Raw genomic sequence first — 105,787 nt, 5'->3', positions numbered from 1 at the left:
CATTCCCTTTTCAAACAGTGACTTCGGGTCTTCCTAGATGTTTGGATCAATCAGGTGGACGGGCATGTAAATGACACAATGCCCCCCTGGGGAAAAGAAAACAGTTCCTCCTCAGCTTATTCAACCAGTTGCTACATGATTCCTCACTGCCATTAAGGCACCCAGGAAATCTTGACCCTTGGACTATTTGTTTGTTGTGTATGCCCCACCTCACTCCTGCCCCCCCCCCCCCAAGATAGTGGAGATCACTAGCAGCAACCCAGGCAGTCTCCTGAGGGGATCTACATCTTTGCTTTCCTTCTGCTACAGGCTTTATTCCTCTGTCCTGCAAGGTGAAAAGGAATCCTGACATTTAATCACCAAGCCTGGGATCCGGAGACATCTGACCTGCCTATACTGACAAAACCACTCTACTAGCTCTTTTCCCCAAGCTTGCAAGGAAGATGGTTAGAATGCTGACTTCCCCTAGTTCCTAACCACCCCCCTCCCCGTTATTCACACAAACCCTCACCGCAGAGGTTAGCAGAAGTATTTCCTACCTTCCAAAGAGAGCCGGCAAGAGGAGAAAAAAATAAATCAGTCCCAGTTCCTTGCTGCTGGCCCGGGGAGCGATTCCCTGCAGTTGTGTCAACACAGCCTTAGTGCCAGGCTGGATGGCTCTTGAGCATGGCAAAGTTTCAGAATGCAAACTGGCGCTGCGCTGTTAGTTTCAGGAGGCAGGCAGAGAGTGCAGCCAGAAGGGGGAAGGCACTGATGGTCTGAAAGAGTGTGTGTCTGTGCGTGCGTTCATTTTCTGTCACATTCATGGTGTGAGCTGCAGGGGGAGCAAATCAGCAGGAAAAAACACACACATACATAAAATGTGAAAGGAAGACAATGCTGCAAAATGGGAATGGTTTTTCTGACCAGGGCACGAAGGACTCAGAGGGCTCCCCTTACTTAAGTCTCACAGCACTCATGTGGGTGGGGGGAATTAAAGACCCCTGCACATGCTACTCACCTCAGTGGTCAGTTTGGAGCGCCAGAGGATTCCCACAGCCTCTTCCAAAACATGTCAGAAATCTGCAGCATATAACTGAACACTGACTGGAAGAATGAGACATTTCTCAGGTAGTGACAGCAGGCGTGGTTTGGTAAAGAAGCTGTCATAACCTGAGGATAGTATGCAACTTTTTTTGTCCAAATACTGGAGTGGGGAAGTAAGCCTACTGATGAGAGAAAAAGAGGATATGAATAGTTTAAATACATAGTTTAAATTCTGAAAGTGCGACGTCCACTTGTGAAGCTGTTGTGCTGGCAAACCACATGGGAAGGGGAGACAAAGATTTGTACTTGGGCAGACACTGTACCTGGACCCTTCATTAGTGGCTCTGCAGCAGAGGTGGGATTCAGGGGGTTCCGAAGGTTCTGTAGAACTTCTTGTTAAAATTTAAAATTTCACTTTTTTAATACTTAAAATATTTTTATTAAGTATTAATATTTTTAATACTTAAAATAAAAAAGCGATATTAAAAATATTTTTAAATACTTTTTAACAGTCATTATTTGAATCCCACCACCATCGGAAACTGTTGTTAAAATGTTTGAATCCCACCACTGCTCTGCAGGTCTGGGAGAGGACAAGAGGCATAAGCCACGCCTTTTCCTGAACCACTGTTCCCAGCAACCCTGACAGTGCCTTGGTTCTTGGGCAGAGATTGGGTTCCAGGTGCCAAACGAAATGTCTATTGTGCTGCTATGGGCAAGCATCATGCCATGCCACCCTTGGCCCTAGCACAAAACAAAGAGAGGTGGCTGCCCTCGGGAAGCAAATTTTGGGTGCTTTTATGTGTAGTTGTAAGGAGATAGATCTCAGATGCAACATATCAACAAAGTTCTCTTGTGCTGCCAGCTCATGTCTGAATCTGTCTCTTGGTGGATTAATACGCATACCTAGTGAGGTGCCACTTGGCATTTCTAGCACGGGCACTGAACCCCCAAGACTGTGGGTGGGTGTCAAATCTTAGGCCAGATTACCATTCCAGCTTTCCTCTCCTGCAATATGGGGACAATAATCCAGGACGACTACAAGTTGGTGTGAAGATAACTGAAATGACCTCCCAATTGTTAAGTATTACTGAATGTTTTCAGTGCTTTCAGTGAACCTAGCAGAGATCTTCCAGCCCACCCTCACGCTCCAAGTTCATCCCTAGATCCATTGCCAATGGGCAATGGAGAAGTTCCAGCAAAATTCAAACGGAAAACTGCAAAAGGTTTTTTGCAGTTTCCAGTGTCACGTCCAGAGTGTGGGAGTGGGCTGAGTTCCAGGGAACTGAGCACTGAGCCAAACCACTGAAATCATTAACTGGAACGTGCACACATGCATACGAGCAGGCATCCTGGCTTTATTCATTCTGTCTAGTTATGAAACACACAATTGCAGAAAAAGTTACAAGCATGTATGGATGTATGCACATATAATGATCAGGCACACAGAGCTAGGCAGGCAAACATATGCCCACAAATACAATATACACACAGGGACATACTTGCAAAGAATGTATGCACATGTAGTTGAAGAAAGGAAGGTACACTGATAATGTATGAGATACATACAGAATCCATGTGCAGGCATCTGAGAGTAGGTTCAGTATACTTTTTCACATCCTTCTTATTGAGCAGAGGTGTCTGGTTTTATGCCTCTGACCATGACCCTTACCACCAAGCTTTCACAATCAGTTCTAATAACCACGAGGGGTGAATAGCTGAGCCAAGTCAGGCCTGTTGAATGGAAGATTTCAGACAGATAATTAGAGATTTGCCTCTAGGGATGCCAACCTCCAGGTTGGACCTGGGGATCTCCCAGAATTGCAGTTTATTTCAAGACTACAGAGACCTGTTCGCCTAGAGAAAATGGATGTCTTTGGAAAGTGGACCCTAAGGCGTTTGACTGCACTGAGGTCCATTTTGTCCCCAAGATCCATCCTCAAGTCCCCAGAAGTTCCTCAACTTAGATCTGGCAGCCAGCATGGTGCCAGCATGGTACAGTAGTTAAGAGCAGGTGAATTCTAATCTGGAGAAAGAGGTTTGATTCCATACTCCTCCACCTAAGTGGCAGAGGTTTATCTGGTGAACCAGATGTGTTTCCGCACTCCTACATTCCTGCTGGGTGACCTTGGGCTAGTCACAGTTCCCGCTGAATTCTCTCAGCCCCACCTACCTCACAAGGTGTCTGTTGTAGGGAGAAGAAGGGAAAGGAGCTTGTAAGCCACCTTGAGTCTCCTTACAGACAAGAAAGGTAGGATATAAATCAAAATTCTTCTTCATCATCATTCCCAGACGGTGGCCAGTGGGCACCCAGCAAGTCTTTTAGCCTCCAATACACACAGTAGTGTCCACCCCTCCTTCCCTTCTCTGGCTGATGTCGCAGCTCTGTCATCCCAGGTGAGAGGTTTCCTAAACTGCTTGCAAGGAACAAATGGACAAAGGAATAGAAAGTTGCTCAGGCTGATTGGCTGGGCTGTTATAAAGAGCCAGTATTCTCTACTCTTTCCCTGTGTTCTCATTCCAGCTGACCCTGGCCTCAGGACTGGGGAGAACTGCAAGCAAAACACCCGTGGGGCATCAGGCTAGGGGCCTGCACTCTCTTGCTAATGAAACATGCTCACTAGCCTTTGACAGATGCCCCATGCATGCTCATGGAAGAAAAAGAGAAGTATCTTGGCCAGAAGATGCAGAAAGGGAAATCCCAGGACCTGTTTCTATTGCACTGTCACTTAACTGAACACAGCATTTCTTTCACTTCCAAGCGTTCCCTAAACCTACCCCCTAAATCACCAGTTGTCTCAGCACATACAGGGGAGGGTGAAAGTTAACTTTGATAAAAAATAATGCATCTCCTTTAAATCATGCCTTCTTGCACATGCATTCCCCCTCACCTCACCAAGTTCACACATGCAGAATAAAAAGGTAGTAAAATGGAAAAGATCATTTCGGGACTATGGGAGATAGATTCTAGCCTGGAATGTTTTCCTATTAAAAAGCACTCCATTCTAATAGAAAATCAGCACAGAAATGGGTGCAATGCTATGTTTCAACTTAAAGTTTTCAGTATAAAGGTAAATTAAAAAATGTCCATTAATAATACAATGGTGAAATTCTAAAATGTGATTTTTCATCCTTCTCCTCCAACTTCTAAAATTGGTGTAGCTCATTCCACTATGCATAATGAAGGGGCGGTGAACATTCCACTCCATACAATAGAGAGGAAATCACTTTTTTTAAAAAAAAATTCTCCCTTCAGTGAAAAAACTCCATGCAAGCAGAAAACTGGCACAAGAAGGTCTTGAGGCATCACCTTTGTTTTGCTAGGTTTAAACCTGCAGAGAGTGATTCACTTAAAAATGGCATTCCTTAAGCCACAGTATGGTGGTTTGCGGCATCCCTTAACCCACAGTATGGTTAATTTGTTAAGTATCCCTCAACTTAAGTTTGGCGAGTTAGTAACTGTAGGAAACAATGAACTAAGGGAACCTGACTGTGTTTTGGAGGGGTGTGTGAATAGAGGGTGGCTTTGACTGGAGATTGCACAACATTTACAGGAAAGACGATACAGTGAGGAGGAAGTACCCAGATGGTGTAGAACAATAGCATTTCTTGTCTGTTGTGGTACCATGCAGTGCTCATATACACCAAAGGATGGTCATTAGCAGTCTGATAATTTCTGATATCATATCTCTGCCATAAACTCACAAGATGTCATCAAGCAGGCCAATGTTCTTTCACTGTTAACCCTTCCCATCTACAATAACACTGGCGTATATTACAGGGTGGTTGTAATGAATATTGATACTTTTATTCAAAAGGTGGGGCTGAGAGAGTTCAGAGGAGAACCCACAATTCAGGGACCTAGATTCAGCCTGAGTACCTCATAACATATGAAGAGGCAGAAACCTAACAAATGCTAACCATCTTCAATTTGAAAACACAAGTGACAGGTAAGTTTGTTTGTGTGGAGAAGACTTGTATCACCAGCTTCTGAAGGGCATGGGCCTATAATCACTCCCCACCCCTTTTTATCAGAAAACCATCTTGAAGCTTCAGTGCCGATTCAAAAACTGATTGTTGATACTGGCACAGGCCCTGGTGAGGCCTTGATGGGCTCAGAGTTGGCCCCCACAGGGCAGATTATGTAACAACAAACGTTTGGAAAGCAGCACACAGACACCAGCATGATATCTCAGGCAAACGTTTGATCCAGCATCAAGAGATGAATAACTTCATTCATTCAGTAAACAAAGTCTGCACAGCAAATAGAGGCAACGTTTTACTGGGGCGGGAAGGCAAGAGAAGAAAACGGACTCAGGACACTGATCAGCCAAAATGCAAAGAGGAAACTGGCGGCTTAAACCACACAGCAGGGATTGTGGATTTTCACCATCCAAACGAGCCAGTGTTAACAACTGTTGGCATTCACAGTAACAAGCAGACAGTTTGCTAGACACCTGTTTTGCTTCTCAAAAGCACTCCTTCCCAGGATTATTCCAACATATTTTCGTGACTAATGGGGAGGGGGGGGGCACTGTTCCCTGAAGAATCAACACAGGACACAATCCAGCAGGTAATTTTGTGCAATGGGGCTTGCTTAATTGATCAATTTCTGTCACCAGCTAAATTTGTATCCTACTCAGCAGTCCTTTGTAGCACCCAAACTCCACCTCACGATCTTGCTTCCTTGTAAGATCACCTCTCCTTCTTGAGCCTACTACATAGTAAAATCCTTACGTGCACTTCAATGAACATGCCTGTCAGTGTGGGCCTTGCTGATACGGATTTGCTACCATGCACCGTCTTCCCAAAATACAAGGTGAAAGAGGCTTATACTTATTGCCATCAGGGCCCCTCTCTCCAAATCTCCAGCCCTCTTATCATAAAGATGTGCAAAGTACAGCAACTCGAATGGTTCCCATTGTGTGACAAATACTTTTCCCTGCCCCCCACTGGAGTCCTAAGAATCCAACACATCCACCAGCTCACCTTCCTCCTGTTAACGAAACACATGTGATCTTTGATCCATGTCTGGCAGCTGCTGAATTCCCACCATGGTGCTATTAGGTTGCACTAAAATATTTAACACCTGGTCTGATCAGGTAGCACACTCTTCTGCCTGCTTTGAAATGTGCCTAAAGAGACCAGAGAATCCTTTCCGTTCAGGGAAGGGCAATTCATGTGGTCCTGTTTGCTCTCCTCTGCCCCATCTGCGGGGCAGCTGTGACCTTATCCTGTCTGAAGAAAAATAGTGAAGAGAAATGTCTGGTGACCAAACAGTGAATGAATATCACGACACAGAGACCTCTTAGGTTCTCTGTAGGAGGGATGTTGACAAAATCTAAGGAATACATTGCATTGAGAGAAGAATACATAACTTCCTACGTTTAATTTTGAGTATGTCTTATATAATATTTTAGTTCTGACCGTTTTTCTCTTCCGAAGTTCTTGGAGCTGTAGCTGGGAGGAGAGATGGGATTTGATATTTCTGGCTGCTTCCAGATGGGATCACAGAACGTGTACCTGTCACAGCATAAGCAATCTGGTTGAGAGCAGGTGGGAACAGCATCAATCCACCCCTGTTCTCATGCTGCTCATTGCCACGACCACCCCCTCCCCACTCTGTCACTGTGCCTCTCTCCTCTCCTTTTTTCATCTGCAAAAGCACAAACGTTGTAGCAATTTTGTTGGGATCCTCTAGGGTTGCCAACTCCAGGTTGGAAAATGCCTGGAGATTTGGGGGGTGGAGACTGAGGCAGGTTGGATTTGGGGAGGGGCTTCATTGGGGTATAACAGTGGTGGCGAACCTATGGCATGGGTGCCAGAGGTGGCACTCAGAGCCCTTTCTGTGGGCACACGTGCACAGAGTTCATCGGGGGTGTGTGTGTGGAAAATCACACCCCCCCACACACACACACTAATCTAGGCTAGTCTGGGCACGATCCTTTACCTGGGAGAAAGCTCGGTTGCTGGCAATGGGGCTTGCTTCTGAGTAAACCCTCCTAGGGTTGTGATTCACCCATTCGAAGCATTGCACGGTTGCTTCACCAAGCTTACTCCCGAGTAATGTGCGCCTCAGATCCAACCATTTTTTCTAAACCAAAATCTCAGTATTCAGGTTAAATTGCCGTGTTGGCACTTTGCGATAAATAAGTGGGTTTTGGGTTGCAATTTGGGCACTCGGTCTCGAAAAGGTTCGCCATCACTGGGGTATAATGTCATAGGATCCACCTTCCAAAGAGGCCATTTTCTTTCAAGTGACTGATACCTTTCAATTGGAGATCAGCTGTAATCCTAGCAGATCTTCAGTCACCACCTGGAGATTGACAAGCCTATCCCCTTTCCATAGTTTACAAACATATTTTTTACCTTCCCTGGAAGGATGGAATGCAGTGAGCTGCCTCACACCATTTTGAAAGTAAAGCTTAACTCCGGTCAGATGGATGCCCCCTCTGCAATTCCTCCTTTAACCTGGAAAAAAACGCTTTTATTTTTCTCTGGATTTTTATTTACTTGTTTTCTTATTTATTATTTACCTTAGCTTTTCTCTCAAAGGAGGCCACAAATGCTTACGCTATTCTCCTCTCCTCCATTTTATCCTCAGAATATCCCTGTGAGGCAGGTTAGACTGAATGGTGAGAGCCAGCGTGGTGTAGTGGTTAAGAGCAGGTGGATTCTCATCTGGAGAACCAGGTTTGATTCCCCACTCCTCTACCTGAGTGGCAGAGGCTTATCTGGTGTACTAGATGTGTTTCCGCACTTCTACATTCCTGCTGGGCGACCTTGGGCTAGTCACTGTTCTTTGGAACTCTCTCAGCCCCACCTACCTTACAAGGTGTCTGTTGTGGGGAGAGGAAGGGAAAGGAGCTTGTCAGCCACCTTGAGTCTCCCGGCCTTTCATTCCATATAGACACTCTTCTGCCTTGTCCGGTTAGGCATGAAGTTCACCTCTTCCAAAACCTGATAAGAACTTGGGCAAACTATTTCCTGGTGCTCAAGGCCCGCTGAAGAGATATTTGCAATCATTCAGACACACTACCCTTCCTTTTTGCCATGATGGGTAGATGGAGCAGCAGTAATCAGAAGTCAAACCCACAACAACTTCCTGTGGTGGTTTCCAATACAGGCAAGCAACATGTGGTACACACTTAGGGAACTTTCGCACATGCAGAATAATGCACTTTCAATCCGCTTTCAATGCACTTGCAGTTGGATTTTATTGTGTGAAATAGCAAAATCCACTTGCAAACAATTGGAAAGTGGTTTGAAAGTGCGGAAGTGCCCCAAGTTCAGACAGCCAATCTACTAAAAGGCAAGAGTACTGAATTTCTGCCACACAATAGCACCCAGAACTCCAGCATACGGCAAGCCAAGCAATTCACAAAATAGAACATACCGGTAGATACATTGCAAAGCTGCAATTGAATGCTTCAGTTAATCTCACATTGGGGGAGGAGGGGTTTGCAGTGACAGCCAGGAACATGACTATGCTTACAGGCTCCACATGTTTGCTCTAAATTAAATTCTGTGGCATTTTGTTGCAGGGGGATGCTAAGTCCAAGTGTGCACTTAATCACCTTTGTGCAGACTACAGGAAGCTCGGGCATATGACTGCCAAAAGAAACTGGGGACCAGATCCCTTTTAGCCAAAAATGTGTCCGTACTGACCATGGTGGTGGAGTGGAGGGGCGGGGGGGGGGGGGGAAGGATGGAAATAACAGGAGCTGAAGGAGAAGCAAAACCCACGGAGGTAAGCTGAGAAGGCAGGTCTCTGCTGCCTGGCAGTGATTTAGGTCAACAAAAGAAACAGGGAGCCCGAGAGTGTTTGTTTAACCTTTTCTTTGAAAAGTCCACAGAAGACATGGAAACTGGATGGAACAGGCTGAGTGAAGAACAAAGCTATTCTCTGTACCTGTGGCGGTGGCATCATGGCAGGTTGTTCTGCAGAAGAGACCCACAGGCCCTTGTCTACTTCATCCTCCCTGGTGCTTCTGTCTGCTAAAAATATAGTACCAAGGGCTGAGAGCCACTGAGCATATGTAAAGTTCCACCCAAATAGAAAGTAGCTTTTAAAGAAAAAAAAGGTGAGGGGAAACAGATCATGTACAGGGCTGTCCTGTTTTTGTGACATTTTCTGGCTTGTCTGCAAAGCATCCAAGGGTTGTGTGGAAGCCAGTATGCCACCTGCATGCTACCCTCATCCTGCCTGGCTAGGAGACTAACTTTCCCACAGACAGTGCAGTGCCCAAAACTGTTGGCTTTGGGATGACAGGAGGCATTATGATGCACTGCCAGTAGCTGTGCCCATATTCTACATTCCAAATGCAGCAGCAGCTTAGTGCGCAGAGAGCGAGTTATGACACATTATTTATTTATTTCATGTGTACGGGGCTTTCCGCACTACAGAAGGGAGCTAAGGTCAACTTGGTTCCCTTCAGTGGGGGGCGATTCCAGGCTGTCCGCAGGGCAACTTACTTGGCCCCCTGAAACCGAGCTAAGTGGGCGGGATCATCTTGGTGCCTGTTTCGCTCCTCAATCGTGATTGGAGCTTGTGTTACCATGGGAAACGGGAGCATTCTTTTTTTTTTACAGTTTTTACAGTTTACAGTTTACAGTTACATGCCCGCCATGACTCTCCAGTTCTGCACAAGCCACAAAAGCGGCTCCTGATTGGTTGAACGGATGAGGTGTCGTTTTCGATGCGTCCGCACTTCGAAGCTTCGAAGCGGTATCGACCTTGTTTCAGCAGAAAGGTGCAGTTCATAACTGCGACAGGGATGTCGCAGTTCTGAGAGGGGGGAACTGAAACAAAACAATGTTGAGCTCAGTTGCAGTGCGGATACACTGAGGTGAACCTAGATAGAAACCAGTACAACTCTGTCAGTGCGGAAAGCCCCTACATCACCTTTTTCCTCAGAGAAGGCCCAGAGCAATTCTCATTGTTCTTCTCAACTCCATTTTATCCTAACAAAAGAGGTTGGCCCCTTCCGCACACGCAAAATAATGCGTTTTCAAACCACTTTCACAACTGTTTGCAAGTGGATTTTGCCATTCCACACAGCTTCAAAGAGCACTGAAAGCAGTTTGAAAGTGCATTATTCTGCATGTGCGGAATGAGCCCTAGAGAGTGGGTAACAGGCCTAAGCAGTCATTCAAATACAGATCTCCCAGGTACTATATTCTGTCTCACCAAAAGAAAAAACAAAAACAAAATTGTAACTTCATTCACCACATGCCGGACTGTCTTTACTTTAAAATGTGGAGCATATCCTACACTGACTCCCCCTCCGGCTGGTTAACACAGACACAACTCACTAGGAAGTTTTCCCACCCCTGGAAATAAATGGGGAAAAAATGGTAGTTTGGCAGTGTTCCCCCCTCGCCCGCCCCATGTTATATCCTCATTTAATTCAGCCAGCAAATGGAGTTCCGCCTCCCGTTGTTTTCTTCTTCTTCCCTAGAACTTGTAACTCACCTGGACTTTGCCCTTTGTGCCTGGAATGTGTGCTGCCAACCACACTGGCCCTAGCTCAAGACAGATTCAAGAACTACTGAAGAGGGGGGAAAGACTATTATGCTCCTGAATAACTACCACCACTTTAATCAAGAACAGTTGGGTGAGTATAATAGTAAACAAAAACACCTTAAGGCTGCAATTCTGTGCAAACTAACTCAGCAAGTCCAGCAGAATTCCAGATTGTTAAAATGCCGGTGGGGGGGGGAGGGGCTATCCAGAGGTAGGGGAAGACCAGCTTGGTAGAGGTTTTTAATTAATAGCAACGGTCATACCTATGGGATGCACGGAGCCCAAAGTTCTCCTTGTATGGCCACTTGCAGAGGACTGTTTGCAGTTATCTCGCACACGTCGAGAAAACCATGGTTTAATTAAATTTCATTGTCAAATACTCGCTCTGAGTGCTGAAAGGCATGGGCCTAAGCTGTGATCTTTGTAACTATTTGATTTACCTGTATTCAGCTTTAGTTCTAATCTAAAGCAAACCAGCCTCTTCCACCACCACCCCGTCGCAACGCACCTAGAAAGCCAATATAATCTAGAAAGCCAGCAGCACCATCTGCTGACAAAATGGTAGTAATGCTGCTGTTATAAGATTTCTAAAGCATGAAAGATTTCTAAACACGAAGGAAGAGTTTGAAAATGTATATCCTGAAAATGTTATTGGTCTCTAAGAGGCTACACTCAGATCTAGCTGTTCTGCTGCAGACCAACATAGCTACCCTCTGAAACTATTTGAAACAGGGTTTCCCTCCTGGTGCCCACCAGGATTTCCCTTGGTGCCTGTGGAGCTCTCCAGAAAGTAGGTGGGACCATTGTAAGGCACAGTTTGTTACTGGCCACCCTCAGGAAAGGATATCTTACTAGAGGATCTGAAGGAACACTAAACTGACTAGATTTTTCTTAGTCAGTATACAGCTCCATCCCCCCTTCAGGTTTTCCTTCTTTCCTGAAGGTGCAAAGCAGGAGACATTCTGTTTAGCTCTGACTTCTGCAAAAGCCATTTTTGGGGCGGCACACCCTCCTAAAATTCCTAGTATGTCCACAGGTTCAAAAAGGTTGGAGGCCCCTGCTCGAAAACATAATGCACGAATAAGGTGACCGTGTGCTAGCAAGCAGGTTCATAGCAGCCTACCAGCCACAAAGCTGGAACTGACTGCAGTTCCCTGCCCAATATACCTTCTGTGGTAAACTTGGGTTACTGTCCAGTACTGTGTGAAGGGCAGTGCCAGATTTAGATGAAGAGAGGCCCTAGGCTATTCCACTTGTGAGGCCCCTCCCTATCCCCCCCACCCTCAATGCTAGTGTCAAGTTATTGGCTTAAGAGAGTATTATTCTGAAATGGAACGCAAGGGAAATTACTGAAGGGTTGTTTGGAGACTACAGTATGTCATGACAGCATGTATAAAGAAGACCTATGACTGTCAAAAAATTATACACCTTGGCCACAGGTCCCCTAGATTTTGAGGCCCTAGGCTTCGGCCTGCCAAGCCTAAAGGCAAATCTGGCACTGGTGAAAAGGGCTTCAAAGATTTGAAGAAAAGCGTTGCCCTATAGACTTGGAGAGATCTCAACCACCGAAAATGCCTGAGGAAGGCTACTTATCCTTGATTAAAAAAATAATAATCAAAAGTAGTATTCACAATTATTTGGTTCTTAAGGGAATTATGAACTACCTGCACAGCAGCCAGATCAGACCAATGAGAAAGTACCAGAGGTAATATTCATGTTTGTAGGCCCAGCACACTTTCTCTTTAGCTGTGGTAAGGGCTAAGGAGATAATTCAGCTCAGGTAATTTGGCTTGGAAAACGAGTTTGTGAGTGCCCCCTTCTGCCAGTTACCTTTGCATTGTAATCCCCCTTGGCCTGTAGGGACTCAGCTACCCTTCTGGAACAAAAAAGACATGACTCTGGCTTCTGGGTGCTGGGAGCAGCCTCGTCTCTGGACAGAGTTCCTGTAGAAAACATTATTTTACAAAAGGGGCTCTCCACATCAGATACTTATACTCACTGCTTCACATGTGCCTTGTTTGTGTGTTTGACTAGGTTTAGTTAGTTGTGCTTAGGACCATGGTTGAAGAGTGTAAGGAATCCTGAAGATTCTGTAAACAAGGTGAATATTGTGTCTGTTAACCCAATTTTATTACACTCTCTCCCCAGGTCCTGTACTTGCAAATAAACCAGGTCATAACTTTTTAAGAAGTCTAACCTGGGTTAATGTGAATGTATAACATAATTATTTCTGGTTAACAGAATGTAATGGAATAGTTACAGATCTCACAGGCTGTTAGCACCCATTTGTTAGGATTTAAGGGAGCTTTAATTATCCACCTCTTCGTTGTTGGTGTGCTTTGTATTCAAGCAAGAACAGAGTAACACCTGGAGATAGACTGTTCTCCACAATGCTAATGAGCAACTGAGATGCATTAAGATATAACAAAGGAACAGGACCCCTCATCTGTAGGTGGGGACAAATCATTTCCTTTTAGAGCAGCCAATTTAGAACATTTTCAAAAATCCTCAAGTCTTGAGCTCTTTGTGAATGTTGTTCCATTGTTTGTGTGGGAGACTGTGAACGTTTTCCCACAGAACATCATCTTCAAAGTCTTTTGGTGCAATGCTTATGCCACTGTTATCTATCACCCTTCAGCATTAGTTCCGAATAGACCTGACCTGGGTAGCCCCAGGCTAGCCTGACCTTGTCAGACCTCAGAACCTAAGCAGGGTCAGCCCAGCCTATCATTTGGATGGGAGACCTCCAAGGAACACCCTGGCTGATGTGCAGAGACAGACAACGGTAAACCATCTCTGAATGTGTATTGCCTTGAAAACCCTATGGTGTCACCATAAAAAAAATCATCCAGGAAAGAATTTAATGAACAGCATATCACTTCTAGAGTGAAATGAAAATCAGTATCCAAGTAATGGGTCTAGAACTGACCAATGATCTGGCTGTTTATTCCTGCACATGGGCTGGTTACTAGAATTATAAGGTCACCCCCTCCCCTCCCTAATTCATCTGTTGTATTTTTATCCCATCCTTCCTCTAAAGAGCTCGGGGCAACATATGCAGTTCTTCCTCTTCTTCCATTTCTCTCAACTCAACAGTTAGGTTATTATTTAAATTTATTTATTAGAATTTTACTCCACCCTCTCCTGACAAAAGTTGAGTTTACTGATGCTAAGTGAGATGGATTGGCCTAAGATCATCCAGTGAAATTCATGGCTGATGCAAATCTGACCACAGTTCTCCTCAGACCTTTTCTGGTGCTATGCCACAACAGCTTTTCCTGGCCAGTTTTTCAAATCTTGAACTATTCACTTTAATGAAATATTCAGTTAACTGATTCAAACTGGTTAGAAAGCACCACAGGACTGCCAGAAATTATTGGGTTCAGCTTCCAAGATTTTTTTATTCCAGAGGCTGGAAGTCCTTCATGGTTCCTGAAAGTTATTTTTTCCACTCACAATATGGGTGCCAATCCAAGTTACTTTGTCACCCAAGGCCAAAAAATACCATCCCCTCCTGAGTAACCAACATGTGGTGCAACCCTCTTGGCAGTTCTCCTGTGTAAGGAGGGAGAGGAACTGCACAAGAGCTTGTAACTTCCAGCAACATCGTGAGGTCATATCCTTTTGTCTGATACCACCACAGCAACTTATAGACCCAGATCATCACTTTGAAAAACAGGTTCATACCATTCCAGTCAATTTCAGACATTTTCACACTTGATAGTCAACGTGATACCTCTCCTTTGAGCAGCAGTGGCGTAGTGGTTAAAAGCAGGTGTACTCTAATCTGGAGGAACCAGGTTTGATTCCCCACTCTGCCGCTTGAGCTGTGGATGCTTATTGGGGGAATTCAGATTAGCTTGTGCACTCCAGCACATGCCAGCTGGGTGACTTTGGGCTAGTCCAGGGGTAGGGAACCTGCGGCTCTCCAGATGTTCAGGAACTACAATTCCCATCAGCCTCTGTCAGCATGGCCAATTGGCCATGCTGGTAGGGGCTGATGGGAATTGTAGTTCCTGAACATCTGGAGAGCCGCAGGTTCCCTACCCCCCTGGGCTAGTCACAGCTCTGTGGAGCTCAGCCTCACTTAGCTCACAGGGTGTTTGTTGTGAGGGGGGCAGGGAAAGGAGTTTGTAAGCTCCTTTGAGTCTCCTACAGGAGAGAAAGGGGGGAATATAAATCCAACTCTTCTTCTTCTCCCTTTGATCCCGGGTGAGACTGAAGGCTAGGTATCCATTTTGAAACCTGCCACTCAAAGAGAATGGCTTGTTGACACTCAATTCTCATGACTGAATTCCCAATTACTGTTTCCATCGTAACTACTCTCCAATATAACAGGTAGTAGTACCTCAGCAGCTGAGAAATACATATTCCAGTTAATTCACAGAATCATAGAGTTGGAAGGGGCCATGCAGGCCATCTAGTCCAACCCTCTGCTCAATGCAAGATCATAGAATTATAATTCAGGCATTGTCTATAGAACCTTTATCCCCATCTTCTTAAAAGTGACTAAATTTCATGCAAAGACAACCCATTCATTGGTTTGCTTATTATCAGTGTTCACAATAGGCAAGAGCACCAGTGGTGCCTTTTCAAAGCCTGGTCCTCTGACTCCCTTGATCAATCAGAAGCCAGTCCTATTAAATTCAAAGGGACTCAATCCAAAGAGGGCAAAACACAGTAACCTTCAGAATACATGGTAACAGCAAGACCCAAGTGTGACGTGAATGCAGTCTAGAATCCTCTACAACGTACAGGAGCTTGTCAGTACAGTAATGGACGAGGAAAGGGTAGCTGATCTAAGGGTCATTGGTCTAAGCACAAGGGTGTGCCGTTTCTTACCCAGACTTCAACCTTGACTGCTGGTGGAAAGTGCTGTCAAGACGCAGCCAACTTATGGCAACCCAGTAGGGTTTTCAAAGCAAGAAACAAACAGGTGTTTCCCCCCTACCTGCTTTTGCATAGCAACCCTAAACATCCAGGCACTAGCCAAGGCTGCTGAGATCTGATGAAATCTAGTTCATGCTTTATCTTGAGAGAGAACGGAAGCCATCTTCTTATGTCTTGCAATAAGATTTTACTAATTCCTCCAGGAGAATGGGGAGCTGTCCTAACCATTCTTCAGATATCGGATATAACTCAAACTGAATTTCCCCATTGTTGCAAAGCTGCCTAAATGTAGCCCTCAAATATTTTGACAACCTCTTTTTCTGGATTATTTCACTGTTTTGTTTTTCATTGTATTACTTGGGTAATCCATTCACCAGGCTGAGAGACATTCAAACAGCTGCAGGCAGAAGGAATTAAATATATAGCAGGTCAGACCATTGACTCAAAAATGTCCATTTGGGCTCCTCCAGGCTCTCAGAGAAAGGTGTTTCCCAGCTCCTGCTACCTGCAGCCATCTAACCAGACATGCCAACACTGAGCCTTGGGCCATCTGCGTGCAACGCGCATTCTCTGCTGCTGAGCTATGTTCATTTTAATTTCTCAACCATTCTGAGACTTCTTGAACACTCACCAAAAATGACACTTAGAGCCAAAAGCTGTCATTTAATTTTTAATTTTTTTCTTAAAGATGACTTTCCAATTTACATTAAGACAGTTCTAACAAATTCATTCCTTGTTCACAAAAGAGAAATTATATTAAATAATTTCTGCCAATAAATAACATTTTTCACCATTCTTCTTTAAACATAACTAAAAAAAAAAGAGAGAGCAAGAAAAATAAAGGAGGCAGTCTCCAGGCAATGGGCAAACAATACTTCAGAACCAAGAACCTCAAGTCCTCACCAGGCGTTCCCAGGGCTTACGATTCCACTTCCGATGGGATGAGCAAAGCTGTTGTGGTGCCCCAGTAGGGAGAATCTGGCTAGTTTAGGTCACTCAGGGACGAGGTGAGTGGTCTGTGGCAGTCTGAGATGGCCCCACAGTAGAAAAGGTTCTCTGAAACGGGTGAAAGCGCCTTTCTTCCTGAAGCCTGGACGACCCATTGTGGACTCCCCTCCTTATTACATGCACCTTGCTTTTAACATGCAAGATCAAATTAAAAATAATAATCATATTAGGCTGCTTCAGAGCAGCCCCACAGAGAGGGGGCAGTGCATGCTGCGTTTAATACTCTGGAGTCCCATGGGCTGGTGGGGTATTTCTTGGCCTTTTAATGTTTATTTGCAGCTATTGTTGCTTGAAAAAAAAATCTGCTTCTGGATTTACCAACAGAACAAAACAGAGAGGAATGGTGGAGATGGGTGGGAAAATAAATGGAGACAAAAACCCTTCACAGCTCTTAAGACAGAATCACAGCTGGTTTTCCAGAAGGGAGGGGGGCTGGTACCCCAAGTATGTTTCCAATATTCTGTGATGGAAATATACAGAACCCCCCCTCCTCAACCCAGCACTGTTTTCAACTGCCCCTTTCCAGCTACAACAGAGGAAACAGGCACAAGTCACTGAATGCTGCAACATTTTAACCAGCTTTAATGGTGGATTCTTCTGGATCTCTCTCTCTCTCATTAGACAGCCCCTCTCCCCCCAAGAGATCTAGAGTATGTTAAGGTTTCTGTGCTCCCTTTCCCAAATACTCCTCCCCCATCTTATCTATGGTCCACACTTACAATTGGCATCGACCTCTGCTATGGTTAATACTAACCAGTTTCAAACTCGGGTTTCAAATCCTGATTACAGGTACCTAGCCAGGAGGTCAAGAAATGTTAAATTGGCACCAGGCCTTAGATAAGCCAGCCACCACTGCTATGCTCCTTTGGGTCAAAAGAAGAGGGGGGAAAGGAAGCAGGAGCCCCCCTCCCCCATTTAGTACTGGAAGATGGTTTCAGTGCTGAATTCCCAACTCCCATTTGCTTATATTTTAAAAAAGACAGGACACTTAAAAGAGGACCTTGGACAATGAAGGTGGGAGGCAGTGTGCTCCCTTTTCTAGACCTCTTTTCAGAGTGCCAGGGATTTAAATGAACCCTCTCACTGGGAAAAGGAACCCAGTGCAGAGAGTGTTACAGGAATGAGTATTAGCAAATCAGGGGGTAATTAACACCCACTCTCCCCTAAACTGTGCCATTGCTGCTCAACCCCTCACAAACACTGCATGCTGTGCTGAGGAAACAAGAGGCCTCAATGCCAGCGTTCCCTTGGCAACCAGCACCTAGGTCTGGACTGACAGCAAGTTAGTTGCATGCAATTGAATGTGGAACATTTTTCCCCAGCATGCCAGAATTACACTAAAAGAAAGGGAAAGAACTAAGGACTCCTGCCCGAGGATGTGAGCTCTCTCCTTTCCCGTCCCTCAACAAAACTTGTATCTGATTTGAGCGGCTGGCCAACTGAGAATGGGGCCCTATCCTAAATATTTGGCCTCCCTGACATGACTGAGAGCAACTCGGCTGGCCTTATTTCTGGAGCAATCATGTCTCCTTCGCCTTGGCAAACGGCCATGAGCCGATCACAGTGAACCTTATTTGTGGGAATGGGAGATTCCCCGTGGATGAATAATTCTGGAGGCAAAGTGCTCCAACCAGAAGACATTTCAAAAATTTGCTAGATATGCACAGCAGCATATATGCCCTGAAGACCGGTTTTTCTGCCAAGAAAGCCGAATGACTAACAAAGACATGGAAGATGAAAGAGGGAGGAAATAGCTAAACCAACAGGGCTTCAAATGTCTCTTCCATTTGCTACTTCTCAGTCCATGTGCAAAATTACAGTTGTGTTTGATAAGCAAACCTGGGCATGCACACTGTTGCCAAGAATTAAGCTTCCAATGTGATGAACAGAGATAATATCAAGCAATACCCATCCTCACTGCAAGAGTATAGGAAGTTTCCATTACACAAACTTTATCCCTGTTGCATGGTAAGCAGAAGACTTGTATGTTCTCCTTCGCACACAGTTGTGGTGACACAGTGCTATGGCCCCAGCAGTTGATGGCACTCAGCATTCTGGTGTGTGTGTGTACCGCAGACCTCTAGCCTGGTGTCTGATTGCTCACACCTTTGGAAGGTCCATTGTTTGCATTTCTATAAACATGCGAGATTGTACAACATGGATAGAATTTAGACATCCCTGGGGAGTACAATGAGAATGGGGTGGGGGGAGCATTTCTTTGGGTACATGTCACTCGATGTGTCCTGAAAGAGCTTTGAGAGCTACAAATGGTGGGGGATTCTCTAGTTGAGGCCAAATAATCTGTTCAACATCAATTAGCAAGCATGAGATCTCTCTTGAAGAACAGAACTTCCAGAGAAATACTTTTTTAAAAGGATGGTAAGAGGGTATATATACCCCCCCAAATTTGGAATGTAGGTAAGTTGATCAATTTCACAATTCTGAAAACATAAGTTTTTTTTAAAAAGGGAATTTTTAAACTCAAAACAAAAAAACAAAAAACAGCAATGGCTTTTTCTTCTTTTGGAGAACAGCCCAGAGATTCCTGATTGTCCTTTTGTTTTTTGCTTAAGCCATTAAGTTATAAGAGGCTGGAAGTATGAACTGTCTATGGAAGACTGATTCAAACACACTACAACCAGAGCCAGGAGGAAGCTATAGCTGAACTGAAGTAGGCAGGAGGGAATCTGCACCTCTTCTCCGAGTGATTACATTTGGATCATTTAAAAACAAAACAAAACACACCATGGCCTGGTTCCTGTCAGAGTCAAAATAAAGAAAACTAACCAGGGCTTATAACTCTGCACATGGGGATCCCAGCTCCAAAACACAACACATCTGTTCAGTTGCTGTTCTTTGGCACTTTAAAATACAATTCCCCTGCCTGTAACTCTGACTCCAAACGAATTTCCTCCCGAGAATTAATTCTTGAGGCACCAGCTGTTGGACAATCTTTACCACCACTCTAAAATTCCACCTTTCCTATCTAACACAGCCTTTCCTTGTTGCCTAGCAGCCATCTTGAAGGTGCCGCTCTGTTAATGGCGGGCCTGATGCAGGCTGCAAGAATGGGGCCTGCCAAGATGGAAAAAAGTCCCTAGAAGCGATCAACTTTTGGCTTCTGTTGGTTATGAAAAGTGGTAAATAGGTACAGGGATACAAACAGACTCTGAAATGATGTGACAGGGCAATGCTTAGTTGGTCATCCTCAGCAGCACTTGCCCAAGCTTGAGCAAATTTAAAAAAATGACTTTTATGCTATATTGGCCAAAAGTGGTGCACAGCACTACAGTGGCAATAATGTTGAATTTGGGTACAGTTTGTGGAAAGTACTACAGAGTATGTTCTCTAGTCATCATCGACCCAGGTGATTTTGACATCATTAAAGCTGTCAGAACAAACCAGTGAGAATAATGCAGAGCTTCCTATTTTATGTATTATAAACAGGTCCCAAATCTACAAAGGTTACCCTGAGCAATGCCTGTGTGGTGGCTCACTAATCGCCTCTCCTCTAGCTTTGTCACTCTAACTTCCTTCCTATAATACCCACCTGGCTGCAACAAGGGTGTGATATACTTGCTTCCAGCAAACACACCGCCTGCTTTATGGATCGGGCACATTGTCACCACCACTCTTCAGGGTCCTTGTCAAAGCTCACAGTAAAAAAAAAATTTCCCATGCAGTGTGAAACCCAGCAACGATGTTACAATATTCAGCAATGAACAAGATCTAGAGGTGCTGTCCAATAAACAATCTTTTCATGACATTTTGAAAAAAAAATGTAAATGGTACACTACCCAAAGGCCTTCTGGGCTTTGAGAAAAAGGTAGACTTGCATGCAAACCTGGAAACTTAGAGCAGCAATGTTCATGCAGTGGGTGCAGGGCACGATTTGTATTGCTATGTGAAACAACTCTCATGTTGTCACTTTCAGAGATTGGAGCACTGAGAGGAAAGGAAGCCCATGAGGCCTCCTACCCCACAGCTCCAGCAGTCCTTTCCCCATGTTTCTGAATTCTTCCAGAGACAGGCCACACTGCCAGGTCAGATCAACCTAGAAGTAGGGGGTTGATTTTAAATAGGTGGTATTGTGCAAAGCCAAGCCCTTGAGCCAGCATGGGCAAAAGGCTTATACAATCATCGGAATTCAGCCTGAGGGCCAAACTGCTGACCCTGATAGTGTCACTTTTTAAGACTACGTTTTTTCTGAATGTGCCCTTGAGGTTACTGGGAAAAATATTGGCAGAATATCAGCAAGAAGCCCTTTCAGGTCTGGTCATCTGCCTGACCAGACCTCCCCAACCCCAAGCAATGGGCACTTATTGACAGCATGACACCTATCCATCCTCACAGCAAATGCAGGATACCCCAAGGGCAGAATATGGGTGGCCCAGCCAAAACAAAGGAAATGGTGTTTGTGCTGTGCAAACCTTCACACAAAATAGTACTTTCTTCCTACAGTTTGTGTTCCACGACAATGGTTTCCTTCTAATGCAATGCACTAAGAAAGCAGGAGTCCCCTGAATGGCCCACACATAACTGTGAGCCCCAGCACAAAATAGCGCTTGTTATGCAGTCTGTGGGTAGGGCAAGATATGGGCAGAAGGGACTCTTTTCAAAATATTAATCTTGTTAGAACTTATCACATTCAGATAAGGACTCTGTGACAAGCTGCAAAGATTTCCTCAGTACCAGAGAAGCTGACACAAATCCCACCGGTGTGACGTCAACTATGGTTACATGTCTGGAACAAAGCAAGCAGCCAGCCAAGTGAACTCTTTTTTCTAATATAATGAGACCCCTTCAAAGCCAACAAACTAGTTTATTCTAAGAGATTTCCCTCCCTCCCCCTCCCCGCCATTTCTGAAGGAATAGTAATGAAGACATTGGAAGAGGAAAGAGGAGAAGGGAGACACTTTTCCATCAGTTGCTCTGGAGCTGGGTTTGTGGGGTTTTTTTCAACATTTGCCTCTGATAAAAGTGTTCCAAGAAGCAGAGCATCTACCAATGGCCCTATACAACATGCCTTTAATGGAAGCCAACTGCTGGACCATCAGATGCAGTGAGAAATAGAAATAAAAACAGCAACAGCTGCAAGGAGAAAATGCCACTTTCAAATGAAAGATGCCACTTCAAAAAAAACCAAGGCTAACTTAAGAGCTCTTTCAAATCAGGCACTACAGTTGCCTTGGGCTTATTTTTTTTTTTTTGCTCTCCCCCCCACACCCCACAAAGTCTCCTTCCCTCTTGTTAGGTATGGGCCACCTGTACAGACAACACTTTATATATGCACTAGCATTTTTAGACCCATCCCTAAATTAAAAAAAAAGATGACATTTCATATATTGAACACAAAATTTAAAAAACTTACAAAATGGTCACCTCTCTTACAGAATGAATGTAAAGTGGATTATGGACATGCCTCCAGGCTAAGTTGGTTTCACCCCCAACCCCCTCCCCCTTCATAATAAATAAATAAAATTCGTTAAGTTTTGGATCCTTTCGTTTTGGATACAGACTGGGCATTTTGAACCATTACTGGGCTTTCTTCCCCGTCCCGTTCTTGTCCGCAGAGTTTGTTGAGGTTAAGTTCACCGGCCCGTCAGGGTGCTTTGAATCCTTGCGTGGTGGCATGCGCTCATTAATGCGGTCCAGGCCCCTGGCTTCTTCAAAGCTGCGGATCTTGTGCTGTGGTGAAAATCCACGGATGGCTAGAAAGGGTAGGAGGGAAAGAGAGAAAAACAGGAAGAGGATTTGGAGGCAGTCGCTATGTTTGGCTGCGGAACAATATTTGTTACATGCTGTTCTGCTACTAAGCAGAGTTGTGGCTATGGAGCACGTGTCTGACTTTGGAAGGGCAGACAGTGACGCTAAGTGCTGTTTTACCATTGGGTGCTTCAAACTATTACCTCACTAATATAAAAAGACATCCTTTAAGCCAAGGCTGGAAATGTGTGTGGTTTTTATCCCTAAATCCAAAATGGCTTGTGATATATACCTGATTGATTGATTGATTGATTTGTTTCCTCCTGATTGATTGATTTGTTTCTTTACGGTCATCTCCTCCTATTCTGGTTAACAGGTCAGACAGGACCTTTGAAAAATTTAACTTGGCTGAAATCCTCCAAGATTTGCTTGGCTAGGTGTTGGAGTGGCTCAAAAGAAATGTGTGCGTGCGTGTGTGTGTGAGATGGAAAGAGAGGCTTCTCTCAAGCTGCTTTCAACTGTCTTAAATACAAGTAAGGGGGTTTTACTGGCCCATAAAAGCTCCTGGGTCTAATCTTGAGAGAAACTAGAAACAAGTCAGACATGTGCTCAATAATCTGAAACATTAGTACAGTGAAACAGCAGCACACTTTTGAAAGCTGAAAAACATAAAAACCAAAATAATAGTGAGAACTAAATCAAAACCACTGACTCTAACACAAAACCACCACACGCACACACAACACACCACAAAGAAAGGGAGAAAGCTAATCTGTGGATCAAAAGAGATAGTATATGTTTTTTCCCCTCTTGCATGACCAGAAGCTGAATGCAGGAGAAGCTTTATGTATAGCAGAGGCAGTAACCTGTTTGGTACAACTTTATGCTCTCCAACACTTCAGGGTCAAAGCACAACATTTCTTATACCAATCCACTCTCTCAGAACAATAAATCAGGAGGATTTACAAGAGCTGATTTTGTAGCCAAGTATACATCTCCAGACAGCATTTTGCATGCTTGGTGGAAATAGTCATAACTGTCTTGTTAATCCTGTTACTCTTTTAATAAGTGCATCTAAAGGGCGTGGGGAGTCAACACTGGACAGCAAGGGACCAGGGCAGATGTATAGGATTTGGACATGTACACAGTGACTATGTTACTCCCTAAACAACATGCCCTAAACAACAGTGACATTTTTGCAAGGCAAGGGCTATTGCAATGGTTCAGAGTTTTTGCTACACCAATATGGTTAGGGCAATTTTGATGGTATTGAAAATTCTGGGACACTTTTCTGGTTGTTGGCCATGCTGATACATAAGAACTGATACTTGTACTCTGCTTCTACTTTAGCAGCAACGGTTCAAACTAACCATGGAACCTGTCCTGATTGTATTACAGTAATTCAGCATTGTTTGGAGTACCAAAGGAAGGATTCAATCCCATATCACAGTCTAGAACTAACACAGAACCATGAACAATAAAGATAAAGTTAGCAGAAACAGAAATGCCTCAGGATAGAGATCTCATTGCTGTGCCTCTTCAAGGCCTATCACTCATTTGTTTCCAACAGGGGAGTACTACAAAGGCTGTGTCAACAGAGGCAGAAGTAGTGCAAGAAGCCTTTATGCTCTTACTTGACTGGGCTCCCAAGAGGTGGTTTGTGTGCCTGTACTCCCTTCCCCTTCTGGTAATGCAAGAATTTAAAAAAACCCTCTCATATGGCTGATAATAAAAGCTGCTGGAAAAAAAACAGCAAACACACAAACCATCAAGGTTCTCACAAGATTCTAGTCATACCTTCCCGTGCCTCTACGGCTTCTACTGTGGCTGTAATGCAGAAAGAACAGCAGCAAGCAAAAATGAAGACAAAGAAGAGTGAGTGAACTTATCACTATGGTTGTTTGCTATCTAGAACCCTCCCAGGCCCAACAGGAGAGGACTGTAAGGAAGATCAGCTGGGCAGAGAAGGGTAGCGATTGAGGATGAATGCTGGAAGGAAGCCTTGGTTTTCTTGGTTGAATGGACAGCGAGGGGCCATTTCATTGAAACCAACTGAAACAAAGCAGAGGTGGGTTCTGAAGATCTGGGCCCTGGAAACAGATTTTCCATAAGTGCTTGGGCCAAGGAACAACATGCCCCTATTGCTTCACACTCATGAGTTCAGCCTTATGATGGCAAGTATCTGGAGTTAGGAATGTCCTAGAAGAAGCGCCTGCCTTCATTAAAAAACCAATGAAAATAAAATAGTGATAAGCAGACAAACACACACACCCCTATAACTGAATGAGAACATGGCAGCACAGAATGTGCCCTGCCCACATGTCATCTCTTGACTTGGTCAAGGCAAACACCACATCAATCCCGCTTCCCAAAAAAAGCATTATGAAATAATACCAGTATGACCAAATCCCCTGCTTCAGCCATCAAAGGGGAACTGCAACACCTTCACAGTAGGATTTCAAATAATGCAAGTAGTACAGCAAATCTAGTTCCATCTGCTCAGCAGCTGTCAGATGTGGTGCTTTGGGGGCCTATTTATTCAAGTAAAACCTTTCATGGGCTAGAAGTGAATATAGAAAGGGAATTCTCAGTCAGCAGGATATAGATATGCAGAAAACTAGATATGCTCAGTGGGTTAAAAGGCCATGAAATTGCCTATCTTAAATAGACAAACTTGGCCATTACCTTACTATAAATGGTCACTGTGTTTATATTGCATACTTTTTGAGCTTTACATAGAAATGTCACGGGCTATATACGTCTTGCAATACATGGTCTTTTATCCTGCTATTCACATTATTTTCTGCTGACAAAGAGGTCTCTAGCTCATGAAAGTATTTGTTTTAATAAATCTCTTAGTCTTTAAGGCTCCTTTCTGTTTTTGCTGCAAACTCCCTCTGGAGTTTGTAACCATTGAGAAGGGGAAGTGAGGGCAAAAAGGCAATATATGCATAGTTTTGAAAAATCAGAGCTGCGGCTGTAACTCTACTGAATGTAATCAGAAGAATTCAGAGTAAATAATTTGGCATTTCTAGCAGGATTCAGGTGCGGATCACTCCAGTCTGCATAAGTACAGCAGAGCAGTCATAAACTAGAATTAGTTTCAGTCTGAGGTACTCTGATCCTTTCTTTGGAAACTAAATTACTCATTCAGCATCATATTCTACTGGATCAATCCCTGCCCCATTTCAGGAAAAACATAAACTGGGGGCAGCTCTGATACCACACCGAGATGACATGTCCAGGTCCTTCAACCATCAAGGCCTTGTTGTGTTATGAACTGTTATGCCTGTTAAGTTATGCCTGAGCCCTGCTTTGGCGGTGGGAGGGTGAGATACAACAACAACAACTACAAATACTACTACTGTGACTCTGGTATTAAAAACATTTTCTGTTTGAGCTTTGTCTCAATACTGTGATTGCTTGTGGTGTTAGCATACACTTCCTATACCTGACCATCTTTTGTGAGAGGCTGTTCAGTTTGTTAGGGCATAACTCACAGGCTTGGTAGTCTACTTGCTGTAACTCTGGTGCAGTTGGATTACAATTAATGTTCAGTGGACCACATTTTTAAAAGATGCACACAAGATTAAGACATTATTCTAATGATGAAGGAAGCCAGTCAGATCCCGGGGTCCGGTAACCCAAGAATCACAATAGGAACTAGCTTTTAATAGGCATAATTCCTCAATACTATTTACCGGGAAGCTTTTCATCCATGAACACCTTTATACAGCCTTGGGCCGCAGAGTCAATCTGCCACTTTGGTTCCCTTCTTTGTGACACAGCAACATTCTTAATCTACCTCATGCTATCATGCTACATAACAGGCAGTGCACCTCTGCATAATGGAAGTGCATAGAAACTGAGGCTATTCTAGGAACAGTAGGGCTTAGAGTTAGATATTATTATTTTTGGCAGGAGATTATTCAGCCTATATTAGCTAAGAAGCTGTTACAAACACAAAAGAGTGATATGGATGAAGGAAGGCGATGAAATGGCAATTGGGACACAGGAACAAGGAGGAGTGATGCTTGGGAAGATAGACAAGGCCATGGAGTCCAGGAAATGAGGACAAAAGCAGGAAGTGAAGGAGTTAAGGAACAACTGGAGGACAAGGAAGGCTAAATTCATGTAGAAGATAAAGCCCGTATGTATACTTGAGGAAGAAACACGAGAAAGTCAACAAGATAGGACTGTCTAACTGGTTTTTGTCTCCCTTTATTAAAACTCAAAGGGATCCTGTAAAGTTACAATAAAGCTTCAGTGCAAGCAGGTTTGGGAAGGATTCTAAAAGACAGAATTCGCACACAGCAGTAATCTTAATTCAGTTTCCCAAGTTGCAGGAAAAGTATTCAGTCTCTGAAGCATATGGTCCTGTAAGACAGACCTACTGCAAAGCTCAAGAAAGCAGGTGCAGAGGAAACTCTTAACACCTACATCTTCACCTGCTGATTTCCTATTCAGTTTCCTATTAGAGAAAAAAAACCCAAACCCAATTCAGCTCCTGTGAAATGAAGTCTGTTTTCTCCTTGGCAAAAGCAAGTGCCTAAGCTTTAAAAAAAGCACTACTTCCTTGGGCGACATAAGAATCTGCTTCAATACTGTCCTCTCTCTCACACACACAGGAGCAATTTAATCAGGGATTTCAAGTGCCAGAGCAAACCTCTTTGTGGTATGCAAGAAGTCATCCAATAGTGATGGGAAAGGAAATCAATGCAAATTCAATGCAAGGCTGAAAGGCTGGCAGCAGAAAAGTATTAAGATACTCAATTACAGGGTTTCCCTCTAGAACAGGAGCATCAAACATGTGCCTTGCCTGGGGGGCTTTGAGAGGGCTTATCAGGTCCGCAAGCCAGTTGAAGCAACTCCCCTGCCCCGGCCCCAGATCTGGCCTGTTGAGCCTGTATGGCCTTGCTAGGCCAGATCGGGAGCGAGCAAGACAGGAGGTTGCCTCAGCTGGCTCGTGGGCCTGATAAGCCCTCTTAAGCTGAGGCAGCCATACCCCAGTGCCAATCTGGTCTGGGGAGCCTGTTGGGGGTTTACCAATCACCCCACCCCCTTCAGGACCTGGCCAAGTCACATTTATGTTATATCTGACCCTTGTAACAAATGAGTTCTACATCCCTGCTCTAGAGACGCATGTTACTGTAACTCATTTCCTGATCTCCAGCCAATCCTGATTCCCTATGAAGCTGGCCTATGTTCACAGAAAGGTTGATCACTGCAACCCTCAACAGATCAACAGTATCTTTTTGTCCTTTTTAGAGGTATTTCACTTACGAACGTTTCCCCCCATGCAGCATCACTTCCAAAAGAGGGTGTACAAAAGAGCTCTGCATTTGTATTTTCCATACAACAAAAAAGGCAGTACATGTTAAAGCTGAAATACTTGCAAAACATGCAAAACTTCACCAATATTCCAAAGTATCTCAATTTCTGAATGCACAGTTTCACCTGAAAATATGAAACTTGAGCAATTCAGATTGATTAACATCGTCTGAATGCTTTGGCAGGCACAAAATACAAAACTTCAAAAGTCATGAGCTGTGAAGGAACAACCTTCTCCAAAACAGGGAAGAACTATGTAGGTGGTTTTAGTTATGGGTTTCACAGTTTTAATAGTATGGGCCATTTAGTGGTATTACTTTACGCTGTCACTGGGGATCATTTTGAATAGAATGGTAAGGTAGAACTTAAGGAAATATCACTGAATAACAGTTAAGAAATGCAACAAAACATTACTTGACTCAAACATCCCTTGATGTTACGTATCACTATCAAACAACCAGCAAGATCCCCTGAGAATTTGAGGGAGCAAATGCCTTTCAGATTTAGCACAGTTTCACCATATTGTTCTGTTTTTTGCTTTCTACTTCAGGCAAGTGAACAGAAAACATAGTGTGTGAAGAGGCCCTACATGTGCATCCATACTGGCAGCTTTTCGTATGATTAATGCTGCAGATATTCACATGCAAAGGCATATTCCACACTGTACAGAACGATAGTTCACTGCAGTGCATATTTTTTACAAAGACGTACCAAAACCCATAAGTTTTTGTATCAGTCTCTTAAGTTTTGAGTTCAAGGTTTTGAGTTTAAGGCACGGTAAGATGAATAGAAAGTGACCCTAGTCAGCAGCAAGAGCAAAAGCTCTGGTTTTTTATTTATTTTATCTCTCTCTCTCTCTCTCTCTCTCTCTCTCTCTCTCTCTCTCTCTCTCTCTCAATATATATATCAATAAGGGAAGCCTGACTTTTAGGGATCAAGTATCACTTGACCAGCTCACACCCCTCAGTTAAAGAGCATTTCTTGGCTACTGTGGCTTGCTTGCAGTGTCCTCCTTTGACCAGGGCAGGGGATATACAACTTGAATACCTGGTCGTGCTCCCTCCAGCTGATAGTTCCACCAGCAAACTTAGGTCTTAGCATTTAGAGAAACTGGTCTGGACAGAAGTATTTCAGTGTTCTTCACTGCTTTCCAGATTTCCTGTTCTCCATTTTGGCGGTCCCTTTTTGTGCCTTTTAAATGGCAAATTTATTCAGTTTCCCATGTTGAACACACAAAGCTGTCTTATACCAATTCAGGTGTCTGATCTATCAAGGTCACTATTGTTTGTTCTGATGGGCAGCAACTCTACAGTCTCAGATGGAGGTTCTTCACATCACCTACTATCTGATCATTTTAACTGGAGAACCTGGGACGTTCTGCATGCAGGGCAGATGTTCTAACACCCACACCTGTGTCAATCTAGACTTAGACGATTTCCTCTTCTTTTTCCATTCAATATATCCTAACCAATATTCCAAACTTAAAGCATGCTCTGCAACTAGGACCGTGAGGGATTATGAAGGGTCCATTGAATACTTACTGTGAAGGGCCTTTCTACTGGACGGCAGGGGGATATCTTGATAGGGTGTCTTCTTCACCAATTGCAAGGAGGCAGGAACTAATTAACGAAGTAACGCCTTCTTCCTGTGAGGTCACGACTCCTTCTAGCCTCAGTATCCAATTTTGGCCAAGCAGTCACATAACAGGGACCACAGGAAGACAAACAAGAACATCGAACAGATCAACAATAAACTAACAGTTGCTCCCAGGTAACCTGACCTAAACTAGAGCATTAACATTGGGGACTATTGAAGTAGCCCCAGGGAGGGCCAAGATATCCCCCTGCCGTCCAGTAGAAAGGCCCTTCACAGTAAGTATTCCAATGGACCCTTCTACTGGCGGCCGGGGATATCTTGATAGGGACACTCCTCGAGCAGTGTCCCCAAAACTAGGGTGGGAAGCATCAGAGTCCCCATGATATTCTCCAATACCCTTCTTCCGAAGGCTACTTCGCCCGAGGCGGCCATGGAGTTCAGTTTGTAATGTGGTACAAAGCGATGAGATTGGCGACCGAGGTGGCGGCTTTGCAGATCCTCCTCCACTGTCGTAATTTCGGAAGGCGGCGTTGGCGGCCAGCTCCTAATGGAATGGGCTGTCACCCCTGGGCGGAATGGGTAGCGATTGTGCTTTGTATGCCTCAATAATGCGTGGCCTTGAAGCGTGGTGCTGATGGCTACTTTTGACATAGAGTAAGCGCCACGTTGGGGAGGGCTTACATTGATGAACTAAGCGCTTCCGTTTTCCTAAGGGGCTCTGATCTGATCAGAAAGGCTTTGAGTGCCACGCCGCACATCCAGGGTGTGCCAGAGCTTCTCCTTGGGATGGTTTGGGTTAGGCAGAAATGGCCGGGACTGATATTTTCCCTGTTTTAAATGAAATGTCGAATGAATTTTTTTGGGCTGAAGCGTCGGGTTGAGTCCTGAGGGTCACCCTGTCTGAGTGGAAAATGCAGAATTTTTTTCTATTGGAAGACAGAGCTTGCAGTTCGAGAAGCTGGCGTCTGGCTGATGTGATGGCCAGTAGGAACAGAGTTTTCATTCTCACCCAAGCCTTGGCAGCGGTATTATCGATTGAATGGAGTTCGAAAGGTGGCTTCGTTAGTCGCGACCAAGACTGCATGGCAATCTCAGGTAGGAACCTGTGAATTACCGGAGGATTTGCTTGAAGTCACTCCTCTAAGGAACCGCCTCCCGTCAGGGTGTTTGGCGATGGTGTTGCCCTTGATAGGCTGGCGCACACCGTGGAGATTACGCTGCCAGTTGCCGTCTTCCAATGTATTGGCGGCCTTGCAGGCCAAGATCAAAATCCTTTTCTGTGGTGGAACTCTAGGATGTTCCTTTGGATTGCCCGGTTTTCTCCGGGTCTATGTCTCTGATTTGCATTTCGCCCAGCGGGCGAAGGTTCTCCACGAGGCATTGTAAATGTTAATAGTGGATTTCTTCCGATGTCAGCCCATGATGGTGTTGGTGACCCTCTTTCGGAGTAGCCTTTTTGCACTAGTCTTTTCCTTTCACACGCCACGCGGTCAAAGCAAAGAAACCACGTTGGATCGAGGTGAAATAGCCCGGACCTTGTATTAGCAGGTCTGGGGCTGTTGGTGAGTAGTGTCAGAGGCTGTCCGCTGGCTAGCTCCTGGATGGTGGGAGGAAACCATGGCCTCACGTGGCCATCTTGGTGCCACCAGGATGACTGTTGCCTGCTCCAAGATGATTTTCCTCAGGAGGCGTGGGATTAATGGGAATGGTGGGGAATGCGTATAGCAGGCCAGCGGGCGGCCACTTCACCTCTGTTTCATCGCATCTGTTTCCTCCATGCGGTCGGGCTGGAAGAACCTGGAAAAAGAACCTGGCTGTCTGGGCATTCTCCGGCCGAAAGGCCAGGAGGTCCACTTCTGGAGTTCCGAAGGTTTTGCAGATCAGGCGGAATACCGTGGGTTCAGCTGCCATTCTCCTTCTTGTATCTGCTGTCTGCTCAACCAGTCTGCTTGGTTGTTTTAGCTTTCCCTTGATGTGTTAGCGGCTTCCAGCGACAGCAGGTTTTCCTCTGCCCAAGACAAAGATCTTTTCTGCTTCTTGATGCAACCTCGGGGACCTTTGAGCCCCCCTGGTTGTTGACATGACATTTTGGCCGTCACGTTGTCGGTCCTGATAATGGCGATGTTGTTGTTGTAGATCCTTTTTTGGAAGTAGTCTTAAGGCCAGAGCTATGGCTCCTGGTTTCCAGTGGTATGTTGATGGGCGAAGCTTCTTTGTTTCTTTTTTTTTTCTCCCCATGCTTCCCCGTGTACATATTTTTTGGTCGAGGGTGGCTCCCCATCCCCTGCAGGCTGGCATCTGTAAAGAAGACCTGTGGGCGGCTCCCCGTGCAGGTGGTAAGCAGCTTGCCCTTCTGTAGGTTCCTCTTGATTAGCCACCATCGGAGACTGTAGCGGACTGAAGTTCGGGATGACGATATTTTGTCAGCACGGCTTTTGGATTATGTCCCCTTGAGGGAAATCCGCGCATGGGAGGTGTTGCAGTGGCCTGGCGTGGAATGCGGGCTCCACTGGTTCAGAGTCCATCACAGAAATGAAAGAGAGACCCAGGAGGCTGGCTGCCTTGAGCAGCGCCCGGATGCCTGGCGGTTAGCAAAGCTGAAAGGTTGCTTTGCTGGATTCTCTGGGATCTTTTCTTCGGGGATGAACAGTGAGTCCTTTTCCTCGTGTCCAGGATGGCTCCCAGGTGCCTTTCGATCCTTCTTTTTTGGTTCGATTGAGCTCTTTTCGAGGTTGACCATGAACCCGATGCGCTTTGCAAGCGTGTTCTGCACTCTGGTGACATCGATTACGCCTTGTTGTCTGGAGCTGGACCCTGATTATACGAGGTCGTCTAAGTAAGGGATGGATGTGGATTCCCACTCTCTCTCTCCAAGACAGTATTATCGGACCTAGAAGTATCTTTTGAGAACGTTCTGGGGGGCAGTAGCAACAGTCCAAATGGGGCGGCTTTGTATTGGAAGTAGTTGCAGGCCCACACCGCCGAAATCTCAGGAACTTCGCGATGGGCCTGGTGGATCGAGATGATGCAAGTGCGGCTCTCCCGTATTGAGAGGTCCTAGGGAGGTCAAAGAATTACGTTGTGCTGCAGGGCTGGGCAGATATAGTCGAGGAGGAGGAAGTTTCCGCTCTACGGAACCTCGGCAATCAATCTGACTTGTTGACTGTCCTTAGATTCCAGCACTGCTCTTGCAATCCCCATTTACGTTTGGGGACTGTAAAAGGTGTGAATATGTTCCTAAGAATCTCTCCTGCAGTGGCACTGGCTCTATTGCCTGGAATGTTTAAAAAAGGTGATCCACTGCCTGGAGGGGTTAAGAAGACAGCCTTGGTCGGAAGCCGCGATGTCGCCAACGGAGATGGTATGAACTGTGGTTTTGGAAACTTTGGCGAACTTCCTATCCACATAGCCTTCTTTGAATCCTACCTCCCTGGCCCACCTGTCTATATGTGGAGCCCTCGCCGAGGCTGCCTGGAACCTGGATAGACGATCCCCAATAGGGGGGGTCCAGGTAGTCATTGTTTTTTGAAGTCTGGCTTGAATGGTTTTCCCTGTTTGTTATGCGTTGTTTTTGGAAGTTTTGTTCGAAGAGCTCTGTTAGGCGCTTGCTGCTGCTGCCAGCTTCTGGTTTTGAGTGACTCTCCGAGAGTATCTTGGGGAGCACTCTGTTAGAAGCTGGCGATGGTTCTGGAGTTGGAGTTGCTTTTCTCCTGTCTTTACCGGGATTTGGGCATTGCCTTCTTGCTTTTTTGTCCTTAGTTTTCGACCAAGTACCCGGTCTAAATGTTTGCCAAATAAAGCCTCTCCAAAATAGGAGTAGGCCGCCACCACGCTTTTTTTGACCCGGCGAGCATCCGCTTTGCCAAGGGCGGAGCCACGCTGTTACGCCTGGCGATCATGGTGAATGCCATGGCCCTGGCTATGAGAGCGATGGCATCCAGCGTGGCATCAGCTATCGCAAAGGCAGAAGCCAGGAGCACCCGGCTCCACTTTCCCTCTCTGGTGGCAGAGTCCATAGCAGGGATCCTTTCCAGGATCCTCTTGAGTACGCCATGCCTTTGGCTCTGGAGACCGTGGAGGCGGAATTGAGGGCCTTAATGGCTGCTGACCATCCACTTTCGATGTGCTTACTTTTAGGAGGGCTGCCTCCGACCTTCTATCTAGCGAATCTCTAATATTGCCCTCTCCTTCCCTTGGCTTGACCAGGTCCCCTGAGTGGAGAGCTGCCACCCGGCTTGCGTCTATGGCTGGTGCCTGTAACATTGTATGAAATTGAGGAGGGACCAGGTATGTCTTTATAATGCGGCGGTGGGGCGTTTCACATGTGCGCTGCTGGTTTGAGCCATTTCTCTCTTCTAATGCGCCCCACAAAGTATTCCGGGATCGGAAAAAAACTTTGCCCCTTCTTGGTCTGGAGGGAAGTAGTCTAGTTTGCCTTTTGGGTAGCCCTTAATTGGCTTTGTGGGAACAATATCAGAGTCAGGAGTCTGCTGGGGGGTCTTCTGCCCCTCCTGATCTTACCCAGGTCTAAAGCTGATATGGACTTTGTGATCAGTAGTTGGAGGTCCTCTAATTTAAAAATTTTGGGGACTGCTCTGTAGCCTCTATGGCGTTTCACTCTGCATCAGAGAACCTTTCCTCCCCTGTCCCTTCTTAGGTCCTGGGAGGTTCTCTTCCTCCTCCGGGAACTCAATGGGATTACCTGTACTGGCAGCCTTCCCTCCGCCTCTCTTTGGCTGGTCATTGGCTGCGTTTTTTACTGCAGCCTGCCCCTGCGCCGGGGCGGCAGCGCCTCTCCCTGGCCTCCAGGGCCTTTGTCTATTGTTAGGCCAAAAAAAGCGTGAACATCTTCTGGCGGCCAGCGTTGTGCCAGGCGGCGACTGCCGTTACGCGGTTGTTGGCAGAGGTGGGGCCTGAGGACTCCGCCCCCTCCCGGGGCCCGGCTGCTTGCCTTGTCGAGGGAGGTGCGTTGCCTCTGGACTGGGGCTTCGGGATGCTTCTTGGCCGGGGGGGAGCACGGGGACTCGAATCCCGCATGAGGGTAGGAGGAACCGGTAGCCGGGCAGCATTGCTAACGGCTGCGCCCTCGGAAAGCCAAGCTCCCGTCCGTTGCAGGGCTGCGCGGCCGCTTGCTTTCAGCGAGCGCCAGTCCCGTCCTTGCCGGCTGCTTTCTTCTAGCTGCTTCGACTGGGGAGGTCCCTCTGCTGGAGCCTTCCGTGAAGTGATGGTTTTGCCCTGGTAGAGTCTTGTTCCCTCCGCGGCGGGCGGCAAATCCCTCCCTGGGGGGTGTGAAAGAAGGCGTTGCGACGCATCTTGGCGGGAACCCGTGTTATTGATCTTGTGAGATTTGTCTAACCCTAATCACTCCTCTCTTTTTCCTAAGCGTTTTACACACTAAGCGGGGAGGGGAGTGACACAAAATACTCAGAAACAAGTACACACACAAACTCAACATAAGACTCCTATGTGCTAGATCCTTAAGGAGCTAAGCACAAACGCATGCACTCCTTGCAGGCAGGAAAGAATACTGAGGCTAGAAGGAGTCGTGACCTCACAGGAAGAAGGCGTTACTTCGTTAATTAGTTCCTGCCTCCTTGCAATTGGTGAAGAAGACACCCTATCAAGATATCCCCCGCCGCCAGTAGAAAGCAACTGTGTACATTCATTGTATGAATCTCATTTTGGAAGAAAAAAATTTTGGGGAGAGGGTCAGCACAAATATTAATACTAAACATCTACTCAGAAAGAGAGTTTCAAACATCTCAACTGTTTCCACCTACTGGGAGATTTTAATATTAGCAGTGACAACAAATGTAGTACAGGGGAGAGCAAAAAAGCAGATTGACAGCATTCATGTGAGTCATTACATGGCAGCAGAAGTAAAATGGAACAAGTGACATTACATGGAATGAAATCTGAAGAGCTAGTACAAGACATCAGCAGCGTTCCGCATGTTACAAGTTTCTATCGCTAGCAAGATCACCAGCTAGAGTCCCTGCCAAATTTCTGTTAAGAAGACTCAGCTCCACTCGGTATTCTCCGTCCTTCAGTTTGAAGTCCCCTTTGAGGCATCAGAGATGAAGCCAAGGGATGCTGCCCGCAAGATCTTGGCAATCTCTGAATCACAGCTTTTTTTGAGGCCTATACCTAGGTACTACAAAGGCAAGGAAGATGTGGCAGGGGGAAATCTTAGTCATGTCTGTCCCCTCCACCTCTCCCCTGTCCAAACTCTCTCATATCCCTTAAGGCATGTCACAGTCCCTGATTACACTCCTTGATTTTCTATCCAGCACAAGACTATTGGAGGCAAAAGAATGGCTTCTCTGTACTCACCAGTCTGTAGAGTCTGCTTTCCCCCTGAGAGGACTCCCAGGGGAAGAGTCCCTGTAGGAGTCAGGCCTTTGAGCGTCAGCACGCTCTCACTCTCCTCTCTGAAAAAGAGAAAAAGGAACTGGTTAGTCCCAGCATACAAACGCACACATAGTCCCAGCATACAAACACACATTGGGTAAACTGCTTTTTAGAAAACAAAAAACACAACTGCAAGCAGCAGTTGTGTTTGTAGACCAACAAACATTAAGGTACTCTCTTCATGGACCTGAAGCTTCTCAAAGTGCATGTGCCAATTGGCCAACTTCGATTTGAGGCTATGTAGAGGCTGGAATGGCTTTTAAGAATCAGATCCGCTGAGAACACCTGCACAAAGGATATTTTAAACAGCTCTAGCTAACATTTAAACAGCTCTAGCTAACATTTATGCACCATGACTATCTTAAGAGTTATTTAGGGCAGAAATCTTAACATTTTACATTTATGTAGTTCATTTTGAATGCTGAAGGCTTCATGAAATTTCTGTGGGCACAAAGGGGACAACTTGCCAATTTCCTCTCCTTCCTCTTCCTTCTTTGGTTCTCACCTCAAAGCTATTCCCCATCCTTCAGGAACAGCATTTCAAGATATATCAGTGCTGCCAAAGGAGAAGGAATTCAACTAAAATGATCACCACACCTTGAACCCTAGAAATTCTACATGGGATCCAAACCATCATGTCGTAACACTATAAGGAGGGTCAGATTATTCACACAGTGCCAATATGGGGTTAATACCAACAGACAATGGTTTATCTAAGGCCACCCTGGCCCAATCATAAAAGAGAAACACAGTGAGGACCCAAGGCTCATGGACCTCAAGCACCATCCAGCAACAGCGCAGTACCCTGTAAACAGCGCAGTTTTGAGACTTCACTAGGACACCTATCTACAACACCCAACAAGCAGTTCCCACAACTTATCCTTTCCTATATCCTATCCTTTAAATATTCACCAGTGCAACTAAATGAACTTGCATACCAAAGGCCATGAAAAATAGCAATTGTTACACCCATTTCTAAAAAATTACAGGTCAGTTAGCCTAATGTCTGTTCCAGGTAAAGTGGTAGAAACTGTTAAAAGGAGAATTATTAAGCATCTGGAGGAACAAACCCTGCTGAGGGGGAAAAAATCAACACAAGCCTCTGCAAAGGGAAGTCCTGCCTTACTATCCTTTGGAAGTTCTTTTGAGTAAGTTAGCTTACATGTAAATAAGGGCAATACAGTAAAACGCATACACAGACTTCTAATCAGTTTTTGATGAGGTCCTTCAACAAAGAATCTTCAATAAACTTAGCAGACCTGAGATAAGGGGGCGTTGATTAAAAAGCAGTTACGGTAAGCAAAGGATAGGAATAAACAGTCCTTGGAATGAAGTAACTAGTGGGATCCCGTAAGAATTAGTATTGGGTCCAATGGTATTCAATCAGTGAATAAATAATCTGGAACTTGGAGTAAGCAGTATAGTGGCTGTGTTTAAATATGATTCCGAATCATTTTGGGTGATAAAAAACAAGGCAGATTGTGAACAGCTCTAGGAGGAGCTCTTTAAAGAGAGTTAGTGGTCAACAGCATGGCAAAAGTAAGGTGATACACATTACAGCGAAAAATCCTAACTCACATCTTGATAGGATGTGAACTGGTGGTGACTGAGAGGGTTGTGGCAGTTGGTTTGATGAAAATGTTGACTCAGTGTGCTGTGATGGTAAAAATGACAAATTACTTGCTGAGTATTATTAGGAAGAGCTCTGAAAATAAACAGTTAATACTGTAATATCTCTGTACAGATCTATGGTGAACCCTCATTTTAATATTGCGTACCGCTCTAGTCTTCATATCTCAGAAAAGATGATGTCCAGTTGGGAAATGTACAAAGGAAGGCAACCAAGATGAATAAGGAGCACCATTCCTATGAAGAAAGGCTAAAGAGTCTGGCTATTTTCAAGTTAGGAAAAAAGATTCCTAAACAGGAACATGAAAGAAGTTTCAAAAATTATAAATTGGGGGGGGGGGGGGGGGGAATTGGACAGAGAGTTTTTTCTCCTTTTCCCACAATGCTAGAACTCAATGAATTCGATGGGCAATTGTTTCAACAGATAACCAAGAAGAAGTACTTCCTTACCCAAGAGGTAATTAAATTGTGAATTTCACTGCTGATGAAGTGATGGCCACTAACATAGATGGCTTTAAAGGGGGATTAGACAGATTAATTGAGAACAGGTTTGTAAATGTCTACTAGCCTTGAGGAACACGTTGAGATCCAATCTGGAAAAGGACTTTCTCTGTTCCAAGTATAATCTGTAATGGTCTCAGTTCAGAGAAGCACGGTCCCAAGAAACAAACATGGTAGCAACTGAGCCTTAAACAACAGAGCAGAATGTTTGGATGATGAAGGTTTCAGTTCTGATGACTGCTGAACCGGGAGCATCTTGGTGATGGTTACTAATGCTGATGCTTGACCCTTGAGAAAGTAGTGCAGCTCTGCTTGACATGGTGGTCTCAGGCAAAGTTGGCCCTAATGCCTTTTCCTTGGTTTGGGGGAGCAGCCACGATCCTTTAGAACCAAATGTGAGTATTTGTGGCTTCCGTCATTGATGAGGACACAGAGTGGCAACGACGCCTATTTGTGTCCCAGTGCCTCCAGTGATGTGGAGGCTGGCAATATCTGAACAGTGGAGGAAACTGCAGCCAATCTTGGTCTGTGTTTGATCCAAGAGACAAGTTTGAACACTTCAATACCAAACGCAATGATCTGCCCCTTGGAAGCGGAGGAACGACAATGACACCATCCTACAATGGAAGATCTTTCCTTGAGTGTGTCAACAGGTGTTGATCGGCATCGAGCTGAGTCAACAGTATTGATGACTGGCCAGTATGAGAGACTGAAGATCCGGTGCGAATAAGTGGTGAGATCGGAAAACAACAATCCCCCTGAGCGGGTGAGAAGCAACAGTTGGAACCATGTAATGGTACCAGTGAGATTTGGTGCTGAGGAGGTGGGGTCAATGGAGTCTCTCAAATAATCTGCATTCGTGACACCAAGCACTTCTGTTCCAAGAAACCAGAATGGACTGATTTCCCGGTGGGTCTCCTGCCCTCTATTGAGAAGACTGTTTTGAAAATCTGGACAGAGAGTAATGCAGGGCCCTGTTTGGATTCAGGGATCCTCACTTTTATGACAGTGGCCTCTTCCTCTCCCTGTGCTTGTCCGCTCACTTCTTCTTTTTGGCCTTTTTAGCCAGCGGATCAGAAATGGCTCTAGTGAGGGGCAGTAGGGCGGAGGCTGAGGTGCCAGCTGGTACCAAGAGGGTAGAAGGAGATGATTTATTGGTTCTGTCTGGTGGATGAAGAGCCCTCTCTGGTGGATGAAGAGCCCTTTGAGCGGGAGACCCTCCCTTGTCTCTCCCTTGAAATGAGGGACAGGAAGGCCTTGCAAGCCAATGGAACCTGGGCTTTGCCCAAGCACAGAAGATATTTCTTGTGCAGGTCCATCTTGCCTATTTTGGTACTACATGGAACACATTTCTTGAACAACGCAGTGTCCTTCTTTGGTTGAGCCATGCTGAAAAGGCCTAGAAATAAGTGACGACGGAGCTACAACTAAGCGATCTAACCTCTGTGGGGCAAAAGAAGAATTGAGGGAATGAACTCCGCCCCCTCCCTTTTAACATACTTTAGTTCCTGCCTAAAGGAAGGGAGGAGGTTAGGGACTGAGTGCTCTTAAAGCTTCAGAACAGAAATAAGCTTTCTATTCTCTCCAAGGCAAGCCTGCGCAATGTGTAGTCCCAATGTGGAACAGCACAGAAGAACCCTGAAGATGAACCAGCAGGTCTCTTCTGTTCTTAAGGGTATCACTGATATTATTTGAGAGAACGATTCCCTTAGTAGAAGTATGAATACATACACTCATTCAATAACTTTTAAAAGTTCTGTTGCTTTTATGTGGGCTCAAGTATCCCATGCCATAGTTGCAATGGTTCAAAGCCCGCAATCATGTGAGCAAGAGCTGATTGTGTAGGTATTTGCCAAGGAACTAGGCATACCACATTGCACTGAACTTGTGGGACGCTGGTTTTGAAATGTGTTGTGAAATGACTCCATGGGGAAAATTGCTTCCACCAGAAAGGTTAATGTATGAAGACTGCATCTATTAGCAAGGTACTAAGAACTTTTCATGAAACACAGATGTTGGGTACAATGGAACAACATGTACAAATATAAGACTTTAATCACTCCTTTTTCCACATAGATTATTATGAGAATTTCCCGAATGATGTCAATTAACGTTTCTTATCTTTATTGGAACAAGTAGTTCAAGCTGATAGTAAGATGTTACTTTCCCCTCTTTCTCTACTCAAGGAACAGCAAACTTACCGAAGAACTGAGAAGACACGTGCCATCTTCCCAATGGCCCTGATCTTATTCCTGATGATCTCTTTACGGACAGTTGTGCCTCCTTAGGAAAGAAAAATCAAAAGCTTTTAAAGGTACAGGGTGGGAAATGTTTACAAGGCTCAGGCGATGCCAGTATGAAGCATCTACTTGGCTCTAGGAAAAAGAAATCAGATTACAAATTTACAGCTAAATTCCATCAGTCAAAGTCATGGAAGGGGAATGATCAGAATGGCAGGGAGGGCAGGTAACAGACAGAATGACACACAGATGAGAAGTCTAAAAAGAATAAAAGGAGAACCACTAAAAGAAGTAAGACAAGTACTGATCAGAGTGGCAGATCTTTCTGCCATCCAAAAATGTGTTTGACCACGTTACACATGGGATGTAACATGAACAGCCATACAGACACAGTTTGGCAAGGCAAGAACACAGTGACAAGACCAAGTGAGGTGAATACATCAGGATGATGGGCTGTGCTTGCAGAAGGGAGAGCGATCACACAAGCACCACCTTTGGCACAGACACAGACAAAGGAATGGCTAGAACCTTACAGCTTTGCTTTGACCCTCATTCAATACAGTGTGCTAGGGATAAGAACGCTCCCTTTTACTACACAGACCACACATGGACAGAAAAGCATGGAGGTTTTTGGAGCTCAACTGTAAACTGAACGACAAATACATCTCCTCTCAGCAGAGACTTTAAAAAAAATGACCCGACTACGCAATAAAAACAGGACAAGCCAAACTTGGAGATCTGACATGCACCAATGGATCAGCCATGCATAAGGTGGCTGCATTCAAAAGTCAAAGAGGAATGTGACCCCATCGTTCAGGTTCCTGGTGGAACACAACAGGGTTAAAAAAAACAACAACCAAAACGCACCACGCTCATGTTAAAACTGAAGGGGGAAGAAGGAGGGAATGACGGTATTGTCCAACTAGTCAGCTATTCAAAATCCACTCCAAGGGAATCTGGTGGCACAGGCAGTGAGAATTAAGCTTTTAGCAAATTCTAGCTGGGTACCTTTCGGATAGCTTGAAATGTAGTTATCTTCAGGGAGAGGAGACACCAAGTAACAAGGAGATGAAGATAGAGATAGAAGAAACAAATTTAATTTGCATGGGTGGGGAGGGAAGAATTAAAAAAATATGCCATGGGACAAATGGGTTCAGTCTGGACCATCACTGGTTCTCTTCTCATTTTCACTTGCCTAACTCCTATCTGAACAGCAAAGCAACTCTCCTTCTGCCTCCCTGATACATCATGTAAAAGTCACTGGTAACGCTGAAGATTATACAAAAAGGACAGAGAGGCCAATCCAAACAGTGAGCCTTAAAATATCAGTCTGTAGCAGTGCAAACGTTTCTGCCATCAGTGTTCAAAGGAGACGACAGTGAAAAGTGGCTTAAAGTTTCAGCTGGCAAGGAGCTGTGTTACCACCCTTGCACACTAACTGGCGTATCAAAAATTACATACAGACAATAGTTCTTCAGCGAAAAAATATCATAACTGTTCATTACCCATTGCATTCCTGTTCACTTTTTTTATGCCCTCCACAACTGGATTTAGTCAAAGTTGGTTTTGCGGTTTCTTTAAATGCTTGAAGCTGGGAAATTTAAACAAGCATGAACAGCACTGCAACAGATGTGTACATTTTGATGCGGTTGCTGGGTGCCTACTTGACAGCAACCTTGCTGCATACATCCAACCCAACGCTCGGAACATTTCAGAAAACAATTTCTTTCAGTAAGTGACAGACTGCGCACAGTTACCTACTGTTTATACAGTAAAAAAGTTCAGCTTCCTGTTAAATTGATTAGACCAGGAATTGCTTACTAGCTGGTCTAGTCAATTTCAAAGCTCCAGTGATTTGTACTGAGGTTTTAGTAACAGCTACAATGACAAATCTGGAACATGGAACAAAGGCTGACCCAGTCAAGTTTGTTCTCTATTGCTCTTCCTTCTTCCGTTTTTCACACAGTACAGATAAATCTATTCAATCAAGTATCAAGACTAAAGCATGTATGTGTGGGGAGTGAAGCTGCTCCTGTTTCTCCAGAGAAATAATCATCTCCCAGCAGCCAAAGACAGGGAGCTTAAATTATGAATGAAAAAAGATGGCAACAAAAGTATGCTAAGGACCAGGTTACACATCCAGTATTGAATGTCAGTCTCTCTGGATTTGCCTGAAAGCCCCCTGCACCTAGCCCAACCTGAACACAAAGGCGTTTGGTTACCTTCCAATGTTTCATCTCCATCTGAAATCAGCTCATCGTCAGAGCAGATGTTGAGGATATTAACCAGCATCTCTGTAACTGCAGGAAGCAGGGAAGAAATGGGGAAGGGGGTTAGAAAAAAAACTCGGGTGAAAGCTGGGAGGTAAATGTCTATATACAAATTTTATATCAAGCTAGTAAGATTCAAGTGAGATTGTGTGTTACAGTACACAAATAAAACTTTCAGACAAAATGAGATCAAAGCCAGATTAAAAACAAATGCCAGAAGAGTCTCTTAGCCCTCATACCCAAAAGAAAGCATAGGTAGTGACTGCATATATGCATATGTATATATCTTCTGCCTGACACAGTACAAACTGATTATTCTTCTAGTATAATATTTGAGTTCAGGCTTTGGCACAACTGCTAAACAAGTATATTGTAGAAGGGATTTACAGATATTCTAGACTTATTCAAAATACTGAGAATCTCAAGAACAGCAGTCAGATACAGCAATAAGAAATTGTATAAGGGTTTACAACACTTTATCTCAAAAGCTACACAAGTTAGACGCTTATACAGCTGAGGAACTGAAATTTAGAAGGATGTAAACCATCTCAGCCAGAAAGAGCTTTGACTGAGATTTAAACTCTCCTGGATCTGGACTTGAATTAGCCTCTGCAGGAACAGAGTGCTGGTTTCCCTCAGCAGATGACGGGAACATCAGGAAACAGCAGTGAAAGGGAAAGTATGATTAAAGCCAGAGTAGCTTTAATGGCTACTGAAGATGGTCTTTCACCAAAGCCCTCTACCCTAATATATCAATAAGTACAGTTCCACAGTTCAGCTGCAACCCTTACAACATGTAGATGCACAAGTTCACATATTTTCTAATACTGAAATATATGAATAATCTACATTAAATACGATTTAGATAAAATGTTGTTGCATAACAATTTAGGAAGCTTCCAGGATATAAACATTACAGGAATTCACAATTTTGTGACAAGAACGGGGAAGCTGTGGGCAAAAAGGAGGGAAAACAAAAGTTATGAAAGTCAGCAGAGATTAGATAGAAGGAAAAATTATAATAGCACAAGTGTCTGGAGGTTTGAGGGAGCTGCTATAAAGACAATACATTTTTTATTTTTCTTCTGCAACAGTAATGACTGGTAAATTGCTTGTTTTCTCCATTCCACAGTAGAGATTCTCTAAAAGACAAATTCTGCTTAACAGTATTTGGATTCAGCAGTGAACAAGCCCACAGAATTCAGAAATACTGAAGGGCAGCAATATGCTATAATACTGTTCAGGGAGTGGGGATGAACTTTCCCTGTGTCATTCTGCAACTACTCCCAAACTTTTGGTGCTTTCTTCCTCTTACCCTTTTCCCCTACGAAAGGCAAAGACCATGTAAAAACATCCATGAAATTTGGAAGCCAGTAAGGGTGGGGAGAACAGTTGAACTGCCTGATGTTCATGACATTGTTTTCATACTTCAGCACAGCAGCTGAAAGGAAACAAGAGAAAAGAGTTATAAGCACACCAGCCTTGTCTTTGCTCCTCTTTGTTTGATCCTGAAAATTCAGTGATGTCACAATGTAAAGCAGTCTTTACTGCACCTAAATTTGGGAATGTACATGCCATCTCTCCAGCTCAAGGCTTTTTACCAGGAAAAATGTTAAAAATCAGCAATTAAAATAGCACATCAAATAATGTAAAGCAGACCACAGGCTAAGAAGCAGGCCATAAAACAGCTTTAAAAAACTCTAAGGCTCATTCCACACACGCAGAATAATGCACTTTCAAGCTGCTTTCAGGGCTCTTTGAAGCTGTGCGGAATGGCAAAAACAGTTGTGAAAGCAGCTTGAAAGTGCATTATTTTGCGTGTGCGGAATGAGCCTAAGTTAAAAGCCGAGGTAAGATGTTTTGGTCTGGTGACTAAAAGACAACATGGTTAGATGTCAGACCAGCTTCCATTATGAGGCATTCTAAAGGAGAAAGTACCCTGTTATTAATTAGAGATCCTACATAAGAGAGGCAAAGGGGAAAGGCATCTTCACCCCAAAGACAAAAGCTGAATCTTGAGAGTAACATAATAACTTGGCTTTTGCTCAAGCGCAGTTCCCAAAATATAAGCTCCATAGGTAACCAATTCATATTCAACAGCATGCAATTAATTCTGCCAGTTAAAAGGTTCTGACAGATTTGTACATTTCATCATCACATTTCCTCATAACAACCATCTGAAGTTGAGAGCTGATGACTGGCATATGGCTGTCTGTTGTTTAGGAATATCGCTCAGTCCAAACAAAGACTACAAAAGGTTGCGGAGGTGCTGCTCAATTGGGACAACAAGAACCAGAATAAAGGCTGCTCTTCCAAAGAAGGAAGGGAGAAGCTCCGAAAAAATTCCTTATATTTCCTAGGTCAGATCTATGCATCACCTTCCCAGGCTAGGAGAGAATTTCAGGTCAATCCTGGTGAGAAAAAGTGTGGCAGTCGGGGTGGAGAGAGGCAAAAAAATAAAGGAAGCAAAAAAATAAACGAAGAAGGGCAGATGGCCCCAGCAGATGCCTTATACCCTGATATGACAGAATAAGGGTGGCTCTGCAGATATGTTGGGGTCCAAAATTCCTAGGGAAAAGGACAGCCAAAAAACATGTCCCTGTTTTAAGGAAGCAAAAGCTCCTATCAAGAAAAATGAAAGGGAGGATTATTAGTAGCATTCAAATTACTGAACCAAAGTCTTACCCTTGTTGTTATAGACATCTAGATAATTTGGTGCAGAAAAGATTGTGATTAGGGATGGAAAACCTGTAGTTTGGCTCTTCCTGTACATTCGGTATCTGCAAAGAGTAATGCAAGATAGGCAGATGGTTTGTGCAAAACATACAACACAAAAGCCTAACAAAGTGGTTAAAAGCAGGCCAGTCACTAATAACCTACCCGGCATCCTGGGCTTCATGTGCTCGGATCACAGATAACAAATTATTATTTTGCAAAAATTCACAAATCGCAGGATAACTGAAAAAGAGTATTTTAACACAACATTAGTTTGTTTCACAATCACCACTTTTGAATCCCATCCTCCTGAGGGGCTCTAGGTATGCAAGCAGTCATCTTGATTTACTCTCACAACTACTACACAAGATAGATTACGTTGAGATACAGCAATTGATTCAGGATCACGCTGTGATTCTTATGCCTAACTGGGAAGTTGAACACAGTCACGTTCAATATTTTATCCACTACACCAGTGGTCCTTAGTCTATGGGTTAGGATCACGGAGCTCACTTGCTGGGTCACAAGCACCATTATTTTTGGTGCTTTATAGAACCGACACTGCTAGCGTGCATCTATAGAGAAAAAGGGCGCTGCCCTCCCCTCCCCTCTTTGCATGTGTGCCCAAAAAAGCAAGATTATACTAAGCTCAGAAGAAGGTTTTTGTTTGCAGAGACAGCTTCAGAGACTTCCCTGTAATAAAATCTCTTCTTTGCCTTCTTTTATTCTTAGCCCTTCATCTGCCAGTAACCTCAAGTACTCTTCTTCTTTCTTTCATGTTATTTTATTTATTCATGTTATTTATAGTTTGCCTATTCTCATTGGGACTTGATCAAGGCAGATTACACAGAGCAAGTCAACACAAACAACAAGATGGGATATCCAATAGATAATGCAATAGGATGTTACTGAAGTCATGTGACTGTGGTTGCAGCTCAGCTGGTCTCATGCTGCTGCATGGGTGGTAAAAGGTGGGTCTCCAGGTCAGAGAAGCTGAAAACAGTTGCACCATGCCATGCCCATCCCTTTCACTTCTTTTAAGTCAACAACTGGTATGAATTATGAGAACAATGACGGAATATTATTTAGGAGTGCCAAGCATTTACAAATTAAATTGACATCTATGGAACTGGCCGTTTTGCTCATGACTCACTCCAATAAGCACCCACAGATCACAGGGACTAGTGCAGCACAAAGGAATTGAATACAAGCTACATTTGGCAACTTTCAAGTTTTCCCAAGTAAATTTGCTTTAACAGTCCTATAAGTTCCAGGATCCTGTAAATACCTCAGGAGGCAATAAACAGCATTTGAAGTCTTGCAATTTTTAGAAAGAAAAATCCACAGGGAATTCATAGTAAGGAAGCTGTACTTTCCAGAGAGAAACAGTCACAGGTCAAGCGCACACTCACTTGTCTGTGAAAAAAACCTATCGTACTACACACTAGATATGGATAGGATACAATACAGCAGCTTGGACTTCACACTATTTCTTTTTCATTTCATGAACGTTCTTACTTGGCCCTCTGAAACATTTCTCACCTGTAGAAATAGGAGCAACCTCGAACAGTGTTGTGGGTAAAATGTTCCAGCGTCTTCTCACTGCCATAATCCTCTGATGGATCAGACCACAGCAGGTCACACATTGGACCAAAAGCTGGAGGCTCCTTAAACCTGTCTAACTAGAAGGCACACACACACCACAAGATAATTGCACGAAGACCTTTGGGATTCTTTGTATTCAGAGGCTATAAGGAACAAGCTGCAAAAACGGCTTCGAACAACTGTTTCACAGCATTTTCCTGAGGCAACGAAAGCATACAACCCGGGAATCTTGACCTTAAAACATTCCACATGCTAAACACCACTGCTTCCATCTGTTTGAAAACTGAAACTTCAATTATATTTTGAAATTCAATTATATTCTGTAGCTTTCACTGTGCTAGTGAGTTTTATACTGAAAGTACCAATTCTGACTATGCTTTATCTATGTGATGTACACACATGAACACACTAAACACCTATTATGGCCACAACATAAAGCAGCAGTGGTAGTCTGATGATTAACTGAAATAAACCAGAGAGTGCTTGATAAGTAGAGATTTCACTTTGCCTGTTGATGGTCCCCTGAAACTAATACTGATGGCTCCAGGATTTCTGGGAAAAGATAACAATGCCCAAAGTTTGCATGTATGGCCATGGCTACCTACCTCCAACCCCATTCATATATAATTTATACTCACACCTCAAGATGTGAATTGCCAGTAATGGACTTTTAGGAAGGAGAGCATGATCTTGCTTAATAGTGCCACAGCCATTACAATTTTGACTTTTAACAGGAAGAAAATGCACAGTAGAAATCCACTGCATATCATACTTTGCCAGTTACTTAGACAAGCCTTCACAAAACCAGTGTTAATACCTAGAAACCCCCCTGTAATGGCAAATGACTGGAATGAGGCCAACTAAGTCCACAACTAAGGACATTCACATGAAAGATCACAAATCTCTATCCATCTGGAGAAGGCAAATTGTGCACGTGCAACTACATCCACATTGGGAAGGAAACCCTTTTAGTTTCGCTCGATGAAGTTTGGCTTCCTTCATGCTATTAGAATTTTAAAAATGTGTCCTTTAGAAACCATTCTTTCATTGAAATGCTAGTAATAGCCTGGTCAGCAAAAGTAAATGAGGTTGAGGGGTTAAACACTCCCTTTCCTTCCTGCCCAGCCCCAATCTAGATTGTTGCTGCACATGCATACAATTTACCTTTAACAGGCATGATCTTGGCTTCATCCTTCTGGCATTAAACCCACACAACAGCTGAGATATCAGGGGGATGGGGGTGGACAGACACAAAGGTGAGACCACTTACTTTCCTAATGTCATCAAGACATGTGATTTCTGGAGACAGCCCTCCATGTACACACAGAAATTGCTGGTTCAAAAGGGCAGCAAGAGGAAGACAGTCAAATGTATCCATGCATGCATCATATACCCGCTCTGAGTACTTAATTCGACCTGCAGGAAGCAGAAATGAGAAAAAGGATGTGACACTGCAGATACTCACTGGAGGGCCCAACCTTCCACACAGCCCCCCCTCCCCCAAGTCAATAAACCTGATGACAAGCACAATTACACAGAGGGCTTCCAGAAAACTGGAATCTACTTGTGGTGAAAGGCAGGACAGAAATTTTTAAAATGTTTTAAATAAAATTAATAGAGTACTCCCCCCCTCCTTAAGACAGGTATTTACAAGCCTACTAGCCTTAATATTGTTCTACACAGACCTGCTTGTTGAAGAATCCTAGCACATTTCTTGTAGGACCCCTGTGCAGGGGACACTAAGGTACGGAATCAGTCTGTGTAGGGCGCTGATCTTTCTGCTGATTTGCGCGAACTGAGAGTGTATCCTTAAAAATACACCCACTGCTCCGCTGCAGCAACAAATTAAATGGAAAGGTCAATATTAGTGGGCAGATTATTCTTTAATGAAGACTGCCAGCCATTATGGATATTCTTAGTGAAAGGGACCCGACAAGCTACCTAGGAGCACAGTTTGAAAAACTCCCGCTAAATTTCCTTGCAGACAGAACTTGCATATGGCCAGCCTCCGGAAACCATTCTAAATTTCACAGGTCTCTTCTTGAAGCTAGATATGTATAATACATGTCGTGCTGCCTTTTCATGACTCATCTGATGTGGGTGTATGAGCATCTTTAAAATTGCTGTGAAAAGCAGCCCTTGCCAAAAGCTAAGCTAGCGGACATATGAAGATCACAAGCACTGCTAAAAGGGAACAGGAAAACTGCATATATATTTTTTGCTTTTGCAGAGTAAAAGAATTATGAAAGGAAAAGAGAATAAACAACTGAAGCTCTGAAAATAAAGGCACTGATAACCTGCAGAGTTCACAGACATAGGATGTTTTGATGTTTGCTCTTACTGCAGAAAAATAATGAAAATGGAATACCAATCAACCAGGGGAAACTCAAGGTTTGTGGCCTTGCACCTTCCTGCTACAGAACTGTAATTTTATAAATATAGCACTGTTTTAAGTATTAAGCTTTTGAAAGACTGAAATCAGAATAACACTTATTTCCAGAGCACGGGTGAGAAGATGAGTTTCAAATTGTAGAGTCTCTAGTCCACATAGGGACCATAATTTTGACTGTTACAGTCTCACTGCCAGGACAGAATGTGTACAGAATAACTGGACTGAAAGAAACTTAGGAGCCAAAAGGCACAACGACTCAATAGGCAATGGAAGAGTGAGAAACAAACCAAGGAGCTCTCAAATAGGAGCGGATGGCCAACCTGCCAGCAGATTCTTCCCACTTACTTTTATAGAAGCTACTGCAAGATGGGAGTGGATGACACAAGGAAAGTTCAAATAGTCTCACAGATGAGCTCATGTACCAAGGTAATAATTGAGGGCTGGGGAGCAACACCTGTCTGTTGCAAGCATAGAGAATAGCACGATTAAAGAGGCTTAAAGCAGAATGTGGATGAGCTGATGAAGAACTGAAAAGAGGCACAGGAGAGATGGGGATAGTTTTAAGTGTAAAGAGTCAAGGAGCTAGTGCAAAAAAAAGGAAACAATAGCAACATTACAAATGATTTTAGCAACTGCATTTGAAACAGATTGATGCAGGTCTTTCTCCTTACACCCTCTTCACTCAGTTTATAAGTTGATAAATCTAATGTTTACACACATATACCCGAAGTTATTGGGAGGAAAGAATTCACTCAGGAACCCACATTAGAGGGGGAAGTCCTTCCATTTCTGATACCAGCTGCACAATCTAGATTTGAAAACTCTTGGCAGTAATTACAGGGTGTTGGGTCTCTAAGCTGATGGGGGTGGGAGGGGCGGCTTGCAGGGAATCAACTGTCAGGGAGACAGAAACAGCACTAGCAGTCTCCCTCTCCCTAAAGGGATTTAAATGGCACTTCCGTGCATGCTGAAGAAGGGCAAGGACATACGATCACAGTAACATACACAGTCTTTCCTCCTCACCCCTGCAGGCATGGTGCCCCAGACTTACATTCCTGTTTAAAGGTGAAGTATTCTGTGAGGTGCCTGCACTCATGGTTCCCTCGGAGTAGGAAAAGTGTTTTGGGATGGTTTATCTTTAAACTCCATAAATACAGAACACACTACAAGAAAGAGAGAGAGAGAGAGAGAGAGTGAGTGAAGGCAGCATATGATAAAACCTGATGCAGGGAGTTTAGGATGGGAAAAAACAAGTCCGCCAACATTTTTATATTATACATTCTGAGTGAGAGTAAAACCTTGTTATAAAAAGGATTTAATTCAAGTTATGTTTTGCTACAAAGATCACCCCATTGCAAATTAAGATTAGCATTTAGCTGGATGTGCGTACCTGTAGCATTTAACTCATTCCAAAGGAAATAAAATAGGTATGCCCTAACTTTAGCATAGATATTAATACTGAAAGCAGAATAGTGACACATCTATTATGTCAAAAACTTAATTCATGTAACTGTCCTCAGTTGGAATTCAAGTTCCCTTGGTTTCATCCATGGATGCGGCAGTGATTTTATATATATACATATCCCCAACAGATTCATTTCAAGTGGAACCTTTGTTCATTGTTTCATCAAAACATGCACTGAATTATTCACAAGACCAAAAAGCTGTCTTCACAACAAGATAGAACAAGCACAAGAACTGCTCTCAAAGGAAAGCAAATGAGTTGTCTGAATCCACTGTAAGTACACTGAAAAGCACGGGATTGTTCATGTCATCTGAAAAATCTACAACCATCATGGTAAACATCTATTAATTTACCAAATATTATTTCTGGATGCATCCAAAACAGTCAGTGTGATATATCATTTAGAGTATTCAACTAAAATCTGGGAGGCCCAAGTATGAACCTTCACCCTGGGATGGAACCTCACTGGCTGACTTTAAGCCAGGCATATACTCTCAGTCTCACCGACCAACTCCCAGGGTTGTAATGAGGATAAAATGGAGAAGAGAATGAGGCAAACCACTTTGGGTCCCCAATGAGGAGACTGGCAAGGTATAAATGAAGGGAGTCCAATAAAAAAAGCAGAAATGAGAATACAATACTCACTTCTGAGGCATCATTACACAGACAAAATGTTCCTGGAAAAGTCTTGTATATAGGGTACCCAGGGTCTATGCTGTAATCCTCTCAACCCACTTCATTAGACAGAGTAGAAAGGCAGTCCTATCTAATCTTAAACATTATAGCCTTTTCTTGAAAATTATAACAACTTAGATTGATGACACTTAACTACAGACCAGGATTTTCATTTCACCCAATGTACAAATTATAGTAAATACATTGTTCATCTTAAAGCCACGTACTAAGCATCAAACTAGTGGTTTCCTTGGGTTTTAGTAAGCAGCAGTTATCCCATCCCTTCCCACCTTCAATTCCACTCAGGGCTATGAAGTATGTGTGGGAATTAAAAACCTCTCCCAGCCATGATTTTCCAGACTTCTGTTGCATCCCACAAGTTGTTATTCACTTCAATGAGGGGGCAGAGGGAGAAAATACCAGCAACTGATTGAAGAATGAGTATGTAAGGTTAAACATTCACCCATGCACAGCAACTTTAGCCCAAATGTTCCCAGGCTTAAAAGTACTACATAAAAACCTGAGACAGACTTGTTCGCGAATCTTGTCTAATATGGTATAGTTCTTGGCTTCTTGGCTGGACCACTTCAGTCTTTAGAAAACTAGAATGTCAGCAAAGACAGGTTCTAGTCTACGTTTACCCCCAAGATGCTAGCTTTCAAGGTGGAAGAACATTTGGTCATATGAGGCTGAATCTGCAGTTTGAAGTAGCACAGCCCAGACACAGGTTTTCTACCCTTTAACATGGTTGTGGGCAAGGAGAGGACCAATTCAGTCACATCTATCACCCCAACTGATACTTGCTCCAAGGATTCTCTCTGCTTGACGCAGAGAGAATAAAAAGTGAAAGCGGGGCTTGAATAAATATGTCCATACAAGAAATCTTGCCACAGCAGACATTCACCCCTTGCCATGCAGCAAACACATTGTGCATAATTGGCCAAAGAGTGGGTAAGTCTGGCTAGGAGTAACTGTTTGATAGGCAAATCTTGACCAATATCCAACAGTAAAAAGCTGGCTCCTGACAGGCTGAGGAGAAAGAAGGCACCTAAGGATGATGTCAGCTGGCAATGTCTGCCATAAGAAGTCTAGCAATGGTTAAAGGCAACAAGCTGGCTGTTGAACTGAGAGTGGGGTACATGTGCATGTGATAATGTAAGGCATGCTGGGTTTAGAGAATGGAGCTAGTTCTCTGGGTTGTGCCAGTTAACTGAGTGTTCTGGATAATCAAGTTCTGGGTAAAAAAATAGTTTCTGTATAATGAATGGATAGGGGGAAAAGATTAGGGCACAGTACTGCATACTCAGGCATTTTATGTATATGCTGAGGCCCCATTTTATTTTCCCAACCACTTCTTGAGTCAAGGCTAAGCAGAGTAATACTCAGTGACCTTACACAAGCCTCATGGCTGATGTGAATTTGAATCTGAATCTCCCAAGTGAAAACTCAGTTATTGGGATCATAACACCCTAACAGAAATGTACATGTCAATGTAGGTAACTACCCTTTGTGCTAACAATATTAACACTAGTTGTAACCCCCTCCCCGCACAAGCTAAGCATCCTATTTCCTGGCTGCATCCATTAGGATGCAATTAGAAAAATTACCTCCTATTCCATTCCGTTAGAAAGTCATTAACATCAACTACTGTGGCAGATGCTCCCTAATACCCCCAACCCAGATGCGCAGGCTCATCCTGTGATTCCAAACCCTATAGATGCGAGCATTTCCCCCCTCTGTGAAATACTGAAGGAGCAACAGTGGAAACCAAATATAGAAAGAAACTCCTGAAACTCTCAGATAAGAGGCCATGACAATCAAAGTGAATTCTTCCATATAAAAGAATATAGTAGCGGTTTATTTATTTTTTAAATATACAAACTAATGCTGAGTATATTTTGTCCTACACTGATCACAAGCCCTGTCAGAAACCAAAAATTGGGGGGCTATAATCTTTGCCAATACACTTTTCGGGCGTCTAAGCTTACAGAAACATACTCTTGCAGAAATGTTTCAATGCATACAGAAATGCTTCATGGTACAAGGAAGCAAGGCATATATATCTCCACAGCGCTCAAGCAAGGCAAAGCTTCTCAATTCTGTTTTATCAGTGACATTTGGAGCAGCCCCCGCATGTACTAATCAAAGCCCACCCTGCTTCGTGAAAGATGAATGCCTGCTCAGTAGGGAAAAAAAGAACATATCATGGCTCTCTCTCCATTGTGGAGTTCGAGGGAAAGGGGATCAAGAATAGCATGAAAGGGCTCCATGCTGGCAGCATACAAAAGATGGTGATTCCAAGCAACTTCCCAGATTGGAAATGCCAGTTTTGTTACAGCACAACCCTATAATAAGTTGGACTAATTCTCTTACACCACATCACAATTTTTTTTCCGAGTGGCACTTCAAGGATCTCAGCACTATTTTCTCCCCCTGCCCCCAAGCTCCTTTTTAATCTATCCTCCTGACCTGCCCATAAGGAAAGCAGAGGTGGGAAACATACAAAGCTCCTCCAGGGAACCTTTGTGAAACCTACAGTTCTTTGAATCTTGAGAATTTTAACTTTTATTTAAAAAATGTCAAAGTGTCACTACTGAAATTTTACCTTCAATAAAATCTGAAATGAATCTGGCATTCCTTTTCTGGCAGAACTACCAAGGAACTTCAAGGGAAGACAAGAGGGTTTTGCTGAAAGAATCACAACTGGGGGTAGGGCGTAGAGTGAAGGTTTACAGTGATTCTCCACCTTCCTAGGTTGTCCAGGATTTGCCTGAAGCAAAATTCAGAAATGAATCTGGAGGCCTCTCAGGCAAAACGCCAGAAGGAGTACTGAGGGAAGTCCAACCACAGTGTCATTTTTAGACAAGTTTTGCACATGCTTAAATTGTAGAATTATTTTTTAACCAGTACAAGGTAACAGGATGCTGCACTATGGCCCACTCCGCAAGGGCCAAAAACAGCACCCCTGGAACGGTAAAAACACAGTTCCAGGGGAACTGTTCACACAACTGCTGCCTCTACATCGAGGCAGCATTGTGCCCCCCCCCCCCGAAAGCAGTGGGGAAACATTGTTTTCCTGCCTCGCACAATGAGTGAGGCTTTTGGGAAACAGCGTTTCTCAGCCATCGCCGTGCAAAGAGAAGGTAAGTGTGGGGAAACAAAATGGAGGCGCCTCTGTAAGCTGCAGCTGCTCTGGGGCCGCTTGCACCTCAGCGTGCAAACGGCCCTGGGGCCACACTGGCATCATTGGTGTGCAGCTGCTGCAGGGGCTGGTGCGGAATGGGCCTACGTTGATTAGTGACACCTCACCTCCCCAAATAGAACAGATTCTTATAAGGCAAGGACAGTTGCCCCATCCTTGGCTGCTGATACTTGAACCAGAAACTAAAACTGTCCAACACAAACACCTGGTGAATCATGGCTTCAATGAGCTAGTCACCCCCTCCCACTTAATACAGGTGGAACACAATCTTTCCCAAACTGAGAAATAGATGAGATGGAAAAAAAAATAAGCAGGCAAAAACCAAAACACACAGTGGGTTGGATCCAACCATTTTTCCACAGATGAAAAGGGGAGAAAAAGGTCCCACTGGACCATCAAAAAGGCTATGCTGGGGATCATGGGATCTGTATGGACAAAAACAACATAGAAAAGGAGATGTAATAAGAAGGGAAATTGGCTTAGATTGAGAAAGTAAACTGGCTGTATCCAAGCCAATGGCATATTTTTCGCCCTCACGTATTTGCCACACTGTCTCTTGAACTATCACCAAAACAGCCCCTGGCTCCATGTTCAGAAACCCAGCCTGTAGTATGTCATCTTGTCTAGTAACTTTCTTCAGCTCAGACAGAATATATACAACAGAGCATTCTGGAGCACCTAAATGTGAACACATTCATTGTGGCATAAACTTTTATAGATCAGCCCATGAAAGGTTACGCTGCAATAAATGTTAGTCTTTAAGGTGCTACAAGACATTGTTGTTTCTGTTACAATGGACTAATATGGCTACATTTCTTTATACTAAACAGAAAGCTTTGCAATATAAGGAGCAGAAAGCTGCTGTATTGCAATATGTCATTAGTGTCCCAATGAACACCCTCTTAAATCCTTCCCTGGATTATTTAAGCTCCTTCTTCCTGTGACTTCCACAAATGTGTGTTTGTACTTCATTTTATTCTTATTCTTCTAGAACTGGTGCATTTCTTTTGGCTTTCCATATCTATTTCACTACCTTTTGAAAACAAAGGATTGATGTCAGGAGTTCTTGAGGGGGAAAGGAAGCCTTTACTGGTCAACTCTGTTGTATGCAAAGATAGTCCTTTAAAGAGTTCACAACATTTACTTAGAAGACAATTCCTTATCCCCTCCTCTCACCAGTTTACATGAAGACAGTATGCTGGCTCAATTTAACCAACAACTATACAGAAAGCTATCACCCAGGATAGTTAACACTGACCAGTTCTTTCCATTCAAATCGTACTCACTGAACCAGGTTACTAGTCTATCAAGTTTAATATTGCCTACTATGACTGGAAATGGCAATCCACTATCTCAAGTAGATCTTTCACATCACCTGCTACCTGGCCAGAGACTGAATTTGGGATTTTCTGAATGCAAAGCAGGCCCTCTACCACTAAGACGGGGGCCAATTCTCAGCACTGCTTTGTCTAGAGCAGGGGTAGGGAACCTGTGGCTCGAGAGCCGCATGCAGCAGCTCTTCTGACAGAGTGTGCGTTTTCTCAGCGGAAAGGTGCGTTACCAGACAAGATAAGTGCAGTTGAAGACGGCTTGGCACAGCAGACAAATAACTCCACCACACAGTAGCTTCACTTCAAAGAAGGATTTTACTCACAGGTGCAAGCTATATACAAGTGAATATCAGAGAACAATCCGGCAGCATGCTTCGCAGCAAACATATAACCCTAACAGCTGATGTGCACAGATAGTGCTCTACTATTATACAAACACTGCCCAATCACATTGAAGGCCACAGCACCAGATCAGACTGGTTTGATTCAGTTACACCAGGCTTTTGCCAACTGACTCTGGCTGACAGGTGCTGTCATCTAGATCTTCATGATCTGTGCACAAGATGCACACCTCTTTATTTTGATTCCCTGACACCCCTTCTCATCTTGGGTACAGAGAATCAAAATAAAGGTGCCCTTGCACTGCGGCTCCACGAGCTGAGCCACTGGCCCCATCCTTGCCCGCCCTGCAGGCAGCAGGGCGGGTGCATCCACGCGCTTCTCAGAATAAGTGGAGTAAATACAATCAGAATACTCCACTCAGAATAAGTGGAGTATATACAATGTTATCTTTATTTTAAATGTCAAAAATTATTTGCGGCTCCAAGTGTTTTCTTTTCCCGTGGAAAACGGGTCCAAATGGCTCTTTGAGTGTTAAAGGTTCCCTACCCCTGGTCTAGAGAGACGTTTTGCAAAGAAACACAAGCCACAGCAAATGGCATCCTAGGTGCAGACCTTTTAATGTATTCTGCACTCATCACTGTTAAGATGAAAACAAACTGAGGCCGTTTCTGCACGGGCGGAATATGGCGGCCTGGGGACGGCAAAAACGCTGTCCCCAGGCCGCCATTCGCACAGGGGGCACGGCTGCATCGCAGCCGCGCCACCCTCGCACTGCCCGACCGGAGCGAAGCCGGCGTTTCCAGAGTGCGCTGGGAAGCGCACTTTTCCGGAAACGCCAGCTTGAAGCTGCTGCCGTGCTGGAGCAGGTGCGTAGGGCCGGGGGGGCGTGTCCTCAGGCCTCGGCGATGTGCCGGAGGCCCGGGGACATGCCAGGTCATCCCGGCTGTTTCTGGGACCGTTCGCATGACCCGGCCGCTTCCGCCTCCGTGCGGAAACGGCCTGAGGAGTGGAAGCATTTGAGAAGCCCCCTATGCACACCCCATCCCTTTTTATCCCCAAGGGCAAGGAAAAAATAGTTTAGCAAATGCCAGATGTGGACAATGATATCTGACTATCTCCTGTGATCCTCAGCAAGAACCTCCCCCAAATCGTTATTACATAAACACACACACACACACACCCCGAAGTAGGAACACATGACGCATCCTATCATTGAGTCAGGCCATCAGCCTATCAAGGTAAGTATTGCATGCTCTGACTGACAGCAGCTCTTCAGGGTCTCATGTACAGGTCTTTCACATCGCCTGCTATCCGATCCTATCAACAGGAGAATGCCTGAAATGGAACCTGGGACCTTCTGCATGCAACGCAAATGCTCTGCCACCGAGTCACGAACTTGCTCCCATGGCCCCATAAATATACACATGGATGCTTTTATCAGCACGCAACACAGGACAGGAACAAAATCTCTGCTCAAATTGTATGCTCATTCTCTGTCACAGTCTGTACTTTTTCCTGTCATTCTTCTACTCACCTTGTTGAATGAGCTACTGGAGGATGCAAGAAGAGCTTTGTAGATGTTCAGGAGAAAAAGCAAAGCTGTTTTTATCTGTCAGGGCTTTCACTTTACAGGGCTTTTAGTTAAGAACATTAACACAGGCAGTGTATATGTTTTTCTTGGGAGGAGGGGATTATTATTTTACTAAACTGATTGACAGCCACCTTAAGTCTATGTTCAGGGAAAGACAGAACATTTATTTATTTGTACTCATTTAATTCATTTATACCCCACAATTATCTCCAGTGGGCCTGAAGTGACTTACATGCTTCTCCCCTCTGTTTTTTCCTTACAATAACCCTGTTAGGTAGGTTAGGCTGATAGATTGTGACTGCCCAAAGTCACTCAGCAAGTTTCCATGGCAGAAGTGATGATTCAGACCCCAGACTCTCAGATACTAATCCGACAGCCACTACACCATACAAGCATGTTCTAAATAAATATAATAAAACCTGACAACAGACACAACATCCATCTTCATAAACTAAACGTCTGTTTTGCAAACCAAAAAACTGTAAAACCCACGACAGTTTCTCCTGAAATCACATATCTGGCTTCACTCTCTTACAGAAGTCAGTTTTTAAGAGCAGAAACTTGAAGTCTAGAAAATAGAATAGAATAGAATAGAATAGAATAGAATAGAATAGAATAGAATAGAATAGAATAGAATCTTTATTGGCCAAGTGTGATTGGACACACAAGGAATTTGTCTCCGGTGCATATGCTCTCAGTGTACATAAAAGAAAAATACATTTGTCAAAAGAATCATAAGATGTTACAGCACTTAATGATTAGTCCATATAGGTCTAGTAAACAATCAGGGAAACAAATCAGTAGTAATGAGAAACATAAAATGTAAAATCCATAAAATAAAATAAAAATAAAATAAAATGTAAAAATATAAAATGTCAGCACAGGCTAAGTAGTCCTTTACAGTCATAAGTGGGGAGGTGAGATGGGTAATAGGAATGATGAAAAGAAAAAGTAGTGCAGTAATTATATAATATAGCAATTATATAATAAATAGTTTAACATTATCGAGGGAATTACATTTGTTTAACAGAGTGATGGCATCTCAGGGAAAAACTGTTCTTATGTCTAGTTGTCTTGGTGTGCAGTGCCTCCTGTGGCGGCGTTTAGAGGGTAAGAGTTGAAACAGTTTATGTCCAGGGATGCTTGAGGGTCAAGTAAATATTTTTTTTTTTCCACAGCCCTTTTGACCACGTGCAGTATACAGGTCCCCTCAATGGAAGGCAGGTTAGCAGCAATTGTTTTTTTTCTTGGCAGTTCTGATTATCTCCTCTGAAAGTCTGTGTCCCGATCTTGTTGGAGTTTGCAGAACCAAACCACACAGTTATAGAGAGGGTGCAGATGACGGAGACTCAATGGATTCCTCATGTAGAACTGTATCAGCAGCTCCTTGGGCAGTTTTGGAGCTTCCTGGAGGTTGTGCGCATGAAAAGAACGATTCTTTGTTGTGCTTTTTTTTTGATGACATTTTTGATATTAGGTGACCACTCATTTTGAGGTCATGGGCGAAGGACTATGATGGAGCCTAGAAATTTAAAGGTCTCCTACTATTGATACTGTGTTGTCTAGTATTGTGAGAGGGAGGTAGGATGGGAGGGTTTCTCCCTGGAAATCTACCCACCATTTCTCACGGCTCTTTTAAGTGTGTCTCCAGTCTCTAGATTGTTCCGAGTGGCACCACCGAGGCTAGATTGTTTCAACCTCCCGTCACCTGTATGCGGTTTCATCAAGTTGTCTCGAATGAGACCAATCACTGATATTATCATCTGCAAATTTCAAGTATTTTAACAGATGGATGCGCTTTGAGATGCAGTCGGTATTGGTACAGTACCAGAGAGAGAGAGAAGTGGGTGAAAGATACACAGCCTTGGGGGGCCCCTGTGCCTCATATTTACGAGGTGTCTGATGGTAATTTTTCCTAGCTTCACTCTGGGCTGTTTCCTATCCTGTTAGGAAAGCTTGTGATCCACTTACAAAATATGCCTCAGAGTACTGCTAGCTGATTTAAGTTTGGTTAGAAGAATGTCCGGTCTGATAGTATTGAATGCTGAACTAAAGTCAACAAAGAGGACCCTTGCATAGGTCTTTGGCGATTCAAGATGCTGTAGGATATAGTGCAAAGCCATATTAACAGCATCGTCTGTCGATCTGTTTGCTCGGTATGCAAATTGCAAGGGGTCCAACAGTGGATCCGTGATGGTTTTCAAATGGTACATCACTAGCCTTTCAAAAGTTTTCATAACTACAGATGTTAGAGCAACCGGTCTGTAGTCATTCAGTTCCTTGATGGAAGGCTTCTTCGGCACTGGGACGATACAATAGAATAGAAGCTACAATAGAAGCTACTGATATAGTCATAATCGTATTTAATTTTGTATACTTTCATGCTGCAAAATTGATCTGAAATGTTCCTGTGCAGAATTCCAAATGTTTTCCTCCTCCTTTCCCTCTCCACAACACAACAGAAAAGAGATGATACAGAGAAAGTGAAAGCAAGAGAGAGAGGGCAAGAGCAAGGGAGAGGGAGAGAGAAGTAGGTTGAGACAGAAGAACTCACTTGGATCTTTGGTTAACATCTGAGATGAATGAAATAGATGAGATGAATGAAATAGCATAACTCCAAATCTTTGGCCATTTCCCATTCAAGTTTCCACATTTCAGAGAATTTACAAAAACCTTCACACAATTTCAAACTCCAATCAGAACCAGCTAGCGCCACTTAACATAGATTTCAGTGAAACCCTTTGTGTTGCCGGTGATCAAAGCAGGATGCAAGAGTATCACCATGTCTCATGTGAATAAATAAGTGAATATATTTATTTAGATAGATGTGCTGATGAAGCAATGTTTTCTCTGTGCCAGCTCCACTTAATCATTCATTTTTCTCAGGCTGCACTAGCACAGTTTACAGTCAATCCTGACTGCCTTGATCAGCTTGTAGGACTGAAAGAGCACGGAGATGTTTGGACAAGTCATAAGCTACATCCAAGCTCAGATTAATTTAATGGGGGGGGTGTCAGAATTCAAAAAGATACCCAAGGATGAAAATGCACAAGATAAAGATTAATTTTGCTTATGTACGATATACTATATTTGTATTACATTGGAAGTGAGTATAATTTATTCAGGGCTGTATGATCTATGACATACAAAACAGGCAAACAAATAAATGATCACCTTCAGTCTGATGTTTTCTAACTTTTATGAACTGATGCATCAGATTTTCATTCACAACAGAATAGATGGGTAGCTTTCAGAACGAGACTAGCAGATTTGAAACCATGCTGTCCAGTGCTACTATCTAACCTCTCTCTCTCATGATTCTTAGTTTATCTAAAATAATATCTATTGGTTCTTTTCTTTTCTAGAAGGCTTGTTGATGGAACCTTTGACATTTAAGAACCAAACCATCCTTTCAAAGCGGTACAAGGGGCAGAAGTCCCACAGGCATAATCCAGACTTTAACACGCTAACCCCCAAAGGCTCAGTTGAATCGTCACCTCTATACTGAAGTAGCCTCTGTCCACGTAGTCGCCCAGGAAGAGGTAGCGAGTGTTATTGGGTGATCCTCCAACTTCAAACAACTTCATAAGGTCAAAGAACTGCCCGTGAATGTCACCACACACTAGGGGAAGAAGATCAGCAAGAAAAAAAAGTTAGGATTACATGCTAAGACCATACATAGATCTGACAGGGAGTATGACTTTGTCTCCAGGTACATTTTTCCAATATATGCAGTTTCTGCATTCTAAATTTCCAAATTTTCAAATCCTGAGCTAAAAAAATGTGCAACAGGAAATCTCTTGGTTTTGGAAGCTTGGTGTTCTAGTCATGGCCTCAGAATGCAAAACAATGACAAAAAAGCACCCTCTGACCTGTGATTGGAGCCTCTACTTCAATCATTGTCTTCTCATGCCTCAGAATGGCAGCTCCGTCATTGATTATCTTCAGCGCTGCATCCTCTTCCAGGCGCCCTTCTTTTACCAAGTGGTTCTTTAATACTTCTAACCTGGGTTTCCCATCCTCAAAAACTTCCTTCAGGGTTAGCCGCTGCGTGGGAGGGAATGGAACAGCTAGAGAGAAACAGAAAAAGAAGAGATAAACACTGAGTTGTTCAGAGTAGGACAACTCACCTGTAATCAGATTTTAGAATGGACTCTTTAAACTGATCAGGGGGGAAAAAGGATGCTTGGCAGGGAGGAATGCATTGAAAACTATTTTGATCTAGGCTGGCTTGAAGAAACATAAAAATATGTATTTCTAGTTAATATGAAAATTAGTATGAAGACAGTCTAGGCTAGGGTTATCAATTCCTAGGCATAAATCATGTTTTCAGAAGCGTGCAACAAAATTTATTTTAAGGAAACAGTACTTCAGAGAGCTGAATAAACATTTCAAATTCTAGATCAAATTTCAACTTTCCAGTAAAAGTTCTAGGAGATGAGGAAGCCAGGTATCTAAGCGTAAGTTTCAGATGCATCTTCCACTTCTTAAAATGTATTCTTCCCTGCACCTGAGAGATGAATCTCAAAGGTGCACTTTACTTCCTAACTATACACGATCACTAACAAACTGGCCTACACAGAAAGGCGGTCAGACCATTAATAACCTGGATTTAACAAAAATGAATTTAATACTTTTTCTTTATCCCCTTCTAGAGAAAAGTCTCCTGTAAACAAGCATCAGTCCTCCCTTCACCCCCACCCTTATTTAAACGTTGTGTGGAGTCTTCAGAGGGCAGTTGGACACAGTTTTATTTAGGACAGCATTTGACTGATTTAGTTTTTATTTATCAGCAGTCATAATTGAGATTTTAAACTGTTGTCTTCTGTGTGTTGTATAACTGTTGTTTTATTTATCTTATAAGCCACAAGTTCTGCAACGTAAAAAGGCAGCTAATCAGAGGTGTAGCTGGGAGAGGGTGCACCCGGTGCTCATTCTGTGTTTTCCGGGGGGGCCTCTGCGCATACTCTCTGCCCCCCCTTACCTTAGTGCAGACTGGAGAAGCGGCCTGTTCCCTTCAGGCTGAAAACAGCCTGGTGGGAACTACATTTACCATGAGACCCTGGTGCTCGCAAGGTCTTCTGGGAAGTGTAGTTCCCACCAGGCCATTTTCATCCTGAAGGGAACAGGCCGTTTCTCCAGCCTGAACTGTTTCACAAAGGTAAGTGTGTGGTGGTGGGAGGCACCGGTGGGGGAGGGATTTTTTGCCCCAGGCGTGTACCCGGTGCAACATGCACCCCCGACCCCTGGTATCTCCGCCTCTGCAGTTAATAAATGTTTTAAATAAATAGATATGTCTGTTGCACCAGTCCTTTGGTCTCCCTCCAACTCACCTGACAATATAATCCTCTTCTCCATGCCCATCCCCAAAAGTGATGTCAACCTGTAACACCTGTTGAGTAGAGTCTGTGTGTATACATTATATACTCAATACTTGAAGGTCGACTGGGGCACTACTGAAATACAGTCCCACAAGTATATAGTAGACTTAGTAAATTCACAAATTATACAGTCTATGACTGCTAGTCTTATTGTGGGTGACTTCATTTGCACCCTCTCCCCTTCTGTTGAACATACTGTGGGTTTTTTGGGTGGCAGTTTATTGAACTCATTCATTACTTTTAACCCAACAAGTGAGATGATTTACAGTGAGATGATTTTCCTATATTTCATAAATATGCTTATATGTATAGAAAAAGATGAAGGAAAGAATAATGGAGCTTTGCTCCTGGTGTAGCTTCAGCCTGAATGTCGAGATATCCCTGGGACAAGCCTTTTGGAAACATTTCCCATATTTCTTGTTGGGTTTCACAACATTCATGGATGATAGTGAGGATATGCTATTACATGAAATTCAAGGATCCTTTACACCTCCCCCCATTTAATTCTTCTGTCGATTGAACCTGAAAATTTGGGAAGACAAGGGTATTCCGCTACTCTTCTCCATCTTACTTTCCCATCAAAATTGCCAATCCAAGCTGTTTAATCCACTGCAGCAGGAAAACCAGGCAAAAGGGAAAGAATTATCCCCGCCCCCCCCCCCCCCCCCCCGCCGCCGATTTCCCTCTACACTGCAACCTTGCGGATAATATGTAGAAGAAAAAAACCATGCAGGATTAAGGATTACACAGTAACGTGAAGCCACTCCATTATACTAACTGTGACAAAATGCAGATTTGGTGCCAAGAATGTTTCCCCAATGGCACAGTGCATCTGCTAGGACCCAATAGCTGCCTACTAAGCCAATGCGACTGCTTTCAAAGAGCTGCCCCATTAAGAAAATAAAGGCCTAAAGGGAGATGAAAGCAAAGCAACTTGCATCCCTTCAGCCCAGCTCCCAGTTGAACGAGGAATGTCACCTACATTTAGTGCTCTCTGCTGATGGGAGAATTGTCTGGCCTGCTAGTTTTTTTCACAAGGGTCCCTGCCTCCCTGCAACATGTATTTTAATGGTTTTAAAGTGGGATTTTATCATTTATGTTTTAAGTTGTTAACCATCTTGGCAGGATACAAATTTTGTAAACAATTTTTTTTCTATACTAGGCAGAGATCCTCTCCTACTATTCTCACTGACTGGGCTCACAGTTCATCTACATGAAGCACACCCGCGTTTGCATGCCTATAGAGGATATAATATTTCTTCCTCCAATTACTAATCCGACAACTATTTCTCTCAGGGTGCAAAAATCACTTCCCCTCCCCCTCAGCAGAGGAAAACACTGCTGAGGAGACAGACAGATGGCATGCATATCTATGTAATACAAGGCTTAATTTTTTTATCCCCCAATTCTGTGATTAGAAGGAAGTGTTCAAATTTTTTAAAAATCTATTTATGCACAACAGAAATATTGTTTTATATGTGTTGCACTGAGCAGTTTACTATAGAAATGCAAGCAAAACAAAGAAATTCAAATTTGTCCAGTTTGCACCATTAGCTGTATGAGTCAGTTTTGTAAAATCAGAATTTTTCACTTGGTTTTTCTTAATCAAAAGCTGAGGACGCTAATGGTTCTGTTTCCACAGCTATCCTCATATTGTGTTGCCACTCCAAACAAGGCTATGCATCTGTATAGCCACAGTATATTCTTTCAGTTTGTTGTAGACATTAGGCATAATAATGTCTGCCCACTGTGTGCTGTAGTTTGAGCAGTGTACAAATTAAAAAATATATTCTGGTGGTACAATGCATAGTCTAAAAAATTAGACACCCAGGCACAGCTCATGCGCACACAAAATGCTCTGTAATCATGGGAAATAAGCCCTGGAGATGATCTGGCTTGCATGCTTTCACTTCCTCTACCCTCCTCTTGTGGCTAGGAAATCATTCACTTCCACTTTGATAACAATTCACAGTTCATTTTACCTAACATGTGAACTACAGTTTGTTCTCTTCCTTCCAAATCAGTTTCTAGGTAAGAGAAGAAACCACAGTTTGTGATTCATGTAAGACTGCATGATTTGCTGCAGATTCATGTAAGACTGCATGATTTGCTGTGATTCTTTTTTATCTGTATGTAAAGTGAAGACACACCATGCACAAACCCCTAGATTCGCTTTTGTAATGACAAAGCATGGTTTGTTGCGTGAATTTAAAGTCTGCATGGACATGGGACAAAAAACAAAAACAGAGAGTTTACTTTATGTTTCCACTGAAGAAAATTTGTCTTAGAAATCTGATAGGAACTTCAGTTTAGCATTTTGAAAACATCTGTTAGTTTCCACAGATATTACACCAACAAGATGTATCAAACATTTCAGTATCTACCATACAGTCCATAACATATCCATTTCTATCACATTATATTCCAATTCATGTTTATATCTGACTGTGCAATACCAACAAACACTCCTACATTTTTAACTGTAATAGAAGTGTTTCTTATTTATATAGCACAGACATATTTCTCTCATACACACCTACTTCCAACAGACCATACTTATGGTAATGTTATTGGCACTCATTCTTACGGTTTTCAGTCTTACCATTTTCATAGTTATTTATTCAGGGTCTGAGTGTCTGAATTTTTATGGATTGTTTACTTTTAGCATAGCTAACCTGATGTCAGTATTTGATACCAACTCATATATCGTTACTTAAAATTCTTCCCTTGAAAGAACAGACACTTGAAAATGAACCAGGTATGAAAGAAATCTGACCAAGTTGCCCCAATAAAATATAGAATTGCACCAAAATTGCATCCTTGAAATTCAGGTGTAATCCTACAGCAAATGTGCAGGACTCTTATATTTGAAGAGTAGCTGATATGTTGTTATGCAGACAAGTGAATCACCATCTTTCACTGCCAAATGCCAACTACCTTTCTCACAGAATTGTGTTATCCTTTCCTCTGCATTAAAAACAAAAAAACCCAAGCAAACTTAACCAGGCTACATCTGAGGGGAAAAAAAACTGTCTATCTTTTCTGCTCCCTGTTTTGCAATTCAAAATCATCTTCTTACCTGTGGTAAAAAATAGAAGGAAATAATATCTTTCGCTCCTACAGATAAAAAAGGAACTGGGCAGAAGCATGCATGTGATTTTAGAAGAAATACTCTGTTTATTGTTCTTCTGTTCAAATGAAGCTTGGCCCAAACTCTATAGGTTAAGAAAAGAAATGGGGAAAAGAATACTGGAACATCCACATAACGTGTCACTTCATTTGGAATATACTGATATGTCAAGGAAAATGAAACTTGTTTTATAAAGGAATGCCCCAGATTTCTTGTTGTGTGTCATAGCACTGAACAAGAAATAACTGCTATCATCAAGATATCTCTTTTTGTGTGTGTATAACTCCTTATTTTTGTGTTAAAATATGTGTTTGTCAAACTCCTCTGCTTGAATTCTGCTCCAGTCACCTATTATCAAAATAGTAACAGGTGGATTACCAACTGCAGAATCCATGATTTCTAAAGCCTTTGAAGCAATTAGGTCTTTTCAAAACTATTCCTAGATGTACAAATGAGGAAACTACAGCTGCTTCTTGAACAGATGGTTGTTCTTTGCAGGAAAAAAAAGTATTGCAAGCAATCACATAGAACAGCTAGTACAAATCAACCCCCTTCCCATATTCTGAGATTTTTTTCTTCCACATACATTCCCAGTTTATATTCTGCCATGAGTGACTATCCAAGTTCAAAACATTGTGAATCTTGTTAAAAAATGGAAATGTGGGCAAACCCATTTCAGTTATGAAAAAAGAGATAAAAGCCTCTTGAAGAGGAAGGTAGATTTTGGCAATACATATACTAGCAGCACTGAATACAGTGTATTACAAGCTCGCCTTTTCTTTATAGAAGTCTTTCATCCGATTGCCCCAGTTCTCACTCATTAAATCAATCCATATGAGAAATGTTGTGCCTATTCTCCAGATGGGGAAGCAAGGAAGATACACAATGTGATACGCTCAAGTCCATACCAATAAGATATGCCCACTACTATGGGCATTACTATGCCCAACTATTTCCCGTTCACCAAAGCACGAGCTACAAGAAATCTTTACTTTTCTTACACCACAGTTCTCAAAGTAAGAGCTCAACCATTCTTACAAGTGCAAGCATTTGTTCACAGGCTTCAGACCAGTTGGTGGGGACTACCAGTGGGGGGAAACTTCTGGCTTCGTGCCCTGTTCCTGGACTTTCAGAAAGCCACATAATGGTTACGCAGCTAGCATGATTAGATGGACTCTTGACCTGATCCAGAAGGGCTACTCTCATGCTCTCTTCTTGACCACCAGGCTCAGCTTTAATAAAGTCTAAGCAGCTTTTTTCTTTATGAGAAGACTTCGGCAGTAACTGTGTGGATTGCTTCACCTTCCATGGAGACCTAAAATAATATTAAGCCTACACAGCCTCCTCCCCCTCTTTCAAATTTAATGAAGAGATCTCAAACCTGCAGCTTGACTTAACGCTACTAGCAGCTGCAGGCAGCCTTTTCCAATTTTGGCTCAGCTCACAAGTGCGCAAACATTCAGTATTTTCTCTATTTCCAGGATGAACGTGTGAACTGACTCCACTTAACAGTGGTTAAGGTGCTTCTGACATGGTATTAAATATGAAAATTCACTCTGCAAATGCTTCACCTGCATATATAACTCAAACATGCAAGTCATGCGGTGAATTCTAAATATTAATTGAACACTATGTATGAGTGAACTAGAAAAGGCAAGTGGAAACCTACAAGGGCTTGTAGGGGGTATCTCACTTCTCTCTCCCCCACTATTTCCTCTTTCCTGGGAGGCATATCACTTTCCCTTCCCACATTATTTCTTCCTTCTGGCAACCCCCATACATTTTCCCCCTTTCTCTGCCTCATCTCACTTCAGCCATTCACCAATGTACCTTTTCTCTTCCTCCCATTTCAGCTATATTTATGATTTATTTTCTTTTTATATATGCACCTCTCTCCACTGTGGGGATTAAAGGCTCTTACATCACTCTCCTCTTCTCCCTCACAACAACCCTGTGAGATAGGATGGGTGAAAGTATATGACCAGCCCTTCACCATTTAGTGGCCTTCCATGGCAAACTAATGATCAGAATCTGAGACTCCCAGACCCTAGCATGAAGCTCTCACCACTAAACAACACCGACTTTCAAATGGTGGCTGCTGTTGTACAGCTGCAAACCTGGGGTGCTTTTCAGGTTTCTAGAAAGATCTGTCGTGTTTGTTCCAAGTTCCAATCACTGGATTTGGCTGACTTCGCTATTAGAATATATAAGTAGGCCCACAATACTTGCAGGGGGGAATCCCCACACTTGCTTGCTCAGGCCCATGTGGTTCCCCATCACTGCCGCTCCCATAATCTACCACCACTGTGGCTGGACCCTACACAGCTCTTGGAGCATGCCACTGTGGCCAGGCCCCAGACTGATCTGGCAGAGTTCGCAGTTCGCGCTAAACAGCTTGGTGTGGCTCCTGGTGACTGCTGCCATTGTGGCTGAGATCAGGAGGGATCCCAGCCACCACTACAGCTGCTTCAAGGTTATGTATGCCTCTCAGAGTCCCCTGGTACTGTGGAGTTCCCTGGACTCCACACGGCTCCCAGGTTTGCCAGTGCAGCCAGCCCTCACACAGCTTGCAGAGTCTACAGCTTCTAAGTATGGTGCAGCTCTTTGGGTCCAGGGCTGGTGAGATAGCCCAGTGTGACCCCCAGACTTTGCCTGCAGCAGGCATGAATCCAAGGGCTCCTGCCATCTCTCTTTCTGCCTCTCCCACTCTTAGAGACTGGTGAGGAAAGGGAACTATAGAATGGCTCATGGTGACATCAGCATCAGTTCCTCCTCCCGCACCACCAGCAGCAGCACTTCTGCCAGTGGGGCAACAGGTTTTAAATGTAATACTCCCCCAGACACTCAAAAAGAACATGCTTCAGATCAGAATTTTCAGTGGTTCCCCTCCCCCCCCCTCCCCAGAGTTCTCAGGTAAACATCCATTTGAAGACTCACTTGCCCTTTTCAGAACAGAAGAGCTGAAAAAAATAATAGTTTAGTATGTTGATGTGAAGAAGACTGAAAGCAGTTACTGTAACTAAGTAGAACCTCTGAAAGCCACTACCAGAAAATCAATATTAGGGCAAGGTTTGCATTGTTGATGTGTGTGTTTTTTAATGGGACACCCTCCACAAGCAACAGGCTGGCCCTTTCAAGCATATGGAAACAGGAGGGGGGAAGGTTGTATATTGATGTTGTTTATTTTGAGGGGGGTAGGTTTTGAGGATACGCACCTGAATATGCCTGCTGAAACTTTCTTTCCTCACCCTTAATGGGGCCCATTGCCCTGTCGTGTCTCATGCCACCTGTAGTTTTGTTGTAAACTGAATATCGAGATCATTTTACCGCCAACTGCATTGACAGGGAAACTGAAAATAGGATGTAGGGTGAAATTTATATTTCCCAGATTTTTTTTCTACTATCCTCTTCTCAGCAACTTTCTCCTTTAGGGCAAAAAGGCAATAAAAGGGCTGAGTTTCCCCTCCTTCTTAACAGCTAGCCGTATGCTCAACATAACTCCAAAAAGGTTTTTTGTTCCTTTTAGACTTGCTTCATTGTCTTAGTCAACACCCATACTGGATTTGAAAGCATACTTTTTATTTGGAAGAATGGGGCATGTTTTTCTGTTGTAGTGTTTCTCTTTTGTTCCACATTTAATTTTTTTATCTTGGATCTTACAATGTGGAACAAGTTACAAATAAAAAAGAAGCGGAAAGCTACATGTAGCACCTACAGAAGAGACCTAGTAATCAGATGCTTGTTAAAAGCCAATTCTTCAAACAATCCTCAGACAATAGCTTGTCATAATATTTAGCAAGGGCTACAAGCTAAAGCAGAACTTGAAACCACATTAAGTTCTTTAGTGCAGCCAGACTCAAAGAATAAGCTGAACCCAGTCTGACCCTTAACATTTAAGCTGATCAGATTCAAACCTGTGTTTAATTTGCTGTTGTATTTATAGCTAGAGTTCCCTATCCCATGAATAATCTTTACCTTCCAATGCAACTAACCGTTAACACACACTGTATTTGCACAAATTCAAGGCTAAATTTTTGTTTTATAGGTATGACATCAAAAAGGAAGTGTCGTAAAATCTGTATACAAGTTACCATTATGTCCAGTACTAAAACCCATTTTTCTATACAACATTTTTAGAGATGACAATCTTTCTTTTGAGTAAGTACAGTAAGAGTCACTGCATATTACCATCTAGACTGAATACATAAATGTTGGGTAATATTTTTAAAAATTAACGCTTTATTAGAAATTTCAATAAACAAAAACACATAGACATGTTTCAAAACAGTGCCAATTTCGGTCCACAAATCTGATTAAAAAAAACCCTGACTCCAGAATGACATAAACAGTATAGAACAGTCCAAATTCAAATTGGAAACATTCAACACAACAAGAACAAAAAAAACCACACCTTTCCATTGACTTCCATCTCTGAACTCAAATGCATAAATCTAGATTTTATATATTCCCCTGCAGAACATTTTACCTGTTAATTGTTTTTGACTATAACAATTTTCTTTAAACATTCCTTTAACTTGTAACTTCTTTAACATAGTATTATTTAGCATATTGTCTTATTATTTATATATTCTTTCGTTCTTATTACTGTTGACAATTTTACTTTAAACTCTTCTGATAAGTAATTCATAAAAGAAGTCCAAGTCACATTAAGCTTTTCCAAGGAGTCTTCTCTTAAGTCCATTTATCTAGTTCAACAATGTTCCAAATATTTTCTAACCACTCTTCTACAGCAGACGTTGTCTTTAGCTTCCAGTTTTTGGCCGAGCAAATCCTGGGAACAAACATTGTTATGTTTTACCCTTTTGTTATTACTTAACCCTAATAAAGGGTCATTTCAAGGGTCATTTCAAATTTTACTTTCATACTTGCACTATTGCATGAATCAATTTCCAATATTCCCTCATTGTCTTGCATTGTCACAGTAAATGGAAAAAAAATTCCCCCTTTCATTTCACATTTCCAACACATTTTTATTTATTTATTTTAGATAATGCTACTGGGGTAAGATACCACCTACGATGTTTTGAAAGAAGGAAGAAAAGAAGTTTCTCTAACTGGTTATCTTGTGCTCTATGGGCAACCAAGCCAGTGGCTAAAAACTTGGTTTTAGTTGGTTGTTGTGGGCTTTCCAGGCTGTGTGGCCGTGGTCTGGTGTAACAGACTTCCCTCTGTGATACACCTCTGAAGATGCCAGCCACAGATGCAGGCGAAACGTTAGGAACAAGTTCTACCAGACCACAGCCACACAGCCCGGAAAACCTACAACAACCAGTTGAACATGGCCAAGAAAACCTTCGACAATACACTGGTTTTAGTTGTTATACCTGCACTATGGAAAGTTAACTGACAAGGCAATACAGGATAAGAATCAAGAGATATCTGTATGACATAAAACTTGTACTTTGAAGGCCTCCCGCTTATATTTTTTCAGTTTCTTGAGGATGTCAGGAGAATGGCAACTGGCTACTTCCAATGACTACGAGGAAGCAATGAAGATCAATGTACAAGATAGGTTCTCACGCTATTCTTGCTTGGGTATAAATAATCCAGCAGCTGCCTTGGCAAGGGATTAAGATTTTCACCTAAGATCTCCTTTTGCTGAGAACACTTAAACAGTGACACTGAGATGTCTTCTACATGCCTAAAGCCCAATAATTTTGTAGACCAGCTAATAGTGTGCTTTGAATTATAAATGTGTCCAGGGCAGTAGGCACATTCTATTTCAATACATAGTTAGAGGACATGTATAAACTACTACAGAAGCCCAATTCGTGCTAAACTTTACAAGAGTAGCCATATTAATCTGTGCAATTTGAACGCACTAAGATTTATTAGGGCAAGCATTTTTTTTCTAAACCCATACACACACACTTAGAATTAATCTATGTACCAAGTAACACACACTTCCCCACTCTCCACAGTCAAATCAAACAGAGAAAGTTTGCAGAGTAAACACTGGTATATAATTTTAAAAACTCTAATTACGAACTTGGGAGAAGATGCAGAAGAAAGCTGATCAATAAAAAGAGATAAGAGACCACTACCTGAGGAATGGAAAGCAAAGTTATCATTATCTGAATAGGGAAAGTTCAAGCTCTTTCAAGCACTCATTTCCAGATCAGCCTTTTCTGCATTTCAGTTAGATAAAGAGAATGAGAATGAAGCTATGGTCCTCCTGAGTTTACAACAATGTTGAAAGGTTTGTGTTATTGTTTTTATTTATTTAGAAAATTTCTACCCTAGTTATCCAGAAATCCTGCTTATTGATGCTACTGTTCATAATTTTAACTGTTCATTGTTACGCATTTTATTGTATCATTATGATTCTTAATACAATGTACTACTCTGAAAGCATGGAACAGGATGGATATCTGTGTGTGTGAGTGACTGTGTGTGTGCGTGCGCTCTTCTCTGTATGTCTGGGGGTGTACTTTTGTTTGTTTTAGCCTCTTGCTTACCTGCTTCTTTTCCTGTCTGTGGAACTATCCACTGGCCTTCAGGTCCAAGAGTTGAAAGCAGCAATGAGAAAAGCTTTTTTTGCCCTATACAACTCCAGTGTTCCTCTACTATCAGCTACTAAACCCTTCATCCCCAGACGCCTTCCTTGCAATTTCTTTCCAAGTTCTATTCGATGACAAAGTAATCAAACAGCAATCAAAAATTTCAACCTTGTTTAGGAGGTAGATGCCTATGCTGTGCCCCTGCCCAATGGCTTCTGTACAGTGGCCTCAGCATTCTACTAGCTTCAAGATCTTTGAGGCCACAAAAAAAGGAACCATGGCCCATTACTCACGGAACACTTACCTCAGGATTCTTCTCTTCACAGTGGACTTGCAGAGGACTCTCCTCGCATTTTTCTGTTTACACACAAAGAGGCACAGCCTCCTTACACAGGGGTTTTTCTGCAGAGAGCTCTCCAGGCCCATCGAGTGTTTCACCCAACAGTCAAGATTTCTAGCTTAGCCCTTTAAACTTCATTTATGTTGATATTACTGTTCCAAAAGTAATTCCTCCCCACCCCTCAATGAAAGAGGCAAAGCAATTCCCTGGACCACAGGCTGCTAAAGAAGGGGATTGTCCTAGAGCAGATATTCTCTCCCCCTCCCCCTCTACACAGCACTTCCTGCTGGTGGTGCTGCTGCTGTTAGAGGACAGAGGCTTGTTATTTCCAAGCTCTCTTTATATTGATATCTTGAAATATCAAGAAAATTAAACGTCAGTGTTGTGTGTGTGAGCTTCTTTTTTGTTACCTGAAGCAGTTGGCAACATGGAAGGGGAAGTGAGGGGGAAGGTATAAAAAGTGGCATGAGAGAGGGGGAAGAATGGCCATGGTTGGAGGGAAGATCTCTGGGGCAAAGCAGTGCTCACTGGCAAATATGTCCTGCTGTAGTTGCAAAGCAAATTAAAAGTTGTTCTAAAAGTGGTCTTGCTTGTCATGGAGAGAATGGAAAGTGAAAGTGGGGCTTGAGGAAACAGGTCCACACAAGAAATCTTGCTGGGATGGACATTCATCCCTATCATGCAGCAAGCACACTGTGTGTAACTGGCCCATATGTAGCAGTCAAAGTATCATGTAGCTCGCCAGTTGAACACTCTCTTGGTGGCAACTGCTCCTTGCTCTGTGCAAGTGACAAAATTACAGAGTGACATCTTCCAGTGAACGCAGGTGTGGATATTATACCCTTGGGGAAAATCAATGGCAGAACATAACCTTGCTCATTTGATGTCTTTCCAGTAATAGCACTGAAAGCATGCAAAACTCTGCCATGCCTACTATGTGATTTATGACAACTCGTTTGCCAGGAGTACAAAGTACACTGCCCCTCCTCTGCACTGCACAAACTCTGCCACACAAAACTTCAAGCCACTCTTCTTAGTATTTTATTAGACAGAAAAAAATCTATGCAAACTTTGCATCCCAAAACAGAATGTCCTCAACGTGGAAACCTGATTGGTTTGAAGATTTAGAAAAAAAATTAATTCTGGGAACTCATAAAATTGTTTGACAAGGAGCACCCCACAGAAGGGCAGAATCCTGCTCAGCCCATAGTTGCCCTCCCGCCCCACCCACAAGGGTTACTGAAAAGTAATACAATTTGTTGCTTTGGCTACAGAAATCTAAGTGTTACTTGTAAATAAGAACAGTAAGCTGTGCAAGGAATTCTCAGATTTGACTTCCTTGTGCGCTTTCCACTGAGGGGTCAGGATTCTACAACAGAATTTCTACGTATTTTGTACAGGTAAAAGCGCATTGTCTTAACATTTAAAACTTTTGGATAAAGCTTTCTTAATGATCACTGCTGGGTTCTTCCCCTGCCTGAATACAAAAACACAAAAGCTTTGGACGCAATATCAAACTGCCACTGCTCCTGGAAAACACAGCCAAAACAAAACAACATCCAAACAGCCCCCAAAGTATGGTTTTAAAACAGTCTTTGAAACAGCACAAGTTCCAAGACCTCTTAGCAGTTAAAAATATACCAATTACTCTAAAACAGTCACTCAACAGCAAGCCAGCCACTGTCAGATTCATCATCTTCCTTTCATCAGTTTGATAAGATTGGACACTTGCCCTGGCTAACTTCTGTAACCTTGGAGGGCGGGAACGACAATGCCCAGTGCCTACAGTAAACAGCTGCATCTACTTTATAAAGGGAGCTAACCAAAGGAGACGAGAGGGAATTCCTAGATGTTAGCAGCCAGGGAAACTCACCACCTGTTTTCACAAGGTTAGCAAGCTGACAGCCAGCTCAATAATAGATCATTAATATTATATATATAAAACCTAGTAGGGCTTTTTGTTTGCCATATACAAACTTCCTTCCATCTGTTAGCAAAATGTAATTCTGGCCCTTGGAGCAGCTGGGTAAGGGTGGGGGGAGAAGAAAAGAAACAGTGCTTTTTGAAAAGTACTTTAAGCAAAGATGATTTCGCACATAGCGTACTTGTCATGAAAGCCATGCCAGCTTGAAGGCGTGCGCTGACCTGTTCTGTACAAGCAACTTAAACAAAAGCAATGGTCAACAGCACGAACTTCAGAGATCAGTGCCAACTGTGAAGCAGAAAGGCAGGGACCAGCCTGCCAGCCATGAAGAAACAGTGATGCCAAGCAAGGGCCACAAGAGACTTCCATTAACCATTTTTAAAACGTAGCAGCATGTCCAAGCCAGAGATCTTAACTCCTTTTCACCTCAAACACTGATCATATGTCAAGCTTCTGTTCAGAGGTTAAAAAGCAGCTTGAGCTTTCTGAAGCACAACTTAAAGAGGAAAAAACCCTCAAGAAGCCTTAAGGGAGATGTCCTCTTTCTAGCACAATATGTCTGGCATTTCTGAAGGCTCTCGACCAAGGACAAGTCTATTTTCAGTGTATAGTACATTTACAACATTTAATCTCTAACCCAGTGATACTGGGAATAAAGGCTGTTTACACACTCAGTTATAATGATTTCTGCATGATACAATGATCATGAATGCACATCTTTTCTGCTATATGCCCTGCTATTAGACCTTTATCCCACCTTCCTCCAAGGAGCCCCATTTTATCCTCCTAGCAATCTTCCAAGATACAGTGGAACCTCGGTTTTCATGGGTAATCCGTCCGAAAAGAATCGATGAAAACCAAAACTGATGAAAACCGAGGCAAACTTTTCCATATGAATCAATGTAAATCCAATTAATCCGTTCTAGGCACTCCAAAAAACATACCAAAAACACATTTTTTGGTGAATAAACATAGTGTTTAATGCTGAAAACAGTAACAAACAGTAACAGTAGGACCAGCTTCACAGCCAGTGGACCAATGTCACACCAGAAAGCCGTCCAAAGAGGTCTGTTTCTGACGCCTCTTTAAGATTTGTCTGAAATGGGGCAAGACACTGTCATTAAACAAGTTGTAGACACGGCCTGCAACAGCTTTGTTCGGGTGATTTTTCTCCACAAACTCCTGCACCTTACTGCAAATTGATGAAAACCGAGGCAAATCAATGAAAACCGAGACAAATTTTTCATTGAAAAAATCGATGAAAACCTAAACCGATGAAAACCAAAGGCAATGAAAACCAAGGTTCCACTGTATATTAGACTGAGTGTGAATTATTGGCGGGAGGTTAATCAGGGAGCTTCATGGCAGCGTAGGATATGAACCCTGGACTGTGTAGGATATGAACCCTGTCTGGATCCCAGTCATACACACTAACCACTACACCACATTGGTTCTCCACATAAGTGCCCAGTTCGTGCAATTTATTCCATCCAAAACAGGGGAAATTATGTGAATTAGTGCTCCACACAGAGAACCGACATGAGGCTTTGGCATGTGGGTGGACACGTTACCACTGCACATAAAGAATACCCAGCAAGTGAGTGAGTGAACTAGCGCTAAATATACATCTCTCTTACCACCTTAGCATTCTGTGGTACTGTCAGTCTTCCCAATGTTCTTTACAAGGTTTCTCTTATTAATACAATATTTAACATTCTCCCCTTGAGAAAAAAAAGAATCCTCACACATACAGTAATATAAAGGAATAATTTTTGACTGTCGTTTGAAGACTCTAGCTTGGAAGCTCTTTGGTCAGAGATCTCATCACCTGTATGGTCCTTCCCACATTATTAGTGCCTTGTAAATATTGTATAAGTAAACAAGCGTTGATCCACTGACACCAGCAATGTAGCATTGACAGGTGGGTATATAACTAATAGCAACCTATGTCAGAATCCAGCATCAGGTATAAACATTTAAAAGAACAGTGACAAAACCCAGCAATATAGATTGCTAAAAATGATAGATTTCTATTTTAACTACTTTAGAAAAATCCACAACATAGCTTTTAAAGCACAGCTGTCAAACTTGCAGCTCTCCAGATGTTATTGACTACAGTTCCCATCATCCCCTGCCAGCATCATGCTGGCAGGGGATGATGGGAACTGTAGTTCATAACATCTGGAGGGCCACGAGTTTGACACCTATGTTTTAAAGCAAATATAGTTCACAACAAAACAATATCACCTAAGGATTCACAAATGCTGGCTGGACTTACTGGCTAGTCAAAAGTTATAGTTGACAGAAACTGGCAAGTGTGCCTCTCCCAAGTTGTGATCATGCCTCCAACACTGAGCTTCAGACTTAATGAGGAAAGCTGCAAGAAGTTCCTCTAAAGCCTATCTTAACTGCAGGAATGAGCCCCTCGTCCAACCTCTGTATTGTGATTACATGCTCAAAAGATACAATTGCCAGCCTAGTGAGTACATTTATGGACCCATGAGATTACCACAACATGACACTGTCTGCAATCCAAACAATTACTTCATCTGTGTGCTCTGTGGAATGCCGGACTTTGGAGTAGTTAGCAGAAGTTACAGTTCACACCAGCTGGCTTCTCTCTATGATCACAAGGATCATAAGTATACAATGAGATGAACAACAAGAATCCTACTCAACTATTATAACAATTTCAAGCACTCAAAGTGCTTTTTATAAATAATCTTGTCATTCTTAAATAGGTCTGAATTGTCCCTATCTTGTAAGCAAGACTGGGGGTGGGGGTGGGGGTGAGAGTGGCATGAATAAAGCCATCTAGTAAGAACGTGGCAGAAGAGTTCAATTTTCCAGCCTTTATACCAAACCAGCTCTCAAGGACCTGGGATAATTCTGACAAAAACTGTTACCTCAGAATACTCTCCCAAAAATTAACAATCACTACTAGAATTCATAGCCATATAAATGATTGCTAGCTTTCACAATTAATGCATCACTCTTGGATCCAATACAAGCAAACCATTTTAAATGAATGCACCAGGCTCATCCATAGCAAAAGTTAGTTCAAACCAATCTCTTCTACTGGACCAACATTTATTGGTATACAATCACTGCATCTAAACTTAAGTAAGAATAAAAAATATAAGGGGACAAAAATCTGAAAAATAAGAATATGTATGAATTGGGAAGTATAACGTAACTGGGAGATGGTTTCTGGATATTAGAGGGTAGAAAAGGAGGCCAATCTGATACCCATTTGAAGATGGACACATGAAAGACACCGTTTGATCCTACCTATTGAGAGTATAGTTGTGGTCCTGAAAAATAACTTTCTGAACTGTCCTTAACTCTGCAGTCTGCTCTGCTCCCCAAAATCCTGCTTCTGAGGGCTTACGCATCACCAGAAACAGTGTGGACAGCCTGAAAGGGAGATACAGCAAGTCCCACTTGCATAAGCAGAAGATACAGGTTTGAATTTCCACTCTACTATGCAAACCTACTAGGTAAGCTTGGACCAGTCACAAATTCTCAGAATCACACACCTCACATGGTTGTTGTCCAGATAAAACAGAAGAGAACAATGTAAGTCATTTTAGGTCCCCTGGGGAGAAATGCAGGGTATAATTAAACAAAATATTAATTGGTTAGCAGTTTTGTTAATCAAGCTGATGAGTTTTTTCTCAGGACAGCATTTTTCATATAAAATGCAAAAAGACCCCTCCCAAAACCTAATAAAATAATAATCCAAATCAGATGGTGAGCTCAAATGAATTAAAACAAAATAAACAAATCCAGTCCTTTGTTACAATAGAATATTCACAGTTAGGGAAGGAACTGCTTATTCTGTGTGGCAATCTGATGTTTAAACTAACGTTTTAAAGTATTTATTATAAATACTAACACTAGAACTTAAACGAAGTTGAACAGCAGTTTTGGGACTCTCTCATACAACAAGTAATCAACTCACAGAATTCACTGACAAAAGACATGGCAATGGTCACAAACCCAGTGCATTTAACAATGGAATGGACAAATTAATATCTATTGCCCATGATATCTAAATGGATCCTCCAGTATCAGACATGCCATACACCTGAATACCAGCTTGCTGGGGGACAAGCAACAGGAAAGCTTTCTGACCATGTCTGACTTGCTATGGAGGAAGGATGCTGGTTGTCTGATCTAGCAGGGCTCATATGAATGCCTAGATGCTTTAAGGATACTGCGTTCACATGGAAGAACATGGTATTTGCAGTACACCCTTTGCATGTATTTGACATATTTTCTTTTGTGTCTCATGCAAATACTTAGACCATATCAGAAATGAGCCAGTGACAGTTTGAACCACCAATTATCTATTGACGTGAGAAGAGCCCCAGGTTATGTACATCTGCTTTTCAACCTCCAGTTAGCTTCTGAACATGTACATGAAAAAGCTGGAATAAAAAAGCTGAGCTAATCAGTATTTTCAAATGAGGGGAGTGGGGGTAACATCCACTGCAGGAACTCAGGGAACAGCAAGCTCTAGTCTAGCCTTCAAGCAAGAGAAGATGTTACTAGATATATCAGGGAATTATTACCCTTCAGTGACTGGAAAACATAAGAGCAATCTAGATAGCACAAGGAACGCTCCCACTCGCTACTTGTTAAAGAATTTAACAGCAGCAAAGAAACGTTTTATCTTTCCTTCCCCCAACTTCTGCCGCATCCTTCAGTATCTTCTGTTCACATTAAATTCCCTCCCACTCCTGCTTTTCATCTCATCATCCCACCAAGCTTTTGCATTCCTGCTAAAGGCCTTCACCACTTCTCAGGCACCCCAAGCACTGCCTGCAATGTTCTTTACCCACACTATTTTGATAGTGCAGCACATCATCAACACTGGATGATCATCCTAGCCCTAGAGACGGAGGCTACATTATGAACTTAATGCTGTTGCTTCGACGTAAGTTGATCCTTTTGCTTGAAGTATATTATAAATCCCTAATGCCTTTTTTATTCAAAACCTTACTGAACTGAAAAACCCAGCCAGAGACACACAGCATTCCTACTGGGAAGTCTACAACAAAACGCAAGTAGGGATAAATCCCAGCCTTTACGGTATTGGTCTACTAGCTAATATCTTTAGATCAGCATGTGGCTCTACCCCCAGCGTGATTCCAGGATTTACCTAAATAGCTCAGTTCATCACAAACACAGGCCAGCCTTCAGGACTATTTTAAGCGAGCACTCTGTCCTACTTCCTACAGGCTCACTTCCTAAGCCACACGCCTTTCTTCCTTCACTATGAAAAGAGAAACGGCTAAATGTGGGATAGCTGAGAAACAGCAGTTCGGGCTGTTGCTCAGTGACTCTGGTCATTACATACACATGATGAGAACAATGTGACTGAAGGTTCCTCATTAAAATCTGCAATATTAGCAGGCTTTCCTAAACAAGATTTTGCAAGGCAGCCTGATGTGAAAATGACTGGCTGACATAGATTGACATCTTCACTGCAGAACTCCTTAACTTTTGGAAGGCCCACTCTTGATAAATATTTAGGAAATGAACGAAGACGCACCCATATGAGCAACAGCCACAGTGTGAGGATCAACAAAAATAAGAAACCAATAAAACATAAATGGGGTTACAGAAGAGATTCCTGTAGACACAAGTGAACACACTGGTTTGCAAAAAAAAGAAAGAAAATCAAATGGTTTTGCCATCGAATTTTGGATACCCTACTCCCAACCTATTCCAGTTATTAATACTTCAGTCCAGTGAAGCATTTCTGCAGGTGAAAGAATTTTTCCTTGTAGAGTGTATGACTTGCTCATCTTGTCTCTCCCACTGCATCCTCAATGCCACCTGCAGCATTTGGCTGGGGTGGGGGGTGGGGGAGAATGCTGACTGTAGCTCAAAGGGGGAGGCAAGAAAGTCAGAGAGCACAGGTACAAAGCTTTTGGTGCATAGAAATGCTCCAGTGGATCGAAAACACTACTTCATTGCAGGGAAGGGGGGGGGGGAGAGTAAACACTGGAGAAAGTGGAAAGAGCGGGGAAGGGGAGAAGAGAAAGGAAATCAGGAGGAATTTCCACACCCTAGGACTCCTTATGGGTCCACATTTATATCCCATCTCTTTACAGACATCACAGAGCCAGTCCTACCCAGAGTTACATCTGTAGCTGCTGGAGTTTGGAATGAGCTGAAAGCAAAACTAATATACAAGTAGCTTCAGGTGCAGCACAGAGAAGAAACTGGTCTGCTGACTAGTCATGGGCAAGAAGACAGACTTTCTGTCTTCATATCAGGCTTGGCCAAGTCAGAGCTTCATAATGTCAGTCAATCAAAGGAGGCAATTATGTACAACACTGCTCTCTTCTGCAACAGAAGAGGGCAATGAGACCGGAGGACAGAGTCCCAGACTGATCAGGAGGCTGAGTCCATGAGATTCTGAATGATATGATGGCTGCAGCTAGAATAATATTTGCAGCAAGTTGGAAAGCAGAGCGACCTGCAAATCTTACAGAATGGATGAACAAACCATACCCTTTCTCAAGGAAAGATGACAGCTTAGTTGGTAGCTTTCCAGCGGAAGTAGAATGCTTCCACAGTAGAAGTTAGTTCCTTAGGGGGAGGGTCTTTCGGGAGTGGGAGAATTGGAAGGGGGTTGGGAGGGCTAGTGCCAAAAGGAAACACAACAAATGACACCATTTCTATTGTATTCAGCAAGCCAGGCACATGCGTGCTACATAGAGGTTAGTTTGAATTCTACAGAAGTCCCAGCTGAAATTAATGGAGGTGATGAAACACAGAGGCGGTGGAGGTCACATGGTTTTGTTTTGGAGGTTTTACAGTGGAGAGCTTTGATGAGGAATGCAACCTTTGATATAGCTGCACCCTCAAAGTCTTCCCCCTCAGCTGCAGCAGCGAGATTGGCGGGCTGCCCCACTGCTCCTCGCCATGCTGCCTGGCACTATGGGTGCTGCCAGGCTGAGCCAAAGAGGACAGTCAATTGGATAGGCAGCACCGCAGAGTGAGACTGCTGTACTGGGTAGCCTCCCAAAGTCCTGCCACTGCCTTGCACCTGGTAGCTGGCCTGCCTGGGGTGCAGAGAATGACTAAGTGTCTTTGGGCAGTGTGGCTCCCTTGGTGCTTTCCTGTTGATAGCCCCTGGCAGAGCTGCTCTGCAAATTGTTGGTGCCTGTGGTGGCCTTGATCTCCCTCCTGGGCCTTTCATCGCTCATGGCTGTGCTGCAGGTCCTCCGAGGTGTGATCCTGCAGGAGGGGGCAAATTAAGCTTCTCCCCTTCACTTTCTCCACTTCCTGAACACCCAAGACAGTGGTGTGTGGGTGGGCTGGGTTGTTCATCAGCTATTCTGTCATCTCCTCATGCAGCCGCTTTCCTCACTGCTCTATGCTTGAGACCAAAAGTCAGGATGCGGCCTTCGAGTAAGACCTGTTGTGGCTGCCGTTCCCCGCTGCCTTTGCAGTACTTGCTCACCCAACCCTAATCCAAGTCCCACTTTAGCTCGGGCTTCTTACACCCTTCTCTGCGTCTGTAGCAGCCAGTCCGTACACGCTTACTCAGAAGTAAATCCCACCTTGCTGGTTGGCTTACTCCCTTAGCCGTGGTATGTCCAAGACATGGCCCTAAACCAGGCAATTTTGCTGAATCTAATTATTTGGCCCAAGTGACAGACTTCTTACTCCCTCTCTTAACCCCCGCCCTATGTGCTGCCAGGAGAGTTGGAGGAGGCACTAGGACTCAAAAAGAACAAATAAGTTTCAGGAAGTGGTGGCAGATTAATACACAATCATGCTAGCATCTTTTGATGAGAAAAGGTATAACAGAATATGTAACAATGATGATACTAATTTTTTTGTTATAACAGATTGCTTACAGAATTAAAAAGAAATGGAGTGCTTTTAAGTTACAACGATTGTCATATCAAGAAGAGATATGTTTTTGATCTTTTTAGATTTAAAAATTTTAAACAGAATATTTGATTATGTACGTTTTAGATGTTGACAGATGAAAGTAAGCTCCGCCCACCACTTTTTTCTGTAACAATGCTTTTCCCCCTTTATTTTCTTTATAAAATAAATGACCAAACAAATAATTAAAAAAAGATTCTCAGTTCCAGCCCCAAACAGACATAAATGGAAGAAAATGAACAATAAACTATCATAAATGTTAAAGGTATCTGGAGGAACAGAGATTGACTGAATGGAGCAACTGATCAGAACACAGGGATAGAACAGTGGAAAGAGGTGGAACGTAGTTGGCTGACAGCGTGAGAATAAGGAGTGAAGTGAAAAGGTTCTGCATAGAAATAGACTTCTATAACATTAAGCTAGTATGCAGATAAGTAAAGAAAATTTGGTTAAGTAAGGAAAAATTGCAAATACAAGGAAAAATAATACAAAGGGGAACAATGCAGCAGAAGTAAGGACACCAGAGCCAAACCAAAGACTAGAACAGCGAATAGAGCTCACACTCAATTTCCAACATGAAATAAAAGAGAGTTTCAATAAATTAGACACTGAAGTCCAAGGGATAAAATAAAGAATTGGGACAAATTAAAAAGATTGGAAGTTTAATAAAGCAAATAAATGATGGACTTAAAAACACCAATGAGAAAGTAGAAGCATGAGAAGGCAAATTGGAAAAATTTCAAAGACAAGTAGACAGTTACACAGACAATATGGCCCTGTTGGAACTGAAACAAAAAGAGACTGCTTTAAGATTTAGAGGTTTAAAGGAACAAGAAAACAACGATTTAAGAGAAAGAATAGTCTAAGCGCTGGCAGAATTTCTAGGATTGAAGATGAGGGAGGAAGACAGAGAAATAGGCAGAAGGTTTTGTATAAACTCCAGATCTGCGAAGGAAAAGAAAGTGCCAAGGAACATTTTAATTTATTTCGTGAGGAAAGTAACAAGCGGTGAAATCCTTAGACACTACTCAGCTGGGAAATTAATCATAAAGGGAAACACAATGACTGCACTAAAGGAAATTGCAATCCAACTCTTAAGGAAAAGAAAAGATAAATTTTCAATGGGCCAAATGGAAAGGTTATCTTTTAAATAGAACCAAGAAAAACAAATGGCTATGATTTTTCTAGACAAGGAAAAGCCTTTGATAATGTGAGCTGGATATCTGCGATAAAAGTTCTGCAATATATGGGAAGGTCATTAACAACAGGCAGTGAAGACAATTTGCTCAACTCAGAATGGGCAATTATTGATTAATGATAACTTAACAGAATAAAATACAAGGATGCCTCTTATCTCCTTTATTATTTATAGACTTTAGAAAGGAGGAAACTATAAGCTTAGAGCATATGCAGATGATTTGGTGTTATTCTTAGATGAGCCATTAGAAAAATTTTATTTATTTATTTATTTATTTGTTCCACTTTTATACCGCCCTCCCCCAAAGGGCTCAAAAACTTAGTATACTGATAGAAAAAATAAATAGATTTGGAAAATTAACTGGTCTGATTACTAAATTAAAAACAAAAATGGTACTTAAACATTTAACAAAAAGTGAATTAGAATTACAGCAAAAAACAGGATTTAACTCAACTAAAAATATAAAATACCTAAGAATTATAATGGAAAAAAGAAACAGCACACTCTTTATGAAAAAACATGAAAAAGAATCAGATAAGACATGAAGAAATGGCAAAAACTTACCATTTCTCTGACAGGCAGAATTGCAATAATAAAAATGAATATGTTGCCTAAAACACTATTCCAAAATATTCCCATAATTCTTACAGAGGAACCATTTCAGCAATGGAGGAAGGATCTAGTAACATTTATTTGGTGTGGAAGAAAACCTAGAATAAAATGTTTAACATTAATAGATGATAAAGGGAGAGGAGGAACAACAGTTCCAGATTTACAGACCTACTTTGAGCCAGCTGGCTCGCTCTGTCCCCAATCTTTAAATTGCAGGCTGGAAAATGAACTGAGGCCAACATCGAAAGAGCTTGGCGGATTCCACACAGGCCCCTTCAGCGGCTTCCCACTGGTGGAGCCCCAGGGCTATTCACATGCTGAGATGTGAGCAGCCCCAGAGCGACCGCAGCCCACGGAGGCACCTCCATTTTCTTTCTCCACACATAGCTTCTCTCCCTGCAGAGCTCCTAGCACTTCTATTTTTTTTTTTTTTGCATTCAGGTTCAGATTACTGTGGAAATTATTTCAAGAATGGATATCAAGGAATTTATTAAAATAAAGACTTGCTATCAGAACTAAACTTGCAACACCTAAAACATTCTTTCAATTTGGTATTGGTTGTTAGGTTCTATTATGCCTCCAAAGGTTGCCTCTGAACTTGCCATACAAAAATCTAAAGTTCATTCCGTCTCAAATTCATCCTTTCACACTGTTCCATGTTGCTCCAAGTATGATTTTCAATTGGGGTTGAGTTATCATTTCCAGCCATATTCCGGAACTTTTCCATTTCTTGGTATAACCAATGTAGCCAAGATAAACTCAGAGAAAACATGATAGAAAATTATTCCAGAACTTGTTTCATTGCATAGTTTCCCTATCCCAACATAGTTTCCCAACATTGCATAGTTTCCCTAACCCAACAAGCCACCCTTTATGACTACCTTAAAATTTTTCAAAGTATTTTTCCTCTTTTCAGCTGTTCTTGTCCCTAGGTTTGCATATAATATTTAGTCAAGCTGTTCGAGGTTTTCTAAGCTGTATGGCCATGGTCTGGCAATCACATCTCACCATGACATGCCTCTGAAGATGCCAGCAATAGATGCAAGTAAAACATTAGGAGCAAAAACTACCAGGCCACAGCCACACAGCCCGGAAAACACAGTTGAAAAGCCTTCAACAATACAATATTTAGCCAGCTTCTTATCTTCAAGAATTGAAACAAGAGCAGCATATTTCAGTTTTCTTACAGGTTCTTCATAAGAAAGGACTTCGTTACTATTAACCATGTGTCCATAGATATCTGGTAATTGCACCCTGCATGACTTTTAAACTTGATGGTTCAGTACAGACAGCAGGGATATTACCAGGCTCAATCTAACCACAGACTTATTTCAGACTACAATTCTAAAGACTTCAAACAGATTGATATTAGACTAAAGATGTGGAAGGTCCCTGAGAAACTATTTGTTCTAACATTAGCGTATTAACCTTTTCATACAACTATTTCAATACAGTAAAACTTATTAATGGGCCCTTGCACCACTTTACAACTGTTACACTGTGATTATTGAATTTTCAAAAATATATGGATCAATGTGGTTGTAAACAGAAAAGTTGTTCATCTGCAGTTTCCTCTGGTGGCATTTCCTATTGCTTTCTTCTCACCAACTGCATTTAGTACCAATCTCTGGGATATTTTCCCCTTCAGTCAGAGGATTAGAGCTGCTTGCTCTTTTGCCAATTTCTTCTTTTAAGCTCACCATGCTTTAATAGTTTAACGTTTAGAGATTTCCAGTTTCTGTCCAGGATGTTTTCGAGGAAAGGCTGAACAGACATCATTTGGAAGAGTCATTTGTCGTTTCCCAAAGGAAGTACAGAAAGCTTTTCAGGTTAGCAAACAAAATAGTGTTGGGAAACACATCCAGTAGCAGGGGGACCTTTAGAGCACTGCAGACATAACATTTCAAGACTTTTTGAAGCAATGGGAAAGGACCCAACAGTTACTCGCCACAAAAAGAAAATAAAAGAAAGTAAATTGGGAGTGAAGGGAATATAAATGCAATACATATTTCATTGTTATCTCATTCTTCCTCCAAGGAGCTCTGATTATATGATTATCTCTTCCTCTCTTTTATCTTCACAAGATTCCTGGAACAGATTCTTAAGGGAATGTGGGGCTAGCACAAGCAAGCTTCTCAGCTGAATGGAGATTTGAACTCCACAGTGTTAGGGCCAAACTGGATGTTAAGGCAGTCAAGCAAGCCCTTGAGGCATTTTAAAAGGGCCCCGTTCAGCTCTAACATGGGAACATTACATTTAGATCCTTCCAGTCTAGTAATGACATACGATGGTTGGTCTTGAGTTTATTCCGGGATCCAAAGCTCCAGTTAACAGCTCCAAAGGAGTCACAAGCCTCCCCATATTAAGGGGGGAGCTAGAGGAAGCTGCATGGACTCTCAAGAGTGTCTCCACTGGCTAGGATCACATGGGAGGGAAGTTTACCACAGTGATTTGCTGGGGTAAAGAAGTCGAGTCAGTGGCACCATCACCATTTCCTGCGGGATACTTTGCTTTTCCTCTGGAAGACAACATTCCAAGTCATGCACCTCTCATGAAGAAATGAAATTAAATTGGAAATCAATAATAGAAGTCTGTTGCAGACAGGTCCAGCAAAAACTAGAAGATCTCTCTAAAAGGTATGAACTGACAGCAAACAAAAAGTTTTAAAAGGAAAAAGAATCAAACAAAGAAAGCTGTTTTTAAAGGAGAAATAAAGGTATTAGAGAGAAATAGCTGCTCTGTGACCATAACTATAACACTGAGCTGACTTACTTTGTTTTCTGGAGGGGGGTTTCAGTTATAGTCTATTATAAATGTGGAGGAATGTTGCACTGCTGTGGTTCTAGTGGTTCGAGATGGCTACTAGAAAAGGTTCATTTCAATCAGTACCAAGATGTCGAATAATATTAGAACCATGAATACAAATTTACAAAGTCTACAATTGGAAATGGACTCTAAAAAATAGTGTTCAAAACATCCCAGCAACGATGGCTGAACTATTAAAGAATATTAACGTCAAGAACGATCTTAAGAAAAGGCAGTAAAGGAATAAATTAAAGATGTAAATGGCTCAGTTCAAATGGAATCTTAAAAACATGAACAAGTCATTCTTCGATTGGAATATCAGATCAGAAGAAAGGCTTTTAGACTGAGAAAAGTTGCAGAAGAACAAGACCCTGGGAAAGAGGATCTTAAAAAGAAGCTTGCCTTGGCTCTGACCAAATTTATGATGATACAAGAAGAACAGATGGCTGGAAAGATTGAAAAGATATACAGAATGAACTTCAAAGATCCAAAATCACAGGGACTGTGTAGAGATATGCCATCTTCTCCTATGCAAAATACACTGCAGATCAAATTATGGAGGCCCACTGAAAGTCTAAGTTTAAGGAGGATGACAAAGACATTATAATCATGAAGGAAATTCCCTCAAGGGCTCATTCCGCACATGCAGAATAATGCACTTTCAAACTGCTTTCAATGCTCTTTGAAGCTGTGCAGAATGGCAAAATCCACTTGCAAACGGTTGTGAAAGTGGTTTGAAAACGCATTATTTTGCGTGTGCGGAAGGGGCCAAGGGTCTTGCAGAAGTGAAAGTCCTATACCATTCTAGTGGATGTTCTGAAGAAGAAACAAATTAGGTTCACATGGTTGAAATGGGAGGAAATTCTTTTCATATACAAAGCCAGACACAGAGAATCACTTCTGCAACAAGTGCCAAATATTTTTACAAGAAAAACATTAAAGAGTTTACTTAAAAACATCCAGTGAAATAGTTGAAATGTAGATAAAAATCAGCAAAGCTAAACAGAATGCTGGGTATTTAAAAAAAGAATGTCAGATATCAGTCTTAAGTATTTATCTAATGAGTCAAAATGTTTAAAAATTTATAAGTTAATTGCCTTTAAATTCAATAAGTTAGAGACATAAGGTTATACTATGTATGTTCTCTAAATGAAAAGGACAGACATTCAAACAATTTATTTTCTTTTTTGCTAATTGCTGGTCTAAATATGAATGGTAACAGTATAATATTGAAGATAATTTCTGCTAGGGGTTTTGGGCGGGAAGTGAAGTAGGGTTTTTTTCTGGTGTTGTGTAAATAGTTGTTTAGTGTTAGGGTGTTGGATCACTATAGAGTTGTATGTATTGTTTTAGTCATAATGTGCTGTTGTTAAATGAATCTAAAATATTATAATTAGATAGCATAGTTAAAGGATATGCTATCTTCTGATTCATATTTATGCCTTTTTCACTTCAGAACACACACACTAAAAAGCGCCCTCCAAAGCTTCACAGTTCGAACTGAACAGCTCTTCCACTCTTTAGTTAAAAACAACCTGTTTGGAATTTTTGTCATAGAGTATACAGAACGCTGGTGACATCTTTACAGCAGAACACTGGATGTGACTCACGGGGTTTCCTTCTAAGCTTCCATGGAAAGGTTCCAAAGAACCACATGACTCCTTCTGAACAGCCAATTTATTATACTCTTTGTCCAATGAGCTGTTCTTAGGTAGAGAATTTAAGAGCAGAATTAGGTGTTAAGTTGGCATTTGCCGAGGTTACAGGAATGTGTGTGGGCACTTAAAGGAGAAGATCAGAAAGTGCAAATGGTGCTTAACTTCACCAGGTCTTCCAAGTGTTCTTTGCATATCTTCCTCCCGGCTTTTCTTCCCTGAGTGAGACTTGCATCCGGTGTCATAGATGGGCAAGGGGAGAGATTAACAAAGGGGAATTACTGTAAAATGAGAAAAGGCTAAGTATTTCCATACAGAAACACACACTAGGTCCTAGGACTATGAAAGAAATAGGGAGTTTGGTGTGTCCCTTGTAATAGATAGTTGCTGATTAGCTCAGTGTCACTCAATGAGCTTTGTGGCTCAGCAGGAATCTTCCTAGGTCTCCACAGTACAAATCAACATCCTACCCACTAGACTATAATGGCTCAAGAAGACCTTGGACTTGTACTTTCAGCAGCAGCTGAACTTTCCTCATAGTAAATTACTTTGGATGCTTATAGGGAGTTTCAAAAACCTTGGGATACAGCAAGGACCTCTGTTCATTGAGTGTATGTAAGCCCTCTGATATATCTAAAATAGCTTTTTGGATCAGTTGTTTTTCATTGAGATATGCTGCAATGCTCATCAAGGTCTGGAACAAATTGACTTACCATTGAGCCAATCACTAAAGGAGATATGTTTCCACTGGGGGAAAGAAAATCCCAAGAAAAGTGCAGTGAGTGGTGGTGGTTTGAGGCAAAAGTAATCTATCAGAAATTTCCCATAGGATCTAATCAACTGTGGATAAAAATGTTCAGGTTTGAGATAAAGCTAGTTCAGCAACAGAACATACTGATGCAGGAGGCAAAGGATTCTAGCCTTTCCCCTGTGTGATTCTAATAACTTGGAAATCCATAAGATTGCCTTCCTTGATCATGGATAAGAACAAGAACCCCTCAACAGTCACTTGAAATAAGAAACTTGCTCTTGCTGGACGGTTAGATTTGGTATACAACTGATTTGATGTACTGCAGAGCACTAATTCTGCTTTGTTTGAAGATCATTTGCTTTACAGTGATCATGTAGGAGACTGCATGATAAGTTTACAAATTAAATTTTCTACACTAGCCAAGCAGCAGCACTTGAAAGAACTAAGAGTTGGAGACAAAGGCCTAAAGCATCCACATATAATGTAACAGACACTTATAGGAGTTAACTCTTAAAAACCAATAGCACATTTACAACAAGCCACAGAAGGGGTTAACTGACAAAAGGATCTAAAAATTACAAAGCACCCAGGCATTAGCACAGTCAACCATTTTCATACATTTTGGAAAATAAAGTTATAAATGAAAATGCTATAACCTGAGACCTTGTTAATTACAAATATGTTTGGAGTTATTGCACCATACATGTGAGTTTGCTTTTAAATTATATATATCCTAGAAGCTAAAATGATCTTTCTAGCTTTTTTGGGAATTCTTTCAAACTAATTTTTCCCACAATTTGAGAGCTGAGACCAAATCTGCATTTCATGTTTTATAAACAAATGGATTCTGCACACTTTTAAAACCAGCAATACTGTGCAGTTTTTGTAAAGAAATAGGACATTATATAAGCAATTATAAATTTTAAATTATTGTTGCTAGTCAGGACTCTTGGAATCAATGCCAAAAGTTCGACAATCTGCCCTGTTTAGCTCTACCATTCCTTATTATTCTAGATGAAAGTTACCCTACTGTACTATACATTTTCTTCTGAGAAAGGTCACAAACCTTTGATTAAGAACCTATCTTGACTTAACCAGAGCAACTGTCAAGATTTTTGAACTGTCAATGTTAATCTTTTGCATAACAGTAGCCAGAATAGTATCTCCATTCATTTCCAGCCTCATTCCAGAACACATGCCTTGAAACTGGAAACTACCCATGCAAACAACTCTTTTTGGTGAACAATTCCAAAAAGATTTCCAAAAATTACAGTTTCACAATGAGATTCTGAGGCCCAAATAAGTGAATCTTATGATTGAGGACGTAATGCACAAGAAGACCACCCTTTAAGATGAGGCAACACCGACAGCCAACATGGGAGAGTGGTTGGAGCGTTGAAATGGGATCTGGGAGAATAGGGCTTGAATATGCCATGGAACCTTGCTGAGTGACCTTCAGCCTAATCTACCTTATAGGGTTGTTGTGAGGATAAAATGAAGGTGAGGAGGAGGATGTAAGCTGCTTTGAGTTCCCACTTGGGAGAAATACAGTTATAAATGCTTTTGTCTGTAATTCTCAAAAGCCTGGTGATCTTTTCCTCATGTAGCAAGGAGTTTTATTTTTTAAAACAAAAAAAGTTTACTTAGAGAATTATTTAAATTATTTCATTTTATAACAGTACCCTGTGAGGTATGTTAAGCTGAGTAGCAGACACTGGCAAAAAGTCAACCAGTGAGTTTGGTCACTTACTGCAATATATGAACCCACAATGTCTAGGCAAGTCACTATTTACTGAACATACTGGTTCTGTTCCCCACATCAAAAGTCTATGCAACTATGCCACGGATTGTCCAAAACTTTTGCAAGTGCATGCAAAGCCACTTGAGGTTGAATGAATGTCGCAAGTATCATCAGCCTACAAATATCATCTTGCCATGGGCTGAAAATAGTTATTGACTGGAAACCATGGCTGCTACAATCTTTTCCTCACCTGAAAAACCGTCCCTATTAATGGAGGAAAGAACACCAGATTCACAGGTGATGTACTTCTAAGGCTTTAGGTTGACAAAATAAAGCAACCTAGCTTTAACATTTTCCTTTACTAAATCCACTGTAACAGGCTTACACATCTGATTAAGAAGAGGTTTTTTTTAAGTTTTGGATTTATACCCTGCTTTTCTCAACCATGAAGAGGTCATAAAGCTGCTTACAAACTCCTTCCCTTCTTCTTCCCATGATTTACCTTATTTAACCTGTGCTTTTACCAGCTGGAGTTCCACCCAACTTTATGAATGATGTGGATTTGCTCATGTAACCTAATTTAGGCTACTGCCAATGGAGGAGAAAAATCTGCTTCAAGTTAGTTCTTGAGTTGCTTTCTTATATCTAATATTTGGCCAGTCAAGTATCCAGACAGCAAGAATTAAACTAAGGCTATGGAAACAAGTTCAGAGTTAGATCCTGAAAACTTCCATGGAGATATTCCTCAAAGTAGTTAATTGCATTTGGCAAAGCTAGATACCAATCATCAGAATTTAAGTGGTATAAGAGCAAGGGGCTCCAAGTGGGTTGGTTGGATTAACAGCTTCAATAAAAGTTACCAATACCGCTTAGGAAGAGCTTTAATGATGTTTTAAGCTAACACCATGCCAATTAATATTTGCACAAATTTTGCAGAAATTAACCTGTAGACCAAGCTTAGCCTTTTTGTATTTAATAAGACGAAGACATTTGCAGCACAGGAAGTGATCAAAGTTTAGCTCTACCAGATTTCAAATGAAAGTATGAAATACATTAAAATATCTTGCAATCACTTTAGTTAAGAGAAACAGATCATCAGGCACCCAAAATTACTTAAACTGGGATCTGCTGCCTACACTGGAAGAGGGAAATAAGTGTTTCACTTGTCTCACAGTAAAGGGGAAGTGGCATAAGGAAGCTTCTGGATCTCAAACACGTCTCATTTGTACAGAGGCAAAACAATTCATGTAACAGAGATTAGCCCAGGGACCAGGGTCCTGTAACAAACCCAAATGTCATCTATCTATATCCACCCAGGTAATCCTATTACAGAAACCTAATAACATAACAGCCATAATTCTGGGGGTTCATTTTCCAGTTCACTCTTCAATATGATGTATCCCATCACCTGCTAGCAGTGTCTTTCTGTCCATAGACATGAAAAAAGAATAGTCACAGTTCTGATACATAAAAAATGGCAATACCCAAAAATTACTGCAAGGTTTCAGTCTCCCAGTTCCCTTTGCTACTGGCCTGAAACTCACTATTCTTCAACCAAGGAATTTCTAAGGGAGCCTCCAGCATGTATATGCTAAACTAGAATTTCACCATCATGTCTGACTGACTATTCATTTCAGATTAAGTGAAGGCTAACGATTTCCCACCTAGTATATGTGTTAAATTGGCATAACAAACCTACGATTGTGAAAAGAAAAAGTAGCTCAGTGGTATTAGAAATATTATATTGACAATTAACACAGTTGTGAATTATCACCGTATTAATTTTCAGTATTTGATCCGGCAGCTCTATTTAAAAGTTTATGTAAAAGTTATCTCTTCACTATTTAAAAGTTGCCTTTGTATCAGGGATAACATTTTATCTGATTAAAGATATGGCTCAAATATGCTGTTGAAGAATTTGCAAAAGGTTATTTCTAAACTTGGTCCTTCTGATGAAAGGATCCCCATTAAATCCTTTCTATTGATTACCCATACAGCAGTCTAAGATGTTATATTTCTCTCACTCCTTTCTTCTAAGGGAATATTTTGTATTTACGACAACCCTGTGAATTGAGTTAAACTGACTGAATAGCGCAAGGTCACTTCTCAGCTGAACCCAGATCTCTCCAGACTACACTAGCCTCCTACTTGCTCTATCACATTGGGGATTTACTGGTTCAAAGTTCATTCTCTTTGCTGCTCCACAACAGCTCTCAGTGTAGGAGGCCACTCATAAAATTGCTGAACACAGATTAGTCAGATCTTACAAGGTGAACAAAGTAATATTTAATGGCAGAGTCTGTCTTCCACCCTCAATTCTACAATTCTTTCAACAGATGCTGAAGTGACAGCTCAAAATCTACGTTCATAGCAAATGTATATATTTTTCAAATAGGTCTTGAATCATACTACTCACTAGTTTGAAGCACAACTCCCAATATAAACCAGTACAAAGAGAATTGGGGGGGGGATCCACCTTCTCACTACATCTCAACACTTTCTAGGCGAATACAAACACACACACATACACAGTTGATTATGGTAATAACACAACTGAAGCACTGGAAAGCAAGACTGAGGGTCTAAAATACAAATGTACATGCGTTTTGAGGATGCCTTTTTACCAAAGATTCAGCACTTTCTCACCTAACAGCAGCCTTATTAAAAAGACCTTGTAAAATTAACAATGATCAACATAAAATTAACTTCAGCCACAAATGCTAGGGAGCCACACCATCTTTCAAGAAAATATACAGATCAAAACCTGGGCATGCTACACAAAGACATAGACTAGAACAGTGGTGGCGAACCTATGGCACGGGTGCCAGAGGTGGCACTCAGAGCCTTCTCTGTGGGCACACGCAGAGTCCCCCCCCCCCCATCTAGGCTGGCCTGGGCCACTGGGCTCAATTATTAGCATTAAACCTAAGACCTAGTTTTGGGGAAGCAGTGTAGGTAACCCTGATAAGCGCTGTTAAACCCCACTGATTTTCATGGGAAGAACTAAAGCATGATCCTTTATCTGGGGGTAAGCTCGGTTGCTGGCAATGGGGCTTGCTTCTGAGTAAACCCTCCTAGGGTAGTGATCACCCGTTGGAAGAGTTGAATGGTTGCTTCAAAGCAAAGCCACCGACTACTGCCAAGCTTACTCCCGAGTAACACACGCCTTGGAGCCAATTGTTTTTTCTAAACTAAAACCTCAGTATTCAGGATAAATTGTCGTATTGGCCCTTTGCGATAAATAAGTGGGTTTTGGGTTGCAGTTTGGGCACTCGGTCTCGAAAAGGTTCGCCATCACTGGACTAGAAGAACATGTAACTAGACGTTCAGAGGGATGGGAAACAATTCTCAGAAGAGATATTTAAACTCATGTAATTTGGCAGAGGCCTAGCTAACACCTGTAACAACAAATTGAGCCTAGCTGGAACACTGCAAGAATTATTTCATAGGTTTAAGTTCTTTTGGCTTTCATAACTACTGGAGTTGTTTATTTTAAATAGCTGGGTGCTAAGTGAAAACCTAAACAAGAATATAAAACACATCTTCTCCAATTCACAGGTATGATGGATGGCACCAGATTAATTAGAACAGCTAAATCTATATTGTAAAAGCCTTCCACTAATCCAACGGCTTCTCGATTAACATACTGTGCTCACGCCTATTAACTATGTCCAGTAACACCGGCTATTTTAAAACACCATGTGCCATTTCAGTCAGACAAACTGGGGGAGAGGGGACCAAGGAGATCACCAGCCATTTGACAGACAAGCAAAGGGATTAAAATCAAAAGAGTTTCAGTCACACAGCTGCTTAAAAAAAAATCTGAAGTACCTTTGGGGTCAAAGAGAAGAAGGTAAATATGAAATTCTTGGGAATGATACAATGTTCCCATCTCAAGAATATCAACTACACTGGGCAATTGAATAGACTCGAGAAAGAAATTAAACAGTTTACAGTTCCTAGAGTCATTTTCTGCTTATCAGACAAACAGCTAATAATTTTAAGTCATGAGTGGTTGCTTCTCTATTGACAGCATACACCTATGGATGACTTCAAAAATGAAACACATCAATTAAATGCATGGAGCACAGGTCTATCATTGGCCATAACATTTCCACGACAACCAGTGGAACCTCCATGCATAGAGACAGTATACCTCTGAATATGAGATGGCTGAAAAACAATAAAAGGAGGCCATAATTTTCATATTTTGTTCCCTAGTTCCCAAAGGCATCTGGGTGGGCTGCTAAAACCAGATGCTGACCTAGATGCAGCAGAGCAATTCTGATATTTTATGGAGTTCTCCAAAATTAAGCCTTTTGTCTGCCCTGTATCGCCATCTCACTGACATCAGACTCGCAGAAACCCATACAAGCATGTACAGGGGGGAAAAACCAAAAGGTACAGGTCATTGAATTTTTCACCGTCACCCATTATTAACCCCCAATCCATGCCATCTCCCCACTCCAACCTCCTTTCAGGACCATAGATTCCTGCTGCACCTAGAGAACTCACTCCCATTTTCTTGGCAATGTAACTCTGGGCCTAACCTCGCTTTGCTCTGAGGCTAAACAGAGACAACCCGCCTCTTTCCAATCTGAGACCAGGGCTCCCTCTCACACACAGAAACGCACACTGGGCTCCCCACCTACCAGCGAAAGGATGGCACAAATCGCAGCCCCGCGTGCTTTGGGCTTCCTACGGACCCACCCAATTGAGCCTCCTTCCACCAAAATGAGAGGATGCCCCGTATTTCCCACCCCATGCAAAAAGGACTTCGTTGAAACGGGATATTACAGTCGCTATTAATAAATAACAACAGTTACGCTATTAAGGCGGATTTATAGAGCTAATATCCATTTAGCCTTCCCCACTCGGCTCGAGGGATGCCACGAGATATTTCTTCCGTCGCCGCCGCCACCATCAGACAGATAATAAAATCCACCCCCATCTGCAGCAGCGATTATGATCGTGATGAGGCTGAGGTCGGCGCCCCCCTCCATCTCCTCCCCCGCACCCGCCTTCAGGTAACGGAATCCGCCCCTCCCCCATGGCCGCCCCCGCAACCCCCTCACCCTTCACGATGCGCTCCGTCGTGGGCAGCTTGCCGCCCTGGCCGCGCCCGGACATGGTCCTGCCTGTTCCGTCGGCTCCCGGGACCCTCCTGCCTCCCCAGGGGAGGGGCCGGGACTCCGGCGGCGGCAGTGGCGGCTTAGCAGGCCCAGGCGGCGACGGTGACGGCAGCAAAGGCGCAAGAACAAGGGAATCCTCTCAGGGTCCGGGCGGGCGGCGGCGGCGGCGGCGGCAGCGGCTCTCTCCACCCGAGCCCCCCGCGCTCGCCGCTACCACGCATGCGCCAGCGTCGCTACTCACTCCCCCTCCCCTTCTTCTACGGCACACAAGGCTCAAGTTGTCAAGGCCGCCGTCTCTTTGATTGCAAAGCGCAGGCGCCCCTCATCTCCCCGAGGCCGGCCGACGGCCTTCCTACTTCCCCCGCCCGTTACGCATGCGCCAAGCGAAGCGTTCTTATTCTGCCTTCCATATCGTGTGATTGGCTGCATCTACGTCTGTGCGTGGAAAGGACGCGGGTGGGGGGGGGGAGAAATTAAACAGAGGCCTACGCTTCTTTAATCACGTGACCCCGTTGCGGTCAATGGACTTTCTTTTTCCTTCCTCCTCTTTCCGCGTCGCCATTTTGAATTGGAAGGAGAGTTGCTAGGAAACGAACAGCTGGAACCAGGATGAAGATAGCAAAGGGATTGCGGGGAAGGGAGGGAGGGATGGGTGTTAACGGAGATGCGGCTCCAAATCCTGCCTTAATGTGCAAACAGTCACTAGGCCTAGTGCAAGAAAACTGCCGCAAATGGGAACCTTCTTTACATACCCTCCATCCATTCAGTTGTACTAGTATCCTACAGTGGGCCTGGATAAGCGCTGGAGACAAACGCTCTTACCATTACTATTAGCACTGGGATGGTATGCACAACGTCTGGCAGCAGAGGTAATAACAGTGACAGCTGGAAGGTTAGCGTTAGTAGTCTGCTACACCCCACATAAAGCTCTTTTAAGTACTGCATTTATTGTAGCAGCAGCCTTCAAAGAGCCCACCTCATAAGTGACAAATACATAAGTACAAACAAAAGAGAATAGGAAGAGATGTGTTACATTACTGTCTAGTCATAACTGAACAGCAGACTGGGGGAAGTAGTCCATTGCTAACCAAAAATAATTTGGCAGAGCATGTGTATTTATTTACATTATTTAGAGCCTGCTTTCACACTGAGACTAGAGGCAGATTATATGAAACAATGCCAGCAAACGTAAAACAATGAAATTGGTTTAAGAATTACTGTGTTAGAAAACTGTGCAAACGAATTGTGTAAGGCAAGGAATACTATAAACAATACAGAAAGTGAAAAAAAATAGCATTAAGGGAGCAAGTTATAATAGCACCAACTGCTCTTTTTGCACATAGCCTGCTAGCCCCCATTGTTTACAATTTTCCCCTCTATGTGCCAAGGATATGTCATGGTATTGCCGAGGCTGGTATGCATGGGACAATCTTGTAGTATCTAATCTAATTTCTCCATGATCGGGGACAAAGGATGTTGTTGCAACACTAGTGTGCAGAGTCCAAGGGGCAGTCCTCTCCCCAGTGTTAATCAGCATACATGACCTCACCCAGCTAGTCTAGAGGTTCAGTTGCCATCAATATACTGATGAAGCCCAGCTATACCTGTCAACAGGTGGCTGGCTGATACTGCCCCAGTTATTCTGGCCAGTTGTCTGGAGCCCAAGGTGAAGTGATTGAGACAGATGGCTGATATTAAATCCATTGAAGACAGAGGGTCTGTGATTGGGCTGGGGAGACTCAGGTTGAGTGCCAGCTTCTCACTCTTGACAGGGTGTAACTGACACCAGCACATCCATCAAGAATTTAGGGATACCTCTGGATGTCTCCTTATCAATGGAGGCACAGGTCACCAATGTAGCCAGAGTAGCCGTTTTTTCATCTTTGCCAAATTTGGCAACTGGCCCCCTAACCTGTCTCACCCTGACCCAGCTATTGTGATCCATTCAAAGGTCACCTCCAGGTTAGACCACTGTAACTCACTTTATACAGGGCTTCTCTTGAGGCTGATCCAAAAATTCCAGCTGGCCCAGAATGTGGAGTCCATGGTAGATACGTATTTAACCAGTGCTCTGCCAGCTGCACTGGCTCTGGATTGAGCACAGAATCAGGTTCAAGGTTCTGGGGTTGACCCTTAAAGCCCTTAATGGACTGGGACCTCCTCTGTTGCTACCGCCTGTCAAAGAGAACTTTGCTCATCAAGTGACAACTTGTGGGTGGTCCCTGGCCTTCTCTGCTCTGGCCCTGGCCCTGTGGAACTCTCTCTTGTGAGACCTGGGCCCTGTGTGATCTGATGCAATTCTGCAGGGCCAGCAAGACTGAGATGTCCCCAATAGGTGTACTGATTGAGGACAGCGATGATTGCCACATTGCTGGCTTTCTTTTCCCCCTGTTCACTTCCCTTGTCTATTCCCTTTTCTTCTTTTCTATTATTCCTTGTTACATTTTGCTCTTTGCTAGAATTTAATTTGTCCTGCCTTCCTTTTGGCTGGCTCTTCCTTTTCAGTGTCATTAGTTTTTAATGTTATTTTTTGTTTTAATTGTAGAGAGCCCAGTGTGTCAGTAAAGGGTGTGTAAAAGTTGAATAAACAATAAATCAATCTTTAAAGATGACCACAAGAAAAAATGTTTTTGCTGGAAAACCATTTCCTATAGAATAGGGCGTGGTGGCGAACCTTCGGCACTCCAGATGTTATGGACTACAATTCCCATCAGCCCCTGCCAGCATGGCCAATTGGCCATTCTGGCAGGGGCTGATGGGAATTGTAGTCCATAACATCTGGAGTGCCAAAGGTTCGCCACCACGGGAATAGGCTATAGCTGACAGAACCCCCATGCCACCAACAAATCTGTCAAATGAGACCCAAAACCTGGCTCAGTTTTGCAGGGCCTGAGATATTTAGCCAGACCCTTGGTTGAGCACAGCGGCGGTTCCACCTTAACTGGCCTCTTTACCTACTTTATTTCCTATGTCCTTATTGTCCCAGTTATCCCATGTTTTCCTTGCTCTCTTCTCCTCTAACTGGCGTACCATTTTTGTACAAGGTTTTAAGGATGCTATCTAGAATTTTTAATAGAACTGAGGGTTTTTAAGATAATTTTAATACATTTTAAATTGTTTAATTTTACTGTTAGCTGCCCTGAGTCTGGTCTTGGTCAGAAAAAGTGGTATAGAAATCAAATTAATTAAATCATCCCTGAATGGTCCAGAACAATAACTGTTTTGTTTTGCTATAACTAATAAGACATGTGCACCACAAGACAGATAGCATGGAGTGACAGTATCATCCTTATTACAGGGTACAGACTTTGCGACAAACCTTGTATTTTTAGACTCCTCGAGCTATGTTTCTTAATGACTGCTGCCATAACAGAGTGGAGGAAGCCCTCCAAGTAAATAATCTCAAATGATCACTAGGAACAACCCTGATTTTTTTGGTAGCTTTCCTAAATTTATCTTCAAGCTTCAGAACTCCACATCTCAAACTTAAACCTTTGAAAAGAGGGCCTGTCATTTCACATGCTGCATTTTAACTCAGAACAACATGAAACAACAATTATGCTTTTCTGTTATTTATTTAAACTGGATTGTGCTTAGTTTTTATATCAGTGCAGAAGAAACTGGCACAGAGAAATGGGCAGAGAATAACCTTCTGCCATAGGCAACCATGGAATGGTGGAAGCACTCAGACAGTGACTCTGTCAATCATTCCAGTTTCCGTTAAAATAATGGAGAATATGTTTTAGCCAAACCCTTGCTGATAACAGGTACCTTTTATGTGACACTGTTTCGCCTTGGACCAGCATGCCTATGGGACCGTCTCTCCCTATATCGCCCTGCTAGGCCCCTCCGCTCCTCGGAGGTGGACCTCCTGGTGATCCCTGGCCCCAAAGTGATCCGGCTGGCCTCTACAAGGGCCAGGGCTTTTACAGCCCTAGCCCCTACCTGGTGGAACAGGCTCCCAAGTGAGATCAGGGCCCTGCGGGACATACAGTTTCCGCAGGGCCTGTAAAACGGACCTATTCCACCAGGCATTTGGCCAGCCGGGATAACATCTCACTTCTGTGGAAAAATCTGGCCTCCTGGGGGGGGCGGGGCAGGAAGGGGGAAGGGGAAATAATTTTAATCACCATCGGGACTTTGAATTTTATAATTTGTATATGGTTTTAACTGGGATTGGGGTGAAATGGTTTTTAACTGTTATTTAAATGATGGACACCGCCCTGAGCCCTTCAGGGAAGGGCGGTATAGAAATTTAATAAAATAAATAAATAATAAATAACAGTAACTGCTAAAACAAACAAGTTGGCACTGTTAGTCCTAGAATCTGCTTAAGATATAAAATAACACTTAAGTGGGTACATGAATAGCAACACTGGCCCAGAATATAAAAATTTCACTGTAGCAGGCATCACTGCCACCTTCTGTTTTAAGAGTAGAATTGCACTGGGAAGTAAAGTTCTGTGTGGACAGCAAACAGCTAAAAAGTTATTGGGAAGTGGATAAAATCTGCATTGCTTTATCACGCTTAAATTTATTTATTTATTTATTTATTTATCAGTCTTATATACCGCCCAATCCCCGAAGGGCTCTGGGCGGTTAACAACATAAAATTTCAGATACATATAGACTGTAAATAATTTAAATTAGATTTAAAATGCAGCAAATAATAAACAATAAACAATGCCCGCAATTCCTATTAGACCCTCCCAGGAGGGGAGAAGAGCATGGGTCACATAGATAGTAATAGGCCCAAACATAGGAGGGTGAAGGGGGCACATAGTCAACGGCTGGACACTCCAAAGGCCCGGTGGAACAACTCCGTCTTGCAGGCCCTGCGGAACTCACCAAGGTCCCGCAGGGCCCGGACAGCTGGAGGAAGAGTGTTCCACCAGGCAGGGGCCAGGGCTGTAAAAGTCCTGGCCCGAGTGGAGGCCAGCCGCATCATTGAGGGGCCAGGGACTACCAGCAAATTGGCCTCTGCTGAGCGCAGAGGCCTAGTAAGGACATATGGGGTAATGCGGTCCCGGAGGTATGAGGGTCCCAGGCTGCGTAAGGCCTTAAAGGTAAGCACCCATACCTTGAAGACGATCCGGAATTCAACCGGGAGCCAGTGCAAGCGACACAGTATTGGTCGAATATGGTCACGGAAAGCGCCTCCCGTGAGCAAACGGGCCGCTGCATTCTGGACCAGTTGTAACTTCCGGATCAACCTCAAGGGTAGGCCCGCGTAGAGCGAGTTACAATAGTCTAACCTGGAGGTGACCGTTGTATGGATCACAGTGGCTAGGTCTGCGTGGGAGAGGAAGGGAGCCAGCCGCCGGGCCTGTCGAAGATGGAAAAACGCAACCCGGGTTATATGGGCCACCTGGGTCTCCATTGAAAGAGACGAATCCAGGTGGACCCCCCAGGCTGCGGACTGAGGGGGCCGGCGCCAATAAGGCCCCCTCCCACACCGGCGGCTGGAAATTCCCCCCCTCCCCCCCACGACCAAGCCAGAGGATCTCCGTCTTCGATGGATTGAGTTTTAACCTGCTCTGTTGCAACCAACCAGCAACTGCCTCCAAACAGTGCTGGAGAGCTGCAGGGGCGATGACCGCCCCCCCCTCCATCAACAGAATGAGCTGAGTGTCATCAGCGTACTGATGACAGACCAGCCCAAAGCTCCGTACCAGCTGAGCAAGGGGTCGCATGTAGATATTAAATAACAGCGGGGACAATAGCGCTCCCTGAGGCACCCCACAATGAAGTGGGCACCGCCGGGAGGCTTGGTCCCCACACCACACTTGCTGACTCCGATCCCGGAGGAACGAGGCAATCCATTGAAGGACAGTGCCCCGCACCCCGGAAGCGGCCAGGCGGTGGGTCAAAAGATCGTGGTCGACCATATCAAACGCTGCGGTACAGCATTTCTCTTTAATGCAACTTTTTACATTACAGTGGCCTTCAAGTGAGCCACTTATAGGCGTGTTTGTATCTTTCAAAGTTCGGAAGAAAAATTTGATTTCCAAATGTCCTAGTAAGAAAGCAGGAGGGATCTTTGCAGCTGTGCTCTAGGAGTACCCAAGGGGGAAAAAAGCACTCTTCAGATGTCATTACAGAATATATTTTATTTATGGAATTTTACAAATAACTTTACAAGGTCACATGACATATTGTCTCAACATTGTCTCAACAATTTCGTACAACACCTGAGTTATTCAAATACTGAGATGGGGAGGGGAATCACTTTTTAAAAAATCAGACATATTAAAAGAAATACAATCAAAAGCCCAGGCTTGCTCATTGGTCAGTTTCAGTTTTTCCCTTCTCTCAACCCCTACCAACAAAGGATAACAACTCTGGCACAAGCAAGAGGTGGTATTCCTGCCTCCTTTAAAGTGACATATATAAAAGACTACAGCTGCAGCCTCCAGGCCCCAAAGAGGGAAGCACATTAAGCCTGCAGTCCTATAGACACATAGGTATAAGTGCCACTGAAATTAGTGGGACTTCAGCATAAACATTCAGAGGACTGGAAAGCACATCAGTTTCTTGTAAATGAGTCCCTACTGACACAACTTCTAGTTATCATTCTGTAAATTAACTCAGACCCACACTGAAAGAGACAACAAATTACTGTAAGAAACAGCTTAGAATAACGATGTGTATGCCGAGGTGAAGTTAATGAACAATGAGATCAGGTTGATACCCTGTGTAATTTCAGAAATAAACTAAAATACTAATTTATCAGTCAATAATTCAGGGAGCTAGTAGAGATGTACCTCTCCACTGCTGGGAAAAATTGTCTTGGTTCAAAAAGGTTAATGCCAGGACTAAAGCCACTAACTGGTATGTAAGACTACATTATGGGATGGATCTGGCCAATCATTTTCCTTGTGAAAAACATCCACAACTAAATTTTGCCAATCCTCTCTCCTGTAGCAGACTTCTAGCTTCCTCTTGAAAATACCATTCCTGCAGGTTCCCTGTCCTCCAAGAGCAACATTTCAGAAGGCATTTTGAGCTGTAGCGGAAGGGGGGATGCAGAAAGGTCATGGGATCCAAGCCTATACTTGAGACAACTTCAGTCAAAGCACAGAAAGTCTACATTTGTTAATACATCTGTTCATTTCTGATATTCCCAGAACAAAGGATTACTTTAATTTTGCCATGACTGTAAGATTACAGAGATGGCAAAAGTTAGAATGTCTGAATTAGGGTTCTAATTGTGGTGGAGAAACACATAGATGAGACAAACCGGAAATATGATAATAGACAAGACCAGATAAGGTCCTTCTTGAACAAACATAAATAAGATGCTGATAAAAAAAACCCCTGGTAATTATTTATCAAAATGGAGTTAATGGCTTTTGAGATAGTTGTTTCAACACATCACGACTATCCGAGCATGCAGAAACATCATTTCAAGCCTCTTTTTTCAAAATGGCTACAAGGGCCACAGAGTAGTAAGCATATCATAACCCTTGTAACAACTGCATTAGGGCCAACTGTGCAGGTAGAAACTAATGGATAATCTAAACAGTTTGGGGGAGGGCCTCCAGTGGTGCTGTAGTATTTTGCCATGTAGCCTTCTACTGCCCCCAATATTAAGGAGCTGACACTACAAAGGATGTATTTGAGCATGTTTAGAGAGTTAGGATTTAAGGCAAAAAGAACAAAGTTCACATCTGGGAGTATTGAACACAGCCAATCACCAGCAGCTACATTGACAATTCTTCCCAAAGAGGACAGTAAAGACATTAACGGTCCCATCCCAGGAACCAGGAACCAGCCACGCCTGTCTGCCACCCCAAAGAGACTTCCCAGCAGCACAGGAAGACGGGAAAAGTCAAACAGCCTCCCCACTGCCAAGGAGCCTCTATGGGCTATAACAAACTTATGCTAGCACAAAGGCTGACTATAGCCCGAGCAGCAGCCCACTAGTGTAATATCAGCGGAGGCCAGGAGGGAACCAACCTCCTCTGGCCACATCCCCAGCCTGCCCTCACTATGCTGATGGCAGGGGTGCTGGCATAACGTTCAGCACTATGTTCTAGTACCTGGGGGGCAGCTGCTGCCACTTGCTGATGGAATTGCCTCTCTGCTGGGATAAGTGCCCCAGGGAGGGCAGATCCGCTGAAGCAGCCACACAACACACTCACAGGTAGATTCCACCTGCCCAATAGGGCTCTAAATATGTTATTTTTAAAATCCAAATAATATTAAAATTTTAGGGGGTCCCAGGACTGGATTTGAGCCCTTCTAGTGTCAGTCCCATATTTTTCCCTGCTCCAACTATCTGCAGGAGTTATAATGAAAAACATATGCCATCTCTCTAAGCACTTTATAGAACAAGCAACAAGGATAAAGAAGCAACCCATGAAACACCATGGATCAATTTTCAACAGCTGGAATGCTTCCAGCAGCCTCCCATGGCAAGATTTCCTTCTGCAGGTTAGAAATGTCAACTCTACCCTGTCCAAAAATCATATCCAAGTCCTCCATGGATGTCACGAATGACTGCTATTTTTTAGCCAACTGGGCAAGTAATAGGTAACCATCTGATTCACTTCAGCAGAGGCATGTTGTACCCCATACTATTATGCACAGTGGTGTGTCAGCTTCCTGTGACTGACAGGGGAGTACCTTATAGTTAGTGTTACAAATTAAGAGTTCCTAGCAGCTGCCTTTCATTTCAGTTCTATTTGTAAAAAAAAAGTCTGGGTAAAGTCCATGAGGGTAGAGAAAGGAAAGACATGGAGAAGTGCAATCTGGACATCCTGTCTCAGGCGTATCTGTTGGCCAGTTCTGAAGCAAGTAGAATCCAGCTACTGTTCAGCATCTTCACCACAGGAAAATATAATAGCAGCGGTGCCACTGTTTCTTACATCACAAGCCAAATTAGGGGGAAGGGGAAGAATGACGTTTATTCCCTTATATACCAGAACTGAGCAATCCACAAACACACATTGCCATGAGAGGAAAAACAAACAAACTTAAGCAGCCAGAAAGAATGGAAAGTCCATTATTTTTAAGGAACTGTGGCTTTCAATTGATCAAGCAACACACTCAAACTCTCAAAATGATTATGCAAGATAGAAGATTAGCTAGAGACCAAAGCTGAAGCATTCAGTATTATCAATATGATAATAATACATCAGTTCACCTAGTGACTCTGAGAAGTCTAGTCCTGGAGTAAAGCTCTTCAAGACAAAACTATCTGGTCCCCCCAATTTGGGCTTAGTT

At 42.9% G+C, this 105,787-nt stretch overlaps 1 protein-coding gene across 4 annotated transcripts; it reads right to left on the bottom strand.

Moving 5' to 3' along the window:
* Positions 1–16,099: 16,099 nt before the first annotated feature.
* PPP3CC (protein phosphatase 3 catalytic subunit gamma) lies at positions 16,100–96,882 on the bottom strand. Of its 4 annotated transcripts, XM_048513598.1 has the most exons (15): positions 96,503–96,882; positions 61,325–61,522; positions 60,950–61,074; positions 49,898–50,009; positions 47,725–47,870; positions 46,392–46,531; positions 45,015–45,092; positions 44,820–44,914; positions 43,450–43,575; positions 42,087–42,164; positions 40,873–40,899; positions 39,826–39,907; positions 35,417–35,514; positions 23,954–23,983; positions 16,100–22,161 (listed from the first exon to the last, which is right to left on the bottom strand). In XM_048513598.1, the coding sequence occupies exons 1-15, from the start codon at positions 96,555–96,557 to the stop codon at positions 21,986–21,988; spliced, it is 1,566 nt and encodes a 521-aa protein (XP_048369555.1). In that variant the 5' UTR covers positions 96,558–96,882; the 3' UTR covers positions 16,100–21,985. The 4 variants fall into 4 exon arrangements, with proteins under 4 accessions (XP_048369555.1, XP_048369558.1, XP_048369557.1 ...); XM_048513601.1 differs by lacking the exon at positions 23,954–23,983 and having other exon boundaries at positions 96,503–96,881; XM_048513600.1 differs by lacking the exon at positions 40,873–40,899 and having other exon boundaries at positions 96,503–96,879.
* Between the last annotated feature and the right edge of the window lie 8,905 nt (positions 96,883–105,787).

This window comes from Sphaerodactylus townsendi, linkage group LG12 (assembly GCF_021028975.2).
Source record: "Sphaerodactylus townsendi isolate TG3544 linkage group LG12, MPM_Stown_v2.3, whole genome shotgun sequence".
NCBI lineage: Eukaryota > Metazoa > Chordata > Lepidosauria > Squamata > Sphaerodactylidae > Sphaerodactylus > Sphaerodactylus townsendi.
This window is presented reverse-complemented; position numbering and strand designations above follow the sequence as displayed.

Coding starts and splice junctions, on each gene's coding strand:
- PPP3CC (XM_048513598.1), bottom strand. CDS start 96,557: ATGTCCGGGCGCGGCCAGGGCGGCAAGCTGCCCACGACGGAGCGCATC. Junction 45,093..46,391: donor GGTTGCTCCTATTTCTACAG/GTGAGAAATGTT, acceptor ACTCTTTTTCAG/TTATCCTGCGATTTGTGAAT. Junction 40,900..42,086: donor TGGAGATGAAACATTGGAAG/GTAACCAAACGC, acceptor CTCTCCCTGAAG/ATAACTACATTTCAAGCTAT.